The 144,179-nt window shown below is 36.9% G+C and overlaps 1 long non-coding RNA gene across 4 annotated transcripts; it reads right to left on the reverse strand.

Moving 5' to 3' along the window:
* Nucleotides 1-831: 831 nt before the first annotated feature.
* Nucleotides 832-107,258, reverse strand: LOC140515021 (uncharacterized). 4 transcript variants are annotated; one of them, XR_011970810.1, is made up of 12 exons: nt 107,191-107,258; nt 106,935-107,039; nt 26,705-26,794; nt 25,105-25,195; nt 23,642-24,068; nt 22,445-22,506; nt 21,276-21,424; nt 21,068-21,191; nt 13,508-13,590; nt 9,565-9,701; nt 2,031-2,259; nt 832-1,044 (listed from the first exon to the last, which is right to left on the reverse strand). It is a non-coding gene; the product is annotated as an uncharacterized lncRNA (long non-coding RNA). The 4 variants fall into 4 exon arrangements; XR_011970809.1 differs by lacking the exon at nt 22,445-22,506; XR_011970812.1 differs by lacking the exons at nt 22,445-22,506; nt 106,935-107,039; nt 107,191-107,258 and adding an exon at nt 48,629-49,039.
* Between the last annotated feature and the right edge of the window lie 36,921 nt (nt 107,259-144,179).

Below are 144,179 nucleotides of genomic sequence, written 5' to 3' on the forward strand. Positions count from 1 at the left end.
CTTAATAATTGCAGTAGTAGGGTACTCACTTTAGCTTAATGAATATTTTTCTTCATTAGTTCTCCTCCCTGAAAGGTCTAAAGTAACTACATTTCACCCTCTGCTGTCCACAGTGAACCAGACCTTTATGGTTCAGCTCAGTTTAAAAATATTTCCATGAAAGAATGGCCTGATGAACAATTCATGATGGAGAAAAAATAAATAAAGAAATTGGGAGAGGCCAGCTGAGAAAAAGCCCCCAGGTCAGCACATTCCAGATAAAGGACTTGCAATGCTTCATCACCTTGGCTGTGTCAGATAGGAGGTGAAATCCATTTAGTTATATGAATAATCATATCATCCCCTTCACTTCCCAACATCCCATCCACATGAGCAGTGGTGGAAAAGTGAGAAGAAAAAATTCTCCTTTTACCCTGGCATGGTTATTCCTATGTTAACCTCATTAGTCAATTCAGCTCAATGAAGATAAATCAAGATAAGAATTCAAATTTGAGGAAGCATTACTCTGAGAGTGTGCTTCTAGTGGCTGATGTAGATACTGAGCAGAATTTACTGAATAATACAGAAAAAATATATCATTTCTGATCTGTGTCCTGATCATGGAGTCCTCTACAATATCCCACAGAGCAAGATGTTTTAACCCTTTTTGGGGGTGGCCATGTCATAAACCACTCAAGCCTATGGATGCCTCTTCAGAGAAACATTATTAAATACATAAATTAAACTGCAAAGGATTATAAAGGAAACCAATAAAAGTTCACAAACCCTAGGTTAAGACCCAGTAAAGAGGTTTGGGATTTAAGTCTAATATAGAAACTGAGGCCCTTAATTTACATTTTAAAGTACTTACTCATATCAGGCCAGCAAAGCCAATGGAAGTTCTTTATGAATAGCAATCTGAGAACATCTTGCTTTAAGCCCACTCTTCTTGCCACACTGAAGAATTTTTTGTGATCTTCTTGAAACTTTTCTTCCATGTCCCTCACAATCCTAATCCCAAAAAAGTTTAAAACTTTTGGCCCCTTTCTAGTTCATCAGAATGAGCTGGAATGAAAAAAAACTTTTGTTAAGCATGTCATATGTAAACCACTGTGCTAAGCATAGGAGACACAAATAGACAAGGAAAGCAGCTCACATTCTAATGGAGGGGACAATACTTATGGCATGTTTCAGCTGCAAGTCATATGGAAAGGTCCAGTGTTCCTTTTTGGTCCAGCTGGAAAACATGTCTATGAAATTTTCTCTCTCTCTCTCTCTCTCTCTCTCTCTCTCTCTCTCACACACACACACACACACACACACTCACATTAATAAGATCATTTCTTTCTAATGATAAACCATTTCATAGTGCCATACTGACAAGAACTTTCTTTTTTGGGTCTTCAGTATCTTCTGACTGTTGAGGAGGTGGGGGCTTCAGCATCTAGAGAGAAAGCTGCCAGGTTGTGCCTCCACAAGGGTTGGTTCCTTGGATTATGTTTATGGACATCAGCCTAGTCCCAGGGCCAATGGTCTGGGGGAATAGATATTCCTGAGGTTCTTGGGTTTACCTGCCTATAGGTGGCAGTTTAGTTTTTGGTGTTTGTGATGTGAGAATTGTAGACTATTTCCAAGAGTTGCTCCCCTCAATGATGATTCTAAAGCCAGGTTAGAAGTAAAGATGGTGATTAGGACATAGTGGGGATGTTATTTCTGAGGCTCTTGGGTCTTAGGTTGCACCAAAGTCAAGGCAGTGGAAGGCAGTGGATGAGTCTGTTTGACCCATGTGGAATGTATTGCTTCTCCTTTCCTCTGGGTGCCTTGCTACTTTGGCTAGGCTGACCTGCCTCTGTGGCTGTTAACATTTGATCAGCATTTGATGTCAATAGTGGTAAGGGGGCTGGCCCAGTCTCCATAGGAGTTTCTTCTCTGAACTAAGGCTATCAGGGCTAGAATAGAAACCAGGCTGTTCATGGAACTCTTGGGCTTAGCTGATTATCAGTGGTACTTGGTTAATTAAAGCCATATTACTATGTTATCATTCGGATCACCTGGACCAAGAGTAGATCCGAGTATTGTGTAGCACACCAAGACTTTTACAGAAACACAATGATGTGTGTGTGTGTGCGTGCGCGAATCTTTTCATGTGTGAATTGAACTATATGTTCATCAAGGTCCTTTCTTGCTCTCAAATTCTATGACTCTTCATCTTTGGTTTAGTTTTGTGGTCACCTTGTGCTCGAGCCACTTAGTCCCTTTCTCCTGACTCACACAGGACATCTGCAAAAGAACAGGAGCATCCTATTGATTCCATATTTTATGCAACTACTATCCTCATACAAATAAGTGTAATCTTAACATGTGACACAGCTACCTTAAACTCTGTAGCCAGTCCTTTTAATATTTAAAATAAGGCCCTTTAAAACCAACAGAATAAAGCTCAGTGTGGTAGATATTTTCACTGTGTCATATTTGGTTTCCTTAAGCTACTTTCCTTTCCAATGAGAAAGTGAAAATCTTTGCTTATTTGTGTTTAGCAGAATCCTGAGTGATTCTGTTATGACAGTCATTCAGTTAATGTATATTTATTTAATCTACCATGTGCCAGAAACTGTGTTAAGCACAAGAGATATAAAGAAAGGTAAAAGACAGTCCCTGCCCTGGAGGAGCTCACAATTTAGTGTGGAAGACAATACTCAAATAACTGTCTTCAAACAAGTTAGACAAAGGATAAATTAGTAAATAGGAAAAGGAAAGCACTAGAATTAAGAAGGATTGGGAAAAGCATCCTATAGAAGGTAGAATTTTAACTGGGACTTGAATTAAGGCAGGGAAGCCAAGAGGTGGAAACGTGAAGGGAGAGTAATCCACACATTGGTGTCAAGTGAAAATATCTAGAGTTGGGGGATGAGAATCTTGTTTGAGAAACACCAAGGAGGCTCATGTTACTGGACTAAAGATTATTTGCTGGGTTGGGAGTAAGGAATGAGAAGACTAGTAGGTTATGAAAGACTTTTCATGCCAAATAGAAGATTTTATATTTGCTCCTGGAAAGGATAGCAAGCTCTTAGAATTTATTAGGGGGTGATATGGTCAGATTTGCATATTAAGAACATCACTTTGGCTGCTGGATTCTGAATTAGAGTGGAGGGACTAGTAGAAGGTAGCCTTATCAGCAGACTATTGCAAGAGTGCAGGAATGAAGTGATGGGGGCCTATACTAGGTACAGGTGGTGGGGTGGTAGCAGACAGAAGAAAGACAGGAACATATGTGAGAGACATTGCAAAGTTAAAATTGATAAGCCATGACAGAAAATTAGACATGGGAAGTGAGAGTGAGAAATCAAAGATGATACCAAGGTTATGAGCCTGAGTGATTGGAAGGATGGTGCCCTTAACATTAATAAGAAAGTTTGGAAGAACTGGGGTGAGGTAGACAAAATGATAATTAAATAAGTTTATCAATTATTCAATCAGCACATCTATTTAGGAACTCAGTATGAGTCAGACACTAAGCTACAAAAACAAAACAAAATTAATTCCTGCCTTCTAAGAGCTTATCTTCTTTTAAAGGAGAAAAAAATGTACCTGTGTAAATTTGTGCAGACTAAATGTGTGTTTGTCCTTTGTTGCCAAAGAAGACCATGCCATCAGAGAAATGATGACATGATTTGTACTTGACTTTGTTTTGAGTGATGGAGTGATGGTCACCAGTCTCACTTCTGCTCCAGAGTCATCTGAATCCAGTGACCAGATATTCATCAGAATGACTGGAGATGACACAGGATGAGGCAATTGGGGTTAAATGACTTGCCCAAGGTCACACAGCTAGTGAGTGTCAAGTGTCTGAGGTGAGATTTGAACTCAGCTCCTCCTGACTCCTGCCCTGGTGCTCTATCCACTGTACCACTTAGCTTCCCTGCAGACTAAATACAAGATAGTTGAATGTAAAGTGGTTTGGGAAGGAAGGCTCTAGCAATAAGGCTTTATGTAGAAGCTGGTACTTCAACAATCTATAAGGAAATGAATTCTACGAAGTGGAGGTGAGGAAGGAATGTTTACTAGAAATGGGGGTGGCTTAGAGCACTCTGCTTGAAGGAAGACAGTAGCATTCAATTTCTTAGCTGCACTTTGAAGGAATATCTAAGAACGCCATTGGTTGGTGATCTCAGGTATTTATAATGATTTACATTTCCAGTTGTCATTGTTGAATGTAATCTAAACAAGATTGTGTGTGTGTGTGTGTGTGTGTGTGTGTGTGTGTGTGTGTGTGTGTGAGGGGGGAAGGCGGCAAGGCAATCAGGGTTAAGTGACTTGCCCAAGGTCACACAGCTAGTAAGTGTCAAGTGTCTGCGGCTGGATTTCAACTTGGTTCTCCTGACTCCAGGGCCAGTGCTCTCATTTAATCTTGAAGATATAAAAGACCTCAGCAGTCATCTAGTCCAACACATGCCTAGGCAGAATTTTTCTATAAATCTCAATCAATTAGGTGTCCAAACTTTACTTAAAAGTCACCTGACCATATGGAGCAGAAGCTCATTCTACTTTTGGAAAGATTAAATTGTTGTATCAGTGCTTTGTAAATTGTCGGTACTTACTGTTCATGTTTTAAGTTAAACTGAATTAGGAAGATTTTCTTTATTTCAAAGAAAAATGTTTCCACTCAATATCTGCTCATTGCCCTTGCTTTTGCCTTCTGGGATGCACAAAACAAGTCTTATTTCCCTTTCCGTATGAAAGCTCTTGAAATATTTGAAGCCAGTTATATCAGTTCTAAAGTCTTCTCTATCCTAAACTTTGTCACTTCTTTTGATCAATACTGGTATGGCTGACAGTCTTCTTTACTTTTTCCTAAGCTCTCTGGTTGTCTACCTGTCAACACTCACCCTCAGAGCATGACCACTTTTTGAGGATATAAAGACAAAAATTTAAAAAGTCACTTCCATGAAGGATATTACATTTTACTTGGCTTCTTTGGAGGCTTTGATTATCACCTGTGCTTCCGTTATTATCTCAGGTCTCATGGTGTCTGTGTGCTAGCAAGTGATGCCTATGGTGATGGCTATGGGGTTCTCAGTCCTGACATTACTCCTTGAATCTGTTAATTTATTTCTTCTTTAGTGGCTGTGATGGTTTTGCCTATATTGCTAATTTTCTTATAGTCCAAGAACTGTGTAAAACATAAAAGTAACTTTAAAGTTTCATGCTTTCATTTGTCAAAGTACTTTCTCCCCCATAGAAGATAGCAATCCTTGTCTAAGTTGATAAATTTTCTTTGATAATTTCTTTGGTCAAAATTTTCATCATCCTGTGATCAAATTGGTGATGAACTTTGCCACCCTACTGTCCCAAATAAGAAAAGTCTATTGATAGGCCTCTCTCAAAACTTTTATTATTTGGTAGCAATGGTTGTCATTCCATTGAAATAGCCTTTAGGAATCCAGAGTCACCTCCACATAGGTGATCAGAAAGAGATTTTGGTACAGCTGAACATACATGGAATAAATATTGAATGAAAATCCATCTCTCTGCAACTTTTACTCATTGGGCCTAGTTCTCCCCTCTGTAGCCATGTGAATCAGGTTTTATTCCTGTTCTGTCAGACAGCACTTCACACGGTAGTTATAATGTCTTCTTTGAACCTCCTTTTCTCCAGGGTACACTTTCCTAATTCTTGGTTTCTAATTCTATTGCCATCTTGTTCATTTTTTTTTTTTGTCATTTGTTAGTAAACTTTCTAAAATATAGCCCTTAAAATAGAACACAGTATTGTAGATGAATTCAATACTCCAAAAGATCCTTGAATCTGCTCATTTTTTTGTTACCCTCTTCTGTATTGACTCAAACTTATTCATAGCTTCTAAAACATGATACCTCGAAGTGCACAGAATATTTTAGTCTGGTTCTGGATGAAAACAGAATACTGTGAGATTAACCTCTCCTTTGCTTGGGATATTATATTCATTCAGCACAATATTAAAGAAGGTTTTCTCTTTTTTCCCCTTTCTTTTCTTTTCTCTTCCTTCCTTCCTTCCTTCCTTCCTTCCTTCCTTCCTTCCTTCCTTCCTTCCTTCCTTCCTTCCATCTTCTTTTCTCCTCCCTCCTGCCATACATGATGCTGAGACATATTGACTATGAATTTCATCACACTACCAGAAAAACTTTATGTGAACTCATGTTTCTTCCACATATTGCATTTGTGCAGTTAATTTTTAACTCAAGTATAGAAAATTGCATTTATTTCCATTAATTTGATGTTATTAACTTTAGCCTGTCATTCTAATTTGTGAAGGTCTTTTCATGTCTTATTTCTCATTCATTGTATTATCTATCCCTCCAAAATTGGTGTAATCCATAAATTTGAAAAGCATGACATCTTCGTCCTGATACAAGTTAAGGACTCAAGTGTTGAACAGACCAAAATCAAGGAGCAAGTCCAGTTGGTACTTCACTGGTGGGTAACATTTGTTAGTTACAATTCTTTGGGTATGATGGTTCTATTAGTTCTAAATCCCCTTAACAGTGCTATCATTTAGGAGTCCATATCTCTTCATCCTGTCTACCACAGGAGATGTCAATGGAATTCAGGTGTATCATTTGACAGTGTTTCTCTGACTTGATAAATTAGTAACCCTGTCTTGTAAAAAACAAAACAAAAAACAAAAACAGAAATGTAGTTGCTTCCCAGGGCTTGTTCTTGATAAACTCTTATTGGGGCATAATAATCATGACTTCCTTATCTAGGTTCTCTTTTCTTCTCCTATAGTACTTTCATTTTCTGTAAATTCTGTTTCTTTACTCATTCACTCATTTATTGATTTATTATTTTTAACGTTCTTTTAAAACATTGAGCTTCAAATTCTCTCCTCCTGCCCTTTCCCCATTCATTGAGAAGACAGGTAATACAATATCAATTATACATGTGAAGTCATGTAAAACATAATTTTCAAAGATTACTAATCATGGCTTATTATAGCTGCAAGTTCTGGATATACCCAGGCATATATTTCATCCAGTTAGTTGACTGAATTTCCTTCAATAACCCCATGTAATGTTCAATAATATACCTGGCTTATAATATGTAATGAGGGTTGGCCAGGTGGCACAAGTGGAAAGAGTGTTAGGCCTGGTATCAGGAAGACTTTTCTTCATGAGTTCAAATCTGGCCTCAGATACTTACTAACTGTGTGACCCTGGGCAAGTTACTTAACCCAGGATTCCTCAGTTCTTTATCTGTATAAAGAACTGGAGAAGGAAATGCAAATCACTCCATTATTTTTGTAAAGAAAACCCCAAATGAGGTCACAAAGAGTCAGACACAATTGAAATGACTGAACAACAACAACACGTAATAAGCCTGGAAAGTTAAGCTGGAAGCAGACTGTGAAGCATTTTAAATACCAAACTTTTGGCAGTGACATTCTGAACTTAGCTATATGTTAGTACTTGGGTGAAATACATAGAGTGTACTAATGGGGCTATAGTAAGAAAGTTGTCAGTTTTCTTACCAGGGCCCCTGCCCTTCTCCTCACTATCATAGGTTTTTTTTTTTTTTTTTGAATGCATGAAGGAAAAAAAAACACATTTATTAAGTGTTTATTGTGTGCTAGGCACTGTGATAAGTGCTTTACAAATATCTCATTTGATCCTCATAATAGCCCTTGCAGTTAGATATTATTTTCATTCCCATTCTGTACTTGAGGATATTGATGCAAAGAGAATCAGTGACTTATCTAGGTCACCCAGGGTATTTGAAGCTAAATTTGGACTCTGTTCTCTTCTTGACTCTAGGACCAGCACTCTATTCAAATACTTAGGTAAACTTCATGATTAGATATTAGCTATCATTATGCACTAGTGAAAGATAGTATGACTTCAGAGCAGTCTCATTAGTGGTAGAAAGTCCCGTATTATGGAGCTCCCTGGCCAATGCTTGTTATCTTCTGTATCTGCTTGATAATTCAAATGGTCTTGTGGGCATAAGAATTGGAACTCTAAGCCAACCCCCAAGTCTTAACTAAATCTAACTTGGAGTCTTCTCTTCCTTCTGGTAGAATCCAGAGCCCCCTTTTAATTCTGAAGAGTACTAGTATGTTCCCCAGCGTTGCTGTGAGTGCCCATGCATTGACAATAGATTTCCAAAACTTATAACATATATGCCAAGAAGTGACCATCCTATCACACACCTGGTTCTGCTGTGCCCCTGTGGCTGACAAATAGTGAGTGATTAAAGCTGCTTGACTCTTACCAGGATTACATTGTATATCTACATAATCATCTACATCAATTTTATATGTATAATAATTTCCCTTTTTATATGTCAGGTAAATATTTGTAAGAGTTATACTCAGACAAATGAAATTACTATAATAAATACTAATATATTTTTCAAGTTTCATTGCCTGAATAAAAGCAGTTTATAACTGTAAAAAAAAAAGAAAAAGAAAATCCCCATAGTCTGACTCATCTTGCTTGTAAACTTGGAAGCTTCTTGAGCTCTAGGAAAATCACTTCAAAACTTGAAAGGATCTTATATGTCCTCTTTGCCAACCTCTCATTTTACAGATGAGAAAACTGAGGCATAGAAATGTTAAGTGATTTGATTAACATCACATAAATAGATAGTGGCAGAGCTAGGCATTACATTTAGGTCCTCCGTCTGGCCAGTCCAGAACTCTTGCCACTTTCTACATGATTTTCCAAATCATATTATACTGGGGAAAAAGCTAGTAAACCGGTTTTGCTTGTAGGTAGCAGGATTGAATGGGAGAAAAATTCAAATACAAGACTCTTTGGCTGTTTTAGACCAAAAGTTCTCTAGGAACCTTGCTCTAATTCATGTGACTAAGAAAAATAGTCATTTGAACTACTATGAAGTAATAGCTATTTTAAAAAAAAATCTGTTCACTTCCAAATACAAATTTACACATTAAGCTATAAGTTCCAATTTAAACAAATGATAAAATCTCTGAATACATATTTATGTAATTGAGTTTTGAAGTTATTCTATCTTGAGTAAATGTTGCATGTTTTATAATCCCTAAATAATATTTATTGTCTGCTGTGTAACAAACAATTTAAAAATCACATGAGGAATCATTTTTTTTTTAATTTTAAAGTTACCAAAATAAAACCTCTAAAGGAAATTAATGGTTAGAGAATGTTAAAATTAGACATTGTTTGGCCTCATCCCTTGTGAACAGATAGAAATCTATAACTTATTAGTTGTGTGGGCCTTTGAATGGTTTCTTAATTAAATGGATTGTAGAATGTTTTATGTTAGACCTAGTAATTAATTTAGATGCTGTTTCATATGGGTTTCATTCCAGTAATTCTGTCTATAGTCAGCTATGGAACACAACATGTCCTTCACATTTGTGTACTATAACTTTAGCAAAAGTAGGTAGTCTTTCTGGCAAATGCAAGCAAACACACTCCTTATGGAGAGAATTCTAAGCTTTTAGAATATTGTCACTTCCAAATACACTCTCCCCCAGCCCTTCCTTGTTACAAAGAAAACCAGTTAAAGCCTGTCCTGATAAAAACACCTGATAAATTATGCAACATTTTGCCCTTGCTGCCTACCATGTCTTAACAGAGAGGAAGGTGGAGTGCCTGACCCCAGGGCTTGTTCAGAAATAGAAGATGCTGAGGTCATCCTTTGCATCCCAGGCCATTGCTAGTTGTCTTCACTTTTGTCTTGCCACCGGACACCAATGAATCTGAGAAAATGAGGTTAATGATCGAGCACAAATTAAGATAACACCCATTATCCACCACTTCATCCACCTTGAAGTCCTATGGCAATTGGTGAGAGGGAACAGCGGGTGTGGATATACTGAGAGCTGTAGCTGCAACCCTGCACGACACTGGGTCATCTTCTCACTGGACTGAAGCAGCAGTGGGATTCTGTACCCCTTGAGTGTCTAAGGAGTCCTTTTAAGGACTGTACCACCCATCTTCTGGCAGAAAGAAAGGACTAGAAAAGATGCCTTAAAAATTGTCTGCTTCACCTAACTTAACCCTGGCCTTCTTACTGGAAGTAAGCAGAGATCCCACCCTGGGGTCAAAACACAAAAAACCCCAACAACGCCCCCCTCAAATTTGCAGTGGTGATTCTACTTACCATTGGTACATGGAATGTGCCCATGGTTATGGATAGCATGAGATCTAGTAGATATGAGAGACAAACAGCTGGTAGCATATTCAATTAGCAGCCCTGAATGGCCAGCTTACTCAAGTCGAATCTGGATACACATTTTTTCTGGAATGGGTGCTATGGTGAAGAATGCTATGAGATAGGCTAAGGTGTTTCAATCAGATCCATATAGGAAGCAAGATTTCATGCCTCCCAAAAGAAGTGAATGATAGGTTCATGAAAATGTGATCACCACTTTCAGGAAAGCTCTGAGCTTCCAACATCAGTGCATATACCTCTGCTATGACAAACCCTGATGAAATCAAAGAAAAATTCTGTGAAGACTTGGAGACCCTAATCATCAATATGTTGAAAGAAGACAAGCTTATAATTCTGGGCACCTTTGCTAGAGTAGGCACAGATAATCAGACAAGGGAGTCCTTGGGAGGAATGGAATCTGTTGGAGTGGTGACTCTCCTGAAGACTTGTGCGACTCATGATCTCATCACCAACATCTTCTTCCACCTACCTAACCACAATACAATATCATGGATGCATAATCATAGCAAGAACTGCATCATTGTTAGGAGAAGAGATACACAGCATATGAAAGTGACAGAAGCAGAGAATTGGACCAATCATAGAATCATTTGCTCCCATCTAACCACTCATATTTAGTAATGGCAGGGGCCCCAAGACAAAAGAACTGTTCAGAGACTCAGCATTAAGAGGCTAGAGTGTTTCTCCATGCAGTAACAATTTATTGCTGACCTGGAGGGAAAGTTGAGTCAGCACACAGTAAGTAACAGTGGAGCAAAAGAGGAGTAGTTAGCTTTCAGAGACTTGGTATGCAAGACCACATTTGCTCTTCTGAACCAGAACACCTATAAACATATGGATTGTTTTGATGAAAATGATGGGGAAATTTAGAATCTGCTAAACAAGAAACAAAAACTTTATCAGCAGGATAGTTCTTCCATCTCCAAGAAGGCAGCATTTAACTCCATTAAAAGCAAAGTGCAAGTGAAGCTTAGAGAAATGAAGAATTCTTGGTTAAGCAAGAAGGAAGAAGAGATTCAATTATACACTGACAACAATAATCCCAAGTGCTTCTACAATGCCCTAAATGATGTTTTTGGGTCAAAGACCTCTGGTTCATTTCAACTACTCAGTGATGATGGAGCCACACTGATCTGTGTCTGATCCAGCCTGATGCTGGAGAGATGAACTGAATACTTCCATAGTGCTCTTAGCAGAATGTCATCAACCACTGCTGAAGTCATTGATTATATGACCTTGGGTGGTAATCAGTTGTTCTTTATTCAAATCTCCAAATGAAGAAGATGTACTGAATTCCATCAAGCTCCCCTCAGCTGACAATGTACCTGACACTGATTCCATCCCAGCAGAGATCTACAAGGCAGGGAATCTATAACTTATACAGAAGTTGAATGAAATCTTCTGGGTTACATGGCAAGAGGAAGTCATCCCCCAGGAGCTTAAGGATCCCTCCATTCCATCTCTATAAAGGAGAAGGAAACAGGGAATCTCACTCCTAGTTATTGCCAGCAAGATCCTTGACAGATTCCTCCTTTACTGGTAACTGATCATGAGGAAGATGGTCACCTCTCTGAGAGTCAGTGTGGCTTTCGAAAGGGCTACAGGATGATTAACATGGTGTTTGCTGCTGGACAGCTCCAGGAGCCATAGTAAGAGCTGAACAGAGGAGTTGAACAACATTTGTCGACCTGACCATGGCCTTTGCCATCATTCATGAGGATCTATGGAAGATTATGGTGAAATTGGGTTACCTGGAGAAGCTTATCAACATTGTATGCCAGTTTCATGATGGCACGTTTGCATGATTTCTGGACAAGGGATGATGCTCTTGTGCTTTCCCTGTCACCACTGGAGTGAAGCAGGATTATGTGCTTGCCCCCTCACTCTTCAGCATGATGTTTTCCATATTATTGTTAGACATCTTCAGTGAGGATGAAAATGGTGTCAAGATCAACTTCTGCACTTCAGGTAAACTATTTAACTTGGAGAAGCTACAAGAAGACTAAAGCTGAGGGAGTGGTGGTGCACAACTTTTTGTTTGCAAATGATTGTCTATTCAATACAACCTCTGAGGCTGAGATAAAAGAGTATGGACTGACTCTTTGCTATCTGTATTAATTTTGACCTGACAATCAACACTTAAAAAAAAAACAAACAAAGCAAAACCAGGTCCTCCACCAGTCGGGACAGAACCATCCATATGTGGAACTATTGATGGCAATAAATGGAGACATTTTGAATGTAAATTCATTTACATTAGCAGTCTACTCAGGGTGGGGTCCAAAGTAAGGACTCACATGATAATCAGAAGGGGTTGATATGAAGGCACTCTCAAGATAACTCTGAAGAACTTTAATTTTGACTATGAGACATGGGGAAATCCCACACAGGACCCCCACATGGTGTGCTCATGTCAAAGAAGGTTCTGTACTCTAGGAACAAAGCAGAATTGTAGAAGCACACAGGAAATATGAGTTGCAAATATCCAGAGACACTTCCGCTAAATGTCCTAACAGGCCACCACCAGATCTATGGTAGTGTCTCGCATTAAACTGATCAGCCCCTGTTGAACAACGGTTCCAACATTGCAATGCCATTGGTCTTCTTCAAAAATGAAGGATGAGCCACCAACAAGAACCACCAAAACTACCACCACCACCACCACCACAACAGATAGGAAGGAAATGTGTTCCATCATCAGAGTTCTGATGTAAAAACTATCCCAGTCAAACATAACACCCCAGACTCAGTCAACCAGGAACATGAGGGGCAGTATGAAAATTACAGAGAAAAGAGCTGTGGTTTTGAAGTCAAAAAACCTAGATTTAAAATTTTGCTTCTACTACTATCTGTCCTATGTGACCTAGATAATTCTTTTAACCTATCCCTGAATATTCCTTTTCTCAAATGTAAAATAAGGAATCTGGATCAGGTTTCCTCAAAAGTTCTTTTCAGCTACGAATATGTGATCCTATGAACTATCTCATAAATGCAGACTACTTTTGATAATGACACAGGGGTTTCCAATTTTGCTTTTTGCTCATCGAGAATGGGGAGGGGAAGAACTTAACATCATTTAGAGATAAATGACAACCCAAAAATACATTTGTTAACAGTGGGTTAAAGACTAGATGGCCTATTGCAAAACTCTTACCATTAATTAGAAAAAAAAACTTATTCAATAAGATTTCAAGATCAAGGATGTAGAACTGAAATTGACCTTAGAGTTTATCTAATTCAAATTATTCTAATGTAATGAGGTGGAGTGGAAAGAAAGTTGGACTTGGAATCATGAAGGACCTCCAGTGTAATTTTAACTCTGATGCTTACCTGGGTGATACTTTCTCTGAAAATCACTGGAATCCCTGAACTCAGGTCCTTCATTTGTAAAACAGAGATAACAGCAACAGTAGCTAAAACAATAGCAAGAATATTGCTGTGAGGGAAAGGGATTTTTAAAGTGCTATATACAATAGGAGTTATTAAATGTTATTAACCTCTCATGATACTCAAAGCATATGAATCTCTGGCCCAGGACTCAGTATTCATGTCATCGTCATATCTGAAGCTCAGAATTTGTCACAGAAGCAGGAAGTGGAAGAGAAAGAACAGGAAGATTTCTTCTCTAAGTCCTGATCATAGGCTCCCAGGCAAGGTCCTCTTGAAAGACATGACAGAAAAAAGAAAGTGAGTGGAAATATTTGATTTGTTCATCATCATCATCATCATCACTATTATTATTAATTATTATTTTCATCAGCTATCACTGATCATGGTAATGGTGGTGGAGATGAAGATGGTGGTGATAGCTTTACTCTTTGGTGAATGTATAGGGTAATTATAGCTAATATTTATGTAGGGCTTTTAGTTATTAACTAAGTTAACATGTGCTTTTTACATGTATTATTTACATGTATTAATTAATTTAATGCTTATAACAATATCTGTCAGGCAGATGCTATCTTTCCCCCCATAGCCAGCATTTATATACAGTCCTATAAGGTTTTCAAAGTACTTTCTAAATTTTATCTTGTTTTATCCTCCCAACCCTTGGAGGTAGGTGGCCTTAGCAAGTGGCTAGATGTTGGACCTGGAGTCCAAAATACCTGAGTTCAAATCCAGCCTCAGTCACTTACTAGCTAAGTAACCTTGAGCATGTTACTTTGCCTTTGTTTGCTTCAGTTTCCTAATCTACAAATGGGCATCATAAGAGCAGCCACTTTCCAGGATCGTAGGGATCAAATGAAGAAACAATTGTAAAGTACATAGTACAGGACACATAGTAAATGCTATAGCAATTATTATTATCTCTGTTTACAGATAAGGAAGTTGAGGTAGATGGAGGTTAAGTGATTTGTCTAGGGTCACACAGTTACTATCTGAGATCAGATTTGAACTCGGCCCTCTCTAGCATTCTAGATTTGAGAAAATATATAAAATATGTCCCATTCTGCACTTAGAAATGAAGGCATTATATGGTTCATGCTGATGCCTGCAGTTAGAGTGCAGAAGTTTCATATAATAGGCTGGGAGTTGAGATCTAATAAAAGTCCCTCTCTCCTCTATGGTTCCTATTGTCCCCCAGGCCACAAAGAGACACCAGGCAACACAAGGACAGGGTCAACTACAAGTGTTTATGAGAATATTAAATCTAGCAAACATATTCTTTGATAGAATATTTTTAAAAACCACAATTAACTGAAGCAGGGCTGGGGAGCACCAGTTCTTCCTTGAGGCCAATTTCTCTACAAGTTTTTACTACCAGCATTAAAATCATACAGTCACATGCCACCAAATTTGCCCATTTAGAAATGATCTCTCATGGTGAAGAAGGGAATTGAGATGGGCCAGACTCTGATGATGATATTGTGGTACAGGTGCCATCTCTACCTTCTACTTTCTTCATCCGCCTTGAGAGAGGAGTCTCAGTCTGTTATAGCCTAGAGCTAGAGCCAGAAAATGGAGACTTCCACCCCATTATCTCTCATTAGTTTCCTTTCTTTTCCAAATGGGAGCAGCTACACATTCTCAAGGGATTTATGGAAAGACAATTTCTTGCCAAATGTTGTTAGACTAATCTATTTACCATTCTCTCTTCCTCTCTCACACACATACACATACAAACACACACTTTAAGATAAAATGCCTTGTGTATGTTACTGCATTTGATCTTAACAACAACCCTCTTGAGTACTAATACATGTGAGGACATTGAGGCTGTGAGAGCATTAGTGATATTTGCAGGGTTACCCTGTTAGTAAATAAGTGCCTGAGACAAGATTTGAACTCAGGTCCAGTAGACTCCAAGTCCAGCATTCTGGCCACTCTTCTCAGCTAGATGCAACCTAGAATCCCTTTAGCATTGTTTTCAGTTAGAAGTTAGAGTAATTATACTTATTTCAAGAAAACTCCAAGCCACTGCATGGAAGTGAGATTTTTTTTCCTCCCTAAAGGAGTTATCTCAGAGAAAATAGATGGGTGGGTTTCATCTACACTTTCTGATGTCCTTCCAATAACAGAGAGAGGGAGACGGAGAGAGAGAGAGAGAGATCAGCATATTTTCCTTTGGACAAGCAGGATAAGAAGAGGAGGATTGTAGGTTGGAGCACTTCAGGGATAATGAAACATACAATTAAAAACAAAACTCTTACTGTAATGGCCATAATTACAAGGGAAGGGCTTGCAGGGAAAAAATGCTACACTCAGAAAAGCTATTTTCAGACTTTGTCACTTTGTATTTAAGTGAAAGACTAAGAAAGCTAGGCTGCTTAACTTTCCCTTTGTTTCCAAGAGTCCAGATGGACACAGGAGACAATGCCAGAGGGCAGGTGAAGCAAGGCCCTTGGGTTTGATCCTTTCCAATTGAAACATATGATGAGGTAGTAAAAAGACAGTAACAACATGTAACATGATCAGTTAGTAAAGGGAGTATACAGTTTACTGCGAGGAGGACAGGACTCAGGGGCTCAAGCACTAAAATGTTTCATAAGCCTTTGTAAAGTACTTACTATGTGCCAAATACTGTGCTGAGCCCTGGGGACATAAAGAAAGGTGGAAACTTAAACCTTGCCCTGAATTAGGTCACATTCTATTGTGGCATCAAGGAGACAGAAAGTTAGAATGAACTAAATACTAGCTATGACATTTTTGGATGCTAAACATATGCTTTCTATTTTTTTCATGAGATTTAATTGCTTATTCTTTGCTCCTTTGACCCCATAATATATATGCTAGCAGAGAATTGTACCTATCACCCTGATCATTTTTAGCTTGGAGTGAGGTCTGCTGTGGCATAGCTATTTGGTGTAACTGATTTTAGATGGTTATTTGTGGGAGCACCTTGGTTCTTTTATGGGCACCAGCCCTTGTGACAGGTACTCGAGAATTAAAAACAAAAAGCAAAACTAATTATTGTTCCTATGAAGAGGAAAAGAACTAGGAAGAGGATATAATGTTGATTTATCTGCATTAGATTTCTTGAAAGATATTAATCATTTAATCTTAAATACCTACTGTGTGCCAGAAATTGGGGAATGGCCCTTACCCTCAAACTCAAAGAGATCATGCAACAGGAATATTGAAGATTTCTGGTGAAATCAGGATGATCTTTTGATTCCAGAAGGGGCAAAACTCATGATCCTGGACCAATGTCTCTTTAATAAATACTGAATTCTACGTAGGTCATGAGATTAAATGGATGTTTCTGGAGCTTTGAGAATCAAAACCCTCTTTGCCAAAGTTGCTGCATTCCTAAATACATGTCCAGGGACATAGGGATTCCCTCTGTTGGAGCTCTCTCTCTCACTCCTCAGCACTTAGCATTTCCATATATGTTCCTAGTCTTTGGATGATAGCTTATCTTTGACCTTTCCAAACTTTTGCCTGACTGTCCAATTACCATTTGTTCCAAGTCAGTGCTTTGAACTTTGCTGACCAAAGGAGCATGACTCAAGTACCTTCCTGTGCCCTAGAATCTGTCATTTACCCCCCTGTTTCTACCTTGTCTTTAGAGCCGGCAGTCTTTCACCTCTAAAAGCAAGGAATTATACAATTCCAAATAATTAAGTATTGTACATCTCATCACTTTTTTTCAGTGGAGAATTTAACAATTGCTTGGAGCACCTGACTGACATCGATCCCCTAGATAAGCACCAGAATTATTGTTTTTGACATAGACAGATAATGCTGCAAATGGCATAGATCATTTGCCCTCATTAAAGAATAATGAAATCGTTTTCATCTCTCAGTCCCATTTTGATAATAAAACTACACAAAGAGATAGGAGTCTCTACTCTCCTGGGGGAGGATGTCTTGAGCTCCAATTCACTGATAGATAATGAGCTCTGGTTATTCTTGTACATTGATGCAGGAGTCAAATACATACACAATCTCATTTTGAGGAACAGATCACAATAATTCAAGAATTATAAGACCTAAGAGTTGAGTTAAAAGAAATTTTAGACTGCCATCCAATCCAATCCAATCCAATCCAATTCAATCCAACCCAAAACAATCTATGTCTATTCAGAATTACCTTTACAACAAGTGGTCATTTAGCTTCTTTTTAAAAACCTTCAGTGATGGGGAACCCACTGCCTCCTGAGGCAATTCTTTCCCCTTTTGGCTTATCCTAATTATTTGAGAGTTTTCTTTATATTGAGTCAATATATTGAGCCAATATATACTTTTTATATTGATCCAATGATAAAACACCTCAAAACTCTAGAATTACAAATTTCAGAGTTAATTGGGTAATTTATCACACTGTTATTCTCACCCTTAACATCAGGCCCCACCTTCCAATGCATTTATTTTATTTATTTATTTTTATTTATTTTATTATTTTTTTTTGGTCTTTCGGATGCATTTTAGGAGTCATGTGAAAGGAAAGGTACACTTTTAAAAAGTGATGTTTACCTATTTTCAGAAGATGGTGAAAGTGATGGGATACATGATCTGGGAACCCCCTTAAGCTCTCCTTGAATCTTTCCACTTGATCAGGCTCTCTTGAGACCACAAGCCTTTCATTATCTCTATGCCAAATCTGTCACCCTTAACCTAGCCTAACCCTCCCTTGTTGTCATCTCCAGATAGCCTTCTGCTATCCAACCCTTGATCCTATCAAAATCCCATTCTTTTGACTCCTGACCTCTAGTCACCCCAGCCTACTGGCCACTCTGTCAAGATCCTCCTCCTCTCCTCCAGTGACTCCAGACTACTTGGAAAACCCTAGATTCTTCTCAGTCTTTCTGTCTATACATTGTTTTCATGAAGGTGCTCAGATTCAATCTGGATGACTTGCCAATACAAGCGTTACAAATGTTCAGGTTCCTTAAGGGTCTACCCAGTATGGCAGATCTTTAATAAACTTTGTTTTTTCTTTGGCTGAAAGAAAGCTTAGGTTAAATTCATTTGAGCAGGACTTGCATGTCACTATTTCAGGGTCCCAGCACCCCTAAACCTCAACAAAAAGGTGAGCTTTTCTATTACAAGGGATTGGGCAAAAGGTAGGAATAAATTATGGATTTTGTGGCAGTAAAAGAAAAACCTGGAGCAAGGTTGGGGAAACAATAGAGTGGATTTGTGGAGTTAATTTAACTCAATCCAGAACAGAGGCTAGAATCTAGTTGTCAAAGCAGTCAGGAACAGTTAGAAAAATGAGTCATTTGGATGTTCAGACTCTGAAGATTATAACCATTCAGGCAAACTAGTTCAAGACAGATGAAAAGCAGAAGGAAGAGGAAACAATATCTTAGAAAGGAGGTAGTCAGGGAAAAAAAACAAAACAGTATAATAAGGGATGGGGGTGGCGAATGATTCACATATTTATTCAACAAGCACTTACAAAGCATTGGTCATTTGCCAGTAATAGTGTTGATGTTCAGCGGTGCTCGGGACCCTAAAATACTGACATGCTGGGTCCTGCCCAAATGAATTCAACTCAAGCCTTCTTTCAGTCCAAGAAAAACAAACTTTATTTAAGATCTACCATACTGACTAGACTCTTAAGAAATCTGAGTATTGGTGATGCTTGTATTGATTGACAAGCAGGCCTGATAGAATCTTAACTAGATAGAATTTGAGCATTTTCATGGAGTCTAGATGGATCTTATATACAGAAAGATTGTGGGAAAGATCTAGGGTTGGCCAAGTAGTTTGGAATAACTAGAAGAGGGGTTTAGAGAGGGTCTTGATGGAAGTGGCCAGTAGCTGTGGTGACTAGAGGTCAAACACCAGGAACCAAGAAAATAGGATTTTGATGGGATCAAGGGGGAGATGTAGCTGGAGACAATTCAGAGTTAAAAGACAATGGAGGGCTAGGCTAGGTTAAGGGTAACAGATTTGGTCATGAAAAGCCAAATCAAGTGGGGAGATGCAAGGAGAGTTCAAGGTGGAACTTTCCAGGGCCTATGGACAAATGGGACTCAAATTCTTTTGGAGTAAGGTGTGAAGGTCTAGACTTGGGCCTGTATCCTGTCAATAATGCTGGAGCCTGGTGATGCAAAGACTAAAATGAATCTTTCCTATTCTTAAAAAGCTTCTATTCAGAGGGAAGGCACATACATAGATAAATAAGTATGAAATATAAACAAAATTACAATAGGGTTTCTTAATATGTTTTGGTGTTATAGATCCCTTTAGTAGTCTGATGAAATCCAGTAGCCTCCCTAAACTTCTAAATAAAGAAATCTCAATGAAGCTTAAAACTCTTGACAAGAAGCTAAAAACACCTTGTCAGAGTAAGACAGGCTCTGGGACCTTCCTGGAATGCTCCTAGAATCTTCCCACTTGATCTGGCATTCACTTGAGGCCATAAGTCTTTCATTATTGTTTTTGTCCAATTGCTTCTGGCTGCTCCCCATCCTTCACCCTATCAAGATATCTAGCCCAAATCTGTTATCCTTAAACTAGCCTAGCCCTCCATTGACTGTTATCTCCAGGTAGCCTTCAGCTATTTCCCACCCTTAATATCATTCTCTTGGTTCCTGGAGTCTGACTTCTAGTCACCCCAGTCCCATAAAGATATTCCTTAGACTCCTCCTCAAGACCCTACTTAGATCCCTCCTTTCAGACTACTAGACCATTCCTAGATCACTCCCACAGTCTTTCTGTATATAAAACCTATCTTACCTCCATGAACTGGAGCTCAATCTGGCCCTCTTATTAACACAAGCATCACAAATGCAGATTCCTTAAGAGTCTGGACAATATGGTGGATCTTGAATAACTTTGTTTGATCTCTTTGACTGAAAGAAAGCTTGAGTTGCATTCATTTGGGCAGGACCCAGGTGTTGATATTTTGGGGTCCTGAGTACCCAAACCTCAATCAGACCAACAGTAACAATACAAAACTAGCAAGGAATTTGAATATCAAGTAGCTTCCAATTGCCTAGGCTTCTTCCCTCCCCATTTTAGCATGAACCAACATCAGTCTCCAGGTCAAGGCTCCTAGTTCCTTTCCTCCAAAGTTTGCTCCTAGACTCAAATAAGAACCCTGTAAAAATCTAGATTTTTAATTGTCTGGGGAGGGTGCCCTATTCTTTCCAGGGCCCCACAAGAATGTCCATTTTAACCAGGTAGCATAGCTAGCCAGTTTCCACCATGTTTCCTGACAGCTGTATATACTGTTATCTTCCCTTAATATAGCTAGTTTACTGTTATTATTTATTATTTACTATTCATTCTATTGTGAGTTTTGTGTTTCCTTATACTGTAGTTTGTTATTATGAACCTCCCCAAGTCTGTGTTATGTCAAACTTATGGAATTCTTCTCAAAATAACATTTTAAATGCTTATCTCATTTGTAATCTTATTTATTGTAAAGGAAACCAATAATATTGAAATATATTTACCAATATATCTGAGGTTAAGATCTGAGGTTAAGAATACCTGAAGAAGGGCCTTGACAATTTGACCTCATGTTCAGATTACATAAGAGTTTCTGTTGAGTCAGGAACCAATTTTGCCTTGACACTTGGAATCTTACATGGAAAGCAAGGGGATTGATAACATTCTGTCAAAGTGAAGAGAAGTATGTTGAAACTAGCTCAGACTGGCCTAGAGAACTAACTTAAATTTTTAGTATAAACAATTTTACCTCAAAAGTCACCAGAGGCTTCAAAACAGGTTTTTATTTAGGTTTTTTTCAATTTTTTTTTTTCAGAGTGCTGGTTGCCAAACATTTACCAGCACATCCTTGGTTTGCATGGTTGGCAAAAGTAACTTCTGGCAGTGAGATGCTGATATCTATGAAAGGTAAATAAAAGCAATTACTTAAACTATATCATGTAGTCAAGCATAATTCTAGATGAAAAGGACTAGGAGGAAAAATGTAAGATATTTATTCATTTCCCTTTGGTTCTCATGAACACATGGCTATTATTTAGTTATGCTATATTTAGTGTATTGAAATTAAGTTTCTTCTATTTCTCTTTCACCTCGCATATATAGTAACAAGTGATGATGAAGGCATGTAAACCAGTGGTATTGGTATATACCTGTAGTTCCTGCTGTTTAGGGTTGACTGAGGCTGGTGCATTGCTTAAGTTGGGGAGCTCTGGACTATCTTAGGGCTAAAAACAGTGAAATGTCTGTACTAAGTCTGGCACCACTGCCCATTAATAGCTTGATTAGAGGAGACTTGTTTTGTAGGAAGCCCCACACCTTTTGTTAATTAATGAGGCAGTGGGTCATGAGGGTTGTGATGCCCTAAGGCCCTGAAGAGTGTGGGGGTGTGTGTGTGTGTGTGTGTGTGTGTGTGTGTGTGTGTGTGTGTGTGTGTGTACTGTGAGATGAGATTTTGCTTTGGGGGCTTACTCTTTAGAAGATTCCTGTGCCAGATGAGACTCTGTGTAGCCATTAAGGAGCTCCCCCACCCCTGCCACATCTCCCCCACCCTCCCAACTTTCAAAAGCCAGATAGATGCTGTTGCTTCTCTCTCTGGCAACTATGTATGTGTGTAATGATCTGACATTTCGATCTGTCTGTTGATCTGTGATGTATGTTTCGCTTATGGCCAGATAGAAGCCCTGTTGATTGGTCTATGTTTCTCTGCTTGTATTTTCTCTGTTGGTATTGGTCTATGTTTCTCTGCTTGTATTTTCTCTGTTGGTATATGTGATTAAAGTTGCTTTCCTTTTAGAAAAGCAGATCTAAGAACTACTAGGAGGCCAACCTGGAAGCGTCAGTGTGCTTGCTGCTACACACCATTACTGAAAGCTTCCAGAAGAGGCTACTACCAGGCTGTCTAAGAAGGGATGAACCTACCTGGATCTGAAAACAGGCATGTCTAAGCCTTTGGGCCCATCAGTGGTCCTTGCACTTCTTACCTGGGTGAGATAGTGAGATCCAGTCTTTCTCTCTCCTCTCTCTCTCCCCCACCCTTCTCTCTTATCAATATTCATATATATATGCGTATATTATATATACGCATATATATATGCACATACGTATACATATAGACATGCACCCATATATAAGCATATATACACATATAACTTCATATACACACAGGTTCAAAGGAAATTCTTCTGAAATGTGAAATTCAGCTGCAGCAGCACAGTATAGTGGAAAGAATACTGCATTTGGAATTGAGGCTTGAAGTCTAATTCCACTATTCACTAGTTCCATGCTCAAGAAATTTTAATTAATCTTCATCCTAAATTTTCTCACCCATAAAATGTGGATATTTATATTACGTAACCCACAACATTGTGGTAAGGACGAAACAAGATAATGTATGTAAAATGTATTTACACCTTAAATGTTAGCTAGTTTTATTAATGAAACAATTAAAATCTAGATTAATAAGCCCACCAACCATTAACCAGACAGATATGATCTGCAGAACAAGTCAGAAACCCAACTAAGAATCATCCTATGCTTTCCAAAAACCTTGAAAGATCTACACGAACTAATGCAAAATGAAATGAGTAGAGCCAGGAGAACATTGTGCATAGTAACAGCAATATTGTAAGATGATCAACTGTGAATGACTCATGTATTTTCAGCAATACAGTGATCCAAGACAATTCCAAAGGACTCATGATGAAAAATACTATCCATCCCCAGAGAAAGAACTGATGGAGTGTGAATACAGATTGGAGCATGCTTTCTTTTACTTTATTTTTCTTAATTTTTTTGGTCTGTGTTTTCTTTTACAACATGACTAATATGGAAATATATTTACAATGTGACTAGTATGGAAATACACATGTATAACCTATATCAAGTTTCTTGCCTTCTCAGTGAGCGGGGTGCAGAGGGAGGGAGTGAATTTGAAACAAAATTTTAAAAACAAATCTTAAAAAAATGGTTTTACATATAATTGCAGAAAATAAATAAAAAGGAATCATCTTAACTTAAAACTCCTACTTTTACTTTTCTTGTTCAGTTGGATAACCCCTCAAACACCATTTATGGTTTTGTAAGTAAAAACTCTTTTTTTCTTTCTTTCTAACTCACCTTTGGCTTTTGGTCATTTTTATCCATTTTATCAGATCTTGGTCACTCCTTTTCCTCTGCCCTCTGGCCTCTTGTAGACCTCTGTATTCTACCCTAGTCTTCAATCTCCAATCACAGTTTGAGGTTTATTTGCTTTGGTATTTTTGCTTTCATCTTAGAAAAAAGTTTTTCCAAATGTCACCTCCATCTGACTTGTTTTTTTGAAAAAATATTAGGATTAAAGAGTCTTAGGATTTGCTTTACAGATGCCTCTGCAAGTTGATTTAAAATCAAAAGGAGTTCAAAATATCAAAACTGGAGATTTCTCACTTGTTTATTCACTACAGATACAGAAGACCATGAACAAGGTCTCCTTTTTATAATAGCCCAATAAGACTGGAGGACATTGATTAACACAAGATCTTCATGAGAACATTCATAGACGAAACTGGAAGGAAGACAAGAAAAGGAAAAAAAAAATGAGACAAATTTGTAGGCAATTTTAGTGACATTCTTATTGGCCAAAATAGTGGAACCATTCATTTTGGGGTCTACCAACCCAATATCCAGTGTAATGTGTATAGCAGGGGAAATAATACTAAAAAAGAAAACATCAGAACCACTGGTGGGTTTGAGTAAATACACATGCAAGCACTCATTCTGGAGGCAACTAAGTTGTATTGTTGTTTTTTCTTCATGATTTTTGCCCTTTTTCCTATCTTTAAAATTTGACTTCTGCTTCAGGGTGGAAGGCATACTGTCTCAGGCAGGAGCTGCAGGCCCTGGCTGTTTATCTGGTCCTGTGCTGATGTTGCCCTGAAGCCCATGGGGAACCCCTGTGTGTGGTGCTGTGCTATAGGGGGTGACATGGGGATGGCTGGTACTGCTAGAGGCCATAGCGGGTCTGATAGCCTACCTGGTGTTTAGCTGTGGTCCTAGTACTGGTGTCTGGTGTGTGCTGAGACCAGTGGGGTGTTTCTGTGTTTTTCTGAGCTACACTGAAGCAGGTGGGTCTGGCCACTGGAGGCTGCCTGTTTACCCAGAGTTATGCTGAAGCATGTGGAGAGGGCTCTGCTAGTGGCTGCTTGTTTGCTTAGGCACCTGTTTCCTCAATTTTACAATGAAGCTACTGGTAGTTCTCCAAGTTGGAGTCTCCCAACTGGCTATGCTGAGGTATGTGTGGAGGTGGGCGGGGGAGGTCTAGTGTTGACATTTGCCTGATCCACTGCACTAGGACTCAGGATCTCCCATTGGTTTGCTGAGGTGGGGCTTTCTGCTGGCTTGCTGGGATGCTTCCTGTCTCATAGTGTACTCCTGTTTACCTGGATGGGAGAGACTTTTCTTTCAATTTTCTAAGTTTCTTAGGCTAAGAATTTATTTTACCCCATCTTTTGGCTGGGTTCCAGAATTTGTTTTAGGTCATTATTTTATGGTAGTTTGGAAGTGAATGTGGGAGAGTTACAGAGATTTATTACTTATACCACCACCTTGGTTACTGGAAGTCCTCTTTGGAAACAAAGTTTTAAAAGATCTCAGGAGTCAGTTTTCATGATGCCTCACATTAGGGAAGATTACCTAAAAATTGAAAAGATGGCATATAATATTAATTTTAGAAAATAGAAAAAAAGGAAAACCAAGAGGATATGAGAAACTATCAATCCATTATACTTTGATGGTTCTGTGCTCTTATCAATGTTGAAACTCCCTCCAATGGTCCAGATGATATCCATGCATACCTTCTTGTTCTGTTTGATTTCCATACATTTCTTCCTATAAAACCAAGGTTCAAGGGCCTTCCTCTCCATCCCTTGATATTGACCAAGTAGCAGTGAAATAAACTGTCCATCAGATGTCACTCACTCTTGCTCATGACTTACCCACCTCACTTTCAACTCATATCTTTCTTTGATAAGATATTTTATGCTTCTATTGAATTCTACGTTGGCATATTCTTCAGGTGACTCACATCTCCTATTCATTTCATTATTCTATGGGTTACCTACATATTGGATTTTTCCACAATTGTGTTATTTCATGCTTTATAATGGACATGTAGCATCATCAGAAGAATATTGGTGTTAGTTTAAGCCTTTGTTTCAGGGAGAAACTTTAGTTCATTAAAAACATTGCACAATTTCGTACATGAAATTTAGATCATTCTCTGAAGCTACTCAGAACTTGTCCCAGTTCATTGTCCATCTGAGGGTTCTGTCCATGATACAGGCAGATCATTTCTACAGGCTTTCAATCCAAATGCACATTAAAGTCTGGACAATAGACCCTCCATCCATTTAGTTGTTTTTTTTCAGTAATTAATTAGACCAAATGCTTTTGTATGATTATATATTTCATTTGAAAGGCCTTGAAACTTTGCTAGACTTGACATAATCAGTACAATGACATACAAAAACAGGAGCACATGCAAATTTCACTATCAATAGAACGTACTTTCCCTTTGGAATATGCTCTGAATATCACATTAATGTCCAAACCAATGATTTGTGCTTGGCTTGATATTTATAATTAGAAAATTGTCTTAAAAAGTTATCTTAGTTGTTGCATCCTTTATGAAATTCTGTATGAGTGTAAAATATATAAGGAAACATATTAATAGAGGAGAGTCCTTAAGAAAGTATTCTACTTTCCTGAGTCAAATGAGTTTTCATAGTTTAAACACAACAAATACAGTGGAACCTTGTATACTCTCTGTTTTTAAGAAAATATTCTATTTCATTGAATATTTCCCAATTACATGTACATTTTTAAACATGTTTTAAAAAATTTTGGGTAACAAATTTTCTCCCTTTCTTCCATTCTCTTCCCTCCTTGAAAAGGCAAGAAATTTGATATCATTTATACATATGATGTAATACAAAACATATTTCTATGTTAGTCATATTGCATAAAAACACAGAAAAAGAAAAGAAGAAAAAATAACATAAAAACATATGATTCAATCTGCATTCAGAGTTCATCAGTTTGGTCTTTGGAGGTAGATAGCACTTTTTTCATTAAGGATCCTTTGGAGTTGTTTTGCATCATTGTCTTGATCAGAATAGCTGAATCTCTCACAGTTTATCATACCATTAACATTGTTGCTACTGTGTACATGTTCTTTTGGTTCTGCTTATTTCCCTTTTCATGAGTTCATATAAATCTTCTCAGGTCTCCCCACTAAAAAAACAAAAACAAAAACAAATCATCTTACTCATCACTTCTTATTAGACAATAGGATTCCATCAAAATCATATGCTGAGACATTTTCGCTCATTCCCCAATTGATGATCATCCCCTCAGTTTCTAATTCTTTGCTACCCAAAAAGAGATACTATTAATAATTTTTATACAAATAGGTTTACTCTCCCCTTCCCCCTTTTGGATCTTTCTGAGATACCGGCCTAGCAGTGATATTTCTGGGTCCAAGGGTATGTATGCATAGTTTTCTAGCCCTTTGGGCACAGCTCCAAATTATTCTCCAGAATGGTTAGATTAGTTCACAGCTCCACCATTAGTGTCCCGGTGTTTCCCCATCTTCTCATTTGTCATTTTCCTTTTCTGTCATGTTAACCAGTCTGATAGGTGTGAGATGGTATCTCAAAGCTGTTTTAATTTGCATTTCTCTAATCATGAGTGAAGCAGAGCATTTTTATACGGTTATTGAGAGCTTTGATTTCTGCTTCTGAAAACTATATGTTTATGTCCTTTGACCATTTATCAGCTGGGGAATAGATCTAGTTTTTATAAATTTGGCCCAGTTACCTATTTATTTGAGAAATGATGTCTTTGCCAAAGAAACTCAATGTACCTTTTCACCAGTTTCCTGTTTTCCTTCTAATTATGATTTTATAACTTAGTCTTGTTAGTGCTGAAGCTTTTTAATTTCATGTGATCAAAATTGGTGGCACAGTAGATAGAGTGCTGGGGCTGGAGTCAAGAGGATTCATCTTTCTGAGTTTAAATCTGGCCTCAGATACTAGCTGTGTAACCTTGGGCAAGTCACTTAACCCTGTTTATTTCAGTTTCCTCATCTGTAAAATGAGCTGCAGAAAGAAATGGCAAACCACTCCAGTGTCTTTGCCAATAAAACCCCAAATGGGGTCACAAAGAGTCAGACATGACTGAAAACAACAAATACAAAATATCTGTTTTATCTCCTATGATCTCCTCTATCTCTTGTTTGGTCATATACTCTTCCCTTATCTATAGATCTAATAGGTATATTTTCATGCTCACTTACTTTACTTATGATATCAACCTTAATGCTGAAATAATTTCATCCATTTTAACATTATCTTGGTTTATGTTTTAGATGCTAGTCTTTGTCTGCCAAACTGCTTTCCAGTCTTCCTAGCAGTTTTTGTCAAATGTTGAATTCTTACACCCAAAGCTTATTAGCTTTCCTAGATTGCTGTGGTCATTTACTACTATGTATTATATACCTAATTTATTTCACTGACCCACCACTCTATTTCTTAGTCAGTAGCAGATTATTTTCATGATTATTGCCTTGTAATATAGTTTAAAATCTGATACACCAGTCCACCTTTATTCATATTTTTAATTGGTTCTCCTGATATCCCTGATCTTTTGTTTTTCCAGATGAATTTTCCTAAAACTTTTTTCCTAGCTTTGTAAAATAATTGGATCAGATTTATTTGATAGTTTATTTTTTATGGCACTGAATAAGTAAAATCCTGTGTTCTCTTTATTTTTCAGCCAACTGTTTTATTTTTAAGATGTGATCTGAAAATATCAGTTGTAAAAATGTATATGAAAATATATGTTCATTGGGTTATTTTTACCCAAATTGTAGTACTTCACATCTTTCATGTAAATGTGTGAGTACCTCTTCACATAAGCATATGTGAATACATAATATGTGTGGGCACACATAATGTGTCCACACATTTATTTTTTTATTTCACTCACTCCAGTCTACCTTCACACTGGCAGGTCTACATTCTTAGTGAAATGCCACCACCATTCTTTAATGCTGTAAGTCTCTCTTGGTTTTACAAGTAACCAAATATAAAGGGAATATTCCTTTACCCCCTACTTTAGCTCACTGTCACCAACGTGCTTATTCACAATTATGCATTTCGATCTTAAACCGAAACACTAACTTAGCAATAATGCAAAACGCAACATAGAATAGATAATTGTCCTTAAAATATATTCAAGAATAATTAATACATCTCAATCTACACATAAACATTGACCATAATCCAACATCAACATGTTCATGGTTTGTTTTTTTTTGGGGGGGGTGAGGGGAGAGAGAAAAAATATATGCTTACGTAAACCTGCCAGGAAAATCTACAAATGAAGAAAACTGATTGATTTGGGGTAACTTACAACTTTAGAACTGTAAACTTTGGTGTCCTCTTCACATCTCAAGAACTATCTATTAAAGATCCTTGATGAGGATAGCTTCTGTTTTGAACAGATGCTATCTGTTCAACACTGCTAGGCTGAGTTGATTCATGCTGTGTTTGACTAACACCTAACTGGGTTTTAGTCTCATCCAAATAGTCAACCTGCTGGCTGACTTTTTTGAGTCCTTTCTTCCAGACTTTTCTCCTCTTAGCTTATGATTTGTAATCACATTCTCATCTCTCTTTAATAAGGTAAATAACATGTGTCCCATAATCATGGATTAGTTTAGTATTTGTATTTCCTCAGTCTTTAACTCTAAAGTTCTCTGGTTCTTCAATTCTTCATATACAAATCACTGAATGATACTGTATTTTCCATTAGCTTCAGTATTAAATAGCTTATCACATTGAAAAAGAGAAATTTTTGTTTCAAAACTCTGAGTGAGAGGTAACGTTAGCATCTATTTCTCCTAGAACTCTGAGATCTATCCCCATACATGTGAACTATTGCTCCTGTACACATTCATCAAGAATGCCCTTGACACATATGTAGAATATTCTCATTAATATACTATAGAGGGATTATGGGTCATGTGACAAAAAGATAGAAGACTAGACTTTTTCCACTACCCCTTGAACTCTCAGTATTCCCCAAAATAAGAATTTTGCACAAAAGGTTAAGTAATTGCAGCTCTCTCCACAGGCAAAGATAGTAAGAAATCTAATGAAGTAACTACTTCATGAATTAGCAGCAAAGAAAGGTAATTCTTAATCCTCAATACTTATGTAGCATCCCTCCCTTCACAGTACCACACCAACAGCTAAACTACTGAAGAAGGTGCATAAACCAAAGGAGGAAGAAGATAAGTGGGAGGCATAACATCCCCTATACAAATAAATGGTAAACAATGAAAGGGAAATAACTCCTCTTCTTTCAGGGAAAAGAACAGGTAAAAGAGAATAGGTGAGATGTTAAAAGGAGATTTTAGAGTATGAGAAAAGAAAGGAAAGAATTGCAGTTCAGTGGTAGGGAGAGATTCCACTGAAAATAGCTTTCATGTGAAGAGAGGTAGTTTACAATGATTGATGGGCTTTACAATAGATATGCTCTGCATAAAGAGTACATTGAGTTCTCCAAGGACAGAGAGAGACCACTACATCTGATAGAGTATTTTGCCTCCATGGATGGCATTCTATTTCAGGAGATAGAAGTATCTTTGACAGAGGGTTTTTGAGGCAACTAGTCTTAGAGGTCTTTTGAGGCAACTAGAAATCAGAAGAGTGAAATGACATGACCCAGAAATGAGATTCCATGGCAAATGAGAAAAAAAATTGATCATAAGAAGGGGTAGCCATGAACAACATAAAATTTCTACCATGGAGCAATACTTCTGTCCTTTCTGAAACTGATATTTCTAAGAGTGAGACAAGTTAGAAAAAAAAGTAGGAGGAAGCAAGATCTAGAAAGCAATAACACAGAAACATTTTAGAAGGGGGAACTCCAAACAGGTACCTTAGAAACTTTAATTCCATGAAAAATACAGAGATGTAAGAAGCACTAAATGAATTTAAAGGCCACAAATAAAAGTTTAAAATAAGAAGAGAGGAAAGAAAATTAATGAAGAAACAAACATAATAAATACTTTAAAAAAGAGACAAATAAATTGAAAATAAAACAAAACAAAAAGTTTATGGGTAGGAGAGCAAGAAGATTTTATTTAACAAATTGAGACAAAGAAGGGAAGAATTAGATGACTAGATTAAAAGTTATTAAGTTAAATAAAATAACAAAACTAGGGGAAAAGAGTGACAAAAGATTTGTTTGTTTGCTACAGGTGGAGTAGGAGAGAGTTTGTGGAAAAAAGGATACCTTAAAGTATATTAAGCAAAATAACTGAAGAGATAAGGCATTTACAAAGGAAGAGAAAGAAAGAAAAATTGTAATTCAGAAGGGAAGAAAACATCATTAGGTAGAGGAAGCCAAGTCTCATAACCTTAGAATAGGAATAGACTGAATAATCCAATAAGCCTAATAGGTTCTATAAGGAAAAAAAAAAACCTGCAGTTGATCACTTAAAAGAAATATACCTAAAAAACAACACATAGAATAAAAATGAGGGATGAAAACAAAATGTACTATTCATCAGGTAGATACAAAAAGAGCAGAAGCTGAATTTATGCTATCAAAAAAAGGAAAACCCAAAGTTTACAACATAAAAAGAGATAAACAAGGAAACTACTTTATGGTGAAAGGAGTCATAAACAGTAATATCAATATTAAACTTATATGCCCTAATTTTTTATCATCTAAATTCATAAAAGAAAACTTAATTGAGTTATAAGAATATATAGACTATAATACCTAGGTGGCTCAGTAGGTAAAGCACTGAGCTGGGAATTAGGAAGATAAATTCTCCTGAAAAGTAATCTAGCTTCAGATACTTACTAGCTGTGTGACCCTGAGAAAATTGCTTAACTCTCTTTGCTTCATTTTCATCATCTATATAATGAGCTAGAGAAGTAAATGGCAAACAATTTCAGTATCTTTGCCCAAAAAAAGCCTCAAATGAGGTTCACAAAGGAAAGGAATCAAAAACATTACCAAAATATTTTAATGACCTTTCATTGTGAGACTAATAGAAAGAAAGACAAAAGGGAAAACAAAGATAGAACAAATTTCTGAAGAAACTATTGCTAAAAACTTATAGTGTCTTATCAAAGGAACAATGAAAGGATATATTTTCACATGGATATATAAATATATGCACATACATTCTTTACACACATACAGGCATACACAGTTGTTTTGTTTTGTTTTTCTTTTCTTGGCACCTGTCCATGTTACAAAGTATGGAGTCATTGAAGATAAATGAATAAATATTAAAGGCAGAAATAAACATATTTTACAGATTAATGCAATAAAAATAATAATTAGTTCAGGGAATACAGAAGACACAAACCCAAATTGAGAATTAACAATGAAATCCTAAATAATAAATAGGTCAAAGAACAAATCATAAAAACAATATTTTTGTGTGTGTGAAAAGAAATACTAATGATGGAAAATCTTTCTAGTTTTCTCTAATGTGTCTAAAACCATTCTCAATAGAAAAACTACAGCTTTAAAAACAGACATTAATAACATAGAAAGGGGGATGATTCATAAAGAGAATATGCATTTGAAAATTATATAGTCAAAAAAGAAACAAATAGTTGGAAGAGAAATCAACTAGAAACCAAAAAGCCTACAGAAATTATAATAGTAAAACTGATTCTTCAAAAAGACTAAACATATGATAAATCTTTAGGCAATCTGATTAAATGGGCAGAAAGCAAAGTCTACAAAATAGTAAATGAATGAGGTGAAGTAGTGACATTATCAGAACTTATTATGCATAGCTATTTGCTAATACAACTCAGGAACAGAGGAATTTGCTAACACAACTGAGAAATAAGTAAACAGTAAGAGAGAAATAGCTTCAAAAATATAAAATACTGAAACCAGTAGAGAAACAAATCAAGACCATAATTTGTTAAACCTCAGAAACGGAAAAAAAAAAACCCACTAACTATAAAAGAAATACCACAAAAGAAAATTCTAGTCCTACTTGATTCTTAGTAAAATTCAACAACTTTTAAACAACAATTAGTGCCCAAAGATTGAGAGTCATATTACCACCAGACTTTTTTTTTTTTAATGATACGAATATAGTTCTTATCACCAAACCAGGGAAGAATAAAGCACAGAACTATAGAGCAGTTTCATTAATTAATACTGACTCAAAAGTTTTGAATATAATCTCAAATGGAGGAGTTTATCCAATAAATGGTTCATTGTATCCAAGTTCAATTTTTCTGGAGAATGCAATGATAACTCAAGAATTTATCTCTTTACTTATTTTGGTTAAATCAACTTTAAAGTAATTCCACTTCCACATGCTCATTCTCCTCAGTTTCCCTAGACAGAGAATTTTATATAAATTGATTACTCTTTATCTAGTTATTTAACCCCTCCCTCTTTTTTCCTCTCAATTAGTAGAAACTAATAACAGTAAGAATATAATCGACATGCTCATAAACAAATGCATCAGGAGTCTCATGATTATCTCTTCTAATGCATTTATGCTAAAAACCACATAAAGATTAGGCTTAGAAGGACCTTTGTTAAAAAATTTAGGGGGGGTGGAGCCAAGATGGCAGAGTAGAAAGACGCACATACACATAGCTCCGAACCCACAACCCATAGAACGGCTACAGGGAAGTAACTCACGGCGAATTCTGCACCCAGAGGCCATGGAACATTGGAGCGAGGGAGATTTCTGTTCCGGAGAGACCTGCAAACCTCTCGTGGGGGGTCCTTCACGCTGCGGACTGGGCGCAGGGACTGGGAGCTGAGTGCAGCCCTGCCACGGCACCGAGAGGAAAAGATCCGAGCGGGCTTCAGGGATGGGATCTCCAGCGGCCATGCAGGTCCCTCCACCCACAGAGGGACCTGCAAACCTCTCACAAAAGGTCCATCGCGCTGCAGACGCGGAGCCCAACCCAGACCTGCCGCAGCTGCGGCCGGGGCACCGAGAGAAACAGATCTGAGCAGGCTTCAGGGACGGGATCTCCAGCGGCCGCACAAGTCCCTCCACCCACAGGTGATGGGGGTCGGTGAGAGAGGTCCCCTCTTTGGAGGGTCGAGAGGGGAGTGGGGTGCCCCCATAACTCAGGCCCCCCCCCGGGAGGTAGAAGCTGAGAGGCGGCTGCAGACTGGGGCTCCCCAAGTGGGCGGGAGCCTGGATCCATTGTGGAAGGTCTGTGCATAAACCCCCCGAGGAAACTGAGCCTGAGAGGCTGCCCTGCCCCAACCTGAGCATCTGAACTTAATCTCACACTGAATAGCAGCCCTGACCCCGCCCAAAGCCCTGAGGCTGGAAGCAGCATTTGAATCTCAGACCCCAAATGCTGGCTGGGAGGATCAGGAGGTGAGGTGGGTGTGAGGAAAATATTCAGAGGTCAAGTCACTGGCTGGGAAAATGCCCAGAAAAGGGAAAAGAAATAAGACTATAGAAGGTTACTTTCTTGGTGAACAGGCATTTCCTCCCTTCCTTTCTGATGAGGAAGAACAATGCTTACCATCGGGCAAAGACACAGAAATCAAGGCTTCTGTGTCCCAGCCCACCCAATGGGCTCAGGCCATGGAAGAGCTCAAAAAGAATTTTGAAAATCAAGTTAGAGAGGTAGAGGAAAAGCTGGGAAGAGAAATGAGAGACATGAAGTCAAAGCATGAACAGCAGATCAGTTCCCTGCTAAAGGAGACCCAAAAAAATGTTGAAGAAAATAACACCTGGAAAACTAGCCTAACTCAATTGGCAAAAGAGATTCCAAAAGCCAATGAGAAGAATGCTTTCAAAAGCAGAATTAGCCAAATGGAAAAGGAGATTCAAAAGCTCACTGAAGAAAATAGTTCTTTCAAAATTAGAATGGCACAGATGGAGGCTAAGGACTTTATGAGAAAGCAAGCAATCACAGAACAAAGCGAGAAGAATGGAAAAATGGAAGATAATGTGAAATATCTCATTGGAAAAACAACTGACCTGGAAAATAGATCCAGGAGAGACAATTTAAAAATTATGGGCCTACCTGAAAGCCATGATCAAAAGAAGAGCCTAGACATCATCTTTCATGAAATTATCAAGGAAAACTGCCCTGAGATTCTAGAACCAGAGGGCAAAATAAATATTCAAGGAATCCACAGAACACCGCCTGAAAGAGATCCAAAAAGAGAAACTCCTAGGAACATTGTGGCCAAATTCCAGAGTTCCCAGGTCAAGGAGAAAATATTGCAAGCAGCTAGAAAGAAACAATTCAAGTGTTGTGGAAATACAATCAGGATAACACAAGATCTAGCAGCCTCTACATTAAGGGATCGAAGGGTGTGGAATAGGATATTCCAGAAGTCAAAGGAACTAGCACTAAAACCAAGAATCACCTACCCAGCAAAACTGAGTATAATACTTCAGGGGAAAAATTGGTCTTCCAATGAAATAGAGGATTTTCAAGCATTCTTGATGAAAAGACCAGAGCTGAAAAGAAAATTTGACTTTCAAACACAAGAATGAAGAGAAGCATGAAAAGGTGAACAACAAAGATAAGTCATAAGGGAGTTACTAAAGTTGAACTGTTTACATTCCTACATGGAAAGACAATATTTGTAAATCTTGAAACATTTCAGTGTCTGGGTACTGGGTGGGATTACACACACACACATAGAGACAGAGTGCACAGAGTGAATTGAAGAGGATGGGATCATATCTTAAAAAAAAATGAAATCAAGCAGTGAGAGAGAAATATATTGGGAGGAGAAAGGGAGAAATGGAATGGGGCAAATTATCTCTCATAAAAGAGGCAAGCAAAAGATTCATTAGTGGATGGATAAAGAGGGGAGGTGAGAGAAAAACATGAAGTCTACTCTCATCACATTCCACTAAAGGAAAGAATAAAATGCATACTCATTTTGATAGGAAAACCTATCTCACAATACAGGAAAGTGGGGGATAAGGGGACAAGCAGGGTGGGGGGGATGATAGAAGGGAGGGCATGGGGAGGAGAGTACAATTCGAGGTTGACACTCATGGGGAGGGATAGGATCAAAAGAGAATAGAAGTAATGGGGGACAGGATAGGATGGAGGGAAATATAGTTAGTCCTATACAACACAACTATTATGGAAGTCATTTGCAAAACTACACAGATTTGGCCTATATTGAATTGCTTGCCTTCCAAAGGGAAGGGGTGGAGAGGGAGGGAGGTAAAGAAGTTGGAACTCAAAGTGTTAGGATCAACTGTCAAGTAATGTTCTTGCCACTAGGAAATAAGAAATACAGGTAAAGGGGTATAGAAAGCTATCTGGCCCTACAGGACAAAAGAGAAGACGGAGACAAGGGCAGAGAGGGATGATAGAAGAGTGGGCAGATTGGTCATAGGGGCAATTAGAATGCCTGGTGTTTGGGGGGGCAGGGGATAAAAGGGGAGAAAATTTGTAACCCAAAATTTTGTGAAAATGAATGTTAAAAGTTAAATAAATAAATTTAATTAAAAAAAAAGAAAAAAAATTTAGCTTTCATTTAGTGTTTTATTTTTCAACAGTTACATGTAAAAACCATTTTAACATTTGTTTTTAAAGCTTTGAGTTCCAAATTCTCTCTCTGCCTCCCTCCCCACCTCCTCTCATTGAAAAGGCAAACAATCCAATATAGATTATACATATTTGTAATAGAATGTGAAAGAAAACATAGACAAGAAACAAAATCTCAAGAAAAGTTTAGAAAAGTAAAAGAAAAAAGTATGCATCAATCTGTATTCAGACACCATCAGTTCTTTCTCTGGGGACAGAAAGCATTTTTTCATCGTAAGTCCTTCAGAGTTCTCTTGGATCATGGTATTGCTGAGAATAGCTAAGTCGTTCATGGCTGATCATCTTGCAATATTGCTGTTATTTCATACAAAACGTATTTCACTTTGCATCAGCTCATACAAATCTTTCTAGGTTTTTCTGTCAGCATGCTGCTCCTCATTTCTTATAGTACAATAGTATTCAATCATAATCACGTACCACAACTTGTTTAGCCATTTCCCAATTGATGGACCTCTCAACTTCTAATTCTTTGCCTCCCAAAAAGAACCTCTCTCAATATTTTTGTATGTATAGGTCCTTTTCCTCTTTGTTTTTTATCTTTTTTGACATACAGACCTAGAAGTGTTATTGCTATGTCAAAGGGTGGGCATGGTTTATAGCTCTCTGGGTATAGTTTCAAATTGCTCTACAGAATGGTTGAATCAGTTCACAACTCTACCAATGGTGCAGTAATGTCTCATTTTCTCCATATTCCCTCCAACATTTGTCATTTACCTTTTCTGTTCTGTTAGCTATGTGGTAGTGCCTCAGAATTATTTTAATTTGCATTTGTTCAATAGTGAGTTAGAGTATTTTTGCATATGGCTATAGATAGCTTTGATTACTTTATCTGAAAACTGATCATATGTTTTGATCATTGATCAATTGGGGAATGGCTCTTATTTTTTACAAATCTGTCTCAGTTCTCTACATGTTGGAGAAATGAGGTCTTCAGTAGAGGAGTTTGTTTCAATTTTTTTTTTTTTGGTTACTATTGCTCCATCCCATCCTCCCTTTTATTCTATTTTCTCTCTCCTTTCACTTTTTTCTTCCTCAAAAATGTTTTGCTTTTGACTACCCCCTCCATTAATTTATCCTTCCTTCGATCACCCCCTGCCTTCTATTATCCCATTCCCCTCATACTTTCCTGTAAGGTAAGTAAGATGGATTTCTATACTCAACTGAGTGTGTATGTTACTCCCTTTCTGGGCCAATTCTGATGAGAATAAGTTCACTTACTCCTTTGTACTTCTGCCCTCTTCTCCACTGCAAAAGCTTTTTCTTGCCTCTTTTAAGTGAGATAATTTACCCCATTCATCCTCCCCCCCTTTCTCTTTCTCCCAGTATATTTGTGTCTTGTCCATTAATTTTGTTTTTTTTAATATTAACCCTTCATATTCAACTCACACTTGTGTCCTCTGTCTATATATGCTCCTTCTAACTGCACTAATAATGAAATATGAATGTATGAAATGAATCAGGGAATGAATGAATGAAAAATAAAGATTTTATGAATCACAAATGTCATTTTCTCATGTAGGAATGCAAACAGTTTAACCTTATTAGTCTCTTATGATTTCCCTTTCCTGTTAACCTTTTTATGCTTCTATTGAGTTTTGTATTTGTAAGTCAGATTTTCTATTCAGCTCTGGTCTTTTCATCAAGAATGCTTGGAAGTCCTCTGTCTCACTGAATGCCCATTTCTTCCCCTGAAGGATGTAATGGTAATTTAAATGGGAAGATCCTTCCCATTCATTAATAATCCCATATGACTTGCAGGTCACATGGAAGTCTGAGTCAGGAAGAGGTGGAAGATGAAGGGTGGAACAGGAAGAGGTGGAGCTAGAGCAGAGCTGAGAAGAAATTAGTCAGAGAGCAATCAGGACTGGGAAAGGCAGTTAGCTAACATGAGTGAGAGAGCTTGTTTGTGACTTGTTTAAGGGAGCTGATTTGTGGGAAGCCTAACAGAGGAAAGGCTGGGGATGTTTTTGCCCCTGCATTGTTATTGTGTATAGATTTCTTTGTTACTATGATGGATTTGGTTTTCTAGTGTTGGGATTTAGCTTTCTGGTATCTGAATAAATGTTTTGGTTCTGTCTTCCATGTGGAGAGTCTGTTGAATTTCACAATTCAGAATTGCACCAGCATATTCATGGCCTCTGTAGGTGCTGTGAATATTACATTGACACCAAAAAGGATTATACTATTTTGCCAGGCAGGTGATCCTTGGTTGTAATATGGTGGGCTCCTTTGCCCTCCAGAATGTCATATTCCAAACCCTCTGATTGTTTAATGTAGAAGCTGCTGAGTCTTGTGTTTTTATGACTATAGCTCCCTGATAATTGAATTGTTTCTGTCTGACTGCTTGCAATATTTTCTCCTTGAGCTGAGAACTCTGGAATTTGGCTATAATATTCTTGGGAGTTTTCATTTTGGGATCTCTTTCTGGAGGTGATAGGTAGATTCTTTCAATTTTTATTTTACCCTCTTGTTCTAGAATATCATGGCAATTTCCTTGATAATTTCTTGCAAGATGATCTCTCAGCTCTTTTTTTAAAATAATGTTTTTCAGGTAGCCCAATAATTTTTAAATGATCTCTCCAGGATCTATTTTCCATGTCAGTGATTTTTCAAATGAGATATTTCACATTGTCTTCCATTTTTTCCATTCTTTGGTTTTGTTTTATTGTTTCTTAATTTCTCATAAAGTCATTAGTTTTCATTTGTTTCATTCTAATTTTTAAGAATTTTTTTCACCTGTGAGCTTCTGGATCTCCTTTTCCATTTGTCCAATTCTGTTGTTTAAGCCATTCTTCTCCTCATTGACTTTTTGGACCTCTTTTACCATTTACTCTAGCCTGTTTTTTAAGGTAATATTTTCTTTAGCTATTTTTTCTGTCTCCTTTACCAGCTGTTGACTCATTTTCATGATTTTATCGCACCATTCTTATTTCTTTTTCCTTTTTTTCTCTCTCCCTTATTTGATTGTCAAAACTATTTTTGAGCTCTTCCATGGCCTGAGATCAATTCAAATTTTTCTTGGAGACTTTGAATGTAGGAGCATTGACTTTGTTGTCTCCTGAGTGTGCATTTGGATCTTCCTTTTCACCATAGCAACTTTCAATAGTCAGAGGTTTCTTTCCTATTGTTTGCTCATTTTCTCAGGTCATTAATTGACTTTTAATTCTTTGCTAAGGTAGGCCTCTGCTTCCAGGGTGGAAGGCATACTGTTCCAAGCTTCAGCAGTTTTGTGCAGCTGTTTTCAGCAATACTTTTAGAGACCTGTAAGTTTTCAGTTCTTCTAAGGTAGTATGATGTAAGGAGAGCTGTTTACTAGTCTCCGGCCTGTGCTCTAGTCTGTGAGTAACCACAAGCACTCTTTTCTTCCCTGGGACTGTGAGGAGGGTTCCTTCTCCCCTCTTCCCTTTTCCTAACCCACCCCTGCTGTGGTTGCAAACTCTGCTATGCTAGTGCTCCTCCTCACCCTGGGACTGTCAACCAGGGCCTGGATCCTCTGAGTATGGGTAAAAGAGCAGTCTTGCTCCAGTGCTAGTAAAAATACCCCTGTAATTTCCTTCTGAGCAGTTGTTCAACCCCTTACCATCTGTGGGCTGAGAGTGCTGGGAGCAGCCACTGCAACTGCTGCTGTGACTGCTAATTCAGTTGCAAGACCTGCTCCTACTTTCCTGGGATTGGGGTTCTCTGTGCTCCATTCTCACACAGGTGCAACAGACCTTTTCTGTTTACCTTCTAAATTATCTTTGGGATCTGTGGACTGAGAGGTCTGGGAACTGTGGCTCCTGCCAATGATTCAGTCACCTCTAGGCCTGCTTCAGTTTTGCTTATGCCTAGGCTGTGTTGGTGTGTCCTGTGCTGGACTGTGTTCTTCTCTCATCCTTGTGCAACAGATCATTCCTGCAGACCTTCCAAGTTGTTTTGGGCTGGCAATTTGTCTTTTCTATGTTCTTCTGCTTTCAAATCTGTTTAGAGTCATTTTTAAAGGTATTTGGAGAAGTTTGGGGGAGAACTCAGATGAATCCCTGCCTTTACTCTGCCATCTTGGCTCTAACTCCCCAGAGGACCTTTTTTAAATCACAAAAACTATCTATCTAAAGCTAAAATAAGCACAAGGGAAATATGTTAGAATCTTTCTCAATAAATATAGGAGTAAAGCAGGGATCATCAATCCACCTATTATTTGATATGGTTCCAGAAATGCTAGTAATAGCAATTAAAAAATAGCAAGAAATTATGAATGTAATGAGAGACAAAGAGGAGACAAAAATTTTATTTGCCTATGACATGATGATGTACTTAAAAAAGATAATGAGAAATTAAAAGTTTCAGAATGATTTCATGGTACAAAATAAGTCCAAAAATCCACATTGTTTCTATATAATATTCAATTACAAAATGCCCCTTAAAAATATAAATTTTAAAAGCTGAAGAACAATTCAATGCACATCGTTAGGTTTTGTCATTTTAATGGAAATGACCACACTACCAAAGTCAATATTATACTAATCAAACTATCAAAGGAGTATGTTACAAAACTCTATAAATATGAGCAGGGAGCATATTCTTAAAATAACAATGGAGAATTAAAAAATAAAAAAATGATAACTTTAATTGAATGAAAATTTAAACAAAACTTCCTCACAATCCATTTTGCTGCACTGAAAATAAGAAGCAACATGGCTGATTGAAAAAAAAAAATTGTATTGTACCAAATTTCTAAGATAGATATTTGGTATCCAAGTCATATGTACAACTGATGTATATATTAATTATGAATACACACATTTATTATGATGTATGTATATATGCATGTGTATAGAAATTCAAATTGTTCTCCAGAGTGTTCAAACTAGTTCACTCTCCACGAGCAGTTTGTTTGTATACCATTTTCCCCCATAGTTGTAATTTCTCATAGGTTTTAGGTGACACCTCAGGGATGTTTTAATTTACATTTCCCCAATCAATAGTAATTTAGAGATTTTTTTTATATAACATTGATAGCTTTAATTTTTTTTCTTCTGAAAACTGACAGTTTATGTCATTTGACTTATCATTTGGAGAATGTCAATTATTTTTTAAAATTTGACTCAGGTCTGTACTCAGTATATATTTAAGTGATGAAGCCTTTTCTCAGAAAAATTTGCTGTAATTTTTTTATATTACTTTGTTGTCTATGGTTCCTTTTAGCATAAGGTAGTTTCCCTCATTATCTCTTTAAATTAAGTCTATTTTTACTTTTGTTTTGTGTGAGATCATGATTGATCTCCCTGACTTTTTGTACTTCTGTTGAAGCATATTATATTTTGTTCCATCACCTTATTTTAACTCTGTGCCTGAATGTTTCTTTTGTTTCAGGTGTGTCTCTTGTAAATAATATATTGATCGATTCTGTTTTCTAATCCAATCCCTTATCTGCCTCCATTTCATGGGTTAACTCATCCCATTCATGTTCACAGTTATGCTTACTATTAACTTCTACACCATTTTCTTCTGTTCTTTCCTCTCATTTTCTTGTCTTGTTCCTCCTCAAAAATATATTTTGCTTCTAACCACTGCCTCCCTTAACCCATCCTTCCTTTCACCATTCTACTCCTTTCTCTTATTCCCTTCCCTTCTTATTTCCATATTAAGTATATTTCATTATTAAACACAACTGAGAGTGTCTTTCTCTGTGTTGGTATATGTGAGTGCAGATATGTATCTCTGTCTCTCTTTCCCTCTCCCTCCATAAATGTATGGCTTTGAATCAGTGCTGATGGGTGAGGTTCAAGCATTGTCTGTCTCCTCCCATTTTTTTCCTATGTGTGCCTGTTTTATGTGAGAAAGTTTCTCTGTTTTATTTTCCTTCTCCCAGTGTATCCCTCTTTCTCAATATTTCACTTCTTTTCAGACTGTTACAACATAATTGGCTCACATACAAGCCATCTCTCACAGAATGCCTAGGAGTCCTTTATTTCATTAAGTATCCATTTTTTCCCTTGAAGAATTTCACTCAGCATTGCTGGGTAGGTTATTGGGTGAAATAGAGGGAAATTACTAATATTAGAAGGACCAGGAAATGCCTGGACTTGAAGGAAGTGAGGCATATTACTTAGTGTCTCTGGTCCTAAGGGCCCTCATCTGTGAAAAGTGGAGATTGGGCTAGAGGACTACTGTGGTCTCTTTCAGCTCCAAGTCTAAGATACTATGATCACAGAATTATTTTCTAAAAATGATTCAAAATAAGCTCTAGGTTACTAATAAACTTTAACTTCCCAAGTTAAAATGCTTCCTAAGGAAGCTTTTGCATTTCAAAGAGGGACTTGTTAAGAGAAGTTAATATCAATTAGTAAATTTTTCAAGGGGAATAATTATTAAAATTAATTTTTAGTTTTCAACATTCACTTCCGCAAGATTTTGACTTCCAAATTTTCTCCACATCTCTCCCTTCCACCCACCCAAAGACATAATGCCTTCCAATTACCCCTTCCCCCAATCTGCCTTAACTTCTGTCACACCTCTCCCTTCTCTCATCCCCTTCCCCTTTATTTTCTTGTAGGGCAAGATAGATTTCTGTACCACATTTCCTGTACGTTTTATTTCCCAGCTTCATGTAAAAAATAATTTTTAACATTCATTTTTAAAACTTTGTGTTCCAACTTCTTTCCCTTCCTCCTTCCCCACTAAGAAGGCAAGCAATTAGATAAAGGTTATACATATGTAGTTATGCAAAACACTTCCATAACAGTCCTATCCTATCCTGCCCCCATTTATCTTACTCTATCTTTTGACCCTGTCCCTCCTCTAAAGTGTTTATTTCTAGTTACCTCCTCCTCCCATTTGATCTCCCTTCTATCATCCTGCTATCAAACCCCACCTCTTATCCCTTTTCCCCTACTTTCCTGTAGTGTAAGATAGATTTTCATTGACTTTGCATGTTATTTCCTCTTTAAACCAAATCCTATAAGAGTAAGGTTTATTCTTTCCCTGTCACTTCCCCACTCTTTCCCTTCTTTGAAAAAGTTTTTTCTTACCTCTTTTATATTACAGATAATTTACCCCATTATATTTCTCCCCTTTTCCTCCCAATATATTCCTCTCACCCCTAAATTTTATTTTTTAGACATTATCCCTTCATATTCAACCTCACCCTGTGCCCTTTATCTATATGTATGTAACCCCTCCAACTACCCTAATACTGAGAAAATTCTGAAGAGTTAAAAATATTGTCTTTCCATATAGGGATGTAAACAGTTCAGATTTAGCAGGTGCCCTATAATTTCTCTTTCCTGTTTGCCTTTTCATGCTTCTCTTGATTCTTGTGGTTGAAAGTCAAATTTTCTATTCAACTCTGGTCCTTTCATCAAAAATGCTTGAATGTCCTCTATTTCATTGAATGACCATTTTTCACCTGAAGTATTTTACTCCATTTTGCAAAGTAGGTGATTCTTGATTTTAATCCTAGTTCCTTTGACCTCTGGAGTATCATATTGCAAGTCTTCCATTCCCTGAATATAGAAACTGCTAGATCTTCTGTTATCCTGATTGTGTTTCCACAATACTCAAATTGTTTCTTTCTGGCTGCTTGCAATATTTTCTCCTTTGCTGGGAACTCTGGAATTTGGCTACAATATTCCTAGAAGTTTTCCTTTTGGGATCTCTTTCAGGAGGTGATCAGTAGATTCTTTCAATATCTATTTTACCTTTGGTTCTAGAATATCATGGCAGTTTTCTTTGATAATTTCTTGAAATATGATGTCTAGGCTTTCTTTTTGAGCATTGCTTTCAGGTAGTCCATTAATTTTTAAATTGTCTCTCCTGTATTTATTTTTCAAGTCAGTTGTTTCTCCAATGAGATATTTTGCATTGTCTGCTGTTTTTTTCACTCCTTTGGTTGTATTTTAAAATTTCTTGATTTTTCATAGTCATTAGCTTCCATTTGCTCCATTCTAATATTTAAGGAATTATTTTGTTTTAAATATATAATTTATTTATTTTTCAGTTCTCAACATTCATTTCAACAGGAATTTGAATTCAAAATTTTCTTGCCTTTTCCCTACTCCACCATCCCAGGACAGCATGCAGTCCATCCACCCTTTCCTCCAGTCTGTCCTCACTTCTGTTACTCACCCTTCTTTCATCCCCCTTATACTCTATTTTCTGTAGGGCAAAATAGATTGCTATTCTCCATTGCTCATGTAACTTAATTTCCAGTTGCATGCTAAAAAATTTTTAACGTTCATTCTTAAAGCTTTCAGTTCCATATTCTCTCCCTCACTGAGAAAGCAAGCAATTCAATATAGGTCGTACATATATAACAATGAAAAGCTATAATATTTATGTTGTAAAAGACTAGCCACATTTCCCTCTGTCCTATCCTGCCCTTTATTTATTCTATTCTGTCACTTGATGGGGACTCCCACAATAGTGTTTGCTTTTGATTATCCCTTTTCCCAATTTGCTGTCCTTTCTATTATCTTCCCTCTCCTATCCCCTTCACCTTCCTGAAGAGTAAAATAGATTTCCATATCCATTTGAGTGTATGTTATTCCATCCTTAAGCCAAATCCCATTAGAATAAAGCTCAATTATTTCCTTTCATCTCCCCTCTTTCCCCCTCCATTGTAGAGGCTCCTTCTTCCCTCTGGTACATGACATGATTTGCTACATTCTACCTCTCCCTTTGTCTTACTCCTCGTACATTCCATTCAACAGTAAATTTTATTTTTTTAGATATTCTCCCTTCATATTCAGCTTACCCTGTGCCCTGTGTGTGTGTGTCTGTGTATGTGCATATACACATGTATATACATATATGCACACACACACATATATATATACACACCTACCTACACATACATAATATACACATACATACATACCCATACACACCTACATGAATATATATATATACATATTCCCTCTTTCCATGTAGGAATGTAAAAATTTCAACTTCAATGAGTTCCTTAAGGCTTCCATTTCCTGTTTACCATTTCCTGTTTCTCTTGATTCTTGTATTTGAAAGTCAGATTTTCCATTCAGCTCTTGTCTTTCCAACAAGAATGCTTGGAAGTCCTCTATTTCATTGAAATTCTAGTTTTTCCCCTGACATATATTTGGTTTTGCTGGGTTGGTGATCCTTCATTTAAATCCTATCTCCCTTTAGCTCTGGAATATCATATTACAAGTCCTTCTATCCCTTAGTGTAGAAGCTGCTAAATCCTGTGTTATCCGTATTGTATTTCCACAATACTTGAATTGTTTCTTTGTGGTTGCTTGTAATATTTTCTCCTTGACCTGGGAACTCTGGAATTTGGCTACAACATTCTTAGAAGTTTTCCTTTTGGGATCTCTTTCAGGAGCTGATCATGAATTCTATCCCTTTCTATTTCATCCCCTGGTTCTAGAATATTAGGGCAGTTTTCCTTGAAAATTTCTTGGAAGATGATGTCTAGGCTCTTTTTTGTCGTGGTTTTCAAGTAGACCAATAATTTTAAAGTTATCTCTCCTGGATCTATTTTCCAGGTAAGTTGTTTTTTCAATGAGATGTTTCACATTGTCTTCCATTTTTTCATTCTTTTGGTTTTGTTTTATAATTTCTTGATTTCTCATAAAGTCATTAGCTTCCATCTGCTCCATTCTAATTTGTAAAGAACCATTTTCTTCTGTGAGCTTTTTTTTAAATTTATTTTTTATTTAACTTTTAACATTCATTTTAACAAAATTTTGGGTTCCAAATTTTCTCCCCTTTTATCCCCTCCCCCCATCCCAAAACACTGAGCATTCTAATTGCCCCTATCACCAATCTGCCCACTCTTCTATCATCCCTCTCTGCCCTTGTCTCCATCTTCTCTTTTGTCCTGTAGGGCCAAATAACTTTCTATACCCCTTTACCTGTATTTCTTATTTCCTAGTAGCAAGAACAGTACACGACAGTTGTTCCTAAAACTTTGAATTCCAACTTCTCTTCCTCCCTCCCTCCCCACCCCTTCCCTTTGGAAGGCAAGCAATTCAATATAGGCCAAATCTGTGTAGTTTTGCAAATGACTTTTATAATGGTCGTGTTGTATAAGGCTAACTATATTTCCCTCCATCCTATCCTGCCCCCCATTACTTCTATTCTCTCTTTTGATCCTGTCCCTCCTCATGAGTGTTGACCTCAGATTGCTCCCTCCTCCCCATGCCCTCCCTTCCATCATCCCCCCCACCCTGCTTATCCCCTTATCCCCCACTTTCCTGTATTGTAAGATAGGTTTTCATACTAAAATGAGTGTGCATTTTATTCCTTCCTTTAGTGGAATGTGATGAGAGTAAACTTCATGTTTTTCCCTCACCTCCCCTCTGTTTCCCTCCACTAAAAAGTCTTTTGCTTGCCTCTTTTATGAGAGATAATTTGCCCCATTCCATTTCTCCCTTTCTCCTCCCAATATATTTCTCTCTCACTGCTTGATTTCATTTTTTTAAGATATGATCCCATCCTATTCAATTCACTCTGTGCACTCTGTCTGTATGTGTGTGCGTGTGTGTGTATGTGTGTGTCTAATCCCACCCACTACCCAGATACTGAAAAGTTTCAAGAGTTACAAATATTGTCTTTCCATGTAGGAATGTAAACAGTTCAACTTTAGTAAGTCCCTTATGACTTCTCTTTGCTGTTTACCTTTTCATGCTTCTCTTCATTCTTGTGTTTGAAAGTCAAATTTTCTTTTCAGCTCTGGTCTTTTCATCAAGAATGCTTGAAAGTAGTCTATTTCATTGAAAGACCATTTTTTCCCCCTGAAGTATTGTACTCAGTTTTGCTGGGTAGGTGATTCTTGGTTTTAGTCCTAGTTCCTTTGACTTCTGGAATATCCTATTCCACGCCCTTCAATCCCTTAATGTAGAAGCTGCTAGGTCTTGTGTTATCCTGATTGTATTTCCATAATACTTGAATTGTTTCTTTCTAGCTGCTTGCAATATTTTCTCCTTGACCTGGAAACTCTGGAATTTGGCCACAATGTTCCTAAGAGTTTCTCTTTTTGGATCTCTTTCAGGAGGTGATCGGTGGATTCTGTCAATATTTGTTTTACCCTCTGGTTCTAGAATACCAGGGCAGTTTTCCCTGATAATTTCATGAAAGATGATGTCTAGGCTTTTTTTTTTGATCATGGCTTTCAGGTAGTCCCATAATTTTTAAATTGTCTCTCCTGGATCTATTTTCCAGGTCAGTTGTTTTTCCAATGACATATTTCACATTATCTTCCATTTTTTCATTCTTTTGGTTTTGTTTTGTTCAGTGAGCTTTTGAAACTACTTTTCCTTTTGGCTAATTCTGCTTTTAAAACATTCTTCTCTTCATTGGCTTTTTGGATCTCTTTTGTCATTTGGGTTAGTCTCTTTTTAAAGGTATTATTTTTTCCAGCATTTTTGGCGTGTTTTCTTTAGCAAACTCTTGACTCACTTTTCATGATATTCTTATATCACTCTCATTTCTTTTCCCCATTTTTCCTCCATCACTCTTACTTGATTTTCAAGATCCTTTTTGAGCCCTTCCATGTCCTGAAACCATTGCATATTTTTTTTGGAGGTTTTCGATATAGATGTATTGACTTTGATGCCTTCCTCTGATGGTATGCTTTGTTCTTCCTCATATGAAAGGATAGAAGAAAGTATATTTTCATCAAGAAAGTACCTTCTATAGTTTTATTTTTTCCCCCTTTTTGGACATTTTCCCATCCAGTTACTTGACTTTTGAGTCCTTTGTCAAGCGGAAGATGTATTCTAGGGACCTGTAAGTTCTCAGTTCCTCTAAGGTGGCACAATCAAGGGAGAAGAGTTTATTCATCTCCTGGCCTGCACTCTGATTTGGGAGCAGCCATAAGCACTCATTTCTGCCCAGGATCTTCAAGGAGGATTCCCTCTCCAGAGCATCCAGCAGCTCCACCACTCCAGTGCTCCTCTTCACCCCAGGCCTGCCACTCAGAACTGAGACTCAGTTTGGCAGCTCAATTTCCCCAGAGTCTTTAGGCTGTGGGCTCCAAAAGTGGATGCTGCTGCCATAGCCCCTGCTGCCAACCTGTGTAGGGCCGGGGCCAGATCTTGCTCCCCTCTCACCTAGGGGAAAGAGTTTCCTTACTGACCTTTGAAACTGTCTTTGGTGTTCGAGGATTGGGAAACCTGACAACTGCAGTTGCTATCTATGATTTGGCACTCTGAAGTCTTCTCTAGTCCTGTCTGTACCAAGCGACCAAGGCTGGGATGCACTTCACTCTGATCTCAGTGCAATAGACCTTTCATATTGGCCTTCCAGACTGTCTTGGGCTGGAAATTGCTTTCACTCTGTTGTTTTGTGACTTCTGCTGCTCAAAAATTGGCTTAGAGTCATTATTTGCAGGTATTTTATGGACTCTAGGGGCAGTTTGTAATAGTAATTTAAATGGAAAGATCCTTCTCTTTAATTAATAGGCCCATATGATCTGCTTAAATTGCGTACAAACCTGGTCACATGTGGTAGGAGGAGCTTACTAAAAAAGTGGAACAGGATGGGTTGAGCAGAACTGGGAGGAAGTGACTGAGTGGGATCAGATCAGAGGGAAAAGAACACAGGCAACTGGCACAGACCAACTGACACAAGCCAACTGACATATTGTGACAGTTGATAGTGAGAAGGCCCTGGTTGAGTGAGGGGAGGTTTGAGAATGACTTTGCCCTCTGCTGTGATCATGTGTAGTAACTTCTTGGGCACCATGATGGATTGTGCTTTCTGGTTCTAGGATTTTCCTTTCTGGAGTTTAAATAAATGTTTTTCTTCTGCCTTCTATATGGAGAATCTTTTATATTTTGTGATTGAGAACTATGCTGGCATATTCATAGTCACCACCAGTGCTGTGAATATTGCCTTGGGGATACAGAGCTACAGCAGGTCCATCTTTCCACTCCACCATCTTGGCTCTACCCCCAGGAATTATTTTCTTCATTGAGCTTTTGTACCTCCTTCTCCATCTGGCCAAGTCTGCTTTTTAAGGTGTTCTTCTCCTCATTGGCTTTCTGGATTTTTTTTGCCATTTGGAATAGTCTATTTTTTAAGGTGTTTTCTTCAGCACTTTTTGGGTTCCCTTTAGCAAGCAGTTGACTCATTTTTCATGATTTTCTTGAGTTACTGTCATTTCTCTTCCCAATTTTTACTCTACTTCCCTTACTTGATTTTCAAAATCCTTTTTGAGCTTTTCCACGGCTGGAGGCCAATTCGTACTTCTCTTGGAGGCTTTGGATGTAGGAGCTTTGACTTTGTAGTCATCTTCTGTTTGTATATTTTGGTCATCCTTGTCACCAAAGTAAGATTCTATAGTCTGATTCTTTTTCCCTTTTTTGCTCATATCCCCAGCCATTTATTTGACTTTTGAGCTCTTTGTCAAGTTTGTTTGCTGCTGCTTCCAGTAGGGATAGGTGTGTGTGCTGTCAGCTGCTCAATCCCCCCCTCTCCCCCCCAATCTATGAGGCTAGAGCTCCAGAAATAGTCAGTGTTTCTGCCCTTGCTGAGGCAGCCATGGGCTACTTCACCTCCTCCATTGCCCTAGGACTAGAGCCAGGCTGCTCTACTCTCTTATACAGGTCAGACAGATTTTTTCCAGTTACTTTCCAATTTGTCCTCAGTGTTTTGAGGTTATGAAGTCTGGGAAGCACCTCAAGAGCCAGAAATTCAATCCCCCCTCCTCCACCTGGGGCTGCTCAGGCTCCATCTGTGCCAGCATGGCCCTCGTTGGACTGAGCTCTGCTTGCAGTGCTGGTGCTATAGACTGTCCAGGTTGTCTTGAGCTGGAGATTCATTTCATTCCATCATTCTTTGGGTTCTGCAGCTCCAGATTTTGTTCAGAGTCATTTTTTACAGTTATTTGGCTGAACTTGTAGAAGCTTTAGCTTCTACTCTGCTATCTTGGCTCAACTTCTGGGATATTTTTAAGGAGGGACAAACTAATTTCTCACATTTCCCCAGGATACTGTAAGAATAGAAATGGGGCCCGGGAACCAAGATGGCAGAGTAAAAGTAGGGACTTGCTCGAGCTCTCCCCCAAATGCCTCCAAATACTTGTAAAATGATTCTAAACAAATTCTAGAGCTGCAGAATACTCAAAATGATGGAGTAAAAGAAGTCTGTTTGACACAGTCTTGAAGTTCAATAGGAAGGGCCTATCACACCAGATTGGAAGCAGGGCATAGGCCAGTGTGGTCTGAGCCAGCACAAACAGGGCCTGGACAGGCCTCAGGGGACTTAATTACTGGCAACTGTGGCAATTTCCAGACTTTTTGGATCACAAATACCAAAGACAACATAGAAGGTCATTGAGAAAACTCTGTTGGATCCAAGTGGGGGAGGGGCAAGATATGACCCCAGCCCCAGGGCAGTGGAAGTGGTGGTGGCAGAGGTGGCAGCAGTAGCTGCTGCAGTGGCATTGGTGGCTGCTTCTGAAATTCCCAGCCCACAGATGGTCTGGGGATCAAGTGGCTTATCAGAGGGCTATTGTATGGAGTTCCTTGCTAGTGTTGAGGCAAGATTCTCTGCTTTGCCCTGCTTGAGTCTGGGTCAGAGTCCTGGGTGGTGGTCCTAGGGCAAGGAGGAGAACTGGTGTGGTGGAGCTTGTGGTGCATTGGAGAGGGGATCTTTTTCATCATTCCAAGGCAAAAAAAAAGAGTGCTTTTGGTCACTCACAGACCAGAACACAGGTGGGCAAAGGAGTAAACATCTCTTCTTCGATCATACAACTTTGGAAGAGTTAAAAATTTGAAGGTCCCAAGAAGTATTTCTGAAAACAGCTGCACAAACCCTTGGAGTGTGGGATAGTATTCCAACTCTCCACCATTGAAGGCAGAGTCTTACCTTGATAAAGGGTTTGAAAGTCAAATATTTGGCTGAGGAAATGAGCAGAGAGTGTAAAAAGAAACTTTGACTACAGGATCTTACTTTGATGACAAAGAAGATCAAAATATATAGCAAGAAGACAATAAAGTCAAAGCTTCTACATCTAAAGCCTCCAAGAAAAATATGAATTGGTCACAGGGCATGGAAGAGCTCAAAAAGGATTTTGAAAATCAAGTAAGAGAAGTAGAGCAAAAATTGGGAAGAGAAATGAGAGTGATGCAAGAAAATCATGAAAAATGAGTCAACAGTTTGCTAAAGGAGACCCCCAAAACACTGAAGAAAATAACACCTTAAAAATAGACTAACACAAATAGCAAAAGAAGTCCAAAAAGTAAGTGAAGAGAAGAATGCCTAAAAAAACAGAATTGGCCAGATGGGAAAGGAGGTCCAAAATCTTACTTAAGAAAATAGTTCCTTCAAAATAAGAATGGAGCAAATGGAAGCTAATGACTTCATGAGCAATCAAGAAAGTATAAAAGAGAACCAAAAGAATGAAAAAAAGAGAAGACAATGTGAAATATCTCATTGGAAAAACCACTGTCCTGGAAAATAGATCTAGGAGAGATAATTAAAATTTCTTGGAATACCCGGAAGTTATGATCAAAAATAGAACCTAGACATCATCTTTCATGAAATTATCAAGGAAAACTGTCATGATATTCTACAACCAGAAGGTAAAATAGAAATGAAAAAATTGACCAATTGCCTCTTGAAAGAGATTTCAAAAGAAAAACTCCTAGGAATAGTGTAGCCAAATTCCAGAGTTCCCAGGTCAAGGAGAAAATATTGTAAGCAGCTAAAAAGAACCCATTCAAGTATTGTAGAAAAACATTCAGGATAACACAAGATCTAGCAGCTTCTTCATTAAGGAATCAGAAGGCTTGGGATATGGTATTCCAAAAGTCAAAGGAACTAGAACTAAAATCAAGAATCACCCACCCAGCAAAACCAAGCATAATCCTTCAGGGGAAAAAAATGAATATTTAATAGAGGACTTTCAAGCATTCTTGCTGAAAAGATCAGAGTTGAATAGAAAATTTGACTTTCACATACAAGAATAAAGAGAAGCATTAAAAAGGTAAATAGGAAAGAGAAACCATAAGAGGCTTATTAAAGTTGAACTGTTTATATTCCTACATGAAAAGATGACATTTGTAACTCATGAGACCTTTCTCATGAGACCAACTATTAGGATAGTTGGAGGGAATAGATAGACAGATAGATGGATGGATATATATATATATATGTATGTATATATATATATATATATATATATATATATATATATACATACATATATATATATACATATATATATATATATGTGTGTGTGTATACACACACATACACACGGATACATACATAGATAGATGGCATGGGGTGAGCTGAATATGAAGTGATAATATCTAAAAAGTAAGATTAAGGGGTGAGAGGGGAAAATATTGGGAAGAGAAAGGGAGAGACAGAATGGTATAAATTATGTCACATAAAAGAGGCAAGAAAAAGCTTTTACAATGGAGGGGAAGAGGGAGAAAGTAAAAGGGAATGATTGAACTTCACTCTAATCAGAGTTGACTTAAGGAGAGAATAATACACACAACCAATTAGGTATCTTACCATACAGGAAATTAGAGGGAAGTGTATAAGGGGGGAATGATAGAAGGGAGGAAAGACTGGAGAAGGGAATAGTTGGAAGCAAAACTTTTGGAAAGGAACAGGGTCAAAGGAGAGAGTCGAATAAATGGGGGCAGGATAAGATGGAGGAAAATATACTTAGTCTTTCACAACATGACTATTATGAAGTGTTTTGCACAACTGCCCATATATAATCTATGTTGAATTACTTGCCTTCTCAGTGAGGGTGGGAAGGGAAGAAGAGAGAGGACTTGGAACCCAAAGTTTTAAAAGGAATGTGAAAAACTGTTTTTACATGTAATTTGGAAATAAGATGCATAGGCAATGGTATATAGAAATCTATCTTTCTGTACAAGAAAGTGAGGGGGAGGATGATAGGAGGGAGAGTGATACAAGGCAGGGAAGACTGAAAAAGCGGTAATCAGAATGCAAGCTTTCTTGGGGTAGAGAGGAGGGAAGAGATGAGAAAATTTGGAACTCAAAATTTTGTGGAAATGAATGTTGACTAAAATAAATTGACATTTAAAAAAAAAAATTTAAAAAAAGAATCAAGATTAGGAATTTGGTACCCTAATTCTGAAATGTTTACAATTTATTTTTTTAAATTAATTAATTAATTAATTTAATTTTTAACATTCATTTTAACAAAATTTTGGGTTCCAAATTTTCTCCCGTTTTGTCCCCTCCCCCACCCCAAAACACCGAGCATTCTAATTGCTCCTATCACCAATCTGCTCTCTCTTCTATCATCCCTCTCTGCCCTTGTCACCATCTTCTCTTTTGTCTTGTAGGGCCAAATAACTTTCTATACCCCTTTCCCTGTATTTCTTATTTCCTAGTGGCAAGAACAATACTCGACAGTTGTTCCTAAAACTTTGAGTTCCAACTTCTCTTCATCCCTCCCTCCCCACCCCTTCCCTTGGGAAGGCAAGCAATTCAATATAGGCCAAATCTGTGTAGTTTTGCAAATGACTTTTATAATGGTCGTGTTGTATAAGGCTAATTATATTTCCCTCCATCCTATCCTGCCCCCCATTACTTCTATTCTCTCTTTTGATCCTGTCCCTCCCCATGAGTGTTGACCTCAGATTGCTCCCTCCTCCCCATGCCCTCCCTTCCATCATCCCCCCCACCCTGCTTATCCACTTATTCCCCACTTTCCTGTATTGTAAGATAGGTTTCCATACCAAAATGAGTGTGCATTTTATTCCTTCCTTTAGTGGAATGTGATGAGAGTAAACTTCATGTTTTTCTCTCACCTCCCCTCTTTATCCCTCCACTAATAAGTCTTTTGCTTGCCTCTTTTATGAGGGATAATTTGCCCCATTCCATTTCTTCGTTTCTCCTCCCAATATATTTCTCTCTCACTGCTTGATTTCATTTTTTTAAGATATGATCCCATCCTCTTCAATTCACTCTGTGTACTCTGTCTTTATGTGTGTGTGTGTAATCCCATCCAGTACCCAGATACTGAATCGTTTCAAGAGTTACAAATATTGTCTTTCCATATAGGAATGTAAACAGTTCAACTTTAGTAAGTCCCTTATGACTTCTCTTTACTGTTTACCTTTTCATGCTTCTCTTCATTCTTGTGTTTGAAAGTCAAATTTTCTTTTCAGCTCTGGTCTTTTCATCAAGAATGCTTGAAAGTCTCCAATTTCATTGAAAGACCATTTTTCCCCCTGAAGTATTATAGTCAGTTTTGCTGGGTAGGTGATTCTTGGTTTTAGTCCTAGTTCCTTTGACTTCTGGAATATCCTATTCCACGCCCTTCAATCCCTTAATGTAGAAGCTGCTAGGTCTTGTGTTATCCTGATTGTATTTCCACAATACTTGAATTGTTTCTTTCTAGCTGCTTGCAATATTTTCTCCTTGACCTGGGAACTCTGGAATTTGGCCACAATGTTCCTAGGAGTTTCTCTTTTTGGATCTCTTTCAGGCGGTGATCTGTGGATTCCTTAAAGAGTTATTTTGCCCTATGATTCTAGAATCTCAGGGCACTTTTCCTTGATACATGAAAGATGATGTCTAGGCTCTTTTTTTGATCATGGCTTTCAGGTAGGCCCATAATTTTTAAATTGTCTCTCCTGGATCTATTTTCCAGGTCAGTTGTTTTTCCAATGAGATATTTTACATTATCTTCCATTTTTTCATTCTTTTGGTTTTGTTTTGTGCTTTCTTGGTTTCTCAAAAAGTCATTAGCCTCCATCTGTTCCATTCTAATTTTGAAAGAACTATTTTCTTGGGTGAGCTTTTGAACCCCGTTTTCTATTTGGCTAATTCTGCTTTCGAAAGCATTCTTCTCCTCATTGGCTTTTGGAACCTCTTTTGCCAATTGAGTTAGCCTATTTTTCAAGGTGTTATTTTCTTCAGCATTTTTTTGGGTCTCCTTTAGCAGGGTGTTTATTAGTTTTTCACGCTTTGCTTGCATGTCTCTCATTTGTCTTCCCAGTTTTTCCTCCACCTCTCTAACTTGATTTTCAAAATCCTTTTTGAGCTCTTCCATGGCCTGAGCCCATTGGATGGGCTGGGATACAGAAGTCTTCACTTCTGTGTCTTTCCCTGATAGTAAGAATTGTTCTTTGTCATCAGAAAGGAAGGGAGGAAATACCTATTCACCAAGAAAGTAACCTTCTATTTTTTTTTCCCTTTTCTGGGCATTTTCCTAGCCAGTGACTTGACTTCTGAATATTCTCTTCACACCCACTTGCCTCCAGATCTACCCAGCCAGCACTTGGGGTCTGAGATTCAGATGGTGCTTCCCAGCCTCAGTGCTTTGGGTGGGGGCAGGGCTGCTATTCAGTGTGAGATTAAGTCCAGGTGCTCAGGTTGGGGCAGGGCCACCTCTTGGGTTCAGTTCCCTCAGGGGGTTTATGCAGAGACCTTCAACAATGGATCCAGGCTCCTGCCTGCTTGGGGAGCCCTGGTCCACTGCCACCTCTGCTGCTGCCTCCGAGGGGGCCTGAGTTATGGGGGCACCCCACTCCCCTCTCCACCCACCAAAGAGACCCTCTCACCGACCCTTGTCACCTGTGGGTGGAGGGACCCACGTGGCCGTTGGAGATTGTGTCCCTGAAGCCTGCTCGGATCTGGTCCTCTAGGCACCATGCAGCTGAGGAGGGCTGGGCTCCGCTCTGGGTCTGCAGCATGAAGGACCTTTTGCGAGAGATTTTCAGGTTCTCTGGAACAGAAATCTCGTCCACTCCGTTGTTCTGTGGCTTCTGCTTCTCCAGAATTTGTTGGTAGTTCTTTTTTACAGATATTTTATGGGCTGTGGGTTTGGAGCTAGTGTGTGTCCTTCTACTCCACCATCTTGGCTCTGCCCCTACAATTGCTTTAGCTAGTTGTTATGACCACATATTATGGTCATAGAATATAGAGTTCAACAAGACTTTAGATAAGGAAATGGGGCCACAGAGGGAAAATGTCTCACCTACATCCATATAGCAAGTAGGTACAAAATGAGAATTCAAACCCAAATCCTCTGACTTCAAATGTAGGGCTTTTTCCATTAAACTTCATTACTTCAGTCCTCACTGTCACAAAATCATATTTTTACTCTTGAATTAATAAAAAGGATTAAAATTTTATGTACTTACTCTATTCTGTGAATTCTGCTAAACACTGATGATATTAATCCCCTCTCCCCCCAAAAGAAGAGAGGTAGAGAATTTCTAACCTCAGGGACCTCACATTTTAAAAGAATAAAGGAACACATGTTAGGGGAGAGAATATTGGTCTGAAGAGTCACAGTGATTGTGAGTGGAGCCACAGGAATGTCATACCTTCTCCAGTAAAGAAAAGATGTGATAGAAACTCCAGAAAGTATATAGGATATGAAGGTGAAACTTACTTAGTCTCTGGTATATGGTTGGTTGTTATTGTGTTTGTCCTTCATTGCTGAATAGGGCCATGACATCAGGGAAATGATGACATGACTTGCAGTTGACTTTTGAATTGAATGAGGGAAGGATTTGCAAGGTCATCAGCTTCACTTTCTCCTCCTGAGCCATTTGGGTCCACTGGCCAGACAATAATCAGGAAGACTGGAGATGGCCCAGGATGTAATGGGAGACCTTGGCCCTTTTAGGCTAAGGTCTTTTCAGGTTCTCACTTTGAGTGAGGTAACACCTATTATATATAGTGGGATAAAGGAGGCATGGTAAATTCAGCCATCAATCAAAATGGATGGGTACAAGGGCAGGACTGTATTAACTTCCTTAGATACTGGAGCTATGGATTCAGGGAATTGGGTTGAAAAGTCCACTGCAAAGGTTGATGATCCAGGTAGAGAGAATTTCACAATGATCTGTGTTCATGGATAGATGGAATGTGAAGAAGAAGTGTGATGAGGGTCAGTTTCCTTAACTGTTTACTGTCTTTTTTCTCTCTCATTCTACATCTCAAAATTTCTTGACATCAACACTTATTCTCTCCTTAATGACAGTCTTTAATGACATGACCCTTCTTCTTTCCAAGACTAACCCCCTTACTTGTGCTTTTATTCCCATCCTCTTCTTATATTTTGAAAAATTTTATGCTGTAATGATTACCTCTCTCAAAGATCTTTAACCTCTGTTTCTATTGGTTTGGTCCCTTCTGCCTATAATATACCTAGGTTTCCCTTAACCTTAAAAAGCTTCACTTGACTCTGTCATTCCTTCAGGATACTATCCTCCCTTTCACAATAAAACTAGAAAAAGTCAATTATACCCATTGCTTCTCCTTCCTCTAGTCTCAGTCATTTCTCACTCAGCTTCCAAATTCATCACTCAATGATAATTGCTCTCTCCAGTTACCAGCATTTTCTTTTCCAAATCTGATAAGCCTTCCTTATCTGCAAATATTGTCCTTCTGCAAAATTTTGGGGTATTGTCTGGAATATATCCTGTCCTCTTTTGTAACACTGATCTCTTTTGCTTCTTTTCCTATTGCTCTAACCACTTCTCCTTAATCTCCTTCACTGAATCATCTTCTATATTCCATCACTTAAGTATGTGTGTCTCCCAAGAGCCTGTTCTTGGGAATTCTCTTATTTCCCTACATTCTCTCTCAGTGACTTCAGTTTTCATGAGTCCTGCTATCTCTATACATAAGATGTCTAGATCCGTACATTTAGATCTCTCTCTGCTGAGCTCTACTCCTGAGTGACCAACTGTTTAACTGACATTTTGAAATGAATGCTATAGAGGCAACTCAGACTCAAAATGTTCAAAATACAACTTATTATTTCCCCTCTCAAATAGATATGCTTAGGATGACAAGTATGATTACAAATTCAAATGCCTTTATTAGCAATCCATAACAGTCACAGTCAATTCTGAGCCTGAGAACTCCATAATAGCAATATTTTTTGATATATAATTTTATATAATTATAACATTTTCTAGACCTCCAGAATTGACACATTGTTCTCCCTTCATTCAAAATTGAACTTAAACCCTATATCAGCCTGAAAATTTGAAGAAGACTCAACAAATACTAGACACTGGTATGAAGAGTTTTAATTAAAAGACTTCTCTATAATAGGTAAGTTATCAAAAGACATGAATAGGGAGTTCTCAAAAGAAAAAAATATACAAGATATTAGCAACTATTTTAAACAAGGCTCCAAAATCATTAATAATCAAAGAAATGTACATCAGAAATGTAAAATCAAGACAACCTGAAGTTAAGAAAATTGGTAAGATGGCAAAAAACATAAATAGTTAACGTTGTAGGGGTTTTGAGAAGAAAGGTACACTAGTGCATTATTGGTGGAGCTGTCAATTGGTATAACAGTTTTGGAAAGCACCTTGGAGTTAGTAAAATAAAGTAATTAAAATGCCCATACTCTTTGGCCCAAATATTCCACTACATGGTTTATATCCAAAGGAAATATTTGATAAGCAGAAGGTCTTATACACACCAAAATAGCAGCATTTTTGTGGTAACACAGAATTAAAAACAAAGGAGATGACCATTAATTGGTAAATAAATTGTAGTACATGGATGTAATGGGTATTTCTGCTCTGTAAGAAATAATGAATATGATGAATACTGAGAAACATGCAAAGATCTAAATCAATTATTGCAAAATGAAGTGAACAGAGTGAAGAACACAACATGTACAGCGACTATAACAATGTTGTTAGGAAGAACAATGACAAAACAATTAAAAAAAGAATGTTGCAAAATTACAAAGAATAAGTGTGCCTCCAAAGAAACTACGTTAAGACTATACTTTCTGACTCCTTTGCAGAGGTAAAGAGTATACAAACATGGGGTATTACATATTTTGTCATCTGTTAAAAATATTACTCTGTTTTGCTGATTTACTTTTTCTCTTTTTGTTTCCTCTCTTAAAAATCTTTGTTATATGGGATGACTGTCTGGAGGGGGAAGAAGGATGTGGGGAAGGTTTAATGTGAGAAAAAACATCAATAAAAATTAGTATAAAAATCTTATTCATCCTTGTTTCTGATAAAAACGTAAAAATAAAAGGATGCATTTCATTGTTCCTTTTGTTGTGCTAATGATTTAGCTTTCAAGCATTAGTAATCAGAGACACAGAATCTTAGATCTGGGGGGCTCTTGAAGCTTATCTGTATTTGAACTGGAATTCTTTCTACAACGTATCTAATAAGTGATCATATAACTTTCTTAATAGTTAGTCAAGAAGAACCTACAAGCTCCCTAGGCAGTCCATTCTAATTAAAAAACAAACATTTTTATGTTAAATATTTCCAATTAAATATTTTTTAAAATTCAATAATCATTTAAAAGAAGTTGAGTTTCAGATTCTCTCCCTCAATCCCACTCCTTCCCCACCCCTTAAGAAGGTAAGCAATATATTATTGATTTTATATATATATATATACATATATATATATATATGTATATATATATATGTATATATATATATATACATACGTATAGATTAATTCAAAACGTATTTCCATATTGGCCATGTTGTAAAAGAAAATACACACAAGAAAAACAAGAAAGTTAATAAAAATACACTTCATTCTGGAATCAGAATTCGTTAGTTCTCTGAAGGTAGATAGCATTTTTCATCATGGGTCCTTTGCAGATGACTTGGATCATGGTCTTGATCAGAGTAGCTAAGTTTTTTTACAACTTATCATCATTACAATACTGCTGTTACCATGTACAATATTATTATTACATTCTGCACACTTTGCCTCAGTTCATGCAAGTGTTCCCAGTTTTTCTGAAATCTCTCTGCTCATCTCATAGTAAAATAGAATTGCAGTACATTCATATAGCACAACTTATTCAAACACTCCTCACTTGATGGGCATCCCCTCAATTTCCAAATCTCCTCCACCATAAAAAGAGCAGCAATAAATATTTTTTGTATAAATACATCCTTTTCTTTCTCTTTCTCTTTGGGATACAAACCTAGTAGTGCTATTGCTGGGTCAAAGGGTAGGCACAATTCAATAGCCCTTTGGGCATAGTCCCAAATTATTCTCCAGAATTGTTGGACCAGTTCACAATACCAAAAATGTATTCATTTCCCAGTTTTTCAACATTCTCTCCATTATTTGTCATTGTCTTTTTTCTGCCATATTAGCAAATCTCATAGGTGTGATTTCTTCTTCTTAAAATTGCCTATTCATATCCATTGACCATTTATCAATTAGGGAATAGAGCCTTCTAATTTTCCATTGCTCTAATTCTTAGGAAGTTTTTCATTATTATTTTTTTCTTTTTTTAACATCTACTAATCCTGTCCACTGGACCAACGAAGAATGTGTCTAAGCCCCATCTCACAAGGCTAGCCTTTAAGTACTTGGAGATCATTATCAAGTTTCTCTTGGTCCTTTATTCTAGGCTAAATACTCTTAGGTTTTTCAACCAATCTGTACAAGGTACAAACTTTAGGCTTTTTATCAGTCTCTTTGCCTTCCTCTGAATATTCAGTTTTATCAATCCCCTTCCTAAAATGTGGTGCTTAGAACTGAAGGTGGCACTTGAAATGCAATTTAACCAAAGAAAAAAAGTACAATGGAAATATATCTTTCCAGATCCTGGACAATGACTTTGTCATAATACTTCAGATTATAATAGTTTTATTGACTTCCATGTCATGTTATTGACTTTTGTTGAGTGACTGAAATGAAAAAATAAAGGAACTACATTCCAGACATTGTGTTAAGGATTTGGATATAAATACAAAACTAGGACAACTCCTGTCTTCAAGAAGTTTAAAATCTAACAGAGAAAGATTACAATTATAGAAGAATGATTACTTAGAAACTGGAAATAAGAGAGTGAGTAGAGCAAGGGGAAGTTTATTGACACTTTTCCAGAAAAAATGGCAGATTCTATTTGATTGCTGTTTCCAGACCAAGAGATAGAGAGGCAGGAATAGTTTCCTGAACCTCTAGATACCACTGTGTGAACTGAGTGCCAACCACTGCCAACTGGACTGCTCATTGATTCACATAATCCTAGAAAGTTGGAAGGAGCTTAGAGGAGAAGTTAGTCCAATGGTCATCTCCATTATGCTATCTTTATATTCCCCATCCAGGACTGATGATTTCTATAAAAGATGTGAGGGGATATCATCCTGTGGCCAAGCTTCTAGTCCTCAGATACAAGGCATACAGTCAATCAGCATGCATTTATTAAGTATCTACTCAGTTTCTACCCTCAAAACCCTTATATTTTAATCGGCAAAAGTAATGCTTACACATATGAATTCATAAAAAAAAATGTAAGATAACTAGAGGAGTATATTTCTCACCATGCATTTGAAATCTTTTCAATTTCTGAAGACTATATGCCTCTGTTACATACTATGTGTGTGATCTTGAAAGAATCTTACCCTTAGTTTCTTTAGTTTTAAAATGAGGGGGTTGGACTAGGTGATCTCTAAATCCTTTTCCTCTCTACCCTTCTATTCTAGGATTCTGTGAGCTGCCAGAGTTTGGCCTCTATTTGTATAAGTTTTCAGGATGCAGGTTCACTACTACCTACCCCATGTAGAGGTATCAGAGGAGGACTTTAGTGAAGAATCTTCATTTAACCTTCCTCTAAACTATATCAAATATGAATCAAACAGATTTGTTTCTCAATTGTCAAAAAACATTCATTATAAGTGCAAAACACATGCATAGTGGCTAAAGACTTTAATTCCTGCTAGTGAGGAGGCTGAGACTGGTGATCTCTTGACTCTGGGAGTTCTGACCTACATTAGGTAAAACTAATCTGGAGTCTGTATTAAGGTTTCAACACAAATATGTTAATGTCACAGCAAATGGGGGCCACTAGATTGGCTGAGGAGAGCCCAACTGGCTCAGGTCAGAAAAAGAAGCCAAAACTCTCGTGTTGATAAGAGTGGGATGGATCACAGAACAGAGTGGAAGACCCAACAAGGGAAGCTAAGTGGCATAGGGAATGGAACACCACTCCTGTAATTAGGAGGACTTGAGTCCAAATCCAGGCTGAGATACCTAGCTTTAACAAACAAGCAAAAAATAATGATAATCCAAACAAAGCTCATATGCCTCAATATACCCTTATTAGCTATTCTAACCAGTAGAAAAAAGCTCCAAGAACTTTCTAACTTCTCTCCATCTGTTTAAGCACCATTTAATTTTTAAACCCAACTCTCACTGGCCTGTTCTTTTGACTCTTTTTGCTCTGTGTCTTCAAGGAACGAATTCTCTGATTTCTTGTCCATCCAGAATTCTTCTGAAATTCCAGGTTCATATAAAAGTTCTTGTTGAGAGAATTTTTAATGCTTTGTTTCCAGTGACTGTACCTCTCACACAGCCTGCATTGTTCCCTCCTGTACTTACCATAATTTGCTGACATGGCTTTCACATGTTAGAAGAGTTTATGAGCTAACTAGTATTTTGGAATTTGTAAATTAAGAGAGAGAACATCCCCTTACATCCTTAGAGAGATGTGAATTATTTCAACCTTTGAAGGGGAACGTAAGTCACACCTGGGAATTTTTAAGATGTTAAGCCTGTAAGAGAGAAGGTTGAGTAGAAGAAATAGGTAAAAAAACAAACAAACAAAAACATTTCCAAACCCAGTAGGGACTTAGCAAGCCAAGCCTGAAAAGTAATGGTGGCAAAGGCTTGACAACAACAAACAGAAAGAGCAAAAGGAGAAATTGAAAGAAGGGAAGATCTGCAACACGGAAGGAAGGAGTGAGGATTGGGGATTAGGACCCTCTACAGGCATCTCAGAACAGAGGGTGAGGACTCAGGCTGAGGCTACTGGATGTTCTTGTTAAAAGACTGAATTCTGAAATTCCCACAAAAGGTTTCATATTTCTCTTCCCTATTCTTGTTTGATAGCAGATATTGTAAGATGCTTTGCATGCATCTTTTATATAAATGCTTCCTAAATCCTTCACTTGCTTCGAATATAGAGAGGTCTAGTTGGGAAGAGACACTCAAAAAATTGAAATTAGGGCAGAAACTCAAACTGATGTTTGAATGTTGGAAATTTTCCTAGCGATAGACTCTGAGCTAGTGTGAATGTACTCTTAACTTTCCTTGTGATACAAAATGCATAGAACAGTAGAAGAGGGGACCATGTGGACTTTGAAGATTATCATATTTTTTCTAGGCTAAATGTGAGCTTATAACAGGGTGTGGCTAATTAAATCTCCAAAAAAAAAGAGTTTAGAAGGAGAAGATGGTCACTGAAGAACTTATCAGTCTCTAATACCAAGCTCTCACCCAGAGAGGAGATAGACATGACCTTGGAAGGTTGCGACTGTTGTGAATTAGGGAACTGAGAGGGTTGAGTTGTAGCTAGGTAACTCTGTGCTCCTGAGCAACGTCTAATGGTGTTTGATACAAGTGGTAAATAATTCTCTCTGAGAGTGGGGAGGCCTCTTTCTCTCTCCCAGATTGAGTGGAAGGGAAAGGAATAAAAATTCAAATAACACCTAATATTTTGGGAACTGTGCTAAATGCTTTAAACATTATCTAATTTATCCTGATAACAACCCTCCAAGTTAGGTACTATTCACTGTTTTAACAGTTGAGGAAACAGAGATCTGAATAGGGTCACACACAACTGGTAAGTGTTTGAGGCCTAATTTAATTAAGATCTCCTGACTCAAGACCCAGTGCTCTTTTCACTGCAGCACCAGCTTGCCAGATGAGCCTAACAACTTTTCTTTAGTTGGTAAATAATAATTCTTTATGAGAGATAAGAAAGGATTCCCTCAATTCCCAGAAATTAAATGACAAGGATGATCTCATTTCTTTTTTTAAAATTTGTATCATCAGCCCATTGCATAGTGCCTGGAACATAAAAGCTTGTTAACTAGTGGATTTGTTGATTTCTGGAGAGTGAATTATTTTATGAGAGATTAGGAGTCATGTTATGTGAAAATGATGTTCCTTCCTTTGCCACGAAAGAGGAAACTGGGTTGAGCTTACATATAGGAATAAATCTACAGTAAAAAAAAAAAAAAATTGACTATCATGTCCAGATGAGAGAAATTTTATTCATATACATTTTGTCTTACATTTTAGGTTCTTTTGCGAGATCTTTTCCTTTTCTACATAGTAACTCATAAGTGTTATAGATTAAGAACCAACTGAGAGATTAGTTTAAGGAAAAAAATCTGTAATAATCACTCTGATTACTGCAGCTCTGATGAATTCCACTCAGTTGGTACTGCCTGGTGGGGATGGATTTTCAAAATTTCTTCAGAAAGCAAGATTTAGGAAACACAAATTTAATAGTTTTGCATGTTGTGAAGATAAGCATCTGGCAGATTTGTTTATTGACTCAGACTGATTTATATAACTATTTCCGACCAGTCATGTACACTGTTACAGATAATGACAGGCTTTTCTTTCAGTTACATAAAAATATCAGGGAGTTTGTGTTAAAATATTACCTGGAGTCCGATTCAATTGATATAACTATCCTGTCATAGACATTTTCACAGGGAGATATTTAGGATGCTTGCTGTGAAGTTTTTGAGACTAATTTCATGTAATTATGGTTTTGACAAGAAAGGTATGCTACCTTTGAAATAACAGTGTAGGATTGGCATTCACCTAGAATTGTCAAGTATTTATTCAGGAACAGACTGATCCTGGTTCCCTGGGGATGTCTTAGTCTGGTGATCTAATATACATTATAACCATTGCTAGCTTTATGGGAGCTCTAAATTCTATTCTTGCTTACTACACTGATCTTATTAAGGAGCAAGGGCATCCAGACAGTGGACAAAAGGGACTGAATTTAGGGCTCCCTGCTATTCTGTGCACACATCTATTAGCTGTGTAGCCATTAGTTCATAGAGTAATATCTCATTTCCTCTGTTTCCTCATTTGAAAAATGAGCCAGTCAGTCAACGAGCATTTAGTAAGTGCCTACTATGTGCCAATAAGCACCAGGGACCCAAAGAATGGCAAAGGACAGCGTCTGCTCTCAAAGAACTCATGAACTAATGGGAGAGACAATATGCAAGTAGACACACGCAAATTAGATAAATATAGAATAAATAGGAAATAATTAACAGAGAGAAGTTGCTAAAGTTAAGAGGGGCTCAGTAAAGGTTCCTATAAAGGGTAGGGTTTAACTACAACTTATATGAAGCTGCAGAAGCTGGGAGGGAGAGCATTCTATGAATGGGGACAGCTAGTGAAAATGCCCAGAGTCAAGAGATGAAACTTGTTTGAGGAATAAAAATAAGGCTGCTGTCACTGGACTAAAGAATGTGAGGTTGGGCGGTGAGGAGGAAGTGTACATGGTACAAGAAACTGGAGGGGTATAGGCAGGCATGGTTATGAAAGGTTATGATGGGTTGTGAAATGCCACATAGGTTTGTATATTTGATCTTAGAGATGATGGAGAGCCATTAGAATTTATTGAATAGGGAAATGACATGATTGGACCTTCATTTTAGGAAAATCATTTTGATATGTGAATGTAGGTAGCAAGGATGATAATGGGGAGAGACTTATGGCAGGGAGATTAATTTGGCAGGCTATTGCAACAGGCCAGATGTGATGTGACAGGTATTATTAGCATAGAGATGATAAGTGAATCCATAGGAGCTAATGAGATCACTCAGTGAAACAGTAGAGCAGAAGTGATGAGCGCCCAAGACAGAGGTAACGGACATGACCTGTGATAATGGACATGACCTGAATAAAAATACAGCAAAAAGGACAAGAAAATGTGATCAGACAGGAGGATCAGGACCAGGAGAATATAGTGTCAAAAACAACACCTAGGGAGAAGAAAGTATCAGTAAGAAAAACAAGATAATAGTGTCAAAAGCTGCAGAGAGGTTAAGAAGGAGGAGGAATGAGAAAAGCACTGGATTTGTTAGTTAATAGATAATAACAATGGAGAGGACAGTTACAGTTGGACGATGGGGTCAGGAAATCAGACTGGAGAGAGTTAAGCACAGAGAGAAAGAAGAAAAGTAGAACAGCATTTTGTAGATGGCCTTGAAGGAGTTTAGCCATAAAAGGAATGAGAGGAATGGGATGACAGAACAGTGGTTGGTATTTTTGAGGGTGGGTGAAATATAGAAGATTTATTAAATTATTAATTAATTATTATTCATTAGTTATTGTTAAGAGGCTCAAATATACATGTGTGTATATACGTATGCATGCAAGTATATACACACACGTGTGTGATATAAATATAAATATGTATGTGATGTATAAATACTTATGAGATATAAAGTATATGTATATGTGTGTCTACATGCACATATATAAAATATATGCCTATATCTAATTATTGATCTATCATCTCTCTGTCTCAAACTTTAAAGCATCATAGGAAAGTCAGCTTGATCACCATTTCTTAGCTCTTACAGTCCTGCTTCCTCCTTTACCCTAAATTTCTGACACCTTACATTATTATTCTGTAGCTCAAGTACATGAATGCCCTAGCATGACTGAGCTGTATTCTCTGCATAGTTTTTTTTTTTTTTTTTTTTTTTTAATGAATCTACACACAAGCTCATACATTTCTCAGTTTGGTCTTTTAATCCAAGAAAATATTGAGCAAGTCAGGTTAACTTTGGTGAGGCTCATTTTCTTCAGTTGTAATGGAGGGTTTATAATACTTTCCTGAACTGAGTCATAGGGTTTCTAATGAAGGCAAAACACCTTGTAACGTGTAAAATATTATATAATTAGGAACTATTTTCCTGAACTTACCAGGGTTGAAATATGACTCATATGTGAAGAATAATTTAGGCTTAAAAAAATTAGGACTACATAGGTACTTTTATTTATAATGTACAAGTATTGCAGTTCCAAAAAGCCATTTGTAAGTTGGCTGTTTGGAACTCTGGGAACATTTTTCTCCGAAAGGGCCAATGTTACATATGTTAGTTAAGCTCTTTGGCAATTTTACAAAAAACCCTTTCATAACATAGCGATTAACTGACATGAATTTATTCAGTGCTGAAATGTTCTAGACATTGTGATATGTGCTGGGAATAAAAAGACAAAAGTAAAATGATAGTTCTTTCTCTAAATGAGCTTAATTTCTAGCGTTTAATAGTGTTGATAATCAGAGTGCTTGAACTATTATAACAACTTCCTAACAACTTTTCTCACTTTCATCTCTGTTTCTTCTAATATATTTCTCAGTTTTCATCTCTGTATTGAAAATTAAGGAAGGCAGAATTTATAACTTGCATAGAGGTATTTTTCAAAATTAAAAATAATAAATAAATTTAAAGCTTAGGAATTATTTTTAATCATTTTTGAGGTGAGTATCTCCATCTCCCACTTGGAATAAATCATGTCCCCAGAGCATGGCTACTACACCCCTTCAGGGTTCTAAAGTTAAATCTGAGGATTTAGGTATATCTTTTCTAATACTGTAACTCACAAGCCTCTAGTAGTATCTCCCAAAGATTATCATTGATATCTATGAGTCTGCCAGATTTAATTAGCTTCTGGAAAGGGGTTTGTACTAGGGGGTATAGAAAGAATATTTATTACCAATATCTCCCCCAAAGTCTTCCATTAGTATATATATAGAGTACAAGACTGGTTAAATGGGCTCAAGCTTAGTGTATATGTTTCAGAGCATAGCTACTGGAAATCATTTTGGTGGGGTCTTGAGATATTCCTTTTAAAGTGTAACGTGGCTTTTTCTATTAAGCTCTTTGTAGACTTTTTAATCTAGGTTCAAGCTATCCTTACTCTCAATGTAGACACTTCTATCAGTTGTTTTGTGCACTATGCTAAGATGCTGATGGAAAATTCAAAATCCTTGGATTCTTCAAAGGCCATGTGTTCTTCCTCTTTTTGAAGGGAGAAGGAGGAGAGAACTGAGGCTGAGATTCTCCTCACCAACCTTGCACACTCAGTCCAAGCAATTCCTTCTCAGGAGTGGCTCTCCCTACTCTGTCACCAGAATTCGAATCTCAGATTCCATCTAGCTTGATCGCTTTATATGGGCTTCAAGAGGAAAATCCTATAGTCATTTTCCTGTTCCACCTACAGAAAAGTGCAGGCCTTGTTCACACCCAGTGTTTCCACCTGATAAACGTATCCATGTATAGCATCTTATAATTTATTTTAAGTGGAATGGGGAAGTTGTCTAGGATGATCACCTCTTTGTGTTTTCCTATGCCATCCAAATACTGTTTGCAAACTTTACAATTGCATGATGACTGAATCACTATACAATGTCTCTTCACTGGTAGAGAAGAAACCTGGTTAAACAAGGTTTACCAATACTTGGGAAATTAGTAAATGTTATATTGGTTAGACCATTTTAAAATGAAATCTTCATTCTTATTGATGTTTGGAGACACAAGTTTTAGCTTCCTTAAAACTTTTAAAATTAAAAACTGACAGACTCATCTTGCTCATGGGTACCTCTAGTCATGTCATTCCATTACTCAGAACATCAACTCGCTTTCTCTTGCTTGTGCATCACTATGACCAAATTGGATTCATCTCAGGAACATAAGTATAGGTCAACATGGCAAATCATTTGTACAATTGATAAGATTAATAAAAACGATAAAAAACATGATTATATCAATACATTCAGAAAAGCCTAAAAATAGTACTATTTATGTGAAGATTGTCTTGAAATGAAAACCTTCTTCTTAATTATATTTTTAAAAATTAATACTAAAAGCTAATGTTTCTCATAATTAACAAATGTTACCAATTTTCTCAATATGAGCAATGGTAAATCTAAAATCCTTGCTCTTTAGACAATTTTTTGATATACTGCTAGACATCCTAGTACATAGAGCAATATCCCAAGAAAGAAGATGAAGAATGAAAATTAGATCTATAATTTACTTATCAAAACCCCAGAAAATAAAGAAAAAGAAAAAAAGCATTTTCATTTGGAATTTAGATTTATAATTTCATGACTATGGTGAACTCTTTTCAAGCAAACTTCTACTAGTGCAGCCTCTAATTCATCTGTAATTTTTGGGCATAGAGAGTTGAGTGGAAGCACAGAGAAGGAGATTAACTTGCTAAAGGTCAGTTTTTCTAGTTTGTGGCCCACAAAATGTCAGCAGCGGGACTGATATCAGAATGCTAACTCTAAGACTTGCTCTCTCTCTAGCCCACTTCTCTGCTTCTCACTGAAGAAGCATAATATAAACAAATTCACAAAATGCCCAAAATTTATATGTAATACTGATAACCTCTGTGAGACTGAGTTGGAAGGATAAATTTAATGTTTAAATTATCATCAAAATACATCAAATACCAATGAGCTAAACTACCAACTTACATAGAAGATATATAAATACAACTACAAAATAATTCTCACAGGACTGTAGGAAGACCTTAATATTTAGAGATATTCAGTGTTCATGGCTCATTTGTACCAATATAGTAAAACTGATCTTTTTTATTTATTCATTCATTTTTTTTGTATTTAATAACATTTTCTTCTATTACATGTAAAGATATTTTTCAATATTCATTTTTGTAAGATTTTGAGTTCCAATTTGTATCCCCTTCTCTCTTTCCTCCTCCCTCCCAAAGGTAGCAAACAATGAAATATAGTTTACACATGTGCAGTCACGTAAAACATATTTCCACATTAGTTATATTGTGAAAGAAGAATCAGAATAAAAGGGAAAAAACGAGAAAGAATAAAACAACAACAGAAAAGTGAAAATAGTATGCTTCAATCTGCATTCAGACTCCCTAGTTCTTTGTCTGGATGTGGTTAGCATTTTCTACCGCAGGTCTTTTGGAATTGTCTTGGGTCATTGTAGTACTGACAAGAGCTAAGTGTATCATAGGTGATCATCATATGATGTTACTTTTGCTGTGTACAATGTTCTCCTGGTTCTGCTCACTTCACTCAGCAATTCATGGAAATCTTTTCAGGTTTTTTCTGAAATCTACCTGCTCATTATTTCTTATAGAACAATAAGTATTCCATTTCATTCATATACTACAGCTTGTTCAGTCATTTCCCAATTGATGGACATCCCCTCAATTCCCAATTCTTTGCCACCACGAAAAGGACTGCCATACATATTTATGTACATGTGGATCCTTTTCTCTTTTTTATTATCTCTCTGGGATACTGATCTAGTAGTCATATTGCTGAATTAAAGGGTATGCACAAGTTTACAGTCCTTTGAGCACAGTTCAAAAATTCTCTTCAGAATAGTTAGATCAGATCAGAACTCTACTAACAATGTATTAGCATTTCAATTTTTCCCACATTTTATCCAACATTTATCATTTTCTTTTTTTTTTTTTTTTTGTCATATAAACCAATCTGATAAGTATGAGGTGGTACCTCAGAGTTGCAATTTGCATTTCTCTAATCAGTCGTGATTTAGAGCGTTTTTCCTATGAATGCAAACAGTGTTAACTTCTTTCTCTGAAAATTGCCTGTTCATATACTTTGACCATTTATCAGTTGGAGAATGACTTGTATTCTTATAGATTTGACTCAGTTCTCTATATATTTGAGAAATGAGGCCTTTATCAGAAACACTAGCTGAAACAATTGTTTCCCAGCTTTCTACTTTCCTCCTAATTTTGGTTGCATTTGTTTGTGCAAAATTTTTAATTTAATTTAATCAAAATTATTCATTTTGCATTTCATAATATTCTCTATCTCTTTTTTGGTGATAAATTCCTCCCTTTTGCACAGACTTGACAGGTAAATTATTTCTTGCTTTCCTCATTTGTTTAGGGTCTAAATTATGTACCCATTTTGATCTTATATTGGAAAAGTGTGTGAGAGGTTGGTCTATGACTAGTTTTTGCCATACTGTTTCCTAGTTTTCCTGGAAATTTTTGTCAAATAATGAGTTCTTCTTCCAGTAGCTGGAGTAGATTGCCATAGTCATTGACTATCATGTCTTGTGTATCTAACTTTTTCCACTGATCCACCGATCCATTTCTTAGTCAGTACCAAATAGTTTTGAGATTGTCACTTTATAAAATAGTGTTAGATCTGGTATGACTAGATTAGCTTCCTTTGCATTTTTTCATTGATTTGTTTGATATTCTTGACCTTTTGTTGTTCCAGATGAATTTTAATTTTTCTAGCTTTATGAAATAATTTTTGGTAGTTTGATTGGTATGTTACTGAATAAACTAATTTAGGTAGAATAATCATTTTTATTATATTAACTTGGGCTACACATGGGCAATTAATATTTTTCCATTTGTTCAAATCTGTTTTTATTTGTGTGAAAAGTGTTATGTAATTGTGCTCATATAGCTTCTGTGTATGTCTTGGTAGGTAGACACTCCAATATTTTACATTGTCTATAGTTATTTTAAATAGCATTTCTCTTTCTATCTTTTCCTCCTGGCCCTTTTTGGTAATATATAGAAATGCTGATAATTTACATGAGTTTATTTTATATCCCAAAACTTTGCTAATGTTGTTAATTGTTTCAAGTAGGCTTTTACTCAATTCTTTGAGATTCCCTAAGTATACCATCATATCATTGGCAAGGAGTGATAGTTTTGTTTCTTCCTTGACTATTCCAGTTCTTTCTATTTCATTTTCTTCTTTTATTGTGAATGTTAACATTTCCAGTATGATACTGAATAATAGTGGTCATAATAAGCATCCTTGTTTCATCCTAGTCTTATTGGGAATGCTTCTAGCTTATCCCCATTATATAAAATACTTACTGATTATTTTAGATATAGTCTGTTTATTCTTTTAAGGAAAACTCCATTTACGTCTATCCTCTCTAATGTTTTTAATAGGAATGGTTGCTGTATATTGTAAAAAAAAATCTGCATCTATTGAGATAATCATATGATTTATGTTAGTTTTGTTGTTTATATGGTCAATTCTGCTAATAGATTTCCTAATATTGAACCAGTTATGCGTTCTTGGAATAAAACCTGCCTGTTCATACTATATTATTCTCATGATAAATTGCTATGGTCTCTTTGTGAATATTTTATTTAAATTTTTTGCATCAATATTCATTAGGGAAATTTGTGTATAATTTTCTTTCTTTGTTTTGGCTCTTCATGGTTTAGGTTGCAACATCACATTTGTGTTATAAAATGTCTGGTAGGGCTCCTTCACCTATTTTTCCAAATAGTTTACATAGTATTGGAATTAATTGTTCTTTTACTACATGGTAGAACTCATTTGGAAATCTATATGGCCTTGGAGAATTTTTTATTAGTTTATTTGTTTCCAGGTTTTACAATCACTTCCATGAGTCTTAGATTCCCCCCTCCCTTCTCCCTCCCTCCCTGAGATGGCATGCAATCTTATATTGGTTCCACAAATACATTATTATTAAACACATTTTCACATTAGTCTCATGTCGCATAGAAGAATTAAAATGAATGGGAGAAACCATGAGAAAAGCACAAATAAATCAAAACATAAACAAGAGAAAATGTTCTGCTTCATTCTGCATTCCAGTTCCATAGTTCTTCTCTGAATGTGGATGGCATTTGGCCTCAAGAGTCCTTTGGGAATGTTTTAAGCCCTTGCACTTCTGTGAAGGGCTAAGTATATCAGAAACGTTCCTCACACACTGCAGTAGTTACTGCGTATAATGTTCTCTTGGTTTTCCTCATTTCACTCAGCATTAGTTCATATAAATCCTTCCAGGCTTCTCTGAAGTCTTTCTGTTCATCATTTCTTTTAGCATAGTAGTACTCCATTACATTCATATACCACAACTTGTTCAGCCATTCCCCAATTGATGGGCATCCCCTCAATTTCCAGTACTTAGCCACCAGAAAGAGAGCTGCTATAAATATTTTTGTATATGTTGGACCCTTTCACATTTTTATGATCTCATTAGGATAGAGTCCCAGAAGCAGTGGTTGGTGGTTATTGTCTTTCATCTTCGAAGAACACCAAAATGAAATCACCATTGTAGAGTGAAATTTCAGTGTATCTGACTATTGCTGATGAGACCAATATGAGCTTGGAATGCTCTACCACAAGTTGGGCACAGATAGTCTGTGTGAATATTTCGGGTGAATATTCCAAATTTGTGCATCCTGTGTTTACTTTGTGCTGTCTCAATTCTGTTTTGCTCAAAGAGCACAGCACCTTTTCTCATGTGGACATGTCATGCTGAGTGGCCCATGTTGCACAGTCAAATCCAGAGTTCTTGAGAGAGACCTTGAGAGTGTCCTTGTATTGTTTCTTCTGGCCACCATGTGATCACCTGCCCCATGCAAGTTCTCCATAAAATAGTCTTTTTGGCAAGCATACATTTGGCATTTGAGCAACGTGGTCTGCCCATCAGAGCTGCACTCTCTGAAGCTCAATTTGCATACTTGGCAATTCAGCTCAAGCAAGAACTTCAGTATCTGATACCTTATCCTGCCAGGTGATCCTCAGAATCTTCCTCAGGCAATTCAAATGGAAATGATTCAGTTTCCTGGTATGATGTTGGTAGACTGTCCATGTTTCACAGGCATACAACAATGAGGTCAGCACAATGGCTCTGTAGACCTTCAATTTGGTAGTCAGTCTAATACCTCTTCTCTCCCAAACTTTTCTTCAAAGCCTCCCAAACACTGAGCTAGCTCTGGCAACGTGTGCATCAACCTCATTGTCAACGTGTATATCCCTGGAAAGTACAGTGCCAAGGTATGTGAACTTGTCCACAACATTCAAAACTTCTCCATTTGTTGTAATTGATAGTTCCACATATGGATTGTGTGGTGGTGTCTGATGGAGCACCTGTGTTTTTTTAGTGCTAATTATTAGGCAAAAATTAGCACAGACAGCAGAAAATTGATCCATACTTTGTTGCATCTCAGCTTCAGAGGCTGCATTGAGTGTACAATCATTTGCAAATAGAAAATCATGCACCAGCACTCCCTCCACTTTGGTCTTGGTTTGTAGCCTTTTGAAATTGAAAAACTTACCATCAGTACGGCAGTTGACCTCGATGCCGTGTTCATCCTCATTGAAAGCATTTGTCAACATGGCTGAAAACATCATGCTAAAAAGCATGGGAGCAAGCACATAGCCCTGTTTCACTCCACTGGTGACTGGGAAGACAAGAGAGCTTTGTCCATTATCCAGAACCTGGGTTAACATGCCATCATGAAATTGACACACAATATTGATGAACTTCTCTGGGCAACCAAATTTTGACCTAATTTTCCATAAGCCCTCATGACTAACAGTGTCACAGGCCTTGGACAGATCTACAAACATTGTGTACAGACTTCTGTTCTGCTCCTGGCATTTCTCTTGGAGTTGTCGGGCAGTAAATACCTTATCGTCTGTTCCTTGGCTCTTTCTAAAGCCACACTGGCTCTCAGGTATATGACTATCTTCCAGGTGAAGGATCAGCCTATTAAGGAGGACTCCAGCAAGAATTTCACCAGCAATGACTAAGAGAGAGATGTCCCTGTGATTGTCACAGAGCAACCTATTCCCGTTACCCTTATTGGACAATGGAGGCATCCTTGAACTCCTGGGGGATAACCTCCTCTTGCCATATAACCTGGAAAATTTCAGCCAGCTTTTGAATGAGCAATGGTCCCCCTAATTTGTAAATCTCAGCTGGAATACAATCAGCACGAAGCGCTTTGCCACAAGAGATGGAGCTTAATGGCCCTCAAAACCTCTTCTTCAGTTGGAAGTTCAGCTAAGGAGGGGCTGACTTCAACCTGAGGTAAACGGTCAGTAGCCTCAACATTGATTGATGATGGTCTGTTGGGAACACTATGGAAGTGTTCAGCCCATCTCTCTAAGATCATGTCCTTATCACTAATCAATGTGCTCCATCAGCACTGAGTAGTTGTGATGCACCTTAGGTTTGTGGTCCATAAATAGCTTTCAGGGAATCATTAAAGCGCTTTGGATTGTTACTATCAACATAAAACTGAATTTCCTCTGACTTCTTACTGAGCCAGGAATCTTGCATCTCTCTAAGCTTTGCTGTACATCCATGAAGTTTTATTGCATTTAGGTAAATGGAAGAGAGTGTTAGTGATGAGAAGGTCATGCGATGCACAAGTCTTCAGTAGTAAATGACCATTGCTGTTGCTGTTTCCAACCCCATTCCTCCCTAGGACTCCCTGCCAAGTCTGGTAGTCTAAGCCTACCCTAACATTAAAGTCACCCAGAAATATAAGCTTGTCCTCTTTTGACACATTGATGATAAGGGTCTCTAGGTCTTCATAAAATTTTTCTTTGACTTCATCAGTGTTTGTCATAGTGGGAGCATAGGCACTGATGATGGTGGCATTGCTTTATCCTGTGAATGACAATTGCAATGTCATGAGCCTGTCATTCACTACTTTTGGCAGGCATGCCAGCTTGCTGATTAGTTTGGTTATGAATGCAAAACCCATGCCAGCTTCACAGCACTCCCCTTCACTGTGCCCACTCCAGAAAAAGACGTATCCAGCTCCAACCTCAGTAAGCTGGCCTTCATTTGCCAACCTTGTTTCAGGGCTGCCATTTGGACATGATACCTGTTGAGTTCTCTTGCAACAAGAGCAGTTCCTCTTTCAAGTCTACTGGACTTTGTGTTGTCTATTAGTGTATGCACATTCCATATGCTGATGGTGAGTGGAATCATCTTTGTAGATGTTTTTGTACACTTTTTTGTGTTTCGACCATATAGAGGGACTCCCCACCTGCTGCAGTAATCAGGTCAGGGTTGGGTAAGCAGGCAATGTTTAGGGCACCTTTTCTAGCCCCCTTCCTCCCACCAGGAGGTGAGCAGTGCAATCCTTAAAAGACTGCTCAGACACGAAGGGGGCTGCCAAGTCCCACTGTTGCTTACAGTGAGAAATGACCCTATGGCCTGGGCCACCTGTGTGCAGGGTTGTGACTATACCTCCCAGTGTATCCTCACCTGCTACTTCATCATTTGCCTATCACCATAGGACTGTGAGGCATAATAGTGAAATGGTATGTGTGATGTCTTTTGATTCATGAATAAATTGGATTTAAGTGAGGCAGAGTTGCATGAAGTCGTCAACCTCACTCTCTCCTCCAGAATCATCATAGTCCAGTGGCAGGACAGAGTCAAGACAGCTGGGGATGGCTCAGGATGTAGTGGATGACCTTGGCGTCTTCTGTGTCTAACCAATATTGCTGGTTGAAAGAGTATGCACATTTTTGTAGCCCTTTGGGCATAGTTCCAAATTGTTCTCCAGAATGATTGGATCAGCTCACAGATCCAACAAAAATGAACTACTATTCCAACTCTCCCATATTTTCTCCAACATTTATCGTCCTCCTGTTTTGTTATGTTAGCCAATCTGATAGGTGTGATACCTCAGAGTTGTTTTGATATGTCTCTCTAATCAATAGTGATTTAGAGCATTTTTTCATATGACTATAGATAGTTTTAATTTCTTCCTCTGAAAGCTGCCTGTTCATATACTTGAACCATTTATCAATTGAGGAATTACTTGGATTCTTGTACATTTGACTCAGTTCTCTATATATTTTAGAAATGAGGCCTTTTTCACAGACACTAGTTGCAAAAATTCTTTCCAAGTTTTCTGCTTCCCTTCTAATCTTGATTGCATTGGGTTTGTTTGTGCAAAAACTTTTCAATTTAATGTAATCAAAATTTTCCATTTTGCAGTTCATAATGTCCTCTATCTCTTGTTTTGTCATAATTTTCTCCATTCTCCATAAATCTGACAATATATTCTTCCTTACTCCCCTAATTTGTTTATAGTATCAGTCTTTATGCCTAGATCTTGTATCCATTAGGACTTTATTCTTATGTATGGTGTCAGACATTGGTCTGTGCTCAGTTTCTGCTGCACTGTTATCCAGTTTTCCCAGCAGTTTTTGTCACACAGTGAGTTCTTATCCCAGAAGCTGGCATCCTTGGGTTTATGAAACAGTAGATTACCATACTCATCGACTGCTGTGTCTTGAGAACCTACATTGGTCTATCCCTCTATTTCTTAGCCAATACCAAATGGTTTTGATGATTGCTGCTTTGTAGTATAATTTGAGATCTGGTAGGGCGAGGTCACCTTTGCTAGCATCTTCTTTCATTAATTCCCTAGATATTCTGGACCTTTTGTTCGTCCAGACGAATTTTGAGATTTTTTCTAGCTCCAGAAAATATTTTTCTGACAGTTTGATTGGTATGACACTGAATAAGTCAATTAATTTAGGTAGAATTGTCATTTTTATTACATCGGCCTACCCATGAGCAACTGATATTTTTCCACTTATTTAGAGCTGACTTTATTTATGTGAAAAGTGTTTTGTAATTGTGTTCCTATAATCCCTGGGTTTGTTTTGGTAGGTAGACCCTCAGATATTTTACAGTGTCTACTGCAGCTTTAAATGGAATTCCTCTTTATATTTCTTGCTGTTGGGCTTTGTTAGTATTATAAATAGAAATGCAAATGATTTATGTGGGTTTATTTTGTAACTTGCAACTTTACCAAATTTGTTTATTATTTCAAGTAGGTTTTTACTTGTTCTCTAGGATTCTCTAAGTATATCATTATAACATCTGCAAAGAGTGATAACTTAGTTTCTTCTTTGCCTATTCTAATTACTTCAATTTCTTTTTCTTCTCTTACTGCTAAAGCTAACATTTCTAGTACTATATTGAATAACAGTGGTGATAATGGACATCCTTGTTTCACCCCTGATGTAACTGGAAATGCATCAAACTTATCCCCATTACATATAATGCTTGCTGATGGTTTTAGGTAGATACTGCATATTATTTTATGGAAAGTTTTATTTATTCCTGTGTTCATCAATGTCTTCAATAGGAATGAAGTTTTATTTTGACAAAAGCTTTTTCTGCATCTATTGAGATAATCATATGGTTTCTGTTAGTTGTTTTGTTGATATGATCAATAATTCCAATAGTTTTCCTAATATTGAACCAGCCCTGTATTCCTGTAATAAATCCTACTAGATTATAATATATTATTCTCATGATAAGTTGGGGCATTCTTTTTGCTAATATCTTACTTGAAATTTTTACATCTAAATTCATTAGAGAAATTGGCCTATAAATTTCTTTCTCTGCTTTGGTTCTTCCTGGTTTAGGTGTCAGAACCGTATTTTTATCAAAAAAAAAAAAAAATTGATAGTACTCCTTTTTCACCAATTTTCCCAAGTAGTCTATATAGTTTTGGAATTAACTCTTCTTTAAATGTTAGATAGAATTCCCTTGTAAATCCATATGGCCCTGAAGATTTTTTTTTCCCATGGAGTTCATCGATGACTTGTTCAATTTCTTTTTCTGAGTTGGGGTTATTTAAGTATTCAACTTCCTCTTCTGTTAATATAGGCAATTTATAGTTTCTAAAATATTCAGCCATCTCATTTAGATTGTCAAATTTATTGGCATATAGTTGGGTAAAGTAATTTCTAATTATTGTTTCAATTTCCTTCTTGTTGCAGGTGAGTTTGCCTTTTTAATTTTTGATATTGATAATTTGGTTTTCTTCTTTCTTTTTTAAATCAAAATGACCAGTGATTTATCAATTTTATTCTTTTGTTCATAAAACTAACTCTTAGTTTATTATATATGTTACATAAAATATTATTATCAATAGTTTTCTTCTTTTTTTTAAATTTCTCCTTTGCTTTTCTGTATTTCTAATTGGATATTTACTCAGAGATTTTCAATTTGATATTTTTCTAGTTTTTTCAGCTGCATGCCCACTTCATTGATCTCCTCTTTCTTTTACTCATGTAGGTGTTCATTGATGTAAAACTTTCCTGAAGAACTGCTTTTGCAGCATCCCATAAGTTTTGGTAGGTTGTCTCATTGTTTTTATTTTCTTGAATGCAGTCATTGAATGTTTTTATGATTTATTGTTTAACCCACTCATTCTTTAGGATTAGATTATTTAGTTTGAGGTTAATTTTTGGTCTGTCTTTTCATGACCTTTTGTTACATATAATTTTTATTTCATTATGATCTGAGAAGGAGGCATTGATTATCTCTGCCTTTCTGCACCGGATTTTGAGGATTTTATGATCTAGTATATGGTCAGTTTTTGTATATGTGCCATGCACTGCTGAGAAAAAGATATATTCCTTTCTGTCCCCATTCAATTTTCTCCAGAGATCTATCATATCTACCTGATCCAGAGATCTATTCACGTCCTTCACTTCTTTGTTGTTTATTTTGAGATGAGATTTATCAAGTTCAGAGAGGGGAAGGTTGAGATATAGTATAGCTTTATTGTCTATTTCTTTGTGCAGTTCCCTTACCTTCTCCTCTAAGAATATGGGTACTACATTACTTGTTGCATGTATGTTTAGCAATGATATTACTTCATTATCTATGGTGCCTTTCAGCAGGACATAGTTTCCTTCCTTACATGTTTTGATTAGATTTATTTCTACTTTTGCTTTTTCAGAGATCAGTATTGCTATCCCTGTTTTTTCACATCAGCTGAAGTATAAAACATTCTGCTCCAACCATTTACCTTTACCTTGTATGTATTCCCATTTCAAATGTGTTTCTTGTAAAGAACATATTGTTAGATTGTGGTTTTTAATCCATTCTGCTATCCACCTCTGTTTTATGGGAAAATTCAAGTCATTCACATTCACAGTTATGATTACTGTGTCTGTCCCTCCATCTTATTTCCCCCCATTTATGCTTTTAGTTCTCCCTTCTCCCTTCCCCTCAAGAGTAGAGTTTTAATTTTTGACCACCACTTCCCTCAGTCTTCCTTCCCTTCTGTCAGTCCCTCTCCCTTTCTTTCCCCCTTTTCCTTACTACTTCTTCCCTCTCTTCTAGCCTCCCCTCCTTTTTCTTTTCTTTCCCCTCCTATTGCCTATTGGACTACTTAGATTTCTATACTTAATTGAATTGGTTGTTTCCTCCTTGAACTAAATCAGATGAGAGTCAATCTCTAACAGTGCTCATCTCCCTCCTGTCTTTTCCTCTACTGTAATATGTTTTTGTGTCCCTTCCTGTGATGTAATTTACCTTTTTCTGCCTCCTCCTTTTCACATCTCCCTTTATGATCTCTTTGCACCATTAAATCATATTTTTATCATCACTTCATTTAATTTATACTTACTCCCTCTATGTGCATCACTTTTAAATATCATAATGAATATACAATTCTCAAGATTAACAAATATCATCTTCCCTTATAGGGATGTAAATAGTTTGCCCATATTGAATAACAAGTTGTTTTTTTCCCATTTACCTTTTTATAACTCTCTTGAGACTTGTATTTGAAGATAAAATTTTCTATTGAAGTCTGACATTTTTTTACCAGAAAGGTCTGGAAATCCTTTTTTTTCATTGAATGTTCATCTCCTTGCCTGAAATATTATGCTCAATTTTCCTGGATAATTGAGCCTTGGTTGTAGTCCAAGTTCCTTTGCCTTATGAAATATCATATTCCAGTCCCTCCAATATTTTAATGTAGTAGCTGCAAGGTCCTGTGTGATTCTGACTGTAGTTCCTCACTATTTGAATTGTTTCTTCCTGACTGCTTACAGTATTTTCTCCTTAGCTTGATAGTTTTGGAATTTGGCAACAACATCCTTTGGTGTTTTCAGTTTGGGGTCACTTTCAGGAGGTGATCAGTGGATTCTTTCGATGAGTATTTTGCCCTCTGGATCTAGGACCTCAGGGCAGTTTTGCTTGATGATCTCTTGGAAGATATTGTCTTTTTGTCATCATGGCTTTCTGATAGACCAATAGTTCTCAGATTTTCTCTCCTGGATCTATTTTCCAGGTTAGTTGTTTTTCCAATGAGATATTTTATATTTTCTTCTATTTTTTTCATTCTTTACATTGTTTGACTGACTCTTGATGTATCATAGAGTCATTAGCTTCTATTTGCCCAATTCTAATTTTTAATAGATTGTTTTTTTCAGATAACTTTTGCATCTCCTTTTCCATTTGTCCAATTGTTTCAGTTAGGTTTTGTGTCTCCTTATCCATTTGTTCAATTTTCTTTTTAAATTCTTCCATAAATTCTTTTTTCATATTTTTAAAATCATTTGCCAATTTTTCTTCTACCTCTCTAATTTGACTTTTAAAATCCTTCTTGAACTCTTCCAAGAATGCTCTTTGGGCTTGAGACCAGTTCATATTCACTTCTGAGGTTTCAGATGGGAGTACAGTCTGAATACTGATCTGTTTGATATTAATTTTTTGGCCCTTGTCCCCATAGTACGTTTCTATGATCTTTCCTTTTCTGGTTTGCTTCTTGCTAATGATGATTGACTTTTTCTTGGCCTTTATAGTGGATCTCTGCTTCTGGGGCACAGAGCGCTCTGTCCCACAGTTCTTGTTTTTGGAACTTGAGATTCTGTTTATTGTGGCCTCTGGTTCTTTCAGCTAGAAGCTAGTATGCTGCAGTTTATATGGTGCTGAGCTGGTTTGTGTGCCAAAGCAGAGGCCAGGTGAAGTCCTTTTGAGTTTCCCTAGTTATCCTGGAGTTTACTGTACAAGGTGTGTATGTGTGTGTGTGTATGGAGGGGGGAGGTGGTCTGGCTGCAGAAAGTCTCCTCTCCTGAGCTACAGCACAGACAAGCTCAGCAGCTGGTGATCTGTCATCTGCCTGGTGTTTGCCCAATTGCCCTGGCTGTGCTAAAGCATGCCTGGGGTCCTGGTGTTGGCATTTATGGGCTCCACCCACCTGGGGCACAGAATCTCCTCCTGGTTAGCTGAGGTGTACTGTCTGAGACAGCTCCAGTCCTGCACTGGTCCCCTTCAGCCACAGCAAGAGGGAACTCCCCACCCCCTTTGCGATTTTCCTTGACTCTTGGGCTAAGAGATTGTTTACCCCTTCGCCTGTTCCCACTGTTCCAGGATTTTTCCTGGGGAAATACTCTCTGGGTTTCTCAAGGTCAACAAGGAGAGGAGGAGAATATTTACAGATAACTCCACCATCTTGGCTCCCAAAAGTTCAAGTAGGCAACTTACAGACATTTAATCTGTGGGCTGATGGTCTCAGAAGCAGCTGCTGTTGTTACCTGGGGTTCTGCACTTCTCCCTCACTCAGTTCCCCTATACTCTTGTCCTGGGCTGATACATTTAAGAATCTGCACTGCTGCATCTGCTTGAAACCACTTGGCTTTGCTATGGCAGGGTTTGCACTGGAACAGCCCATAGGTTGTGCACTCCTCTAGCCCGTGCAACAGATCCTTTCCATCAACCTTCCAGGCAATCTTGGGCTGGAAATCTGCCACACTATCTCAGAGTGGATTCTACCACTCAAAAATTTGTCCAGATTCTCTTTTTATAAGCATCTGAAGGAGTTTGTCTTAGAGCTTATGTGAGTACATATTCTCATACCACCATCTTGGCTACACCCCAGAGAATTTTTTTTAGAGAATTCATTGATTAGTTGTCCACTTTATTTTTCTAAAGGTGTTTATTTCCTCTTCTGTTAATGTAAGAAATTTAGATTTTTGTAAACATTTATCCATTTCACTCAGATTGTCATATTTATTGGCATGCAGTTGGGCAAAACAGCTTCTAATTATTACTTTAATATCCTCTTCACTGGTGGTTAATTCACCCTTTTAATTTTTTGATACTGGTAAATTGGTTTCCTTTCTTCTTTTTTAAAAATAAAATAAACAAATGGTTACTCTATTTTATTATTTTTTCCATAAAACTAGCTCTTAGTTTTATTTATGAATTCAATAGCTTTCTTACTTTCAATTTTATTAATCTCTCCTTTTGGTTTTCAGGATTTCTAATTTGGTACTTAATTGGCAATTTTTAATTTGTTTTTTTCTTAGCTATTTTAGTTACATGCTAAATTCATTGATCTTCTTTTTCTCTATTTTATTCATGTGAGCATTTAGAGATAAAAAACCTCCCCTGACCACTGCTTTGGTTGCATCCCCTTAGTTTTATATGTTGTCTCATTATTGTTGTTCTCTTTGATGAAATTATTGATTATTTTTATGATTTGTTTTTGACCTACTCATTCTTTAGGATTAGATTATTTTGTTTCCAATTAGTTTTTAGCCTATTTTTCCGAGGCCCTTTACAACATGTAATTTTTATTGCATCATGGTCCGAAAATGATGCATTTAATATTTCTACCTTTTTCGCATTTGATTTTGAGTTTCTTATGTCCTAATAAATGGTCAGTTTGAGCAACAGATATATTACTTTCTATTCCTATTACTTTCTATTCCCATTCATTTTTTTCCAAAGGTCTATCATATTTAACTTTTTAAATATTCTATTTACCTCCTTAACTTCTTTCTTGTTTATTTGGTGGCTAGATTTATCTAGTTCTGAGAGTGGGAAACTGAGGTCTCCCACTAGCATAGTTTGTCATCTATTTCTCCCTGTGACTCCTTTAACTTGTCCTTTAAGAATTTGGATGCTATACCACTTGGTGCATATATGTTTTGCACTGTTACTACTTCATTGTCTATGTTATCTTTAGTAACATGTAGTTTCCTTTCTTGTCTCTTTAAATTAGGTGTATTTTTGCTTTTGCTTCTTCTGAGATCAGGATTGCTATCCCTACTTTTTTTTTTTTTTACTTCAGCTAAAGCATAATATATTTATATGTATCTCTAGACTTCAAATGTATTTATTGTAAACTACATGTTGTAGGATTAAGGTTTTTAATCCACTCTGGTATCCACTTCCATTTTACGGGAAAGTTCATCCCATTCACATTCACAATTATGATTACTATGTATTTCCCTCTATCCTATTTCCCCCAATCCCTGTTTATACTTTTCTCTCTCCTTTAATCCTGTTCTTAACCAATGTTTTACTTCTGACTAAGACCTGCCTCAATCTGCACTCCCTTCTAGTAGCCTCACCCTATGCCTTTTCTTTCCCCTTTTTCTTACAATTTTCCTATAGAGTAAAATAAATTTCTATTTCCAGCTGAGTGTGTATGTTATTATCTCTTTGAGCTAAGTCTTAAGAAAGTAAGATACAAATAATGCTTACCCCCATCCTTCTTTCCCACTAATGTAATAGGGCTTTTGCCCCTCTTCATGTCATGTAGTTTACCTTATTCTGCCTCCTCCATCCTTTTCTCCCAGTACAATTATTTTTTTATCACTTATTTTTTTTTAATATCGTCATATCAAAGTCAATTTATACTTACACTCTCTATCTATATATACTCCAAATTGCTCTAATAGAGATACAGTTCTCATGAGTTACAAGCATCAGCTTTCTGTATAGAGGCACATTTAATCTTATTGAATAATGTTTTTTTTCTTTTCTTTTTCCTTTTCTATGTTTCTCTTGAATATTGTAGCTGAAGATTGAATTTCATGTTTACTTCTAATCATTTCATCAGAAAAGTTTGAAAATCTCTTATTTCATTGAGTTTTCATCTTTTCCCCTGAAAGATTATCCTCAGTTTTGATAGGTAGTTGATTCTTGGTTGTAATACAAGGTCCTTTGCCTGCTGGAATATCATATTTAAATCTGATCCTTTAATGTAGAAGTTGCTAAATCCTTTGTAATTCTGACTATGGCTCCCTGATACTTGAATTATTTCTTTCTGACTACTTGCAGTATTTTAAGCTTGATCTGATCATTCTTAAATTTGGATACAATATTTCTTGGAGTTTTCATTTTTGGGATCTCTTTCAGGTGGTGATTGGTGGATTCTTTCAATGACTATTGAACCCTTTGGTTCTAGTTATCATGTCAGTTTTTCCTGATAATTCCTTTTAAGATGTTGTCCAGACTCTTTTTTTTTGATTAAGGATTTCAGGTAGTCCAGTAATTCTTAAATTATGTCCCTTCAAACTATTTTAAAGTTCAGTTGTTTTTCCAATGAGATAATTTGCATTTTCTTCTGTTTGTAATTTTTAAAAATTTTATTTGATTGATTCTTGATGCCTCATAGAGGCATTAGCTTCCACTTGCCCAATTCTGATTTTTAAGGAATTCTTTTTCTGTTAGCTTTTGTTCTTCCTTTTCCATTTGACCTGTTTTTACTTTTAAAGGAGTTATTTTCTTCTGTGGATTTTTTTTTTTCATTTGGCCTCTTGTGTTTTTTAAAGAATTGTTTTCTTTTTCTTTTTTTCTTTTTTAATTTATTAATTAATTAATTAATTTGACATTCATTTTAACAAAATTTTGGGTTTCAAATTTTCTCCCCTTTTCTCCCCTCCCCCCCCAAACACCAAGCATTCTAATTGCCCTTATGACCAATCTGCTCTCTCTTCTATCATCCCTCTCTGCCCTTGTCTCCATCTTCTCTTTTGTCCTGTAGGGCCAGATAACTTTCTATACCCCTTTACCTGTATTTCTTATTTCCTAGTGGCAAGAACATTACTCGACAGTTGTTCCTAACACTTTGAGTTCCAACTTCTCTTCATCCCTCCCTCCCCACCCCTTCCCTTTGGAAGGCAAGCAATTCAATGTAGACCAAATCTGTGTAGTTTTGCAAATGACTTCCATAATAGTTGTGTTGTATAAGACTAACTATATTTCCCTCCATCCTATCCTGTCCCCCATTACTTCTATTCTCTTTTGATCCTGTCCCTCCCCATGAGTGTCAACCTCAGATTCTTCCTCCTCCCCATGCCCTCCCTTCCATCATCCCCCCCACCCTGCTTATCCCCTTATCCCCCACTTTCCTGTATTGTAAGATAGGTTTTCATACCAAAATGAGCGTGCATTTTATTCCTTCCTTTAGTGGAATGTGATGAGAGTAAACTTCATGTTTTTCTCTCCCCTCCCCTCTTTATCCCTCCACTAAGAAGTCTTTTGCTTGCCTCTTTTATGAGAGATAATTTGCCCCATTCCATTTCTCCCTTTCTCCTCCCAATATATTTCTCTCTCACTGCTTGATTTCATTTTTTTAAGATATGATCCCATCCTCTTCAATTCACTCTGTGCACTCTGTCTCTGTGTGTGTGTGTGTGTGTGTGTGTGCATGTGTGTGTGTGTAATCCCACCCAGTACCCAGATTCTGAAAAGTTTCAAGAGTTCCAAATATTGTCTTTCCATGTAGGAGTGTAAACAGTTCAATTTTAGTAAGTCCCTTATGACTTCTCTTTGCTGTTCACCTTTTCATGCTTCTCTTCATTCTTGTGTTTGAAAGTCAAATTTTCTTTTCAGCTCTGGTCTTTTCATCAAGAATGCTTGAAAGTCGTCTATTTCATTGAAAGACCAATTTTTCCCCTGAAGTGTTATACTCAGTTTTGCTGGGTAGGTGATTCTTGGTTTTAGTCCTAGTTCCTTTGACTTCTGGAATATTCTGTTCCGTGCCCTTCGATCCCTTAATGTAGAAGCTACTAGATCTTGTGTTATCCTGATTGTATTTCCACAATACTTGAATTGTTTCTTTCTAGCTGCTTGCAATATTTTCTCCTTGACCTGGGAACTCTGGAATTTGGCCACAATATTCCTAGGAGTTTCTCTTTTTGGATCTCTTTCAGGCAGTGTTCTGTGGATTCCTTGAATATTTATTTTGCCCTCTGGTTCTAGAATATTAGGGCAGTTTTCCTTGATAATTTCATGAAAGATGATGTCTAGGCTCTTTTTTTGATCATGGCTTTCAGGTAGGCCCATAATTTTTAAATTGTCTCTCCTGGATCTATTTTCCAGGTCAGTTGTTTTTCCAATGAGATATTTCACATTATCTTCCATTTTTTCATTCTTTTGGTTTTGTTTTGTGCTTTCTTGGTTTCTCAAAAAGTCATTAGCCTCCATCTGTTCCATTCTAATTTTGAAAGAACTATTTTCTTCAGTGAGCTTTTGAACCTCGTTTTCCATTTGGCTAATTCTGCTTTTGAAAGCATTCTTCTCCTCATTGGCTTTTGGAACCTCTTTTCCCAATTGAGTTAGCCTATTTTTCAAGGTGTTATTTTCTTCAGCATTTTTTTGGGTCTCCTTTAGCAGGGTGCTGACCTGCTGTTCATGCTTTGACTTCATTTCTCTCATTTCTCTTCCCAGCTTTTCCTCCACTTCTCTAACTTGATTTTCAAAATTCTTTTTGAGCTCTTCCATGGCCTGAGCCCATTGAGTGGGCAGGGATACAGAAGCCTTGCCTTCTGTGTCTTTGCCTGATGGTAAGCATTGTTCTTCCTCCTCAGAAAGGAAGGAGGAAATACCTGTTCACCAAGAAAGTAACCTTCTATAGTCTTATTTCTTTTCCCTTTTCTGGACATTTTCCCAGCCAGTGACTTGACCTCTGAATATTCTCCTCACACCCACCTGGCCTCCTGATCCTCCCAGCCAGCACTTGGGGTCTGAGATTCAAATGCTGCTTCCCAGCCTCAGGGATTTGGGTGGGGGCAGGGCTGCTATTCAGTGTGAGATTAACTTCAGGTGCTCAGGTTGGGGCAGGGCCGCCTCTTGGGTTCAGTTCCCTCAAGGGGTTTATGCAGAGACCTTCAACAATGGATCCAGGCTCCTGCCTGCTTGGGGAGCCGTGGTCTGCCGCTGCCTCAGCTGCTGCCTCCCGAGGGGGCCTGAGTTATGGGGGCACCCCACTCCCCTCTCGACCTGCCAAAGAGACCCTCTCACCGACCCCCATCACCTGTGGGTGGAGGGACCCGCGTGGCCACTGGAGATCCCGTCTGGGAAGCCCGCTTGGATCTGCTCCTCTCGGTGCTGCGGGCGTGGCAAGGCTGTACTCGGCAGGGCTGTACTCGGGTCCTAGTCCCGGCGCCCAGTCCACAGCACGAAGGACCTTTTGCGAGAATTTTGCAGGTTCCTCTGGAACAGAAATCTCCTTCTCTCCACTGTTCTGTGGCCTCTACTGCTCCAGAATTCGCCATGAGTTCCTCTTTACAGATGTTCTATGGGTTGTGGGTTCGGAGCTATGTGTATGTGCGTCTTTCTACTCCGCCATCTTGGCTCCGCCCCTAAAGAATTGTTTTCTTTAATCAGTTTTTGCCCTTTCTTTTCCAAACTGCTGATTCTTTTCTCATAATTCTGCTTTATTACTTTCATTTCTTTTCCCAACTTTTCTTCTATCTTTTTACCTTGATTTTTAAAATCCTTTTTAACTTTTCCAAGAGAATTTTTGGGGATTGGGACCAATTCATATTCCCCTTTGAGGCTTCACATGTAGACATTTGGACATTGTTGCCCTCTTTTGAGTTTGTGTTTGGATCTTCCCTCTCTTCGTAGTAGATTTCTACTATCAGGGCTCTTTTTTTTCTCATTTTTAAAAGTTGAGCTCTAATCCTGGAGCACTGGGGGCACTGTCCTAAGCTTTTTGTGCTGGGGGCCATCGTTCTGACCACTTACTTTCTGCACTGGGGACTCAAGCTTGTAGCTTGCCCACTGCTTCTGGGTGGCTGTGCCTAATGGTGCCTACATTTTGCTGGGGTTCTGGAGCTGGCAATTTGCCTTCTGCACTAGAGTTGGAGGCATTACACCTGGCCTGCTATGCCACTGGACTGCTGAGTCAGGACTGCTGATGTGTGCTGTGGCTATGAGCCTCCTGCTAGCTTGCCTGGACATTGTCTGGGCTGTGCTGTACTTCCCTTTTGCCAAACTGAGACAGACTTTTCCTGATTTCTAAGTTACTGTAAGCTGTAAGATTGTTGCACTCTGGATTTTTGTGGGTTCTGTCAGTACAAAATCTGATTAGAGGTTTGATTTAATGTTGTTTCTGAAGGAAACTTGGGAGGGTGCAGGCAACTTCCTGACTTCTTAACCCCACCTTGGCTCTGACCTCTTCTAAAAATGATATTACTCAAATTAAACTATAGATATATAAATTATATATATATATAATTATTGAGGAAAAATTTATGCAGATAACATATTAAAATTAATAGGGAGACAACATTAAAAATAATAAAATTAATTACAATTCAATTGAATAAATAAATTAGCATTTATATATTTAAAAGTTAATTAAATATTCTACATACATTAACTCATTTGATGCTTACAACAATCTTTTGGGTTAAGTATTGTTGTTGTTGTTGTTACATATTTGTATATACTAGAAAACTGAGATTCAAAGAACTTTAGTCACTTTTCTATTGTCAGACATCTAGTAAAAGTCAGTATCCTCTCTCTAAATTCCATATTCTTTCTACCACATCCAAAATGCTGTCTTTCTTGATAAAGGGGTGAGGAAATGACTCTAAAAGATTAAAAAATTGGAATGGAGAGTTTGTTTCTCATATCATGCGTTATATTAGAATGAAAGAATGTTTCAATTATCTGGTATTATATAAAAATAGATATGCAGTTCATTCAAAGTTCTAGTTTTGCTCATGTATAGGGTCTCTCAAATAGGAATGAACAAGTTCTCTCATGGAAAGATGTTCAATGTACTAAGTATAACTCATTTATTTCCTTTACTACAAAATAAATATATTTAAACATAAAAGATTCCTAAGTAATCTTTGACGAATTTGCACAACATGAAACAGTTTATGGGACTGCTGAGTGGGTATTGTATCTTGACTTTAGTTCTATATCATATGAACAACTTGCTCAAAGATCTTTTGTAAGCCATGGCAAGGCTTGATCTCATTCTCTAGGCAGTGCCCTTCTCCAGCTCGGAGAAGTTGTTTTGTGGTTCACCTCCTGCTGTGAAGTAGGATCCAGGTATGCTTGACCTCTCCAACTCAAAAAGTTGTCATGACAAGTAAAAACACCCATCTCAGAATCAAAGCACAAAGCAGAAGAGGCAGCCTTGAGATTCAGGTTCAGCTAAAGCATGTGTTTTAGCTTGCACGTGTGAGCAGCTGCTTTGGGGGAGGGGAAAATCACTTTCCTCCCAGAAGGTTCCTCGAGGGTTTGGAGTACCAAGCCACATGGTCAGGAAAGAAGAAGAAATTGAGAATATAAATTGCCTCTGCCTTTCATGTCAACTTAGTGACTCAGTGATCAATCCTTCAACACAGTCACACGTATCGTGAGTTAGGTTGGGGAGGTACAAAAGGACCAATAAGAAACTTCTGATTGGGTATGCCCTTTACTGAGGGCTCAGAAAGAGCCAGGGTACAAGCCTATCCCTACAAATCATCCATTGTCACCACTGTATGAAACAAACAAAAAACCACTGAGCTTGTACAAAACTATTCATAGATCCATTATTTGTAATAGTAATTCATGGGGGCTGTAGGGTTGAATGAAATTTGTGTTTATTTATATTCCTTTGGTGGGAGCTTGGGGGGGTGCAACAAAAGCTAGAAACAAATTATGTGCCCAGTGACTGAATTATGTGCCCAATGACATTTTTCATAGCTGAAAAATGGTGTTATAGAAATATAAAGGATTTTATTGTGCTGAATAGAATGGCTAATATGAAGATTTTATTGAAGCATGAGACAGTTTGTATAAAGTACTTCAGAGTGAAGAAAGCAGAACCAAAAAGAACAATACACACAATGACCACAGCAATAACAATGCTATCACAAAACACTAAAAGGCAACAGACAATGTCAACATCAAATGGTTGAATCTAAAGCACTTATCGATCCTTTCCTGTTAATAATTGATCAACTACAAAAGAGAAAAGTGACATGTATGATTAGGTAACTCTATTGAACAGCTTTCCTTGATTGTTCTTGGGCATTATCAACATTTGTATTTTGTAATGCTCACAATGGACCCTAGACTTAGAACTCCATTTTGAAAGAGAGTAGTCAACCTTTGTTTTCCTCCTGTCCTCATCATTCAGTCATTTCTTAATCCCTGGCAATCTAGCTTCCATTGAATTATACTACTTTAAACATTGTGATTTATTTTTTAAAAAGAAACATTTATTTTCTTTTTAATTTATGAATAAAACAAGAATTTTAATGAATAGTACAATATAAAATGATGCTTGTATGTAAAATTGCAGATCCACTAAGCACAATTTGCTGTTTCTTTCAAATACAGAAAATTATGTAATCTTTTTTTTCCCTTCCCTCTCTGCTCCTCACCCTAGAGATGGCTACCATTAGACACAGATAAGTATGCATATATATATATACATGCATAAGTGGGTGTGTGAAATTCTTCTATATATGCTTCTCTTCATCAGTTCTTTCTCTGGATGGTTTATTTTCTTTTCAATTAACATGCATTTATTTCCTCTATTTTCACTCTCCACTCTAACTGAAACAAATCAAAATGAAATGAAAAGACAAAATCCTTGTAACCTTGTAGTAAATATACCTACTCCAACAAAATAAATTCTCTTATGTCATGTCCAGGAACTGGATACCCTTTCAACATATCAAGGATGTATGATTTTGTCAATATATATCTTCCCTTTATTCAAGCAGATTGAAACTTCTCCTACATTAAAGAGTTTTTTTGATTTTTGAAAACTCCTAGATTCATACCCTGAGGCTGAAGGTAGCAAGGCTCATCATTGGGCAAAAATTATATTGTCTGTTCAGGCTAATACTTAAAACATGTCTAGCCAAGTAGTCTCTGCCATTGTGGGCAGTCTTCTGGCCAAATCTGAATCCATTATCCACTTGCATGCCACAGTGAAGCAATGAAAAACACTTTTATTGAGAGTCACTAAAAATCTTTTAATTGCCACATCCAGTGGCTTAATATCAGGCCTTCATCATCTTTGACTTGTATGCCATCCTTGGCACTGTTAATTAACCTCTTGAAACTCACTCTCATGACTTCTATGATACTTTAATATTCAGGGTTTTCTATCTTTTTGATTCTGCCTTCTCTGTCTCGTGAGCTGAATCTTCTTGCCCCAACATGTAGGTGCTTCCTAAGGTTCTTTCCTTGACTGACTTTTGATTTTACATATTTTCTACCAGTGGTCTATGCATCTCTCTCAGTTTCAACTTCACTTCAGTACAACATTATTCTGGTTATTGTCCTTCATTCTCAAAGAGGACCAAAATGACATCGCTATGCTAGAGTCAAGTTTCAATGTATCAGAATGTGGCTAATAAGAACAATACAAACTCGGAATGCTCTATGACAGGTTGGGCATGGATAGTCTGCATGAACATTTGGGGTGGATACTCTAAATTTGTACATTCTGCATTTCCTTTGAGTGGTTTCAATTCTTCTTTGATCATAAAGCACAGTACCTTCTCTGATTTGAGTACACCATGCTGAGTGGTTGTGTTGGGAGATAACATTATTCTACAGCTCTAAGTTCTCATCCAAATTTCAGGTGGAAACATATAACTGGAGCTAGAACTTTCCTCTCACAATACCGCAGGTATAAAATTAAATTCATCAAAGAATTAGATAATTTATATACATATACATAGACATATACATATACATATACATATACGTATACATATATGTGTATACATATATGTGTACATATGGCAGCTGGTGGCACAGTGGATAGAGTACCAGGCCTGGAGTCAGGAAGATCTGAGTTCAAATCCAGGTGCAATCACTTACTAGCTGATTGACCTTGGGCAAGTCACCTAAACCTGTTTGACTCAGTTTCTTTATTTGTAAAATTATCTGGAGAAGGATTGGAAAACCACTTCAGTATCTTCACCAAGAAAACCCTAGAGGGGTTATGAAGAGTAAGACATGACTGAAAAATGACTAAACAACAATAAATAACACATACACACATGTATGCATGTGCATATATATACTCACACATACATAGAGACACACATATATAGACAGAGACAAACAGATAGATAGATAGGTTAGATAGATAGATAGATAGATAGATAGATAGATAGATAGATAGATAGATATAGATTTATTAGGAAGTGAAAGGAACCTTAGACTTCTGCCCAAGCCAATTATTTTCTGTCACCTTTCTCCTTGTGGCCCAGCATTGAAATCTGGTTGTTATCTTTTTACTCTTCCTTCTCACTCAGTGCTCTGCTATGATCCTCACTTAGACCTGATTGCTATACACTGACCTAGAAAAAGGAGTTCATCAAGGGCAGGTAAAATTAATGAAGTATCTAGGTGGGGGAAAAGTCCAGAGAAAGACAGGACTTCAAAGCAGGAGAGGGAAAAAAACATGCAACTCCAAGTCAAGTAGACCCTTTGTGTGGGTCTCTACCCAGCTGTGTGCTTTCACAATGGCCATCAGTGCCCTAGAGCTGGTGCAGCACTTTTAGGACAAAAGTGATCACAGAGTGGGGCATGTTTGCTCCTCTGTCCTTGTGAACCCTCAGATGAGGGTTAGGGGCTGCTGTGATTTGCACCGGGATAAGTTTCACTGTGGGAGAAAGAGAGAAGCAAAGAAGGGTATTCACTGTGTGTGATTATTGATTCTATTTTGCATTATGTGATATCAATATATATGATATGCAGATTTTATGTCTCTATGATATGTGATATCTATATTCATTGATCATTCCCAATAAAGGTAAAATTGACTCTATTGTTTATATGAGAGTTCATTCTAAGCCAAATCTAGAGCCTGAGTTTCCTTAGGGGTAATTCATTCTGTTAATTCTTTTTTCATAGTATCTCCTTTGTTGATCCATCTCTTTGTTCTGCCAACTCTTTAGTTGAACTGACATTACTTTACACATGATTGTTGAAATATTCTGGTTTCTCCATTTCATTTTGCCTCCACCAAGTCTATCCTGTACATGACAGAAAGATTGATATTACCATAGCATTTTTTTTGAGGGGGGAAGGGAAGGCAATTGGAGTTAAGTGACTTGTCCAAAGTCTCACAACTAGTAAGTGTCAAGCATTTGAGGCCAGATTTGAAATCAGGTCCTCCAGACTCCAGGCCCAATTCACTGAACTACCTAGCTGCCCCTAGTATTTTGATCATGCTCCTTCCCTGATAAAAGTACTTCAGTATCCTCCCAAGACTTATTGACATTCTAATTTTTCAGCCTCAACTTTGACATCTTTTACGTAGTGCCAACTTGCTCTTCTAGCCTTATTTCCCACTATCTTCTAACATAGGCAGTAGTCAAACTTGAGTACTTTTGTTACCTAAAAAAGCCTTCTACTTTCCTACCTTTGTGCCTTTGCACATTCAGACCTATTTAGGCTAAAGGAGGATTCTGACTCCATATGACAATAAGATATATTCAAAATTAAAACAAACAAAATGTAACAAAGAATAAATTGGAAAGAAATAAAAGGCATCTTATATTCAAAACAATCAACCTGATGACTAGTTTACAGAGACATAATTTAAGAAAGATTGGACTATTCATAAGCTATGAACAAGAAATTAGTCTGGATATCATATTTTAAGAACTCATGGAAAAAAACCACTACCTTGATTTCTTAGAATGTCCACATGAAAATGCTCAGTAACACCATATCTAAAATCTAGTTTCCAGGTAAAAAAAATACTTCAGTTCACCCAAGAAAGAATTTTGTAGGTGAGAAGAATATAGAAGAGATTTCCTTTAAACAGTAGAACTTGCTGGTGATCTTTAGCCAAGAGCAGGCTCATTATTGGCCTCTACGTCAAGGTCAGCATTGCTCTACAGAATTCTTACCTGGCATGCTGGGCCAAATTTGCTAATTAAATGTGAGAGAAATACAGGTCTTATGGGAATACATTCCCGGAAGAATTAAAAGAAAGGATTTGTTTGAACTTCCTGCTTGCTGGCAAAAGCATCTTTTTTGTTGTTTTTAAAAAGGAAGGTGATTTGTGCCCTACATAGACTACCAAGGCTTGTATGAGATCATCATCTGTAACTGAAAGCTCCTTCCATTGATTTCAGACATTTTGGCTGGTGTTCAGGGACATGGATTTACACCAAGCTGGACTTGCCAGAGACCTATAACCCCTTTAGAATTGGGTCCAAGGATAAGTGGAAGACAGGAATTTGGACATGGTTCAGACATGATGAATATTTATACAGGCCCCTTGAGCTGGCAAATGCACCTGAAAACTTTCAGTAATATTGCTGTGTTTTCTTGATCAATATAACATGGTTTATTTAGACATCTTTTTTTCTACCAGTGTGAATCCAACTTGTTTTATTCAATAGTTTTTTACTATTTACTATTTACTTCTTTACAAAATTTACTAGTCAAGGTGGTTTGGCTGAAAAGTGTGGGACTTGAATCTAGCAAAGACATAGCTTTTATTCTCACCTTTAATACTTAAAGAACTATGCTACCATGGGTAAGATGCTTACCATATCTGAGCCTCAATTTCCTAATCTATTAAGTGGGGATAATAAAACTACCTCAAAGTCTACCTCAGAGGGTTGTTGTTTTCTAGTGCTTAACACAGTACCTGGCACATTGTGTTATTGGTAATTTGTTTTTTCAGTCATATCTGACTTTTTGTGACCCTATTTGAGTTTTTCTTGGCAAAGATACTGGAATGGTTTGCCATGTCCTTCTGCAGCTCATTTTCAATATGAGGAAACTGACACAATAAGGATTAAATGACTTGCCCAGAGTCACACAGCTAATAAATGTCTGAGGTCAGATATGAACTCAGAAATAGAAGTCTTCCTGACTCCAGGCCCATTGCTCCATCCACTGTGCCCCCTAGCTGCCCCTCTGGCACATAGTAGGCATTGTAGAAATACATATTCCCTCTATCCTCTATCTTTCACTTCTTCTACTACATCAAAAGCAGTTGTATAAGCCTTAAATTCCTATGACTTTATGATGATGATGATGATACTGAGGATGATGTTGTTAAAGATAGTTAAGAGTATTGCTTCAGGCATGGATAGAATTGTAATCCCAACAAGGGAATCCTCTGCCAGAGCATGGTAGAACATGAATCTCTATTCCAGGGATATTGCACTGAGTCCAAAAAGGCCACAGATGAATCCAGTGAATACGTGGGCAATAGAAGACCTTCTGTTCATTCTCCACTCATAGCACCTGCAGATCCAATGTTATACTTTGAATCCTGGATTTATGCAAGGAAAAAGCTAACTAAATCAAGGATTTAAACCCATAAGACTCATAGGCTAGGTCATCCATTCTCCCTTTTGGGCATCTCTGACCAATAATATGTATTGGAATTATAGCCATCTAATGCCATTTCTAGATAGCAGCATCCAATATAGTGGTAGAACAGGTTAGTGAGCTACTGTTAAGTCCACACACATGAGCCCATTTTTGCACCTTGCTAGTGATAGGCCACTTTAAAAGAGTGTATGGAATGATAGGGCTTGAGTTTGAATCCCATTCCATTTACTTACTTTGTGATCTTGGACCACTAACCTAATTCCTCTGGGACTCAGTTGTCTCATTTGTAAGATGAAAAAGTTGGGCAGATGGGCTTGAAGGACTGTTTCAGGATCACATAATGAGTCTCCCTGTTAAGAATTTCTCCACTTATAAAAAAACCAGATTGCAACTGACCATTTCTCTCCTAGCATAGAATTGCTCTTGGGCTCATTAGGTCATTGGCACTGTGGCTTGCTTGGATCTTCAAAAGCCAGTAGTGGAATATATGGTGAGCAGTTAAATACAACCTCAAAATAAAGTGTACACCTCACAGTTCTCTTCTGGATGATCTCCACGCAGCACTAAAGGGTTGAGGTTGCAGAAGCACATGCCACATAAAGTTAATGGACTGTTGTTGTGACTTGGGAGTCAACTAAGTGGTGCAATGGATAGACTGCTGGGTCTGAAGTCATGAATCTGTTCATTGACATAAATCTGCTCATGACAATGATATGTTCAGTCATTCAGTTATGTCCAGCTCTTCATGACCTCATGAGCCAGACTGTCCATGGGGTTTTCTTGGTAAAGATACCAGAGTGTTTGCCATTTCCTTCTCCAGTGGACTGAAACAGACATAGGTTAAGTAACTTGCCCAGGGTCACACAGCTAGTAAGTGTCTGAGACTGGGTTTAAACGGATGTCTTCCTGACTCTAGGCCCAGCATTCTATCCACTGACTCATGCCCCATAAGACACCAATATCTTAGTTAAAATCCAGTCTTAGAAGTTTACTGGCTGTGTTGTCCTGGGTAAGTCACTTAACTTCTGACTGACTCAGTTTCTTCAACTGTAAAATGGGGATCATAATAGCACCTATCTCACAGGGTTGTTTTGAGGATAAAATGAGATGATATTTGTTTAAAAAAAGTACTTGTCTGGCACATAGTAAGTGCAATATAAATGCTTATCCTCTCTCCTTCTCTTTAGTTTTCTCAAATGATAACCAGGGATGATAATAATAGGAACCTATCGCCCAAGCTGGTAGTGATGATCAAGTGAGATAATATTTGTAAAGCCCTTAACACAGGTCCTGGCATACTGTAGGTACTTAATAAATGCTTGTTCTCTTCTCTTATGATTAGTTGTCTATCATCTAAGTACATTCTACTTCATCTCCAATCTTTACCACCACTACTGCATTGTGTCCTCTGAAGTCAACTTGTCTGAACTAGAGAGAGAGAGTTTACGTTGGAAAACTGCTATCTAATGACAGCCTAGACCTTGAGAAAACAAAACAAATCAAAACTCAGTGCTACTAGCATAAGCAACTTATACAATGTAATTTACTACTACAGGTACAATCAATTCACCTTAAGACATCAATTTAGCCAACTAATGCAGATGTTCTAGCATAAACAATTTAAGCAGACAGTTTATCAACTCAGAGTGAGCTGGAGAAACACTAATTCAGAAAATCTTAGCTTGGCCTGAAACTCCAAAACTGATGATCTAACAATAATCATAGACAATATATAACTATTTTTAGTGATCCTAGAGACAATTCCACAAATTTTAATCAGAGCTCCCTTCCCCATTTTGACTCTGGAGTTCCCAGTGATTTTTTAGTAGGTGTTTTGGGTAATCCTATTTACACAAATATGGCTCAGTTCTTTACTCTAGAGGTGTTATTTCTTTGTAGACTATGTATGAATTACAAACTGATTAGCAAATTATTTATGGCAGAACAAGAAGATACAGAGGAAAATAAATACAAAATGGATACAACCCATAATACAGATTACCAATGGGTAAGTAACAACTCTTGTGGAGATGAAATAACTATATTCTCTTGTGTAGAGGTGAGAGGAAAGAAGATAAAGATAAGAGAGGAGTTATTCTCCATCTTTTAGTCTGAGGTAGCTAGCATGGAAAATTTATAGATGTTTCTCAGGTCTAGTCATTCTCCTTAGAAGCATAAGATCATAATTCTAAAGCTTGAAGGGAACCGAGGGGTCATCAAATCCAATCCCTCATTTTCCAGATATGGTAAGGCAAGCATAAGGTGATCAAATTACTTAGCCAAGGTCACACAAGTAGTGAGCATGAGAGGAGTTATCTGAACTCAGGTATTCTGGCTCTAGAGTTTTCCACTGAGTCAGGATCACTGGACTTTTGGGGGCCTATCTGAGTTTGAGGATATCACTGCAGATTCCCCTGTGTGGATCGTCTTCCTTCTCCATACTCTGTCAGATTTTCTTCTTCAATATGCTTTCTGTGATTGCCAGGAAGTCTTGGTTACCACCACTTCACCTCTTCTCTGAGATTTCCTTTTTCTTCGTATGAGCATCTACCTCCTTAGGCAATTGGATTCTGACATCTAGAACAGTAGCTAAGAATGGTAGCAAGGGTCATGTTGGCCACCAAGTCAAGTAGAAGACATTATGGGCAGCCCACAATGACACCTGGGCTGCCTATTCATTGTGAAGACAGAATAATAGGAGTCACTCTTGGGAATTTTCTGATTTAAAACCTGTCAGAAAGGAAAGGAAAGTCAGAACCTGAGGGTATAATCTGCCTTGTCATGTACTATTCTCCCCAACTAATCTCATCAGAAAAGAAACTACGTGGTGATCCTGATATAGCAAATGAGTGGAATAGTAAAGGAAGCAGGGTACGCACTGAGGTCTTCATAGGCCCATAGGAATTGGGCGTTCTTTGAGAAGGCTCAGATCCTGAATGTAGACTGAAGCCTACTATTTAAATTTTTTTTTCTTTTCTTTCCTTTTCTCTTGTTTTGTTTGGATCAAGTCTTCTTATACAAAATGAATAATATGGAAATGTTTTATGTGATTGATCATGTATAACCTATGTGAGATTACTTACCATCTCAGGATGGATGGATGGGTGAGAGAGAGAGAGAGAGAGAGAGAGAGAGAGAGAGAGAGAGAGAGAGAGAGAGAAAGGATAGAATTTGGAAATTAAAAAACCCCAAAAGTTCAAATTTTTCTTAACATGGAATTGTGGAAAAATAAAATATATTTTTTTAAAAAGGCCTAAGTCCTATCAGGTCATCATGTCCAATACACATAATTATTTTCACTTTCCATATCTGAGCATGTTCTTAAATTTTCAAAGTGAGTATTTATACTTCAGAAATTGGCAAACACTACAAATGTTAATAATGCAGATTAAGCATAAACTTGTGTTCTGTGTAATTTTTTTCCCTAGAAAGGCAGTTGTTTAAAATTTATCAACATCCTACTGAGTGTACTACACGTCTTAGTGCAGTTTTAAGCCATTAAATCTGTTGGATGTATACAACACATATTGGAAATATATAGAATATTTAAGCTATTAAACTGGACGAAGATTTTTGGGACAGTCTATATTGAAATAGGTATCAAAATGCTAAAAAAAGTTAATGAATCCCATGTAAGGAATATTTGATTAGGAAAGATTGTGATAATCTATTTTAGACACGTTAAGTTTGAGATAATTTCTGGACATCATGATGGAATTATTCAACAGGCAGTCGATGTGAGTTTAGAGACCATGAGAAAGGTTTGGGCTAGGCATATTTATTTGGGGATCATCCACTGAATTTATGGAACTCGATGAGACCATGAAGGAAAACAATATAGAATGATAAGAAAAGAAAGGCCCGTACAGAGTGCTGGGAATATAGATAAAATGTCTTCAATCTGTCTCTTCATCTTTTTAATTCTTGCCTATCCTACATAGTTCAAATGAAGTGCTTCCTCTTTCAAGAATTTCCCAGTCAGTTATAATCTTTCCTTTTTCACACCTCACTTCAATTTCCACTTCTCTAACACAATTATCACACATGCTTTTGTCACAACTTCCTCCGAGCTCCATAACGACAGGGATCATGTTTTAGCAAAATTTTATATGTTCCCAGGTCTATCTCTCCATGATGTCCTATTCACAGTAGGCAATTAATGGACTTCAGTTTAATTTTATTTGCACCTGTAGATAATGCCTCAGTGATAACATAATGCACAGGAAGACTTCATGCCAAGTGAAGGACTAACCAGTGGTGGGAAACCTGTGGCCTCAAAGCCACATGTGGTCTTCTAGGTCCTTGGGTGCAGGCAGAACAAATTCTTTTATTAAGGGGATTTGTTCTGTGAAGTTTGAATTCAATCAAAGGGCTGCACTTGAGGACCTAGAGGGTCACATATGGCCTTGAGACTGTAGGGTGCTTTTTCCTCACTACTACTACTATTAGTACCACCATCACCACCACCACCACCACCACCACCACCACCACTGTCACCACCATGACCATGGCTGCTGCTGCTGCTCCTACTATTAGTGAGAATGACAATAATAATGACAACAACAAAAAAAAAACCAACAATAGCTATTATTTACATAGCATTTCAACAGCTGCAAACCACTCTACATGTTAACTCATTTGATCTTGGGTTGCATGATTTCATTTTTGTAAGTGGAGATTGCTAATTATATTAGCTTAAGGTTAAAATTCTTTGAAACTGCAGATCCCTCAGTTGTCAATGGAATTTATAAACTCTGCTTATTGCAAAATCTAGAATTCAGTTTCTGGTAGCTACCTATCTCCATTATGTTTTCCCAGGGGGTGGCCCATGCTTCTTCATGTCACAGTGTGCACCAAAAAATGATAGTGCTTATTGAATAAGTGCTGCTTTCCTAGTAACATTAATCACATTTACTAAATTCTTATTAATATGCTCTGTTTGTCAACTTTCCCTGCAATACTCTAACACCCCACGGTGAAAATGACCCATTGTGCAATCTGTTGATGGCGTTCACTGAATTAGAAGTAGGCTGACTATAAATCTCATATACTTTAAAGTACAGTAAATGACATGATGTGTCACTTAATATGCAACATTTCCATCTGTTTATGAAAAAATACTGCAAAATAAATTGTTAACAATTGGGTATACTCATAGCCATTTCATCCAGTATTGGAGTTTAATATGTGCCCTGCTGTTTGAAAATCTACAAACTAGACGCTGAATTTGTTTGTGAGATCCTCGATTAATTCTCTGTCTTTCTTTTAGAAATTTGGCATAAGTTTTTTGTGAATATGTCTGTGGGCTTATGTAATAGTTTCCATTTTCAGTGGATGCTTTATCTTTACGTTTATTGTTTATTTACAGTAGCCCTACGTAATTATGTATATATACACATGTAACACATACACACATACATATATACACACATATATAAATGACAGTGGATTTATATAGTATAGACATTCCATGTTGTTATGTATGCAAATTCAGTGAAATGAAAGGGGAAAAAAGCATATGCTATAGCCTGGTGTCATTTCTTTTTGAGAAATATGGAAGTGAAAGGGCTTAGCAGTAACTAGTCTTCCAAAAGATTTTTCTGAGAAAAAAGGAAAGCTATGTAACATCATGGGAGTAGTAGAAAGAAGCTTCACCTTGTTGTTAGAAAATTTGAGTTTGAGATTTCCTAATTACTATCTGTGTGACCTTGGGCCAGTCACTTTAACCTCATTAATTTTCATTTTCTACCCCTCTAAAATGGCTGCAAATAAAACCACTTGCACTCGTACTTCACAGGAATATTGTAAAGATCAAATGAGAGAACTCGTATCAATTAAATGCGTGTTCTATCAGTACAAAGTCTGATGTATGCATTATCTTTTATATATATAAATATAAGTACAAGAGTCATACATACCCGTGGAGAAGAGCAAAGTAAAGTGTATGGAGAGTACAAGCTTTAATTCCTGCTTTGACACAGCCTGGCTTTGTGACCTTGCCAAAGTAATTTCAAATTTTAGTGTTCAAAACAACCTGTTGAGACTATAAATTGCAGAGTAGCTTCTGACTTACTGTTAGTAGAGGTATTTTCTCAATGATAATTTCTTATATCAATGAAATCCCCCCCTCTCCCCAAATAAATAAGCAAATGAATAAATTAATAATGAGTTGTTATACATGCATATATACAGATGTGCATGTATTTATATAGGTATATATATGTATATATACATATATATATAGCATATACACATATATTCACACATACATACACATTTACCTATACCACTGCAATCACAAGTTTCACCCTACCAAAAAGTTTGTGCTCATTTACAAAAGAACTAAGATACATTTCCTGTTCTTTTGGAACTTACAAAGCTAGCCCAATAAAATAATCTCTAATAATTTCCTTTATTATATCTTTATATGTTGTGTTAATAAGCTAGTTGGAAAGAGAAGATATATACATGTAAAGTATCCAAATAGTACTTTAAGGTAATGTTACTACAGACTATAAAACTAACAAATCTTGAACTAAAAGTGATCCACCCTACAAAGCAAAATAACACCAACTGAGGTGAATTGGCTTAGCTAATTTCACTTCCACTTTGTGATAGAGCTATGATTAGTTCTAAAGTGATTGGTGGAAATGATCAACAAAGCAAGAATTTGACATAAAGTAGGTTCTGTTCTGTGAAATCATAGGATATCTCTAAATCTATGGCCAAAATCAAATGGTGATTATCTTCTGTCCAGAAATGGAATGTATATTTGTTAGGCTGCAACAGCATAGACTAATCTAGCAACAGGGCACAGCCATTAAGAGAATGTGTTTTTTAGCCTCATGATGAACTGTATGGGATGAAACAGCAGGGTGTCAGAATGCCAATTTACACTTTATTGACAACTGCCAGATGTGCTTGGGTCATAAGCTTTGATGATATTTTTCTTTTGTAAAATTACAAGAAGTTTTCTTCTGAACTACCTAAGCTACCAAACTTTATATATTGATTGGAATAATTTAACTCAGGATTGACCTATCAATACATATAATTTGATTTGCCTTGAAAGAGAAAGGAAATTTAATACAATGTTAAATACTAAGTTGATATTCACACTTAGATCTATGTTCTCACATTCATTTCTTTCCTTTCCAGGATCTTCACTCTCTCCCAGATGTCAGTTTCTTTCTACTGAGCCTTCAAATATATATACATCTCACCTACCATGAAAAAACAAACATAAAACCCTTTCCTTAGCCCCAAACCTCCTCTAGATACTGCCTAATATCTTTCCTTCTTCTCTGTATTCAATGAGAACACATTCATATTTATAAAGCACTTTCTCCTGCTTGCTATTACTTTAACTCCTTTCAACACCTGAACTACTGCAATTCCTTTCTCCACTTCCTCACTACCTAATTTCTCCATAACATTCTGCAATTGGAATTTTGTCACTTCTCTGTGGCAAAACTGTACTCTCAAAGATCTCTAAAGATGACCTTGTTGACAATTCCAATTGGCCTTTCTGAACTTTCTTCCACATTTAACTGTCATTGGGAAGATAGTGGTTCCTTCAAACGAAATAGGGAATCACCTCAAAGAATCTTAAAATTCATTATTTCTTTGGTTCTCAGAATATTATATGATGTTGATTCCCTGTATCATTTTCTACTTCTTTTGCTGATGCTTTTTTCTTTTGGCTTCTTAATGGGGGCAATGACAAAACCATATTCTAACCTTTTAAAAATGTTTGTTGAATAATCTTTTCTTAAGAAACCCCTTCCATAGGATTATGACCTTCAGGAAATATACCCTGTATGAAGGTATTTATATGCTGCCTCCCCCATTAGATTGTAAACTTGTTGAGGGCAGGAGCCTTTTTTTGTATCCTTAACCTTCGAATAATGCCTGGCACATAGTAGGCACTTCATAAATGTTGATCAATTGAGTTAAAAAAAGAAACCCCTCCCATTAGATTTATTTCATTTCCAGGCTTCCCAAATCTTCACCTTCAGTCTTACCTTCTTTTTCTGAATTTCTAGTCTATTTTCCTAGAGTTCAAAGAGATAGTTTCTGTGTAGAACTGTCTTAAAACTTTAACTCATTATATCAAACATCTGAATCAAGATCTTCTCCTCTGAAGTGGTTTTTCATCTAAATTTCCCTGTCCTTCGGAATGATACCACCCTTTAATCCATGCAGTAAGAATTCAGTATGGCTGTCACTTACCTTGTTAGCCATATCCAGAAAAAGACATCAAACTCTGTTTCCTTTTCCTTTGAAATATCTTATATGTATGTTTGCTCCACTCCATTTATATTGCCTCTAATCATTATTCCAAGCTTTCATCACTTTATACTGTTTTATAACAATGGTATTTTTTAAATGGATAAACTTGTATATATTTTTAGTTTTCAACATTCACTTTTATAAGAGTTTGAGTTCTAATTTTTCCCCCTTTCTTCCCTCCCACCTCCCCACAATTTCATGTAATCTGATATAGGCTATATATGTACAACAATATTAAACATATGCCACATTAGTCATACTGTAAAGAAAAATCAGAACCAAAGAGGAAAACCATGAGAAAGAAAACAAAAACAAAAAAGAAGAGAAAATATTATGCTTTGATCTGCATTCAGACTCCATAGTTCTTTCTCTGGGTGTGGATAGTATTTTCCATCTCGAGTCTTTTGGAATTGTCTGAGATCATTGTATTGCTGAGGAGAGCTAAGTTTATCAAAGCTGGCCAGCACTCATTGTTGCTGTTACTGTGCACTATGTTCTCCTGGTTCTGCTCACTTCACTCAGTACAGTAGGGTCATTTAAGTCCAGATTTTTCTGAAATCTGCCTGCTCATTGTTTCTTATGATGAGCATTGATATACTACATGTTCAGCCATTCCCCAATTGATGGACACCTTCTCAAATTTCAATTCTTTGCTATCACAAAAAGAGTTTCCAAAATATTTGTGTACATATGGGTCCTTTTCCCATTTTTATGATCTCTTTTGGATACAGACCTAGAAGTGGTATGGATCAAAGAACATACGCAGTCTAACAATGGTATTTTAACTGGTTTTCTCAACCCAGTTTATTTTCTCTCCATCCTTTCTGGAGTCACTTACTAACAAATTTTCCACAGATACTATTTTCTTCAAGTCTCTTTCTTTCTCAAAAAATAAATAAATGAAACAAAACAAAACAAGACTTCAGCAGGTATTTATTTCCTCCACTATCAGATACTATTTTGCTTAGCGGTCACTGAGAGATGGGCATAAACTTGGAGGGAAGTTCCCACTGGCTGCCAGAAGAATTAGTACTAAGTTCCCTATCATTTAAGATATATCAGCAAAAACGTGTTGTAGTATGTGAATGTAATGGAATACTATTGAGCTAAAAGAAATGATGAGCAGGTAGATTTCAGGAAAACATGGAAAGATTTACATGAATGGATGATGCTGAATGTGGTGAGCAGAACCAGCTGTTACATAGTAACAGCAACATTGTACAATGATAAACTATAATTTACTTAGTTCTTCTCAGTAATATAGTGATCCAAGACAATCCCAAAAGACTCATGATGGAAAATGCTATAAACATTTTCCTGGGAGAGAACTATGGAAACTGAATGCAGGGCAAAGCATGCTATTTTCACTTTTTTTGTGGCTTTCCCCTTTGGAGCTGTTTCTTTTTCCACAACATGACTAATGTGGAAATATGTTTCCATGATTGCACATGTATAACCTATATCAGATTGCTTACCATCTTGGGGAAGAAGGATGAAAGGGAGGGAGAAAAATTTGAAACTCAAAATCTCATAAAAATGAATGTTGAAAACTATTTCTACATGTAAATGGAAAAAATCAAATGCTATTTACAAAAAAAAGATTTATCCACAAATTGGATAAGGGGCTAGATGGCATGCTTATTGGGTTTACAGATGATACAAAACTTCTTACATAGATTGCCAATCCACTAGTTGACAAAGCTAGGAGGAAAAACAAAGCAAAACAAAAAAAACTTGGCAGGATAGAACATGGGTCAAAAATATTTAAGAATAAATTTAATTGGAATAAATGTAAAGTCTTGAAAGTTTGTTATGAAACAGTAAAAGATGATGTATTTAGTACATATGAGGGTGATTTAGAGATTTTGGTGGACAATAAAGCAATATTGTGATATCACAACCAAGAAAGCTCATACAATCATGAACTTCACGAGAAGCAATTTTCCAGGAATATCGAGGTGATAGTGTAGATGTGCACTGCTCTGATTAGACAATATCTAGGGATGTCATATTTTGGGAAGGCTATTGATGAGATGAGGAAAAGAGTGGGAACATGATAGTTGTCTTTAAGTCTCTGACAACTCTCATAAGGAATAGGAATTAGACTATTACAGGCCACCCCAGTCATACTTCCCTTCACTACCTCCTCCCCAGTCATCTCACCAATCACATTGCTGCATGGACCAGAGATCATTCTTTGAAAGTTTCAACTTTTCATCTCAAGAACTCCTACCCTGGTGTATTATTTCAGGCAGTCATGCTTCACTGACTAGTTATCTTTTTAAGAACAGCCTTGCCCACTATAATTCTGCCATTGCTCTTGGGAGGACTGTATCAATCTACTTTCTTATGTGTCCTGCAACGTACCCATCTTTGGGGACTACTTACTTATCTCACTCAATTAAAATGTAAGTTTCTTGAGATAGAGAGAGAGATGTTTTTGTTTTTGCATTTTTATTCCCAGCAATTAGGGCAGTGGTTGTCATGTAATTAGCACTTTATAAGTTTCTTTTTACACATGTATCTGTTTATTAGTTTTCTTGACCCCAGAAAGCAGAATTAGGAATAATAGATGGAATCTGTACTAAGAAAAAAATTCAGGTTTGATGTCAGAAAAAAGCTGCCTAATTGTTGGAGCTATCTAAGAAGTGGAATGAGACCCTTTCATCAGAATATTTTAGAGAGGATTCTTGGTTATAGGTGGGTTAGATTAGATAGAGCTTTGAGGTCCTACCCTGAGACAATATGATTCTGCCATGTATCCAGGACTATTCTTATTCTGTATCCTGATTCCATCACATCTATGTGAGCAGAGGTAGTATGCTTCATCTTCAGTGACCTGGAATTGTAGTTAGACAATGAATTAATCAGGGTCTTTAAAACTTTCGAAGTTGTCATTGCAATGATGTTATGATATACATACATACATAAAATATATATATATATATATATATATATATACATATATACATACATAAATGTATACTTACATATGTGTGTATCCATCTCTTAGTTCTGGTCACTTCACTTTGCTTCAGTCTGTATACAATTGTTGCTGGGTTTCTTTGGAACCACTCAGTCATCATTTCTTATGTCACAATAGTATTCTGTTGTATCCACATAGCATAATTTGTTCAGCCATTTCCCAGCTGATGAGTACCCCTTAATTTCCAGTTCTTCGCTGTCATAACAAGAACTTCTATAAATGTTTTGAAACTTATGGATGGTCTTTTTCCTTTGTTGTGCTTTGATCTCTTTGGGAAATAGACCTAGTAGTGATATGTTTGGGTAAAAGAATATGTACAATTTTGGGACATAGTTTCAATTTACTTTCCAGAATGGCTTCATCACCTGTCCATCAATGTGTCTGGCCTTTTTTTGGTAGTCCATCCAATATTCGTCATTTTCTATTTTTTCGGTTGGCTCTGCTAATCTAATGGCTATGCATCCAATATGCTGATTTTACTTTAGTGCTTTCATTCATATCATTCCTTTTCTTGGCATACTCTTCATTTTTCTTACCCTAATCCTAACCCTTTTATCAATCCTTAGCTCACAGAGACATTCCTGGCTATTCTAGCATATACTTACCTCCTCATACTTATCTGGATTGCTATATCATTTGTATTTTTATCCACAGAACTTAGCACTCAGTTATGTACTTTCATGCCTTGTCTGTTAATTCTTTTCTAATAAGAAAACAAAGTAGTGGGGAAGAAGGGTCACTGAACCTTTGGACATATTTAATAGTTATCAGCCTTTTTCCTGGAGAGCAAGGAGCTGGACCCACTGAGAGAAAACAGAGATTTGTGCTCTAAGAATTGATGATGTGTATTTACAAGTACCAACAAGAGAGAGGTCATCTAGTAATGGAGAGAAGAAAAATAGAGTGGTAGTGGTAGTTGCCCTGTTGAGGGTTGCCAAGGTAGCTAATTCAAGACCTCACATAAACAATATAGATATTTGCTTCCTTCCCTGCATACCATATTGGATATAACAGAGAACCTCCTAAGAACTCTCAAGCCTGATTGTCACTATTCACATCTGGTGATTAATAATGCTGCCAGAAAGTTCCAGTAAGTATTCCTAAAGGCTATAAGGTCCTGGGAAAGAAATTAAAGAAAGGGCATAGATAATATTCTTTTTTTTAATTTCTGCTATCTATGAAAGGTAGAAATTACAGAAATATTTAAATTTGTTAAATGAACTAATTGTTAAGGAAAGGGTATTTGAGATTGAGTGTTGTATTATTAAAGGACATTTTGAAATAAAGGTTTGCGATTCTCTTTGGGATAACCTCCTCAACTTGGCACTTGTAGGCTGCAGATTGAGTCCCTGGGATAGTGACTACTTCAGGTTCTACGTTGATCTGAACTATTAAAACTGTAGCTCATGATCCTATATCAGTGTGGTTACCTTTAATAGTTAGCAGGCATAACTCAAAATAAAGACATTTACAAGGTGGCATAGAACAGCAACTATAAAACATTATGTCTATAAACTTGGTATACTCTCCATTAACCACTCGGAGCATCTGTGGAAAGAGTTGGCATTTACCTAGCATACGCCAGTAGTGGGGCATATATCCAGGAAATACACTTGGCCAAGACAACTCATGTCTGTGGTAATGAAAATCCGTGATTTCATTTCTCTTTGCAGGCCATTATTATGCTGTTGGTGAGTTATCTTTGAGGAGCAGTTGGCCCATCTGAGATTCCATGGCCTAGTCTGCTCTATGGTTCATCTTCTGATCTCTAGGTCCAATTCTTTCTTGAATTCACATTTGACCATTCTATCAGGGTTCTTCTTTGAAGCTACCTCCACTGACTCAACAGTCTCCTTAGCTCCTTGATCTTGTCTCTTGCTGAGGATGATGTCTCCTACAGAAATAGAAGCTCCATTTGAAAACACTATGCCTAAAGTGGGCTAGAAGAAAATCTCTTCCCTGCTGGCTACATAATGGTAGCTTCTCTCAAGAGAAAGTAAAAGAGTGATCCCCTCTCAAGAGCTAGGATCTTCCTTATCTGACTCTACTTTAGATTTACAGAGTTCATATTCCACAAAGTTCTGCTTTTGTAATTCAGTTATTTCAGTCCTGTCTGACTCTTTGTGACCCCATTTAGGATTTTCTTAGCAAAAATACTGAAATGGTTTGCCATCTTTTTCTCCAGCTCATTTTATAGAAAAAGAAACTGAGGTAAACAAGGTGAAGTGACTTGCCTAGGATCATACAGCTAGTAAGAGTCTGAGATCATATTTGAACTCCAGAAGACACGTTTTCCTGGTTCCAAGCCTGGCTCTCTATCCACTATGCCCTGTGGCTAGACCACAAAGGTCTTCTATCTTGATTCTACAGAGCTAATAAACTAGCTTTTGAAGAGCCACTAAGGATTCTGCTTTGATATGAAGGAAAGTTGACTGTTTACTTTTTCAAGTGTCATCATAGTTTGTATGAGATAACAAAGCATGTAAACTCTTTTTTATCTTTTCTTTAATTCATTAATACCTCATTGTTATCCTGCTCTTTAGTTTCTGAGATTACAGTAGCTCTGCTGGGTAGGTGGGAGTCAATTTATTATGGGTATGCTGACAGACTTCCCCTCTCCACATACATACACACTATATAGGAATGATAGCACTTGAACAAAAGGAAAAAAAATACACAGCGACTGGTAAAAAAATTTTTTCATAGAATATTAAAAATCTGATTATCTTCTTCCATAGAATTTTAGGTCATATCTTCTTAAAATGACTATGCTTTCCACAAGGAGGTGCTATGTCCTTTCTAAGGAATGAGGTCTCTTGGAAACCACAATTCCCAGAATTCCATATGAGTATGTAACATTTAGTCACCTAGGTATTCACACAGGAGGCAAAGAATGAGAAAAGTTTGAAGGTTTAAGGAAGAGAAGATGGAATAATGAGGAAGAAAGGAAAATGACCATAGAGGAGAAAAGCATCTTTTCTACTAGGTGTTTCTCTGCTGGATATTGTGAACATTGAAATTTCTCCCCACCTCCTGCCCATATTTCTTTTCCCTGCATAAATGTAACAATTCTCATATACTGCCAAACCTGGTCTTTAGATGTTTATGTGGTTGCCCTTTGGCTTCCCTGTGAGATTTGCTCTTTCTCTGTCAGGAATTATAGAAACTAGAGGACTTACTGGTCCAGTGGCAAGAGAAGGAAGCAACCTGAGAATCAAAATGCAGAGCCTCAATGACCATTTGATGGTCAAATGTTTAATCTGCCATGAGCTCTGAGCTGATAGTAACATGGGTTTAGACTTGGAAATTTTGCTCTGAAAGTTGAATTGCTCTTTGGGAAATGGGTAAGGAGAGTGTTTTCTATTTTCCATTTCAGAATATTTCCTTTTCTTTCTATTTTTCAAATGTTATCATAGTTCCTTGGAAAGAGCATTGCATTTGGGGTAAGAGAAGTCAGTTTGATTCTGCACTTATTATTGTCATCTTTAGCCTTCAGTTTCCTCATTTAAAAACGAGGGAATTGGTGTAGATTACCTCCAAAGTCTGTAGTATCTCTGAAGAAATGCTTCTATAATCTCTTTTAAGTCCTAGTAATTGTTGTCATTAAATTAATCCTGTTCTGGTCTATAGGGAATTCAGAGAGGGAAAATAAGGGGATATGGCAATGATTGATTAGATGAACATGGACTATTTTTTAGGCATATGGATGCAACATTATGGATGCCACATTTCTATGAACTTTTGTGAAATCTGTCCTTTCAAAATCTAGAATGTATAGATACTATGCTAAACTTTCTTCTCTTTTATCACAAATTCAAACTTAAAGTGGTCAGTTCCTCCCAATGTTCCTCTTATTTCTACTTCAGTCACCAGCCAATATATATTACCAGATTTATTAAATTTGGAGGAGAAGCTGATCATTAGGATTTGCCTAGCAGTGTACTTTCATTGTATTTAATTTTACTTTAGTTTATATTTTATTTTGGACTGGATTTTCCATAGAAATGTAAAGCTAGACATTAAAAAATGAACTCATTATCTTTCCCTACCAAGCTGTCTCCTCTTCAGAATTTCCCAAGTACCACTAACCTTCCAGGTACATGGGTTCAGAGCCTTGGTGTCATCCTTGACTCCATATTCTCACTGAATTTTCCCGTGTCCCTCCCATCTTGCGTTGCTGCTGTCTAATCTTTTGCCAAGTTCTGTAGATTCCACTTTCAAAACATATATCCCCTTCTCTCCTCCAAAATAGCCACAGCCATGATAGAGACTCATAACATCATTCTTCCTTATACTATTCAATAGCTTTCTTATTGGTTTCTTTCCCTCAAGTCTCCTTGCAATTCATCCTCCTCTCTTCTGCCAAAATGATCTTCCTTAAGCACAAATCTGACCATGTTCCACCCAGTCCCCCATTTAATAAACTTCAGTGGTTCCTTATCACCTCTTGGATCAAATGCAAAATCATCTATTTGGATTTATAAGTCCCTCACAGCTTTCTGCTTCCTACATTTCCAGTCTTTTCATGCTTTACTGCCCTCCATGAGTTCAGTATTGACCTCCTTTCTGATACTCTTACAGATACTCCATCTCCTGTGCCTTTCCACTGACTGCTCCATGTTTTCCTTCCTTTTCTCTACCTTCTGTCTTCCTTCAAGTGTAAGTTCAATTCTTACCTTATGTAAGAAGCCTTTCTCCCCACCCAGTGAATTATCCTTTGAGATTGCCTCTAATTTATTCTGTATATATCTTGTATATGCCTACTTGTTTGTATGCTGTGAAATCTTTAAGGGGAAGGGATGTTGTTTTTGCCTTCCTCTGTGTCCCCAGAATTTGCCAGGAACATACCAAGAGCTTAATAAAAACTTAGTGATAGTAAAACTGCCATTATACCTTTAAGGCATATAGAAACTTTGCTCAGCCTATCTTTAAGGAGTTCCCACCTTAATAAAATAATGGGACTTTTGAAATACTGAAGCATTTCCCAAAAAGCAGCCAACTAGAAACACATAAATATGGCATGCAAAAATATATCTCCTTAGAATTATTTTCTCTGCTTAGCAGGACAACACTTAAATAATAATGATAAACACATTTCAATAAGTAATATCATTTTCTTTTAGGCACTAATGATACCAAAGTGACATATGTCTTTTTGATTTTACAATGAACTCCAAGAAATACTATTCACTAAACAGAGAAGCAACTATCTAAAGGTAATTAAATTTCATTTTCCTCCCTGAATCACAATTGCAGTGGGGAAAACAGGTAGCTGAAGCACTGCGCTTTTAAAGGCAGATTTATATGGATGGCCTCTAATCTGAAGTTTTATTTCTTCACTAAAAGTGTTTCTGACATTTGGCATTATGAAAAAGCCAGAGTTAGAAGATTCAAGTTCTAATATCTATTATCTATGTGAACACAGGCAAAGCACCTTGCCTCTCAGAATCTGTTTCCTCATCTGTAAAATGGTATTAATATTCATACAACTGGCTTCAAAGGACTGTATAGGTGTGTTAGTATACAGGAAACCAATCAGGTTAGATTCAAATTCATGAAATTCTTATAATGTTCATATCACTGCCCTAGATGTTGGAGATACAAAAGACTGAGTTTATAATTTAACAAAGAAGATACGCCATGTTCACAAACAAACAAGGTATGGACTGTAATGTGTTGGGGGCAATGAAGATATCAAAACAAAGTGCTTTAAGAAAATTTGAGGACACAGAGATCATTCAATGAAGGGGAGAGAGAGGTGATATCAAAGAAAGCTACATGGAGGAAAAGCTATTTGAGCCAATTTTATACCAACTTACTGAGCCTCATACTTATGTCACCCTGTTCCTCCTCCATCTCACCAGCCTCAAATAGAGCACATGTATCATATGCACATATCACAGGGTAAATATGTGAAAATTTGTGATATTTCTGCCACTAATATTTAGATATATTAATTTGGATTTGTTCTCTCTTCATTAGAAAGTAATATGGTTAGAGAGAAGGACAACAAGGGCATCTTGTCTGTAGGCTGCATTCAACAAATGTTTCTGATTGTTTTACTACAGTAATTCAGAATAAAGATTCAATCTGACAGCATATGAGTACATTCACCATGTACAAGAGGCCATTTGTCAAAATTGACCTTTTCTGTAGAAAAGCTATAATTATTAGTTGATTGAAGTGTCAAAGTCACATCAAGACATCAGAGAGTCTGTTAGCAATAATTTTTTCCATTTTGTAATAGGTTTCAAAATGAATTACGGGTGGTTTTGATTTTTCAGACCAAGGCTAAAAGTGGAGCCAGAGAGGTGTCAAAAACAATCTGTAGAGTCACCTTTCTTTGGCTGAGTTATGTAATGTAACTTCCAGGTAACTCATGTAGGTTGTTCATATAGTCAAAGTGAGTAGTCAAACCATGTCATGGTTGGGTTTGGCTGCCACTATTTCCAAATGCTGTTTAAGAAATTGACTGGCCAGAATGCTTACATCTCCCCTAAAATGGCCTCAGTGAAGTGCAGAAATAAAGATAAGCAATGGAATAAATACTTGCCATTTTTCCATGTATAGAGTTCTATAAATGTGCTTACTCTGAGTAAAAATTTTATCAAAAACCTTATGGCAATTGCTTAAAAACACTCATTATTTTGGAAAAGATTAATAATAATGGCTAATATTTCTATATTGCTTACTAGGTGCCAGGCACTGTGGTAAATACTTTACAATTATTATCTCATTTGATCCTCACAACAATCCTGGGACATAGGTACTATTATTATCCCCATTTTACACATGAGAGAACTGAGGCGAACAAGATAAGTGATTTGCGCAAGGTCACACAGCTAGTTAAGTGTCAACCCGATGCCACATGTAAGATACAAAGGATAAGAAGCACAGTTGCAATTCACCAAGCATTTATTAAGCATTTGCCAGACTTTGCAGTAAAAATCAATCATTCTCTATCTTCAAGAAGCTTGTTTTTTTTTTTGTTTTTTTTATGGAGGGAGTAGCAAATACATAGATATGTAAATTTAAAACAAATACAAATGACTTTAATAGGATATGAGGAACACTAGCAAATTAGGAGAATCAGGAAAAGTCTCCTGTAGGAAGTGACACTAGAGCTAAATCTTGAAATGTTAGAGATTCTAAGAGGAAGAAGTCAGGGGGAAAGAGCATCCCATGATTAGGGGACAGATGTATAAAGACCAAGAACTAGGACATGGAAGAGCAGGTAGAGGACCAGTTTTTCTGGGCAGTAGAGGGTATTTAGGAAAGTAATGAAAAGAAACAATATGAAAAAGTACATTGGAGCTAGAACATGGCGGTTTTGAAATGTTGGAGAAATTTATTGTCTATTTTACAGACTGAAGGAAGCCATTGAAATGTCTTATGTAACATGGTCCAATGTACTTTAGGAATGTTGATTTGGCAGTTGTTTGGAGGATAGATTGGAGAGAGGAAATTCTTGAAGCAGGGATGTTAGTATGGGTCTATCCCAATTGTCCAGATAAGAGGTTATGAAGGAAGGAAACTTTTGTTAAGCACCCTCTCTGTGCCTTGGGGCTTTCAAGAACACTGGGAAACAAAACTGTGAAACCCAATATGTTTGTTGGGTTGTATTAGTATCCTCATTTCATAGTTATATTGCACGGTTGTATTATTATCCTTATTTTATAGCTGAGGAAACTGAGACAGACATAAATTAAGTGACTTGACTAGTCATTAGGTGTCTGAAGCCAAATTTGAACTCATCTTCCTGATTCAGACCCAGTCCTGTACCAATGCAAAACCTAGCTGCTGCTGTTGAGTTACAAGCCTTTCACTAAGTATGCTGGCTATGGAAATGGAAAGAATGGGACAAATCCAAATAAAGTTAGGGAAGCTGAATTGACAAGATTGGGCAATTAATTGAATGTGGGGAGGTATGAGGACAAGGGAAAAGTTGAGGATGTTCTGATATTACAAACCTCAGTGACTGACTATAAGCACAGCAGGATTGACTATATGGGGTAGGGCTAGGTTTAAAATGGAAGAGAATGAGAAGAAAAAAATCATTGAAAGAAAAATTAGGCTGAGTACGCAAAAAAAGACACACAAAGCAGTTTTGCAAAGAATTAGTAGAACAATGCCCTCCCCCATACCCATAGCTTTAAATAAAGGGAAAATAATAAAGTCAGAAAAGTACAACATTTTTTTTTTTTTTTACTATAGTGATAGAACACTTCCACTGAACTTAGAGAAAAAGTCAAGTGTGTGGGGGACATAATAGGCTTTATAAAGTCAGCCAAGATAATTACAATACAAATTGGGACTAGAAAAAGAAAACATCAAAAAAAAAAAATAATTGAAGTGAAACAGAACAGTGACAAATAAGAAAAAAGAAATAAAGAGGAAAATAGAAATGAAGCAGAAAGGGAAAAAAATGAACTGAAGGTATTTAACATTAAAATCATCGAGTGTGATAGGCCTCAACACTTCTTTATAGCTAAAAACACCCTGGCAAAAAAACTAATGTGCTGTGTAATGGCCAGAATGGAATCAAGGCAGCTAGATGGAGAACTAAAAATAGCCCTCCTCTTAAATCCATCTGTGGTGTGGAAGATGTCACCTTGAAGGGAAGGAGAACACAGTCATGAGCTTTCAGTAAGAAATGTACATTCATTATGGCCTTGTCTACATGACAGGAACATATTTCAGAGAAGAATAAACCTGATGACATGGTTGTTAATATTTTTAATGGTGAAACCATATTCTCTGCCCTTCTTTACTATTTTTTTCTATTTCTCTTGATGAAAATGCATCATCAATCCTTCTTCCTGCCCCCTATCCAGCTTCCCTCTCACTTAATAGAATATGCTATAATGAGAGAATATTTCTGGATGACTGGAATAGCCTGCCTATCAGGCCAGGCAGAGTAGGACTGCAGGCACATCTGCGGTCCCTGGTTTTCATTCATTCTACAGAATTAAAAAAAAAAAATATATATCTACTGTATGCCAGGCCCCAGGATAGGAACTAGGATGGGTAGCATGATATCTGCTACGATTTCATCAGTGTGGGCACTTGTTCTGCTCATGGAGATCACATGTCAGTGCTCATGTTACTCTCTGTGACAGCTTGTGGCTGAAATATATCACCTGCTGGACAGGCTTCTGGTTTTGAAACTTTCTGACGCTGGCTAGACTCACCTCCAGGTAACAGACCTATAAGTACTGGGTCTGTACTCAAAGCTGTTTCTGATGGCGTAACCTACAAGAATCTATATTGACCACGATGCTTATTGGAGTAGACTTTGTTGGGAGAACAGGGAAAATACAAATGAAATTTTGTACAAATAGGTAACTATGTGGTCCTACCTTTTATAGAGACTATCATTAATTTCCTGGAATCAATTTTGCTATCTTTGCTTCCTGAAGAATTGTTATATTCCAAGGATAACTGTTTCAAACATTGTTATATCCCAATATTAATTCTCTTATGGACATTGTATAATGATACTATATTATTTGACTCCAACAGATCCTTTTCTGTAAGAAGGGAGTAGAAATTTTAGTCCATTCTTAACATTTTACAAATGACAAAACTGGTTCAGCAAAGTTAAGTCCCAGAGTCAGTTTAAGGCATGCTCACTATGATTTAAAAACAAAATAAAAAACAAAAAACAACAAATACAAGCAGAGATTAAAGGACAAACGTTCTCCATAGAAATTTCTTCTACCTAACTGGCTTTTAAAACCAGATAAAGCTTTAACTAGTTTCTTAAAGATCTTGATTTCTTTCTAAACGTTTCTCCAGCTATTCCAACCTCTCAAATATATTAGGAATACTGCTTTCAATTCAGGGCCAAGAGTTTTTTTTTTTTTAATACTCTACAGTGAGAATGAATGATTAAGTAATTTACTCTGGGAATGCTGACTGCATTAATCCTGTGTATACTATTAAATGCTTTGAATGTGGTCAGGGTCAGGTGAGCTTGGAACTCCCTTCTCTTGTGTTTCCCCAGATTTTTTTTTGCATAGCTAATCCAATTAGTTGAATATTTACCTTAAAAATTTCATAGTAGATATTCACTGTAATTTGTTTTTGATGATGAACTTTCAGGAGGACACTGAAGGATAGATGTTGACTTGTATCTGAACATAGGTAGCAGAGAGAGAGAGAGAGAGAAAGAGAGAGAGAGAGAGAGAGAGAGAGAGAGAGAGAGAGAGAGAGAGAAGAGAGAGAGAGAGAGAGAGAGAAGAGAGAGAGAGAGAGAGAGAGAGAGAGAGAGAGAGAGAGAGAGAGAGAGAGAGAGAGAGAAAGAGAGAGAGAGAGAGAGAGAGAGAGAGAGAGAGAGAGAGGTGAGAGAGGCAGGGTGGGGCTCTTCAAATATGAACATGATTCATCAGTTAGAAATGGATGGTGGCATTTTCAAAATAGCCTTAACCGGCCCCTCAGTTTGCACCTGTGATTATGCAGGTGCATCTTCAATGTTAGGTTCTTTATATACAAGTTTTTAAGATGTTTAAAAACTTTCATGCAGAAAATTGCATGCCCACAGCAAATTACAGGAGGAGATTCAGAGGATGCTTTGGAGAATTTGACCAGATATATAAATATGCATCATGAAAATGCTTTTAGATTTCTTCCCCGCTTTTCATGCTGTGATGTGTGTGTGTATGTGTGTGTGTGTGTGTGTGTGTGTGTGTGTGTGTGTGTGTGTGTGTGGAATGTAGTAAAGGCTACATATTATTTTAGGGCCAAGCATTTGCATGTATGTTTTGGGAATGAATCTTAATTTAGAACACTGTTAAAGTAATACACATATACCCACAAGTCCATCTTCCAACTGTCCTAAACCCAGTTACGCTCATTTTTAAAAAAATAAAATGATCAAATTTCTGTTTGCATATCACTACTATATGAACTCAGTCAATAAAGTCAAACACCGATGGTTTCTTTTAAGGAAATTAAGTTTACTTTTGAATCTTGCCATCGAAATTCATCAATTTCTCTATTCTGCAAAAATTACTCAAATAACTTATCAAAGGTCATATTAGAAGAAACCCATTTAAGTAACAGAGTTGGAAATTACTTTAAATGAATGTCTGAAAATTAAACTTGGAGAATTATAACACATGAGGCAGTCTGATGGGTTAATACACACTTTAGCAACCTGAGACTTGACTTAGAGTGATCTGCATGTAGCAAGCAATTTGTTCAAGGTGAAGTTTTCTTGCTTAGATACATATGAGGTTTGCATATTTCCTAGAGGTTCACATTAGTGCCTTGCAACAGTCTAATGAGCTAATGACCTTGCCACAAGCTCCCTCCCAGAAAACTGACATTTACATCTGTAAGGTTAAATAAAATGTGAAATAGGAAGAAAGCTGAAAATAAAGATCGTGGTACACTGAAATATGTTATAGATTGTATCATTTTCATTGAAAATCTTACCTGGATATAATGATGATGTGAAGAGCAGTATCTACCCATTGGATCTGTTCATATATCAGACTTGACAGTTTAGGATGTATGTGACAAGCTGAAATAATAGTTTTGAATAATTGAGAGACCTTTCTTCAATGTGACTCTGCTGGGTCATAATTTCAAACAATGTACCTGACTATCCTTGTCATCAGAACTACTCTACTTTATAAAGACATCTGAAATATGTTGGGAGTAATGGTGTGTTACCAGTGATATGTTTGGTGCAAATAGAAAACTCTTTTCCTCTTTTTAAAAATTAAAATTAAACTATTTGAAAAACAGATCCCTCTGACAGGCCTGTTAGTGATTCCTGGTTTAGAAAACTACTTTTATGCTTTTAAAAATAAAACACAAAAGTGCTTGGAAGGATACACAGTTAAAAAATATATAGTTGATGTGTTGAGGCATAAGACTAAATGATGAAGTATATTTAGGCAGTACTTTAATGTTTGCAAAATGCTTTATGAATTTGATGTCATTTCAATCTTACAAAAAACCTTGTGTGCTAGGAATACTTGGTAATTGAGTGGCTTTTAACTAGTAAATATATGAGGTTAAATTTGAACTCAGGTCTTTCTCACCTCCATGTACAGCACTCTATCCACCCCCTTTCATTGTTGTTCAGTCCTGTTCGATTCTTTGTGACCTCATTTGAGGATTTCTTGGCAAAGATTTCCTTCTCCCAGTTCATTTGGCAGATAGGGTTAAATGACTTGCCCAGAGTCACCCAGCTAGTAAGTGTCTGAGGCTAGATTTGAACCCAGGTGTTCCTGACCAGAGGTCCAGCACACTATCTACTGTGCCACTAAGCTGCCCTATTTAAAGTTTTTTCTTCCCACTCAACCATTCCCACAAATAAAATTAGATAAAATTTCAAAGCAATAAACTCAGTCTCAATACAAGAAAAGTGTGACTTCCAACACATTTTTTGTTAAGAGTTGAAGGGGTATTCTATTTAGTTTTTTTTTTTTAATTTTTCCTCCAGTTCTCTCTTACCTCTCCCTGCTGAAAAGAAACATGGATCCCTAATATTCTATAAGAATAGTCATGTAAAAAAGAATGTCTTATTCTGCATATCTGTATGTAATCTCTCTGCCATAAACAGTAATATTAATCTTCATTAATCCTTTGAAATCATGGTTAATCATTGCATTTATGAGAGTTCTTAAGACTTTCAAAATTATTTTTCTATGACATTGATGTTATAGTATGAATTGTTCTTTTGGTCTTGGTCTCTTCATACATGCTTTTCAAGGTCTCTCTGAAACTTTCTTTTCATTTCTTGTGGTACAAGAGTACTCCATTTTTGAAAATTGTGAAATATATCACCATTATATTATTCAGATCATCTATACTCACGTACATCCCCAAAACTGCCCAAGGTCAGAAAGGTAGTAAGTAGCAGAGGTGGAATATCAATACAAGTTCTTTGATTTCTTGCCATTAAACTATATTGTCTCATTTCACTTCAAGCAAGTCAAATAATACTCTATCAGGCAATTCTTTATGATTTTCACTTCCACTGGATGGAGGAAAGAATTTTTTTTGGCCAGAAAAAGGAAATTTCCTGTCATTAAAAAGCTTAAAAAAGATGTTTATTTTCCCGTGCCTCACAATAAGTAGGTATTCTATATACTTTATGGACTGAATATTTTCAATAGAGGATATTTCTATAGGGAAAATTCTAGCAATATTGAGGTTGCCATGATTTCCATGTACTATTCTCCACATATTACTTTACTCTATAATTATATTGTATATTTAGATATCTAAATTAGATATTATATGTAGATATAATTTAGACATATTTATTGGTTCAAGATAGTGTTTTTAATTTCTTTGCATTTTATAAGACTGATTTCAAAACATTTCCTATTGTACATTTTGAAAGTAAAAAAAAAGCAGGATTTTTAGATAAAGCATGTCCACAAAGGTTATCTAGAGTTTAGATGCACCATAATTTTAAAGATATGAAAAAGTCAGATTCTCAAGATTTCTGAAAGAGGAGAGGATTCCAGATACTTGGAAAAATAACACTCCTTTTTATTATTTTCCTCAAATAGTCAATCAAGAAAATACCAATAATTACTATCCCAAATGTCAACTTTCCCTTCTCTACAACATCTTTATGAGAATAATGTGCATGCATCAAGGGTATCCTTAAAATGGTTTAAGAAGAAAACAAAATACTGTTTGTGTAAACAGCATTCTAGGGCAGATTGCAATTTTACAATCACACAATTGAGTAGAAGACATAAAGAATATAAGGTTCCACTATGTTTATTGCTTATTGTCTATAAAAAATGTTCCAAGTAAAACAAAAACATCAACTTAAAGTCTCTTCTTTGACAAAATATCTCTGATAAATATAGTAAATGTTGATGGTATTTATTACTTCAATCAAGTGAAGACCAAAACAGGGATATGGAATTACCACAATCATGGACGGTGCCCAGTAGAACTGTAGTGGGAGAGAGATTTCTTATGTAGTCTTATAATGCTCCAGATGTTCCTATTTGAAGAATATATTGTTCTGATTGCATCAAATTCTAGAAAATCATAGATAACCCTAAATATGAAACCTATTTCATCAAAAGAACTCAGCTTCACATAAAGAAAAAAAATGAAGGGATGAAAAATGTTCAATTTACAGATTACAATATGCAGTAGGATACATAACCTAAAGGATGTTCATAGGTATGTGTGCTTTGGACACAAAGGGTAGATAAACAGTGATATGGACCCAGTATTGAATAGGAGGAAGGGAGAATGTTGGGTTGTCTTTTGAAAAATATTTGATTATTTTTAATGAACATTTTCCATTAAGAAAATCTAGTCTATTTTTTAAACAACATTGTCCTTCTAGCGATAAGGATCTGGCAATGCATAAAACAAATAGATATATGCTCGCCAATCATGTTGTTACTGTGATAGAGAAGATCCAATGTAAAGTCAACAACACCCAGAATGACAATAACAGGGGCCTCCAGTCATTTGCAGATGACTCTCCTAATCGTGTCTAACCCCATGATATTGCTGAGTTTCCTATAAGAAACCTATCATTTAAAGCAATGCTTCTTATACTGCAAGTTGAAGTCCCATATGGGTTTGGGTAACTGAATGTGGTGATTACCAAAAATTTGACAATAGTAAATGTTTCTGAACATGGAATGACCGAAAATTAATTCAAAATTAAATGTGTAATGAATCCAAGGTGTTTCTGGCAGCTTTTGCCCATGTTCCATCATCTGACTTCACTGCAGCCTTGGTTCTGAACATGTAACACATGCACTTTGCACTGTGCATACCATCACATCATGCAATGCCAGCAAACATTGCCAGAAACACCTTGGCTCACATTCAAGACTATTGTATGTTTTGCATTGCATTGTTTTTACTGTACACATCAAGTTTTCTGCTTTTACAGAAATATAATAGTTTAATTACAGAAAATAAAGACTTTTGATATCTTCCCTCTGTCATTCCTCAGCATGTAAATATCAAGTTAGTATATCTTTGGATTCAGTTTGATTTTAAAAATTGCTATAATCTCCTTCTTCCACAAAAACATAAATGTTTAATTGAAGCAAGTAAAGCAAAAGCCCTTTAATAATATTTCTCCACCATCACTGTTATATGTGTAAGTGTGAACATCAACTTTTTAAATTAAGCACAAACAAATGTAGTTTCAGGAAGTATTTATTTGAGAAATTATCAGTAATCTTTATATCTATTTTAGAACAAACATATTTTTCAGTTATGGATAAGTGGTTAAGTTTAGAGGTAAAAATACTGATGACAATGAGGCAGAGTTCTCGCTACCAGGTTGCAGTACAACTAATTTGATAAAAGAAAGGAAAAAATGTCAAATCACTTTTGCAATTTGGCTTTACTTCTAACAGTGATGATGGTGTGGAAAAGCCTCTTTGATTAATTGGTAATGAAGTTTTGGTTTCAGAGTGCATGAAAACAATCAAACTAAAACAGCCTCTTAATACCAAGTGCACTTAATACCGGTGTACTGTGATAAGTCAAAGAAATATTTTGAATGACTTTTAAAATCTTCAAATAAAGAAAAACAATGTTTTGAGAAACTTGTTAATTTCAATGAAAAATATTTACTTGCATCTTATGAAACTTCTTATTTAATTGCAAAAAACTATAAAGCCCTATGTGATAGGAGATCTCATGTTACTTGCTGCTATTAAAATGTCAGAAATAGTTCATGGGAAAAAGTATGGGGATGAAATTCATAAAATTCCTTTATTTAATAATACAATTTCCAAAAGAATTTCTGAAATTAGTAATGACCCATTTCAGCAGCTTATTAGCAGTAGATTTAAGGACAGTCCAAAGTTTATAATTCAGTTAGATGAACAAAATGATATTTCTAACATGGCACACTTGTTACATTGTGTAAGATATGTTTATGAAGGAAGAATACATGATGAATTATTGTTTTGTTGCCCTTAGAAGGGCAAAAAATGAGGAAGATATATATATATACATATATATAAAATATATAATATTATATATTATATAATATAATATTATATACTATATAATATATATATATCTTAAAGTTGATGAATTTTTCACAAATGAAGGTTATAGTGGAAAAACTGCATTTGAGTCTGTACAGATGGTATTGAAGCAATAATGGGCAAGAATGTTGGATTTGAAGCAAAAGTTAAAGCTGATGGCAATGAACATATAACTTATACTCACTGCATGATCCATCAGGAGGCACTGATAGCCAAAAAAATATGACCTGTTAGGTGCTGTGCTTTGCTATACTATCAAAATCATTAACCTCATTAAAAGTTGTGCCCTTAATAGTTGTTTGTTTTCAAACCTTTGGAAAAACTTGGACTCCAATTATATAAGCTTATTACAAAATGCAAAGATAAGGTAGCTCTCAAGAAGGTGAAATTTGAATACATTATTGAAACTGAAAAATGAAGTTGTTATATTTTTGACTAGCAGAAATCCAATTTCATTATTTTTCCATAATGAATTATGGCTTTCAAAACTGTTATTTGTTAGATATTTTCAAAAACAATGTTTTAAACATATTGCTTCAAGGAGAAAAAGATAAAATGGAAAATTTTACTTAAAAATGTTAACATATAGAAGAATAGGGTGGAATTGCTTTATTTTTAAGAAATATTTACACCTACATGTGATTTTATAATTGAAAGCAACTTTCCCTAAGATTTAACTGTTTTTTTAAACTTTAATATTTTATTTTATTTTTCATTTTTAACACAGTTCATATCACGTAAAACAATTCCAACTTTTGGTCAGGTGATACTTCTTTTTAAAACATTTAAAATATAGTCCATAAAAGAATTTTTTTAAAACATTAACCAACTGAGACACAAATAATATTTATATATGCTAACTTCACAAGCTCTTGACCTAATTGTCTCAACAGTATTACTAAGAATTAAAGGACTCTCACTTATTGTTGTTGGTCTAAAGTTCTAAGCCTAATAGCTGAATTTTATATTTAATCTCAGATGTTCCCCTACCAACAATCTATAATTTAATAGATCTTGTATTAAGCTTACAAACCTTTTGACTATAGGAAATTGCTACTAAGAGTAGGGACATTGCAGGGAAACCAATATCTCCTCAACTTCATGTCAATTACAGGAAGGAGTAGATTGTCAACTTTCATTCAGTCAGGCTTAAAGTCTGCCAGGTGTCAGTGGGGATATTGAGTCAAGAGAATCCTACCTCAGCCCAGGCTGAACAGCCACTCTCCCACCCTTCCCATGAGATCACCTTTTGCAGGTCATACCGGTATCTCACAGGCTTACTGGCATCATGGATTGGAGGCTCAGACCACCTTTCTTCCTATCCATACCTGGAGTTAGACTCAGAAGAACAATCACTTAATAGTCCCATAGCATCTTAAAATAGCAAGTTCCAATAACCAGGTTTCAAATATGATTATAATTTCACGTTGGCTAAGGAACATCTTTTGAGGCAAGTCTTAAGTGACTTACATACCTTTCTATACATGTTCTAGTTCCTGATTAAATGGCAATCATAAAATCAAATTTACCATTAAAAATTTAACTTTTCCATCAATGCCAAATTTTGCCTGATGTTACCTGCCTCTAGGAAATTTAGACTAAAACTCTTTTCCCCAAACTAAAGATGTCTTTGATTTATTCTCAGTAATTAATTCAGTTAATTGTTTCAATACTAATTGCTTTTATATCACTTTGTAACATCCAATTTTTCTTCCCATCATTTCCCTCTCCCTACTTCCTAATACCTTGCATTCTGATTAGTCCTTCCCTCACTATACCCTCCCTTCTATCAACTCCACCCTTCCCTTATCCCCATCTTCTCTCTTTTCTTGTAGGGCAAGATAAATTTCTATACCCCATTCCTGTGTTTTTTATTTCCTGATTATATGCAATAAACATTCTCAACATTCCTTTCTAATACTTTGAATTCCAACTTCTCTCCCTTCCTCTCTTTCTCCATCCCCATCCCCACCAAGAAGGCAAGCAATTCAATACAGACTAAATATATGTCGTTTTGCAAAAGACTTCCATAATAATCGTATTGTGTAATACTAACTATATTGCCTTCTATTCTACTCTATCCCCTCTTATTTTTATTTCCTCATTTGATCTTGTCCATTCCCAAAAGTGTTTATTACTAGTTACTTCCTTCTCCAATTTTCCCTCCCTTCTATCATTCCCCTCATCCCACTTGTTGCCTCCTCCCCTACTTTCCTGTAGTGTAAGATAGAGTTTCATACCAAATTTAGTGAGCATGTTATTCCCTACTTTAGCCATATGTGGAGAGAGTAGCTTCACTTTTCCCTCTCCCCTTGCCCCTTTTCTCCTTCATTGAACAAGATTTTTCTTATGTCTTTTATGAGTTACAGCCTGCCCCATTCCATTTCTCCCTTTCTCCTCCCAGTATTTTCCTCCCTCACCTCTTAATTTTTATTTTATTTTATTTTTTGATGTGGATATCATCTCTTCTGATTCAACACAACCTGTACTCTCAGTCTATATGTGTGTGTGTGTGTGTGTGTGTGTGTGTGTGTGTGTGTGTGTGTGTGGTGTAAAAATCCCTCCACCAACCCAAATACTGAGAAAAGATTCAAGAGTTATAAATATTTTCTTTCCAGGTAGGAATGTAAACAGTTCAGCTTTAGAAAGTCTTTTATGACTTCTCTTTCCTATTTACCTTTTCATGCTTCTCTTGATTCTTGTCAAAGTCAAATTTTCTATACAATTCTGATCTTTTCATCAATATGAATGCTTCAAGTCCTCTATATCACTGAATGACCATTTATTCCCTTGAAGTATTATACTCAGTTTTGCTGGGTAGGTGATTCTTGGTTTTAATCCCAGTTCCTTTGACTTCTGTAATATCCTGTTCCAAGCCTTTTGATTCCTTAATGTAGAGCTTCTAGATCTTGTGTTATCCTGATTGTATTTCCACAATACTTGAATTGTTTCTTCCTGGCTGCTTTCAATATTTTCTCCTTGACCTGGGAACTCTGGAATTTGGCTACAATATTCCTAGGAATTTCTCTTTTTGGATCTCTTTCAGGAGGTGATCTGTGGATTCTTTCAATATTTATTTTGCCCTCTGGTTCTAGAGTATCAGGATACTTTTCCTCGATAATTTCATGGAAGATAATGTCTAGGCTCTGTTTTTGATCATGGCTTTTGGGCAGTCCCATAATTTTTAGATAGTTTCTCCTGGATCTATTTTCCAGGTCAGTCATTTTTCCAGTGAGATGTTTCACATTATCTTCTATTTTTTCAAACTTTTGGTTTTGTTTTTTAACTGCTTGGTTTATCTCATAGTCATTCATTTCCCTGAACTCAATTCTCTCTTTCAGAGAACTCTTTTGTTCAGTGAGCTTTTGAACCTTCTCCTCCATTTGGCTAATTCTGCTTTTTAAAGTTCTCCTTATTGGCTTTTTGGACCTCTTTTTCCAACTGAGTTAGCCTCTTTTTAAAGGTGTCATTTTCCTCAGCATTTTTTTGGTTCTCCTTTACCAAGCTGTTAATTCACTTTTCAAGCTCTTCTATTGCCTGAGCCCAATTTAAGTTCCCTTTGGAGGCCCTGTAGACAGGGTCCTTGTTTTCCTCTGACAGTGTGCCTTATTCTTCCTCATCTGAAAGGATGAGAGGAGATACCTGTTCCCCAAGAAAGTAACCTTCTATGTTCTTATTTTTTTTCCCTTTTTTGGGCATTTTCCCAGATAATTGTTTGACTTCTGAGTTTCCTCTCCACAACCACCCTGCCTCCAGTTCCACCAAGCTAGCACTGGGGACTGAAATTCAGATGAGCTGCTCTAATCCTTCAGGGGCTTTAGGCAGGGGTAGGGCCACTATTCACTGTGAGATTAAGATCACCTGCTCAGGTGGGGGCAGGGCCCACACACAGGGCTCAGTTCCCTCAGGGGGTTTATGAAGAGACCTTCAACAATGGATGCCTGCTGCTGCCTGCCTTGGGAGCCCCCTTCTGATGCTTCCTCCACTGCTGTCACCTGAGGAGACCTAAGTTATGGAGACATCCTGCTCCCTTCTTGGACAGTTGAAAAAACCCTCTCACTGACCTTTAGTGCCTGTGAGTTGAGGGATCTGCTCTGCCTGGATATTCTGTCCCTGAAGCCTGTTTGGTTCTGCTCCTCCTGGTGCCGTGTGGCCAAGGCTGAGCTGAACTCTGCTCCTTGTCCAGGTGCAATAGACTTTTCCCATTGGTCTTTCAGGTCACTCTGTGCTAGAAATCTCCTCCACTCTGTTGTTCTGTGGCTTCTGCTGCTCTAGAATTTGTTGAGAGTCCTTCTTTACAGGTATTTTATGGGCTGTGAGGGAAGAGCTAGTGTATGTGCATCTTCCTACTCTGCCATCTTGTCTCTGCCATCCTCTAAGATTTAATTTTAAGAGTTATAACTGATCACCTGAAATGCCTGGAGACAATTTCAAAAATACTTCCCTTCAAATTTTGATTCTGAAAAACTAAATTTGATTCATAAACCATACTCAATTGAAATAAAAAAAAATCAGGCATCTGCCATTAAAAGTTCAAGAAGAATTTGCTAAGTTATGAAGCAACCAAGTTTAAAACCTGAGTTTACTAAAAAAAAAAAAAAAATTATTAGATGATAGGGAATAGGACAGAATTTCTAACATTTTCTGAAATGGTCCTAAGCATATTTCTGCCATTTTGTACTATGTATTTATGTGAAGTGGCATTCTCAGCACTGGTGATTATAAAATCAAAATATTGATCAACTCTGAAAAACACTGAAGATGCTTTGTGTCCTACAGTATCAAATATTCCACCAAGATTTAACTCTTTACATAAAAATAAACAAGCACATCCCTCTCATTAGTATGTAAATTTGCCTTTTTCTTTAATAAATGGTAAAATTACATGTGTATGAAAGAATTGTTTTAAAATAAATTTCTTTATGATTTTATCAATAAATGTTTGATCTGTATGCCTGTTTTATATACTATTTTCTCAGGGTTGCATAAAAATTTCTCAGGTGGAAAGGGGCCACCAGTGGAGAAAATTTAAGATGCTTCAACTTCAAGAAATGTGACCTAACTGCCTATCAGAAAAGACCAAGTGGATGAAGGATACCTACCACACAAAATTCAGTACAAATTTGGACATATGGATGTGCATTTGTATGTGGAATAAATAGTGTAGATAGAAAAGTAGTTAATTTTAGGGTTTAAGCTAGAGAGGATAGAATAGTTAAGTGTCTTTGGGGAGTTATAAATCCTTTCCTTAGATCAAGCTTCCCAATCAATGTGTTCCATTTTAAAATGCTAACATTCTACTAGTTTTATATATCAGCAAGACATAGAACATGACCATTTCGGAGAAATTAAAAATGAATTTTTTTCACAGTTTCTCCCATTCATTTTAATTCTTCTATGCAACATGATCCATGTGAAAATGTGTTTAATAAGAATGTATGTGTAGAACCCATATAAGATCACACTCCCTCTTGGGGAGGGAGGTGAGAAAATCTAAGACTTATAGAACTGATTATAGAAAACAAATAAGTTAATAATAAAAAAGAAATTTAAAAATGAATATCCCAGAGTTGGAAATAAGAATCTCGTAGTTGATTCAAGTTACTTTCAGCAGATAACCCAGGAGGAGCTCCAAAGAAGAACAAAGTTAAAAGATGTTCTCAGGGAATGGAAAGATAGGAAGAGAAGGAGGGCTGGTCACATACTGAGAGTGAGTGATAACAAGGTGATAGCTTAGGTACTGCACTGGTATTCTTGAACATCAGGAGAAAGCAAAGAAGGGCTCTAACACATTAGGTCAATACCTTATGGTGAACTGATAGCAAGATCTGGGCAAAATTTGATCTGGGCAAAAATCGTAGGATAGGCAGGCATGAAGCTATTGTGATCTATATTATTGGAACTCCAACGTATACCAAATCATTTTCTGAAGATATGCTATCTAAATTCAATATATTCACTTTAAATAAACTACAGCCAGGGAACAAAAAGAAATGCTATATAATCTGTAATGAAAGTTATATGACTGGGAAAGGAAGTGAGCTGATCACGTAATGAGAATAATGGATAACTTTTGGATAATCCACATTCTTTGCTGGCATTCACACAATAATAATAGTCAATAATATCTATCAGTCTATCAATCTGACTATACACACACCTATTTCTGCACACACATATATATCTATAAACATATACACACATATACATTTACACACATACACATACACATAAACACATATACGTATCTATATATAGTGCTATGTGCCAAACATGTGCTAAGTGCTTTACAATTATTACTTGATCCTCACAAGAATCCTGGAAGGTACAATATTATTAACCCCATTTTACAGAGGAGGAAACAGAGGTAAATAGAAGTTAATTCACTTTCCTAGGCTCACACATCTATTAAGTGCCTGATACTGGATTTGCATTCAAGTCTTCCTTGACTTCAACTCCACAATTTATCCACTGTGAAACCTAGTTGTTGTAATGTCATGAGATCTGCAGAAGGATTTGCAACATGTTGGGTGGAGCCCTTGTGGGGGATCTATGGGAAGATAAAACAAAGAGTCTTACAGAACAAAAAGATATGGGTGGTTTATAATCTGCACCATTTGAGAGAATACCCAGATTTATTAGAAGATAGTCTGATTGAAGAAGTAAAGTAATCATTACTAGGTCTGTTCCCACAGTGACTGGTACCAGATCTCCCCTCCCCCCTCCCAAAATTCAAAAGTTTAAAATTCTAATCAAGCATCATTATAAATCTCTCAAATTTTAGACATTTTCCCCCACCTTGCTTGGAAGTCCTTAATCTATCAACTATGTTGTTTGAATAGTTAGTCAATAATATCATAGCTTTGTGCCATCACATTACTTGTAGTTAAAGCTGAAAATCAAGATGATAAATAACACTTCTACTTTCCTGGTGTTTATATCTTTCAAACAGCTAAAGACTTTTATCTTATCTCCCCTCAGACATCAGGCTATCCAACTTCTTATATCTTTCTTTATAAATCAGGCCCTTAGTTTCCTAAGTGGTTTTTTTTTACTCCCTACAGAATTATTTCACCTCCATCTGCCTGTTTCAATTTCAGAGGAACCTAATCTTAACTAGAATAATTCAACTAATTATGTAGGAAACTACTGCATTCATTGACTTGACTGTAGTGTATATGACATACTTTCCTTCTGAGAAACTTGGAAAAGAAAGAGGTAATGTCTCCCATTCTTATCATGCTTCCTCTGAGGTATAGAAACTGAAAGCATATTTTGAAAATGTATTGGATTTACCAAAGTAGGTGAATAGTTGGCTCTAGAATGTTGCAGTAAGTGGTTATGCTGTAACCTCATAAGATTGCACATAAGAGGGAGAGATTACTAATCATTGTGGACAGAGTGGTGTTGTTGGTAAGATCAGGAAAGGACTTTTGTAGGAGATAATATGGAAACTTTCTTTTACATCTCACACATAGGGCACCACTTAGGGGCATTTAGAACATTTCTGTAACTAGAAGTAGCTAGCAGGCCAGTTGTAATTGAAGAGTTAAATAACTCTTAAGGTTAATTTTGGGGCTTTCTATAATCAATATTTTTTTTAATCCATGACTTATGGATAAAATCAAGGATATAAACAGAATATGTAGTTGATACTATATATATATATATATATATATATATATATATATATATATATATATATATATATATATATATATATATATATATATATATGGAATTCTTAAATTGTGGGTAATGGAACTAAAGTATAATTCTGAAGAAACAGGGAATAATTCAGTGTGAAGAAGCCAAAATTCATACATAGAGGGATAAAAAAGTAGAAGAAAGAACAGAGAGAAACTGGATAGGTATAAGGAAATGAAAAGAAATCTCAGATATATAATTGATCATAAGCTGAAAATTGAGTGTGTAATACAGTAACACCATGGAAAAAAACCTAATATATTAAAAGGATTATGACATGCTAGGACTGGGAAGTAGGGTAATTCTTATCCTATTATTTGAATCAAAGGAAACTCTTATTTGAGTATTGTGTCCAGTTTGGGCCTGTATGCTTCAAAAAGGATGTAGAAATGAAAAACGGTTCAGAGAAGAGCAAGGGAGATAATTAAGTGAATTGAAAAAAAGACCTATGAGGAAAGGTTAATGGAACTGAGGTAGTCTAGCCTAGAGAAGAAAGGAGGTGAATTAATTGCTTTCTACAAGTACATGAAAGGTTTTTTATGAAGAGGTCATGTGACAACACAGAACTAAACAAACAACCACGACAAAAGAGTAAATGAATGAGCTTACATTAAAAACAAGAGATATTTCAGTTGGACATAAAGAAGAACTTAGAATCATAGAACTGTAACAAGAAAGGACTTTAGAGTCATCAAGTCTAAACACCTCATTTTATAGGTGTGGAAAATGAGGCTCTGAAATATTAGGTGTCCTGACTCAAGTCATAAGATCATTAATAACAAATAAGTCCTGGAACCAGGGATTTACTAGAGTACTGTTACAATTTATTGCTTTGTTGATTTCTGAACTTAATAAAGTTATGGAGAAGATGTTAGTATTGCAGATAAAACATAAGTGTTTCTTTCTCTCACAGACCTGATTGTTAAACATCTATCATCAACCCTTTGCTTGGAACCCTTGTTTTTCAATTCCCATTTCAGTACTTTTCCCCATACACCATTAGGACAGATGGAATTTAAAAGAGTGTGTAGATATACATACACACACAAATATATATATATATGTATATGTATGTATACGTACATATATATTTACAACCATATATACACATACACTTATATACATGTATACTTACACACATACATATATACATAAGCACATATACTTACACACATATATACATTACATTTATACATACATACACATATACACACATGCACATGCACATACATATACATATATATGAATGGGTATCTATAGAGTGCTGAGTGACATCAAAAAGAGAGTACAAATTAATTTTCTTTAGATAATTTTATCATTTTCTTTCCTGACAGCAAGAAGATAAACCAGATGATTGTCCAAGAATCTTTTCAGTTCTATTGTGCTAAGATTCTTCTTCTTCTTTTATAGGTGGAAGAACAAACAAGGGAAATAAAGTGACTAACCCAGGGCTATTCAAGGAATGAAATGGGAAAGGAAAGAGGTCTCTTTTCCTTCCCTCCCAACTCCCAATCCCCTAGAGTCCCTCTAATGAATTCTTGGTAGGGATATGTGGAGACTATAGAGACTCTTTATGGATGGGCTTGTTCTGATGACTTTACATCATTCCTTCTCTTAAAATTCCTTGGTCATTGATCTCTGGAGACATATTTCTGCCATGTTGTTGTCCTATTGCCCTGACAAGTATTTTTTCTTTCTACTTTGAACCCTCTTCTTTGAATTGGAACTGGAGAGAAGGAGTAAGCTGCTCCACCAGAACAGTATTTTCTTTGTTACTGGGTTTTTCTCCCCATTTATATCCCACCTTCTCTGAATCCTCAAGATTCTGACATAAATAAAAGAGACTATAGTTTTTGTTTTATTTTGTTTTATAAATTATGAGCTTGAATGCAGAAAAAAATATTTCAGTGACTTCAAAAGGGAACAAAGCCAGTTTGGGGAAAGAGGACTGGATTTGGAGTCAGAGGAGATGGGTTCATATTCTGACTTTATAACCTGTTTAATGCTAAGCAAATCATTTAATCTCTCCTGGCTCCATTTGTTTATTCATCTGTACAAAAAGAAAGAAAATGAAAATGGTTGGGTAGGATCATTTCTAAGATCTGTTTCAGGTCTAGATCTGTGATCCTATGGGATATTAATCCTGGGTTTGTTGGAAGCACAGTCTTGTAAGTAATTGAAGGTCTTTAAGAGATGCCTTCCCAGATGTAGCTCTAGCCTGTGTATCTGATACTGCTTAAAGCCATTGTGTCTGTGTTTCATAATTTTCATTAAATCAAACTTTAATTAAAAAGTTTCTGCCTGGAGACTCTTCCTTTGTAATCCTGGTAAGGGCTCAGTAGGACTGTTTTCCTGTTTGTGACAATATTAAATGTCAGACTGAAAAATGTCAGCTAAGCAGATGGATAATTGTATATTATAACTCCTTTAATGTACAGATATATTTTTAGCATAAAATTTAACAGCATCTGTGAACACAGTCATTGATCATTCAGGAATAACCTTGCTAGACATAGACACATAAGTACATAATGCCCATTTAGCCACACAAGCTTAACACAAATATTAATAACAATAATAATATGTATTCATTAAACATCAACATTACCCAGAATATTGCTCATTAAACAGAGGCCTTATTGACACAACCTTAATTACCTAGAGAAAGTACATTAAGGGAAACTCATCTTTAAGGCCTCTTAATTAGTGGCTCTTTCCTTATAAGAAGTGAGGGATTCAAGTCATGCTGGCAATATTTGGGAGGGATTTCATATTTATCCATGGCCTCATCTACATGCAGAACACAAGAGAATTCTAGTTCCTTTTGTTTCCTTCTGGAGAGAAAGAAATAATAAAGAAAACATGTATGTGATCATAGAAAGTATCTATGATGGAATTCAACAGCCCCAATTTGCATTGTGAACCTGTGCTCCGCTCTATGATGCACAAAATGGTAAGTAGCTCTAGGGATGGCATGCTCATTTATTGCTTTGATGAGATCTTCTTCAGCTTTTACCTTAAAATTGACCCTATCACCCACAAAGCACACTAACCAGACCTATAACTAGCACTCTTGGTTTCTAGAGAAAGCATCACTTTAGTGTACTCTCAAATCATCTTTGTATTTCATGAGGTGCAAATAACACAAGTGATAAAGATAAATCTAAGTTAGAAGGCAGAAAGATCCTAAGAAAACACTGCTTTGGGAAGATATAGATCTCCTTCTTCATACTTTAATAGCAGCCTATAAAGCTAGATACTCTGAGATACTGGGAGGCTGATTCTGAAGAAGCTATCACCAGGAGAGAGAAAGGAGGAGCCAGGCCACAGAGGAGCTAACAACTGCAGCTTGTTATGAAAGGGAAGATGAAGCACACTACCATGGATATCCTTGCTTACCTGTGTGGTAAGCTCAATCGTTTCTATAGTTTTGAGGGAGTGAGGGTGATGTCAAAATGGAAATAGAAGAAATTTAGAATTTATATAAACATTTTTAAAAGGTAAAAAAGACAAAAACAAAAAACCAAACTCTACATTTTAAATGTCTGTCTAGCCTGGGGAAAGTCCTAGTTGTTTGGCTCTGGTCCTCATTCTGCCTAACTGTTCTGCATCCTTCCCTTCAGTTCTGGAACTTCCAAGGTGTAACAGCAGATACCAATCACGCTCAAAGCAGCCTAAGTGTGCCAAAATCCAAACAATGGTGAAAACAACTGATCTGAAAGCTGGGATGTGAGACTGGAGGCATTCGCTCAACAAGCATTTGTTTTCCAAACTACGAGCTCTTAGCAGCAGGGATAATATCCCATAATGCACCTCACATAATGCTCTGATAGTAGGCATTCAGTAAAATTTTATTGAATTTCCAAAATTGAGAGCCTACTATCTAGCCAGCACTGTATGAAACTCTCTAGGAGTTGCATAAGGAGAACAAAAGAGGATATTCCTAAATATTCATTTTGTATTAAACTAAGACAAACTAAACAAGAAAGAGTACAAGTGAGTACTTATATAAATGATATTGACTATATAGTTGTAGGAATTAAGAGAGGGGTTCAAGGTAGGTCTCAGTCTATGCGTCTAAGACATTGGTAAGATTTGGATAGGTAGAGATTAAAAGGGAAAGCATTCTAAGCAGGAAAAATAGGAAAATTCTCTTATTCTGTCCTATAGTCTTCCCCTCCCAAAACAGGAGTTAGTGTAAGTGTGTGCTCCTGGAACTCACTACAATTTCTAGCAGGCTCTGCTAAATGTGTAATACCTGTGGTACATCCCTCCCATGTGTGGGATCCCTGCAATAGCTGCCTCAGGTTGGACGTACTCTGTGAGTTCACACCCACTCAAACCAGCAGTTCCTGTGTTCCCACTTATTTTGTGTACTTTTTCTCTGGTCAACAAGAGGGCACAATAAGTCTAAGGTAAAGGCATACTAAGAAATAGCACACCATGAAGATATTCAGTAGAATAATTCCCATAATTTATGCACATACTATCCCCCAAAGAAATATCCCATCAGTAGGAAGTGTGGTCATGTATAGGAAGGGATTCCATGTGGGGAATATGTGTGAAGGAACTACTGACTAAACCTGCTACTTATGGAGCATTGATAGCATCTCTACTGGAACTGAACCCATTGCTTCAATGGACACATTCCTCACCTGGGTTAAATGATGTTGTTCCTCACTGATCATGTCTTATCTTCCCTGTTGGACTATTTGTCTATTAGGATATAACTTCATCAACTAAATCTAGTCATCCTTAGTACCTATACTCTGCCCATCAGAACCTTCTGCCCCTCTGACTGTAGTGTGGAGACATGAACTCCAAAACCTCCATTTAGGAAGGGGGCGCGGGTCACTCATTTCTTGATTTTTACCCCTTTTTGAGCTTTTCCATCATTTCTCCAGTTCCCTGAGTGCTTTTCTATACTTCCTCCTCCACCTTGCTCCCACTTTTCTGCTTCCATAGTGATTGATTATCCTTCTTCTTGGTATTTATTTCCCAGTGCACCTGACACAGAGCAGTCTCTTAACAGATATTTATCGACTGATCTACTCTGTAATCAGCTCTCAAAAGATAAGCCAAGTGTCCTAGATTGAGACTGGGTCTTTCTATTTAACCTCTATATCTTGGCCAGAGATCAAAGTCCTTTGATAACTTCAGAAAACTAGGTCAGTGGAATTCCTCCCTAACATATGCCTATGTATTGGGAATCAAAATCTAACTTTTTGCTGGTGTGTTTTGGTCATCAAAAAATTCACTCTTCCTAGTCACATGCATAATCATTTCAGGAACAAGGCTTTTGCAGTTGCTAGCCCTATTAATAGCAGATCACTAGAGGGAAGAGATGTTGGCAGCTCAAGTGCTTCCCAACTTTACCAGGGGAATCATAGCCATTTTTGTCTGGCCTGCAGGAGGAAAAGATTATATAGTACAGTGTAAGAGTATAGGAGGAACTGAAAGAGACCCCTTTTTTGTTTAGAGGAGAGTTTAATTGGATAATCTGTAGTCAATGGAGAGAAGCTATTTTTAATTCATGGTGGATGAAAAAGATTAATGACAGATATTAGGATTATAATTTTTTAAAAAATTCTGGTTTAGGATTGTAGTGCAGACTTGCTGAATTTGGAATGAAAGGAATGGGGTTTAAGGACTGCCTTTCTTACTTTCTTTGTGATTTTGAGAATGTCATTTCATTCTTCTAGGCCTCAGTTTCATTTATTTTAAATTTTCTATTAAGGTGATGATGGGGGCAAACATGGCCCATGGTAGGCCTTAAAAATTATGACTTATAGTACACAACAAAAATTTCTTGCTCTTATATCAACCTCAAAGGACTTTTTAGCTTATACATAATATAACCTTTTGTAGTAAGGACTTTTCAAAATTAATCATGGGAAAATGTAAGCAAGCACATAGTATTTTTGACTTAATAATACAGAAAATATTTCTGTTTATACTTGGAGTCTCTAATAAATGGGTACACACTTGTAGATACATATCACATATGGCCAAATGTTTTAAGTTACTCATCTGATCTGCAGCTTTCCCTCTTTTTTCCTCATCATGCACAACACAGGGTTAAAGTATGCAAGATACAAAAGATGGCATATGTTCCTGAGCTGTGGCAGAAGATCATGAGAGCTCTATCACAAAGCATGGAGAGAAGATAAGATAAAAAGGTGGTATCCAACGGCATTGATCTAGCCACACGCTGTCCAACGAGAGGTCATTCCTAGAAAGCATGCAAGGGGATGAGAGAAGGAAGGGGAAAGAAACAGAAATGATTCACCGACCTCACATTTTGCTCTGGAGCCGACCTAATTCAGATTATAAATGCTTCAAGCGTACATTTTAGAAATGGCCATTCTAGATTTAGAAGTTCTTCCTGGATAGATCTGAGAGTGACTTTCCATGGATCATCTCCCTAAACGTGATCACCCTTAGGAATGTTGTCCACAGGGAATCTGTAGGCTTATTCAAGGATGCCTTGGGAACAGTTTTTCAAAAGTACTGCACAGAGCACTCAGAACAGCACTGCATTCTTCAGAGAAAACAATTCAGGCTTGAAAGTAACGGACATTTTGAAAATGTGGACTTACAAGTTTGCATTTGACAATAAAGGGGAAACTCAGTTTAACCAAAAATCATTTCAAACACTTTTTGAGCTGGATGGGAAATTTTAAATTAAAGTAACAGGTGTATGGAGAGAGAGAGGTTACACAGAGATTTATTTCAAGGGTATACGAGAACAAGGCATAAAATCATAGATTTAGAGACAGCAGGGAACTTAGAGATCAGCTAGTCTGGGGATTGTTAGCCTGGTGTCCATGAACTTAAAAAATGATAACTACTTCAAAACAATTGGTTTCTTTTGTAATTTTATCCATTTAAAATATCATTTGGAAAAGATGTCCATAAGGTTAGTAAACTGCCAAATGGCCCTCTAACACCAAAAGTTTTATAACACCACTAGTTCAATACCCTCATTATTCATATGAGGACAATGAGGTTTAGAACTCACTGGAAGAGTGGATTGAGTGGTGGGCCTGGAGTCAAAAAGCTTTGATTTCAAATAAAACTTCAGACACTTATTAGCTCTGTGACACTGGGCAAGGCACTTAAGTCCTCTCAACCTCAGTTTCTTCATATGTAAAATAGTAGCATTTACTTCCAAGGTTATTGTGAGGTTCAAGTGCGATAATAATTGTAAAGTGCTCAGCAGAGTGCCTGGAGCAAAGGAAGCCCTTCATACATATTTCCTTTATTATTATTATCATACCCATCCAGAGTCATGTATGTAGAAAGTGGTAAAGCTGAGAATTAAATCTAGGCCCTAGGATTCCAAAACCTGTGTTCTTTCTATTCTTACTGAGCTGCTTCTCTTCAGAGTGAGATTTCATAACCCCTTTGCTAAAAGACGTGACCTGAAAATCTTGGTTGAAAGTTGCATCAGTTGTGGGTCACCTAGGAACTCAAACACCTGATTACTGTTCACATAATGAGCCTCATCTATAGGCAACCTTGAATGTACAGAAGCATCTAAGAGCTGGGAGCTTATTACTGGCAAGCAAGAATGTAGCAGGAAAGTAAAATTCAAGGCATGGATGTCTGATTATCATAAAAATTGTCATAGAAATCAGCAAAGAATCTTAGCCTTTGGAGCTGATTCATTGGCCAGTAATTCAACCACTCTTCTCCATAGCACCAATTATGTGCAAAGTACTGCGATATAGCCTGGAGGAAGGGGAATTTGAAGACAAATTAGACAAAACACCTGCAACAAGGGATTTACACCTTAGTAGAGGAATCAAATGTATACGAATGATTATTATTTGAAATTTAGCATGATGTTGCAGAGCTGATGAGATCACAATACAGGTGACTTTGAGAGATCTTTTCATCCATCCACTAGGCTAGTGGTACATTTGGCCTTAGAGGACAAGTTTGAATAGGAGAAATCTCAAAAGTTATTTCTCAAAAAGGAAAATCTTGGAAAATCTTATTCATATATGCCATAACCATAACAACCATAAATTACCGGGTGAAGTGGATAAGTAAGGCCTGTAAAATTCCATTTCTTTTCCTTCCTTCTTTTCCTTTTTTGGCAAGTAAGTATCCATGTTTCCTAAGGGACTTATCCATTGCTAAAACAAAAGACTGGAGGCCCTTGTGAGACTCTTAGCTCAGCTAGGTTCAGCATAGTGCTGAATGAACAGCACATTTTCCTTTTCACTCCTCCTCTGCTTGGTTTTGTACCATAGCTAGAACAGCATCTCTGCCTCCAACATGTTCTTCAGATGAATGCTTTAGTCACTATGGTAACTCTTCAAGAGGTGTAGTGATGGCTCAGTACAGATCCAACATTTTCATGCCCCAGCATTTCAATGGATCTTAGCTCTCATTAAGCTGGATATACTTTCCAGTGTGTTTGTCCTTCATTGACGAAGAAGACCATGCCATCAGAGAAATAATGACATGACTTGCACTTGACTTTGTTTTGAGTGAGGGAGAGCTGTGCAGGTTACCAGCATCACTTCTCCTCCAGAGCCATCTGAATCCAGTGACCAGATATTCATCAGATGACTAGAGATGACCCAGGATGAGGCAATTGGGGTTAAGTGACTTGCCCAAGGTCACACAGCTAGTAAGTGTCAAGTGTCTGAGGTGAGATTTGAATTCAGATCCTCCTCCTGCACTGGTGCTCTACCCACTGCACCACCTAGCTGCTCTTACTTTCCAGTAATACAGATGACAATACATCCACACTTGCCTATTCTGTGGAACTCTCTTCAATGGCTTCCCCAAAATACAAATCAGAAGACCACCCAACTTGTTGAGTGAAGAAGAAGGTTAAATAAAGAGGTACTCTTTAGACTTCATTTTGGTCTGGCTCCCCTGACTGAAGTGCTCTTGAGTTGTCTGTTGTAATGAGGTCTTTTCCCTGTTTTTAATGGGATGTCATATGGATAAAATTCCTTTTTCATTGAGAAATAGGAAAAAAATCTATTTTCCACATTGTAGACACTAATGGAGCTTGAAGGTTGTCCATTGGATTGATGAAGTTCGGAGCTAAGTCATTTGACTCAGTTTCCCGTGACCATGAAGCCTCACCTTCAACCCAGTCTTTTTCTATGTTGATGAGCTGATGTTGTCCCACCATCCAAACAGAGACTATGCCTGGTAGGAATTGAGATACTGAACCCTGAAACTATGCACCCTTATCTCCTCACCAGCCATTTTCTACCTTGTTCTCCCAATCATAAATTGTCTCTGTTTTCTGTCTCTTACTTTGGGAAATGTAGTCAGTCTCTTGAAGGGCATAGGAACTGGTGACACTGTTATTCCATTGATCATCTTTAGGACTCCCCAGACCATAACTTCATTCCATGGCCACTATTTTACTATAAATGTTATTTGCCTCCTCTTAAAATATAAATTCCTTGAGGGCAGGCATTATCTTATTTTTGTATTTGTATCCACAGCACTTAGTACAGTGCACATAGTAAGTGCTTAACAAATAACACCCATCCATCCATCTATTTTTACCAATTAAAAAAAAACCCCAATAATAATTATGGATGAAAGGGATTCTCATGAATTTACTGAAATCTGCAGCTATAGACTTCCTTGTCATCATCAAGTCTTAGGACTTGAATGACTGGTATCTTCTTCTGGTTCCATATTGCCAACATAACTCCTTTTTAAACTTCAGCTCCCCAAAACCCTAAGCTTTGTTTTAGGGAGAGGAAATAAGTTTTTCCCTTATCTTTTTACCTGAAAACAAGCATCTTCTTTCAAGTGTTTCAAGGGGGTTTTGTTATTAAACACAATAGGAGAAAGGCTAACATTAAATTAGTGAATCAAGAGAAATTATGAATTTATAGGAGTCTTAAGGTTCACTCTGATGCCTCCTGCACATTTACAGGGAATTGGACTTTGTTTATTCTTTATTTTGTATCTTTTTGCCTAATTTAATCCCTTGAGTCTTTCTTGTGTCCTGGGCTGTGTCATCAGACTAATCTGACCAATTGCAATATCAATTTAAGGTCTGATTAAATTTCAGGTACCTAATGGAGAACAGCTTTGGTTTGGCAAGGATGTTAGTTGTTTCAGCTGCTCTGAAACTGGCTTTCCATATTCTAAGAGTCTAGGAATATGTCAGGCAGCCTCCTCCATATGGATCCTTCTTCTAAGCTCGAGACCCATACAAACCGCAGATTTATTTCTTCTATCCATGACAGAAGATCATAAGACTCCAATCTAGGAAGGACCTAAGAGATAATGTAGTACAAGGTATTCTATGGGGAAACTGAGGCCCAGAAAGATTATGTGATGGTACACAATTAGTCTCTTTATATACTCAGTGCCTAGCACAATCAAACACTTAATAGTATTTAACAAATATTTGTGGAATTGAATTCCACTGGTATTAAATGAGCCAGGATTTAAAATCACGTCTTCTGACTTTACGTCCAGTGCTCTTTCCATAATCCTATGATATTCTAGACTTGGACCTCAGACGGTCCAGTTCTTGATTCCTAGGGCTCTCCATAAGAAAATTCCTTCCCTGGAACCTTAATTCAGATCATGAAAAATTTTTCTTAGCTTCCCTCAAATTTTTGGTAGTCTTTATACAACGGCCTCTCTGTCTCCAGCACACACATGTGCGTGCACATATATACACCCCCCCACACACACACTTACACACCCTCCTTTGGTCCTTTGTCTGTTTTATGGTAGATAGGTTTGTCGGAGTTCAAATTTACTACGTGACTGTTAGAGCTGGTTCTGCTCTCTTAAACTATCTTTTGGGTGTCCTGGAGGTCATGTTAGTATGGTCACATGTCAAGATCTTTATGACTCTGTCTTTTAGGTGCAGTCCTTAGAATTGCACTGCCCACCTTCCCCAAACTCCTGGATCCCAGCTTATTTGAAAGAAAAATAGATACAATAGAAACTCTGACCCATTCTCCCACTCCTCCCCCAGGAGTGTTAATAAAATCTAGCTACACAATTACAATGAGTCACATATAAAACATCATACAAATTTCCCCTCTTACCCAAATATTTTACTGTTGACAAAATCAACAGATTAAAACAAAAAACCTGCTATCAGATACTCTCAATTTTCTAACTGGTATGAATGCCACATAATAATTACTTTAGCAGAGCAGTTTTTCTTATTACCTTATACTCTGTATATTAAACTGTATGAGTAATTTATCAATTCATAAAGTCAATCCATTGTGAATAATTACATTAATTGGTCCTTCTCTGATTTTTTAAAAATTCCTATCATTCTGTTGCCATTAAATTCAAACAACTTCAATTTACTCGGCACAGGGCTGATTTCAGGCCAGCCACCATGTAGTTCTAATAAGGAAGCCTGAATCACTCTACCTGGCTTTTTTCCCCCACTAGCTCCTGCCCCCTTTAATTAAGGACCTGTGCCAATTTTGTTTCCACATAAATTCTTTCCCCAAACTAAACCTTCTCAGTAATTCAGTTTTTTTTTTGTAGATTATATAATTATATTCCTCCTTGATTAGGTTATTATTATGACTATGCTTTCTTGAAATGCATATGTTAAAATCAGTCTCTCAGCATGTGCATTCAGACACAAAATTCACTAGACAGTGCAGAACTCAGCGAGCATTCTCTCCCTAAATTATACATTTTTATAATGGTGTTATGCCCTTTGCAATGTCTACATTTCTCCTTTCTGTTCCCTGTGGGTCTCCAGTTTTATATCTTACTTAGTTTCATTCTTAAACACTGATACTGCTCTCAGTGCCTTTCAGGTCTCTGCCTTTCCTTTTGCCTGGAGTGCTCTGCAAAACATTCCTGCCAAGAGGCCTCCAGCTTCCTTGGTGATTTCTCCTAAAATTCAAAAATGTTATTCCGCTGAGCCTGGGGTGATTGGCTACTTTGTATAGGTCTAATTACCTATTTGCCTGCTCACTGCACAATCAAGAATCCTTTTAACATTTTCACTTCCTTCCCTGAAGACGCTGAGATTTCAGAGTCTAGTCATTTTCAGATTTGTCAATTTAGAGATGTAAACCTATTTAGGATTTCAATGAAAATAACTGAACCAACTGCAAACTTTTATGGTTTTCATTATTTACTGCAGTTGTTGGGTCACGTTCCCTTCTTGTATGGCTGTAAAGGTTCTGTTGGTTTAAATTTTGACCCTCATCTGAAGGGGAAAATGTGCATGCGTGCTTAGGGTGTGTGTGTGTGTGTGTGTGTGTGTGTGCATGCATGTGCATGTGTGCACATGTGTGTGACTGTCTGCATATGTGTGTGTGTGTGTGTGTGTGTGTGTGTGTGTGTGTGTGCCTGTTTGTGTTGGGAACGGGAGAGAAGATGGGCTCTATGTGGATCAAAATCTGGAAGTAAATTACTAAAGGAAATATTTTACCTATATATACTGGCTATACATGCTGACCTTATAAGTTAATTTTTTCATTTGATTATGAGAAAGGGATGGGAAAGGCAGTTCCCTGATCAATTTGATGAGTTTATCAGGAACAGGACATTTGTTTGGAATCCTTTGATTATTCATACCTTTCCCCATAGAAATACTTTGCTAAGAAGACAAAAAGACACATCTTGATTAAGGCTCAGGGACTAGAGCTGCCTTAAGATGAATTAGTAGGCCAAAACTCTTGGGAGGACCAATTCTGGGCTTTGTATCTGGGTTTTCTGCTGGTTTATTTTATTTTACTTCATTTCCAGACATTCTTATTCCATTTATTGCCCCTCATCCTCAGTTTTAATTCTAGCTATTACCTACTTACCTATCCTTTTTTTTCTTTTTAACTTTTAGGACTTCACATAACTATCTTTTTTCTCCTGTCTTTGTATCCCCTTGCTGCCTAGCTAGCAAACTTTTAAGATTTGCCAAGCATCTCCTATACGTTACTTTACTTGTTCTCTCTACCAAATATATGAGTACTATTTAAGTGCATTTTATAGAAGAGAAAACTAAGGCTCAAGGAAATGTCCCAGGCCAGTAATTCTTAACTTCTCCCTCAATCTCTTGGCCTTTCTGATTTCCTTCAAGACTCAGCTCAAATACAACCTTCCCAAAAGACCCTTCCTGGCCTCCCCTTAGTTTTCCTTTCAATTTGTACCATATATATCTTATATGGACATGTTGTCACCCCATTAGAATGTGATGTCGTTGAGGAAAGAGATTGTTTTTACCTTCCTTTATATCCTAAATGCCTAGCACAGTACCTGACACATAGGCATTAAATAAATG

Source organism: Notamacropus eugenii, chromosome 7, assembly GCF_028372415.1.
Source record: "Notamacropus eugenii isolate mMacEug1 chromosome 7, mMacEug1.pri_v2, whole genome shotgun sequence".
In the NCBI taxonomy this organism is placed as follows: domain Eukaryota; kingdom Metazoa; phylum Chordata; class Mammalia; order Diprotodontia; family Macropodidae; genus Notamacropus; species Notamacropus eugenii.